This window comes from Clarias gariepinus, chromosome 16, assembly GCF_024256425.1.
Source record: "Clarias gariepinus isolate MV-2021 ecotype Netherlands chromosome 16, CGAR_prim_01v2, whole genome shotgun sequence".
NCBI lineage: Eukaryota > Metazoa > Chordata > Actinopteri > Siluriformes > Clariidae > Clarias > Clarias gariepinus.
In genome coordinates, this window is record NC_071115.1 from 7,717,539 (window position 1) to 7,839,434 (window position 121,896).

Sequence of the window (121,896 nt, forward strand, 5' to 3'; positions counted from 1 at the left end):
TAATCCATGGCCACCAGCACATAACGATTCCCGCGATCAGAGACGGGAAATGGCCCCAGAATGTCCACGCCCATACGTTCCATGGGCGCCCCCACCCGAAAGTCTTGCAAGGGTGCTCGTGAGCGCTGGGAAGGGCCCTTCTTTGCCGTGCAGACATCGCATCTGTGAACAAAAAGTTCGCTGTCAGTATGACAACCCGGCCAGTAGAACCGAGCACGCAACCGCCGCAGTGTCTTAGTTACCCCAAAGTGTCCCGAACCTGCGTGCCCATGAACCATCCCCAGCACACATGCCCGCAAAGTCCGCGGCACCAGCAGCTGAAAAGATTCGCCAGCGCCACACGGCCGTTCCCACCGGCGGTAGAGTAAGCCCCCCCGCAACGCTAGTCGGTGAAACTGCGAGTGGAGAGCTTTTTCTTCTGGTCCCAGGTGGGCAATGGCGGCATAATCCGGTCTCTGGCCCGCGTTAACCCAATCTACTACCCGCTGCAGCGCCGGGTCCTTCTCCTGTTCGACCACTAGCTGCTCGCAGTCCATCTGTGGCACAGGCGAAACGACCACCGGCGATGGTTTAGGTGCCGCAGTGACTCGGCTGCACGCCGGCTCGGACGGCCGATTACCGACGGGGGCTTCGGAAGACTGTGCAGGGAGAATGTTCTGGTTCACGGGGGTCGGGGTGTGTTCGCTGTCGTGACCACCCACACGCTCTTCAACCCGCTCGCAGTGTCGACAACGCTCTTTGCTGCACGGCCGGCGGGATAACGCATCGGCGTTAGCATGCAATTTTCCCGCTCGGTGCCGAACGGTGAAGTGATAGTCCTGCAACCGCTCGAGCCAACGCGCTAACTGGCCCTCGGGCTCTTTAAAACTAAGCAGCCACACTAGCGAAGCGTGATCGGTCCGCAGCAAGAAGGATTGCCCGTATAAATACGGCCTAAAATGCTTAAAGGCCGCGACGACCGCTAGCAGCTCGCGCCGCGTGACGCAGTAATTCTTCTCCGGGCCAGACAACGCGCGGCTGAAGTAAGCGACAACACGCTCTTTGCCCCCGGCAACCTGAGACAGGACGGCCCCCAGCCCTACATCGCTCGCGTCCGTGTCGAGAATAAACGTACGAGCTATATCAGGATACTCGAGAACGGGCGACGTAACCAGAGCTTCCCGTAACCGAGTAAACGCACGCGCGTGCTCCCTGTCCCAGCGAAACGGCTGGTTCTTTCTCGTGAGCGGGTGCAGCGGGCTGGCGATCGTAGCGAAATCCCTCACGAACCGGCGATAGTACGACGCTAACCCGAGAAAAGTGCGCAGCTGCGACACATTCGACGGCTCAGGCCAATTCTGTACCGCGGCAATTTTGGCTGGATCGGTGGCAATCCCTCGAGCGCTAATGACGTGTCCCAGAAAAACAGTTTCTTGCCGCAACAACTGGCACTTTTTGGGATTGAGCCGCAAATTCGCCCGCCGGATAGCTAGAAACACCTCCCGTAGGTTAGCTAGCGCGACCGCAAAATCCTTGCCGTGCACCAATAAATCGTCTAAGTAGACGACACAACGGTTGCGAGGGATCTCTGCCAATACTCTCTCCATCAACCGTTCGAACGTAGCGGGAGCGTTGCAGAGGCCGAACGGCATGCGCCGAAATTGCCATAGCCCTTGTCCGATAGAAAACGCGGTTTTGGGTCGTGCTTCCGGGGCGAGCTCTACTTGCCAGTACCCGCTACGCAGATCCAACGAGCTAAACCACGCCGAGCCCGCAACGTGTTCCAACGCATCATCTATTCGCGGCAACGGATAAGAATCTTTACGCGTCACCTCGTTCAACCGCCGATAGTCCACACAAAACCGCCACGATTCGTCCTTCTTACGCACAAGTACAACGGGTGAAGACCACGGTCCGGATGCTGGCTCTATGACGCCCGAGTCGGCCATCTCACGCAGCTGCTGCTCGGCTATAGCTCGTTTAGCTAACGGGAGGCGTCTCGGATGTAACCGAACAGGAGCGGCGTTACCTGTATCGATGTTGTGCTGCACCAAATTGGTATGCGTGCACTCGCGCTCATCCACTGCGAAAATATCTGCGAACTCGTGCAAAAGGGACTTCACAGCGTCGGTCTGCGTCTGATTTAGCCCCACACTGCTACGCTGCATCAGCTCGGCCATTATTCTCGCTCGGACAGCTACCGGATGTTTACACGGCGCGTCCACCGGAAGTTCCGCCCCCCTGGTGCGTGCTACTAACCCGTCCGGCTGCGCTTTGGGCACTAGCAACCTAGCTAAACCGAAACTACCCCGCAGAGTCCCGTCCGCGAGATTCAGTACCGCACCCCACCTTTCCAAAATGTCTAATCCCAAGATACAATCATCCTCGATATCCGCCACAAAGAATGGGTGAAAAAGAATGATTGTACCTACTTGTATTCGCACTGTGCGACAGGCCCGTATCCTCAGATAACTCCCCGACACGGTGCGAATGTTCACGGCCGGGTCCGGCAGCACACGACCGCGCTCTCCACGCTCCAACAATCCCCCGCGCAGCAGCGAAACTGTAGAGCCGGTGTCCACGAGCGCCCGCAGCGAAACGTTGTCCAGGCCGCAGTCCACATAGACCCCCGCGCGATTTCCGACACGTCCCGACCGGAAGTTAAATCCGGCAGTTGGGGAAACAAAGATGGCTGTGGGAGGCGGTTTCCCCTCGGCGCCCCCCGAAGCTAGTTTAACGGCTGCTGGGGTACGCTGTCCTCCGGCCGGAGAACGTTGCAGCGGTGGTCTGGCGGTCCCTGGCCTCGGCGTCGTCGCGGAAACTCGGAGGCTGGGTCGAGGCCCAGCCGTGACGGGTAGCCCTGTCCCCGGCTAGGTTCACCTACCCAGCGGCCGCGAGCCACCGAAGATCGCTCGGCTCTCTCGCCGCGGTGTTCACCCAAGATGGGCTCGGCGCGCTCGGCCTCGCGCAGCGCCTCGGACAGAGACGCCGGTGCCGCTAACCGGAGGTGCTCGCGAAGCCGGTACGGCCGGACTCCCCGAAGGAACGCGCGACGAGCTAGCTCCTCCTGCTGGCCGTGTCCGAAATCCGGATAGCCCTGGCGCGCGAGAGATCGCAGGTCCATGGCGAACGCCCCTAGTGGCTCAGAGGCGCTCCGCACGCGGGTTGCCAACTCCTCGCCCGCGGCCTCGTTACGGTCCCCTGCGCCGAAGCGGAAACAGAGCGACTGCTGCAGCTTCACCCAATCCCCCCGCTCATCAGCCCGGAGATCTTGCAACGCCCGCAGCGCGTCACCCTCCAACGAGAGGGCCACCCGGACAGCTGTTTCCGCCGGGGACCAGCCCGCGAATTTGGCGGCTAGCTCTACCTGGGCGATGAACGCGTGGGGGTCGCCGGCGCCGTTGTAGGCCGGCAGGCGTAGCTGCAGGTCGCTTCGCTGGCGGACGGAACACGGAGCTGTAGCTTGCTCCGGCGTCGTGTCACTGGAGGAATCCTCTCCGAGGTCCAATGCCGGAACCGGGAACGCGCCGCTCCGCTCCGGTTGCCGCTCCTTGCCCGCGCTGGCTCCGTCAGGGAGGGTCTTCTTCCTTCTCAGCTGCTCCGCCACTCGGCGGCCTAGTTGGATCCTCCGGATTTCCTCCGGGGTGCGCTCTAACTCGCGACTCTCCATCCCACTTCTGACACCAATTGTAGCGTTTTCACGCCCGAAAGGAGGGTGGAGAGGCGAGTAATTAAATTGCTGCCCAATGCAAATGGCTGGGAGTATTTTATTGTACTCACACAGGGTAACCAGCAGCATAACAACACACACACCACATCACACATATCCTGGCCGAAGCCACTAAACCAAACACCTTTTCCCAACAGGGTGAACACATAACAGCCCCTCCCGCAAAGCATGATGGTCCCCAAGCGAAACCCCGCCCCCCGTCACAATATATTGTTTATATATGTTATCATACTGCACGTTTTTTTTATAGTGCTGAATTTAATTGCTTGCTATATACTGAAATGTAAATAATATGCAAACAATATGCATTCTAGTAAAGGATAAAATAAGGAAATTGGTTGAATGAATTTTTTTTTATCCCAATGTAATTAAATAAGAGTGTGAGCATTCAAATTAAATACTTAATAAATTACAAAGTGCAATGAATAATTTTCCATCTGCATCAAAAAGTAGGCGTAAGTGCAATCCCGTTATGTTTTATTACTTATTAATAAAATCCTAACATATTATTTTAATTATATATTCAATTAAGCAGGTAATATATACTGTAGTGTATAAAATTATAAGTGTAAGCATTCTTCTCAGTAGTATAATACAATTTACAATTTTAGTTTATAAACTTTTTTATTACATGCTCAGATGAACTTAAACAATAAGTTTAAAATTTAAAAGCTTAAACATTAAAATAACTATCCATATTAGTCTATCATTATTTGAATAACTTTCTTAAGCTAAGTGCACTATACATTTACAACAATAAATCCCATGGTCACTTTTTGATGCGTGCAGCAGTTAAACTGTTGTTGTTCTGACAGGTCTGGCCTCCCATATGAAACCCAGTTCTAACTCCTTTATCACCTGTCAGATAATCAGGTCAGGGTTGCCAGAGTGGGTTTTTTTAAACAGTTTTTTAAACCAAAACATTTTAGTTTTAGTAACAATCATAAATTATACTGTTAACTCAGTTATTAAACCATTGGTTGTGTAAATTTAAATAAATAGGTTCCAAAAGTGTTTGTGTTAACATGCATAATTTACATAAGGATATATTATTATTATTATTATAAGCAATGTCCACAGTTATGAATTTTACTGGAAGATTATCCATTCCCTGTTTTAAAGCATTGGTTTTGAATAAATGCAATGGTGATTTTCTACTGATTTGCTAATAAAATGCATTGCATTCCACAAATTGTCACTGGGGAGGAGGGAACCAGAGAAGCTGATTTCAGAGCCAGGCCTGGAGAGAGGACCAGGGGGGTTTAGTGGTCCATTGACATGCAGGATAATACAGTCTGAAATGTATCTGTTTGATTAAATTATAATACTTCATGAATCTATGCATGGATTGCAATGCAATTTAATAGTCTCTCTATTTCCAAGGCATCTAATCTTATCCAGAAAGAGAAGGTATTGTTTTCATTACAGTTAAACAGAACATGACCTTGATTCCGCCTCTTTAATTAGTTGATTCTGGTTTTCCAGAGACCATTAGGTCTGCCGTCTGCTTTTTTAGACTGAAAACTTGCACTATTTTCATTTTTGTTGTTTAACAACAGTTAGAATCCATTAGGTAACATTACCGCCAACTGTACTGTCTTCACAACTTCCCAAACTCTTAAAAAAGATTTTCCAGACCAGCCTTCCTTAAAATATCTAATGCTCCATTCCCTGATTTGGTGTTGTCTTGTTCTGTGTCTTAACCTCTTTGTCTGCTTTATCCACTTCCACACATTCTTTCTTCTCCACTTGTTTCTGCACTATTTTTTAAAATGGCCTGGTTGAGATAAGTGCATCCATGGGCAACGGAGTTTGTCTAAGTATGGATATTAATTATTTTAATTCATACATCGGTGCATGAGTTCGGTGCACAAAAAAAGAGAGAAATTGCAGAAAGACTGGTTACTCAAAACAGTGTTACACAGAGGCTTAAAACAAAATGACACACTTCACCTGAAAAAGTTAGATGTTAGTGGTTAATTATAAAAGTAGCAATTTATTTGTATTTAAAATATATAATACATAATAATTAAATAGAACAATTAAACATATAGTATATTAATATGTTGTGTAAGACTATTGTGCAACAATGGCAGTCCAGTGGTTAGGATGTTGGACTACTGAACAGAAGTGTATGAGTTCAAATCTCAACCAAGTTGCATGTTCAGGGCCCTCACCCATAACCCTTGACTGGTCAGTTGTATAATTGTAAGTTGCTCTGGATAAGGGCCTCTACCGGTGCTGCACAATCACTCACTCACCATCTATATCGCTTTAGGATCCCAGGGGACTTAAGCCAGAAGGCGGGCTACATCCTGGATGGTGTACCAATCGATCGCAGGGCACACACACTCACACGCTCATTCACACGCTACGGAACTACGGAAATTCGGGAAAGCCAATCAACCTAATCTGCATGTTTTTGGACTGCTGAAGGAAACCGGTGTACTTGGAGGAAACCCACCATGCATGCAGAGAACATGCAAACTCCATGCACATAGACCCAGTGGTGGGAATTAAACCCGGACCCTGGAGGTACAGTACAAAATGTCAGTAATAACCACTAACTAAGCATTATTTGCTGTTGGCCTAGAACGGTACATTATATATCCACATGACTTTCAATTTGTCAAAATAATCGCAATGTGATTTCTTTATCAAATCGTGACAGCCCCTGGCCTCTACCAACAAAAAAAAATCATAAATTTAAATATTTTGCGTGTTGTTGAGTCCAATCTGGCAACCCGTCTCATTCGTCGCGCGCCCTCATGCCGGAGCTCTCCGCGCTGTCTCCGGCCGCGCGCGCGCTCCAACCGACTGCTTTGTTCTCGCGTCAAAATGTAAAACAGGTAAGACTTCTAATTATTCACATATTAAAGTGTTATTGTACTTTATTCCTTTTTAAAGTTGTTATTTAATGTAAAATGACTACAGTCTAGACCGGGAAAATAAAAACATAACACGTTTTGAATGTAAATTTGGAATGAGGGTAAAAAAAAGTTCAGTTTGTGTTCCTTTTCAGACTTTAAAAGTGAATTAACTAAAATAAAGCTTAAATAGGATTTGAATGGAGCTTTAATTTATTTGCATATTAAATGTTACATAGCTAATATACAGTACATTGTAACATTAACTGCAGAAGTAAACAGCAAGTTTCTGGCCTAAAGATAACAGCTTTTATCCGAGATTAAGGCTGTGTCCTAAACTACATCCTAACATAGTGAATAGTGTGTCACAAAAAAGTGCAAGTCATAATGCATACATTATACAGTCTCAGCATTGCATTGATTTAAGATTTCCTAAACAGAGACCAAAACTTTCTAATTTTGCATTTACACTGAAGTTTACTGCAATCTGGCATACATAAGATAATGTATGTTATTAATACGCTATACTTTGAAATCATACAGCACAATTTAAGGTTAAAAAATATTATTAGAAAACTTTATGCTTTCTGACTTTTTAAAGTCTTCAGGACAAAGGATTTTTCTTGCTAACCTGACAAGTATTTATTACTGTATTTATTTTCCTATATATTTAACAAGACATTGGTATGATACCCAGGATTGGCATTATTTTTTTAAATAATGATAATTGTTTTAAATATTAGAACTTGATCTTCTCTTATAACAAATTGGAACGTTATTCAATCAAAAATGTATTTTTTTTTGTTTTTGAGAATTTATACATGACTTGATATTTTTTTTATTGTGTCTATAATTTTATTTATACTTTATATTTCAAACGCTTAGTAGATTTAAAAGAAATATACAGTATATCTGATGGTTATCAATATTAGCCGATATTGAAAGGTTTTGGTATTTTTTTTTTTTTTTAAAAAGTGGTGTTTTGTAATCATACGTGATAAAGGGAGTAATCTTCTTTTACAGACACTTAACAACATTAAACCTAACTTCTGTTTAAACTGATAAATAAAATAAAAAAAATTACAATGTGGCATTTTTAATAAATTAGAATTGCTGGAATTTTTTTTTTTTTTTTTTTTTTAGAAAACTAATAAACTTTGTGATGGTAACAGTAACTTTGCTTAGTGTTGAGGTGCATCACACCACACCCATCTGTGATTATTTTCCCATGATAGTGCTGAGACATTATAGGACAAACGAATTCCTGAACAAAAAGAATGGTTTAGAAAATTGTACTTAATATTTTTAACTTTATTTATACAGAATATCTTTGACTTAATCTAATAATAGTGGCTGAATAGATAGATAGATAGATAGATAGATAGATAGATAGATAGATAGATAAAAGTTTTTCAGTGTAATAATTTCCCCTAAATTTACAGACTACATCTTAACACAATGGTGGTTCTGTGCAACGTCTTATGTTCCAAATCATTTGTGGTAATGAAAAAAAGATTAAGAAGAATTAATTATTATCTGTATTCAGAATGATGCATAGTTCTGTAGTTTTCAAAATGTGTCATATGAGAAAGTGAATAATATTAATTAATAATATTTGAAGGAGTAATTTAGTTATTAATAAAGGAAAAAATAATAATTAGGCTTAAAAACTGATGATTAAACCCTTAGCACAGCAAAATTGAGGAGATATTTTTGCACATAATGTAAAATTTGCAGGTTTGTATTTATAATATAATAACTAATGTGCATGGTGTGAGGCTGGAATATATTTCACTTTTTCTGATCTTATAAAACTAAGAGTAAAATGCTTGAAATCTCTACACACATAGTGTTATATACGGTAAATATTAAATACATTCAGAAGTATAATGGGCAAAAAAAAAAAGAATGATCACCTGAACCACAGAAGAGTACTGACAGTGTTCAAGTCTGTACACACACCCAAGTTAATATGGGAGAAGTTAATGATCAACTTATACCTGGGTAAAGGTTCGATAGGTGTGGTCCTAGTAAACACATACTGTACAGGACTGTAAGGGGATGTGACAATAACTCCCGTTGGTGAATGATTGTGTGTAGAGTTCTCAAAGACTGATGCGCCTCTTTTGCGCCTCAAACTGATGCTAACCTATTAGTTGATTTTCAAGGATCAAGCATTTAATTTCTGCAGGAATAACTATGGTGGCTTCTGAACCACCTGAGGCCAGGATCGTCATTTACGGATGTACAGCCTGCTTTAAAACATTTGCAGCATTAAAATGTATCACTGCAGTTAAGAGTCTCATCAGCATACTGTGCTTGAAGTCTTTTGTAAATGTCAGTCAGTTTTATGCCTTCTTCACAAGTCCCGGTTTGACTTGAATACCTCTCAGATGCGTTTTTGTCTTTTAAGTTTTTCCTATCTTTGAAGGTATTTTTGCACATTGAAGAATGCACTCAAGAAATCCCACAGTTGTGACTGTTGCACAAAGGGCTTTTTTCATTAAAGGTTTAAGTGCAGACTTTGTTTATTTTTAAACTTTTTGCACTTAAAGGACAACTCTGACATTTAACTACTTGTTCAGGGGCTTCTTCGAGGAATTGAGTTCCAATGTAGCAAAACTATATTAGTCAACCTTTATAAAACAGACAGGAGAAAATAAGTATATTGAATTCTAAATCTGAACAAATAAATGGTTAAAGTTGTTTTTCCTTTGCAAGTTCTTTTAAATTTTGGACAACAGTTTATACATTACCGAAAACTTTAGCATACTTTTTACACCAAATTTTTCAAACCTTTGTTTCCTCAGATGAACCCCATATATCTGAGTAACGCCTTGGATCACGCCCCTTGCTTCTGACACATCACGATGGAGACGGTGGTTATTGTGGCCATCGGAGTGTTGGCTATCATTTTCCTGGCATCGTTTGTGGCGCTGGTAGTCGTGTGTCGCCAACGTTATTGCCATCGACCCAACCTCCTGCATCACTTCGAGTCCAAGTAAAAATCCACTATAAATCATTTTTACTTCCAAAGCTTTAATATTCACGAGAAATTACTTACCTGAGTATCTCTTCACACAGCTATCAAAGTTTCACTATTTCATTCAACATTCAAGATTTTACTATGCTATATTTTGCACTTGTCCGGCTTAAGTACCCAGTCGTTGAAGCTGTTGTGTCACTTTCATTTCTCAAGCTTAATTATAAACTTCCCATCTCAGACCCACAGTGGATCTGATTGGAGCGATGGAGACTCAGAGCGAGCCGTCCGAGTTGGAGCTGGACGACGTGGTCATCACCAACCCGCATATCGAAGCCATCCTGGAGAACGAGGAGTGGATCGAAGATGCCTCGTATGGCCTCTTCACCATGTCCTTCTCTGTAGTCATAATGATAATTATACACAAGATCAGCATAATATCACACTTATCAGCCTTCTACTCATCATACCTTTGATTGTCTCTGTCTGTCTTTCTCTATCCCCAGCGGTCTAGTGTCTCATTGTATCTCCATCCTGAAGGTAATTTATGTGCTCCTCCGTGTCTGAAGTCTGCAGTAATCACATGTAGTTATCATACTTTGGAGCTGCTCTTTGCTGATTGGTTCATTCAAATATTGATTGCCTTTATACAGATATGCCACACACTGACAGAGAAACTTGTTGCCATGACGATGGGCTCTGGAGCAAAGGTAAAAGCCCCTGCCAGCCTTAGTGACATCATCAGCGTGGCCAAACGCATCAGCCCCAGGTACATAAGGAAATGGATAACGAAACAAAACACCTCCAGTTATGTTCAGATGTATTGGGTAATTGAATAATATTTAGTTAATTTTTCTTTACAACATGGATAAGGAATAGTTTAATATGTTATATTGTAATATGTTATACTTGTTCCCGAGTTGTAGTCAATCATCCCAAAAAAGTTGGTGCTAACAAGTTAGTATGTCTCATCCAGTAATACATGGCCATATCTTTATATGTTTAACTTCAAATGCTGTAAACCTCATGTTTAAATAAACACTTTGGTAACATCAATTCTGCCCTCAGACTTTTTTGAGGAGGATCTTGAGGGTGCAGTGTACATTCTAGTTGGCAAAAAAAAAAAAAAACTGTCAATTAATTGTGTTAACTATGTAAACTGGATGTGGTTTACCGTAGATATTTACAGCAAGTGGCCATGTATTTATGGAATCAGATTTTGGTGTAAAGAACTTTCAGTACTCTTAGGAAACACTCTGTTGCTTTGTAACACAGGTTTATGACATTGGGAAGTCTTAAGGTCAAAAGAGTTTGTCTTCTGGTTTCTCAGTAACAGGAAATGTTTGTCTTTTTTATTAAGATTAAATGAAATAATGTTAACATTAATGATATTAACTTAGAAAGATTTTAAAATAATCAATAAAAAATATATACCAGATTTACTGTAAACTGCCTGGCCTTTCAAAAGGAGTCAAATTAATGGGCCCTATCAAGCAAAAGAAAAGGCGTTACTTGAACTGGAAGTCCTTATTAAAGTTCATTTTTAAAAGGTAAGGGAATTTCGAAAAACCTGGAGGATAGTGCTGAACCATCAACTTGTGTGATCGGAAAGAAATCACAAATGGAGATCACCTAAACAATTGGTGGAGTTAATATAAATAAATATAACTTCACCAAGTCAACAGTAAAAACATTGCTGTGTTTAATAGTGAAATTAAAATGCAATAAGCACTGAGAAGATTGGGGTAGAGCTGTGTAACCATAAGAAAACCATTTGTTAGTGAGACAAATCTTCGATGCGCCAGGGAGCATGTAGATTGGACTTTGGAGCAATGGCAAAAGTTCATGTTCGGCCTGTTAAGTCCAGATTGACCCTATTGCAGAGCGAAGGGTGCAACAGGGTAAGAAGGAAAGCGCATGGAGCAATGCACCCATCATGCATAGTGCCCACTGTACAAGCTTCTGGCTTAATTAATGGCATTGCCATTTTCAAGGACTCAGTTTCACAAGGATTGTCAAAGAGTGATTCTGAAAGAAGAATCAGACAGGTCATTTATATTAGTCATGTGGACAGTCGATCTGACTGTTTTCTCCCATCAGAATACTTCAGATGTTTGCCCCACATGAGGGTAACATTAGGTAATATGGTAAGTTTTATGAGTAATATGGTAAGAGAAAAATGTTGCTTCCGTTAGTAAACTATGTGAGAACAACTCTCTCCCATCTATATTTACTTTCACCCTCTGGGTCTCTGGCTGAGAAGGGACACTGATTGGCTCCCAAGTTAAGCCAATCATAGATGAGACTAAATTCTTATAACCATTCATTACACATAAGGTTTAAAGTTATATTCTGATTAAACACTTTAAGCATGTAAACACATCTAATCAGATCAGCGTCCATATAAACAGTTAAGCTGGAATCTCTAATCAGATAATAGAAGTTAAACAATATTTACATTGATCAACTGTAAAATTTTTATTCTGCTCAATGATTTGTTGGTTACCATAGTCATGTTACAGGTGTTTATGCTTGTTTACTTACTTGTAGAGTGAACTTTAGAGGACTATATACTGAAAGTGGGAGCACTTTTTTACACTGTGGAGAATACGATATCTTAATATTCCTGATTTCACAGGGTAGATGATGTGGTCCGGTCGATGTATCCTCCACTGGACCCGATCCTCCTGGATGCCAGGTAACTGTATTTCTTTTATTTTAGCTTTTAAGTCATCTTAAAGGTTTGAATTGCCTTAAGGCTTAATAAAAAGTAATAAGCCATTCAACATGAACACGGCGCAGTGGTAAAGCGCTCGCCCCATCATCCGGAGATCGCTGGTTCAATTCCTGGGTAATGCTGTAACCTCTCGCAACTGGAGGTCTAGAGAGAGCTGATTGGCCAAGCCCTCTCAGAGGGGAGGGATGAGAGGTACTTAGTGCTCCCACATTAATCACGGCTCTGCGCTGTCCTCCGAGTGTGTTTTTTCGCCCCCAACGGTGCGTAAGCGAGCAGTTCAAAAAGATGCGGTCGGCTGGTGTCACGTTATTCAGAGGAAGCATGTGATAGTCTTCTGCCCTCCCAACTGAGTGGTAGTAATAGCCTTAATGTGGAGCCCCCTAGTGGCAGGGAGAAATTGGACACAACTAAATTAGGGAGAAACCGGGGGGAATGGGGGTTTGGGTATTTAGGCAAGTATTTACTTAACATCAGATAACTGTATTTATTAGGGATGCACCAAATGAGAGTTAAATAAATATTTTTACACTTTCTATGAGGGATGCTAGATGTGATTTTTTTTTAAATAGAAACATTTACTGTATGTTTTATTTATATAGGTTTTTACTCCCTTAATGCATCCCCTTTCCTGGTTTTACATATTACCTCCCTTGGGGATCGGTAGGATTGAAAATGGTTTTGAGAAGTTTAACTTAATTAACTTAATCAGAACTTGCTTAATTTATCCTTAGGTATTCACAGCAACAGGCGATGAGTAATAATTGAACCGGAGCATTAGGATGAACATTTCCAGTGTAATCTGGGTAAAACAAGGAGCGTTTGCATATTCACCATGCTTCCTACTCTCACAATATTTTCTTTATATCCTTCCAGGGCTACCGCATTGTTGCTGTCTGTCAGTCACTTAGTGCTGGTGACACGGAACGCCTGCCACATGTCTGGCAGCCTGGACTGGATCGACCAATCACTGCACGCAGCTGAGGATCACATGGTAGTGCTCAGAGAGGCAGCCTTGGCATCAGAACCTGAGAGACGACTACCAGAAAGAGAGCAGTCCATCTGAGTCAAAAATACACACACACAAAGACCCTAACACTTACAGCAAGAAGGGGACTGTGAAATACAATCAACACACACATACACACACAATAGCCTTTCTTGCACAAACATCTTAATCTACTTTTTTTTTATCTCCTTTTTAAATCTGTTACGTTGCTTTCAGCGATAGTTACAATCACTTTTTCACTGAGTGTTAAAACAATCAGGTGCACTTAACCTTTACTTCTCCACCTTTTTTTTATAGCATGTTAGTTTAAACCTCCTTAAATGTTCCTGTACTGTATTTTGATCTGTTATTCTTGTTGTGTTTATTATTATAGCTGGGCGGCACAATACGTGCACAAAACACATCACAATTCATGTCCCTTAGTTTAAATGTATGTATATAGTGAACAGGAAACCTATAGATTTAATATGCATGTTATGTAGCTGTGTTGTGTAACATGGGGTTGAGGTTAGAAATAAAGCACTAAAGTATATCATTATGTAGTTAGACAGTGGAGCAGAGGGAGAAAAAAAATTATGGTATAATGCAGAAACACTACCAGTGCACACACTTCATTTCTGTGGCCTGTAATCCACCATCACATGATATTTAATCTTATTTAATTCCCAAATCTCAGCACATTGCTTACACCGAGTTTAAACATTAACAAAAAGTCTTAGCCTCTGCCAGCCTGACATTGAGCACATGCTTATCAGAGAGTTGATGTTAAAGTGGCCATGCGTGGGTCTTAAGCTTTTTGTATCCCATTGTATAGAAAGCATGACACAATGTCTTTTGTAACTGTTCTTCTTTTAATTTTATAATGCATAATTTCTTGAAAAGCAGTAAACATTTTTTTGATAAAGCATCCTGCAATTGTCAAATTCAGGTACAATCAAAAGGTTCCTAGAAAGCACAGGTCTGTCTTTTGTAAATCAACTGCAGGTAGTGCGCTACAGTAGCGGCAGCCACAGCGCAAACATGCTGATCGTTTGGAAATCATGATCCATACAGTACAGTACCATCTGTTTGTTACAGATGGTTGCAGTGTGTGGGTGTGTCTCTGTGCTTCTTCCTCATTTGAAATCTGTCAGTCGATCTTAGCTTAATCAACAAAATGGACCAAAAAAAAAAAGTGAAAAATCCTACACTGCTGAAAACAAACTCTAAACCCTTGCTGCATGATTTATCTCTGAGTGTCTGAGACACGAGTGCATTTCTCTATATTTGTTGATGATGTTGGACATTGAGAGTTTCAGTCAAGCCTTTTGACATGCTTACCTGTTTTCAAATAAAAATTAACATTGACAGGGGTCTGTTGTAGAGTGGTACCTCGCCATACGAATTTAATCAGTTTTGGAGGATAAAATTTGAATTAAGAAATCCCATAGGAAATAATGGAAATGCAGATAATCCGTTCCAGCCACCCAAAAATATTACCAATATGACTAATTTTTAACACTATACTATATACTATAAACATATTTTGACATATAAAAACATTCTAAGATTAATTTAAAAAAGACATAGATGAAGTAAAATACGAAATAAATAAATAATAAACCCTCACTAAACCTTAATTAATGATTCCTTCCGGAAACGGAAAGTGGCTCCCTTTTCTTCTTGCTACCACCCTTGCTAACATTATTGGGACCCATGGTGCTACGTCTTCACTACCTTTTGCACAAAATGCAAAAAAAACCCACAAAAAAAAAAACAAATAAACCAAAAAAAAACAAGTAAACTTGCTTTCCACTAATAAAAACAAATTTTTTAACGGCTCCTGGACATACACGCAACTTAGCCAGCGTTCACTTCAGCTCTGTTCGTTCGCTCATATGCCGAAAATGCTTCGTATGCTGACGCATTTCATTTCTTAAGGCAAAAATACATGAGGTGGGGCTTTCATTTGTCGAGGTACCACTGTACTGTATGTGTGATGACAAGAAATAAGAATTCTCACTTTTCCTTGGCCTAAAAAAAATAAAATAATAATAATCATAAAACATGAAACTCAGTAGTAACAGAAGTCTAAGGGCATCATGTTTAAGCAAATCCATCGTTTATCTCTGTTTCATTCGGCCTTTAATACTGTTGTCATTTAAAATTCATTTGTATATTTGTGTATTTTTAACATTTTCCTATGGAGTTTAGCCCCTGACGGAAAAAAACCTATTATGAAAATATGACCGAGTATTCCTTTAACCCTAGGATGCACAAGTGATATGACCCTACACTCTTCCATAAATGGGTCATTTTTGACCCACCTATAAAAGTCAATGTGTTTTATGCTATTTTTGTCATTTTGGTTGTGAATAATGAATTGCAACATAGTCTGTATTACATTTTAGACCACACAAAAATGATTTCATGTTTGAAATTGTATTATTTTTCACTTTATTACAGATTTTGAACATTTTGATAATTAAAAAACGAATATTATACAGAACAGCAATAGATCAATGTCAACATTCATTATGTGTATGTGTGTAAATGTCTGGTCATTGACAGTTCCTCACTCTTTTCTATTCTCTTGCAGGTAAGTCTCAGTGTTTGCTAAAGCGTTTGATGTGATAGTCCCTGTTTTGCCTTCTTGTCTCCTCATTGCATGCAGTTGTGACAGACTACCTGTTTCTGGCTGTGATCATTGCACACAGGCACATTGCACTTCCCACACCTATTGCTGACTTTGCGATCTTTGTTACTTGGGCAGATCTGACACCTCTTTCTCTTCAGTTGGCCTTGTCTGCTTCTGTCCTTTGGCTGGGTTGTGGGTTTTGTCACTCCATACCTTCCCATTGCTTCAATGATCGGGGTTTGCAGTTGTGGGCAGCCTTCCAGTGGACTCCTCATGTGTGGTGTGACAAGCTCCTTTGAGAGCTCTTTGAGGAAGAGTCGTCGTGCATTGGTGATACCTTTGTTGAACTCAGGGTGCTGAGTCGTGAAAAAGGTATAGGCATTTAGGGTGGCGATGTCAAGGATGTTGTACCACAGCACCATGGGCCACCTTTGTGTTTGTCGCTTGCAGGTGTAGGTGCCAACCATCTGGTCCATGGTGTCAACACCTCCTTTGGTCTTGTTATAAAATGTGATCACTTCTGTTTTTTCTTTCTGGTGTTTTCGTCCACCATTTTATTGTGGTGTATTGTGCTCAGGAGGACAACAGCCATTCCTTTCTTTCTGACGTAGCTGGCCATATTAATGCTGCCATTGAATCCAAACTCTGTGCTGTGAACCTCCCTGGATTTGGAGCCCTTCATCAGAGGAGGGATATCTGGCTTGTTCTGCCGTAGAGTCCCCACAATAGTGAGAGCCATTTCCAGGAGATGCTGCGCAAGAGGCACACTGGTGAAAAAATTATCTGTGGTGATGTTGCGACCTGTGTTTCTAAATCTACTGCACAACTGCCGGACAATGTTCTCCCCCAGATTTTTCTGAACTTCTTCCCCTAGTTGTCTTCCTATGTAAACCATCCCATCTACCGCATATGGGATGTGTGCATCACAAACCCAGAAGATCTTTAGGCCGTACTTGGTGGGCTTGCTTGGCATGTACTGCAAAAACTTACTCCTGCCCCTGAATGGCACAAGCTGTTCATCCACAGTGACACAATCACTGGGAATGAATCGCTGACTGCAGTTGACTATAGGAACAGGTCATGTAATAATTGTTATTGTCAGATTGTTAGATGAGGCTGATGGTTGTATGCAATACATTTCACTACATGTTGTGCATGTATAACTATGGTTGTGACAATAAACTTTGACTTGACTTGACCTGAGGTTCCCATAAAATTGTATGGGAAATGCATGTGGGTCATTTTTGACCCACTTATGGAAACTTGGGGTAGTAATACAAATATTATAATTTCTTAAAAAGTAAAAGAGGTTACTTAAACATTTTAATGGAATGATATCAAAAACATGTTATTTGAGGAATACCTGGAATATGAAAAGATAACAACTTTTCATTACAAAGATATTGCAAGAAAATGACCTCTCCGGGTCATTTTTGACCCACTTGTGCATCCTAGGGTTAACACCAGCAGAGAGACAGTATAGCATTAGCACCACACTTATTACACACAAACGGCACTATTAAACCGCACTAAACTACACTATATAGGTCACATATACACACAGAGACACAATTAGATTTTATTGTATCACACAGCACGCGTCTGTATTTTGACATTTCAGAGTTAGCTTTTTAAATGTATACTTCCTAGTAGGACAAAATACATACAGTATATTAGTCCCGACATTAAGAAAATTCCTTTATTTTATTTTTTTTAAAGATTTTTTTGTACAAGTCTTGAGCCATGCCTAATTCCTTTTTTTTTTGCTTCCAAAGAGACAGGTTTTTTTGTACTAGAAATAGTTTCTCAGGCTTCCTGAAGGACATTTTTGGCTCTGATTATCAGTTCACTACCGGTTCCTGACCCGTTTCAGAGGAATGTTATTTTTTTGTTTTTTAAACTGCACAGTGACCTATGAATCAGGCCACACCAGAATACTGGTGATGCTGAATGGTAAGAGGTTGGAAGAGATGAGGGAGGAAATGAGATTGCTGTCACAGATTTCTTTAATTTAATCGACATCATTTAATTGAATTTAATATGAAGAAAGAGTGATGGCTCAGGACTTTTACACTGTACTGTATACTCACTGTCTTTTAGTTTCTCTGCAGCCTTTCCATTTTTTTTTTTTCAATTTACTGTTTTCTTCCACATCTAATTTAGAATGTACAGTAAAATTAAAGTTTCAGAGACAGAAAAAAACATTTCATTCCAGTTTATTTGTGTTCTTACAGCTGATAAAAGAACCAGATTTATAATTTCAGGTCAGTAAAACAACTTTTTCCCTATGCCTGAAAAAAAGGGTTAGTGATAGACATGAGATACTGTAATATGGTAAAATGAAGTAAGGGAATAACGACGAAAGAAAATTGAAAAGCTTTGGCTGGTAAGAGAGCAAATTAAAAACTGATGATTGAGTAAGGCAGGCAGTCATCTCTAAATATCTGAATGTTTGGCTAAAATCAATGGATGAATTTCTGTAAGGCACTAAAGTGACCACACTCAAGATACAAACATACACACACACACACACACACACACACTTACACAGTAATTAGTTTTTAAACTGTACATGGAAAGGGGGGAGACATTACAAGAAAATAGGACTATTTCATAAACATGGACTACAAAAAGTCTTCCTTTTAACAACATAGAAATCTAAACTGCTCCAGTAGTTCTGCTTCAGGGTCAGTAGTCTTTTAAACACCGCTTCAGTACAGGCCTTTGCTCTTTTTCAGGTTTAACTGCTGCAGCTCTGGCAAAGAGTTGTAGTCTTTCCTTTTCATTCCTAAAACCACCTGCAAACAAAGACATTCTGCTTCATCTCGTAAACCCTAATTCTGCATTCACATCACATGGAAGTAACCATGATTATTATATAAATTATTAATAATTTTTTTACATTCAAAAGTAATGCTCATGTCCATGTCTAAGTTGCTTATATGTTTTAGGAATTTTTGGACCTTTCTCAATGAAGAGAGAACTGGAGGCATGAGCGTGTTGAACTCGTAGAATAGAAATTCTAACTGATTAATTAATTGCTAAACACAGATAATGCTAGATAATGTAAAAAAACCCCACAAATTTAATTTGAACATGAAATGAAAATCAATCAATACATGACCATTCTTAAATCTGCATATTTTATCACTTGTTCTTCTTTAAACATTACTATAGGAGTTACGAGTCAAAATTTGGTACCTTCAGTTCAGCAGCACAAACAAGGAGTTTTTAAGCTTTAACAGTCGCTTTTTTATTGTATTTTATTTATTAAATTTTTTTGTGTGTTCAAACCACATTTCCTCTATATCTTACTCATTGGATGGACCTGAAGCCTATCCCAGGAGACTTAGGGCACAAGGTGGAATACACCCTGGACAGGGTGCCAATCCATCTCAGGACACACACACATACTCACACTCCCACACTACTGGCAATTTGAGAACGCCAATTAGCTGCAACCTCGCCTAATCTGCATGTCTGGACTGTGGGATAAAATCGGAGTACACAGGGAACCCACTAAGCACGGGGAGAACATGCAAACTCCAGGCACACAGAGACGGGAATCGAGTCTGGCTGGGAATCGAACCTGGACCCTGGAGGTGCAAGGCGACAGAGCTAACAACCACACCACTACTGTGCATTTATGAGCTCATAGATCCCCACGATGGTCCCACCGTAATTGACAGGAGACATGGTCATGGTCAATTACTGTATCCTTTCTTGAAATCCTGGCCACACATGGATATGGCATTGTCAGGATTCAAACTCATAATCTAATAAAATCATAGATAAAACAAACACTACAGATACGCCTACACACTTACCATCAGTCATTACGAATCACATATTTTTATGTACTTTGGATACCTTGTGGAACCTTGGATTAGGAGAATAATTCATTTCAGTAGCTGGCTCGTATTAAAAAACACTTGTAAATCAAATGTAATTTTCTTATAAGAAATAATGGGAACTCAAATTATTCGTTCCACAGCCCCAAAAAATAAATACATCAAAATAATTAATACAAAATATAAAGTAAAAATAAAAACAAATTAACCTCCACTTTACCTTTAAATAAAAAATAAATCCAGACAGATAAGTGTTTCTGTTTATGCGCGCAGGCGCTGTGTTTGTGTGTAAAGCTAAAGTAAGAGACTCTCCCCTTCTCATCTTACACAGTAAACCTTTCTCCTCTCTTATTTGAATTTTACACACACACACACACACACAGACATTAATGGAAAGACTGTTTTGTCAAAAAATTATCAAGGAACATCGCTAATGACACTCGTGTGAGTGCATACAGTACCAACAGAATCACTGCTGTAAAGTAAAACGAACAAACAAATGAATCTGCACTTTACCTTTGAAAAGAATCACGACAGAGCAGTGTTTCTGTGTAGAGCAGAGAGAGTGTGTGTGTGTGTGTGTGTGTGTGTGTGTGTGAGAAGCAGAGAGGGGGTGCTTCACACACACACACTAAAGGCGAGACAGAGAGTGTGTGTGTGAACCGCCACGATGTCTAATTACGCGCGTGCACACAACGACAGGTTGAGTAAGAAAATCGTTTTTTAAACTTCTAATTAGGGCTGCAACTAACGATTATTTTGATAATCGATAAGTTGGGCGATTATGTTTTCGATTAATCGGATAAAACCTAACCGCTTCTTTAATTTGATATTTTGCTTATAACTATTTAAAAAACATAAATCAGGGTATTATTTATGTATAAAAAGAAACTTTTAAAAATGCAAAAGCCACATATAAAGTTTACTAATCTTTAATTTTGACATTTTAAACCTTAAATAAAATGTAGTATATAATATATAGTAGATATATATATATATAGTTTAAAAAATACACTAATATATTCAGTTAATAAGATATAAACAGCTAAAATAATGTAATTTTGTATAATAAAATGATGTATGCATAAGTAAAACCACAGTTAATTACAAGTTAACTTTGTAGTGGACTTTAAAAAAACTGTAGAAATGCAAAAAGCTAATAGTCACAAATATACTGGTATTTGCATTTGCTAAAAAGCACAACAATCACTAAATGTAATATTCTACTGTTATTCACACCGTGTAATTTAAACTAATCTAAAATAGCGCCATTTAACTAATCACTATTGCTCATGAGGTGATTGCGCAATGTGATGCTAGCGAGTAGCACGTGAACAGATATAGCGTGACTGTGCCGAAGTTAGCAAACTTTTACACGATAGAGAGATACTGTTTTTACTGAACCTGCTGACGTTTCGCCATCCGTAACACCAACACGTTTTCTGTTTAAATGTTCGTGCATGACATGCCATAAAAGCTCGGGCTTGAATAGCGTGCAGGTTACCGTCTTCTTAGAGGCGTTTAATGTGAACTGCTATCAAACCTTGGAAGACTCGGGGCGCGCGCTTTTTCCTGCAGACGCTCCTGTAACATCTATTGCGCGAGCGGCTGTGTATCTGTGTGTATTTGTGCATCTTGTGGTCGCGCGCCTCAGTGACGTGAGCAGCCCAACTAATCGATAACGGCATTCGTTGACAACGAATTTCATTATTGATAATTATCGATTTTATCGATTAGTTGTTGCAGCCCTACTTCTAATGAGTACTTCCTTGGCCTCACAAACGCTCACAAACGTGCGTTATAAGAAACAGTACACGCGCGCTGGACACACACGCTTATAAACACAAAACAAGAAGTGCATGCGTGATACATGATACTTGGTAGTTTTTCAAGCCAAAATTTATACAAAAAATCTTTGCTCGTCTTGCAGAACACTCGCAAACCGCGTTACTCGCAATCCGAGGTTGGACTGTTTATGCAAATTGCATTTTTGAAGATTTAATTCAGATTCATTTAAATGAGTAACCTCTAACAAATACATGTGCAGGATTAATGACTGACCTGGAAGTCCTGATCAGATAGATAGGTCTCGAGTTGTCGAGGGTTCACGCCGTCTGGTAAAGGTCTCTTTAAAAGATCCTGCACAGAGAACTGAGTCCTGTTGAGGAGAGCCAATGCATCTTGCACTAAGGTTAACTTCTTCTGCACTGAGGACACCTACAGGAGCACATACACACACGCAAAATGTAAAACACATGTAAAAAACGTTTACTGATTACAGTGTGGATGGAGTCTCCGGTGTCAGCACGTGGTAAAACTTTATGTTTTTAATATAGATTTTTATTAAATGCCATTATTTAATTAAACTGTACTCACTAAGGAAAATGCTGTGGTATTAACAACAACATGCTGTTTTAGGTAAAGAATCAACATCAGGGTTCTAACCTAACCTCCGTTTCGTTCTTCGCCGTATCACTTCGCCCTCTCATTGATTATTTTCCTATAACGGCACGCCTGAAAAGTGCTAAGACATCGAGCTGCACAGTTAATTATATTTACGTGCGCTCAGCTTCCTTAATTAAACGAACACAATCGACGGTGACATTAGCGAGCTTATCTAATGTTAGCTAATTATTGGGCGTTAGAGATCATTTTTAAGTTCCTCTGGTGCATTAAATCACAAGCTCCCTATGCATGTATGCTTCAGCGCGCTCGAGAGTTTAATTGGGTTTGCGTTTAGCGTTTGAAAGATAGACTCAATCTGATGAAAAAAACTTAAGTGTGGCTTTTCAAGGACATGTTTATGCGAAATAGGCTGTAAAGAGCAGAGCAATGTTTACAGAGAAATTCATAAATAAGATGGAAATTGGTATGCAACAATGAATTTAGTAAAATAAGATTTAATAAAAGTAAATAAAAACCAACAGTTAATGCATAGATTAGTACAGAAAAAAAGATAGATTTAGGTGATGGGCGTAAGTTAATTCCCATGCTGTGTTCCATGTCCCATTTTAGACGATCATAATGATGATGATGTTGTCCCACTAACCTGTGTTACGCGTCCCTCCCAGGATGGGAAAACATTAGTGAAGGTAAGAGGCTCAGCTCCTTCTTTGAGATAATAAGCCATGGGAGGTCGTCTGGGGTTTCTCTCTGCATCACACACACACACACACACACACACACACACACACACACACACACACACACACACCATTAAACAAAAATCTGGCACTGTCGTTATCATAAACATCATCAAACTCATTTCTATTCTTCTTTCCACTAACCCCTGCAGTACTGAAGTGCCGTCTCCATGGCACATTTCCTCTCCGTGTCCCAGTGGGGGTGCTGCGAGTGCTGGGCCGAGCTGCTCTGCCACAGATAAACTTCCAGTGAGTTATCCAGCAGGAACAGAGCTGCAGAGGCGAGCGCAAATCACTGTCAACTTCACAGATTCCACCTCTATCTATCTGTCTCTTGCATACATGTTATATATGATTTCAATCTGTCTCTCTCGATTTCAATCTGTTTCTCTCTATCTGTGAGTCTCTCTATTTGACAATTTCTGTCTCTTTCGTAATATCCATGTCTCTCACTCTCTCTCTCGCAGTCTCTTTATCTTTTTCTTTGTCTATTTATGAGTCTCTGTCTGACTTTCTTTAAAGCTCTGTATCTATCTATCTTGTCTTTCACTTGATGTCCATTTCCCTTTCATCTGTATGTCTATCTCATATTCTTCAGTCTCTGTCTTTCTAGTAATGTAAGTGTCTGTTTTTCTTGGAGTCTCTCTTTTTCTCTCTCTCGGCCTGCCTGAGTCTCTGTTCCATTGTTTCTGTCTTTCTTTTACTTCCTATCACTCTCTCTATTTTTCTGCTTTTATATGTCTCTCTGTCCATGCTTTTTAGAAATATGCATTTTGCACATCACACTGACCTGGCTGTGGCACGGAGTATAAGAAGTCCTGAATAAAAGGCATCGCCGTGACGACCCCAGTCGCGCGGGATGCGCATAACAACTCCTCCCCTTTGAACATTCCTGATTGGGCACTCAGGTAAAAGAGGCGGGGGGTAAAATTGTACTTGCCCGGATCTTTAAAAAACACAAGAGCACTTAAATTCATTAATCGTAATTAAAAAAAATTAAACGAACCACTGTTCTTCTATCCATGGCTTATTTTAAGATACTTTAGAGCATCACCTTGCAACATGCAGTCATAAGCTTTCCTGTCCTGTGGCCCAATAGCATTCCAGAACTCCGCAGGCTCCGCCCCTTCCTCTACTTCCTGAACGTTCGGAGTGCTGTTGCTCAATCCCATCTCAGGAGGACGTCTAGTACACATCCATCACATTAAAAACTAGTCACATTAAAATGATTACAATGTCCAATAAAGCTATTTTTTTATAACTTAGCTGGTTTGCATTTTAGCTACTTGATTCATTAAAGTGTAAAGAAAAAAAAACCTAGCCCTAACCCTAACCCACCTCTGCTCTAATCACACTACGCACTGCACCACGTTCCCTCCAGTACTGCTCGACTCGTCCCACCATCTCTTAGAGATCGAGGACGACATTCATCCAGACTTCCTCTAGATGTCCGTACGGCAGTCTTTGACAGTCTTTAAATGACGACTCAAGACACATCTGTATTTTCAATACTTGGAGTAATCCCCCCCTCCAAAAAACCCTATTTCCAGTTGTGTTTGACCGATGGCACTTGGATAGTAACCTAGTAACCTAGTAATCTAGTGTAAGTATCCATCCAGTGATGTAAACTTCAAAGCAATTTTTGTAAGTCGCTCTGGATAAGAGCATCTGCCAAATGCCTAAATGTAAATGTAAACATAGTCTTTTTTTTTTTTTTGAGCTCCTCACACATTTATTTATTTTTTATTAGTCCAAGGCATGATGTGTCTTACGTGTGTATGAGCTGCTGGACGGCATGTTTGGCGACTTGACGTGCACTGGCGTGGGCCTTGCAGCCGTGCCACAGGTAGAGTGCCGCCTGCTGGATGTTTATCAGAAGCACAGAACCACGCGAGCGCAGGCTGGAGGTACAGCACTCCACCTCCAACAGATTGGCCTCTGAAGGCACTGCACCCCTCACGCAAAAGAGACGCCAGTCACCTGACAAACACACAAGAGAACAGAATAGCAGCTCTGACAATAATATTGGCTGTAATACAAATAACAGTTCTCTGCTTGTTCTAATACGTTATTTTAATAATCGATTAATCTGTTGATTATTATTTTGATTAATCGGATGAACGACAAAAAAAAAAGAAAAGCATTAATTTCCAACCCTTTATTCAAAAACAGAACTGAAATCTTTAGAAAGTGCACAAACATGTTGCTCCTTGGGCTGTTCTAATAATAATAAAATTAAAACAAAAATGGACTAACACAAAAAACATAGACATGTATGCTTTACATCTGCCAAATATATACAGTGGGACCTTGGATTATGAGCATAATTTGTTCTGGAAGCAGGCTCGTATTTCAAAACCAAATTTAATTTTTAAAAACACGCTAACCAGTAAGTAAACCTATATTATATGATAATTCGGAAAAAAACATGACAGCAACCTTCTTGCATGCCTTTCTAATTTATCAGCTATGGCTGTAGGTCAGAGAATGACATCAGCATGTGCAACACACATATTTCTGAGGAGACAGATGGCATTGATGGCGAGGCTTTCATATTTGATTCGAGCCGTGCCCGAGTACGCTGTACCATGCTCAAGATCATCTTTTAAAGTGGACTTGAGTATGGTATGTTGATCAGTGCCCAGGCACGATATAGAGCTTTCTTTGGGTCAATCTTTGGGTAAAGTGTGCTCCAGTCCTGGCCTGAGTCAGTATTATTAAGTCACCCTAAGCCCCAGTACAATATATTGTAAAAGTGTTCATACTGTAGTTAAATTTATGTTACCACACATACTGCTACATCTATTTTATAACTTTTTTTGGAACTTAATGTTTCTGTGCTACTTTGGACTGTTCCAAATGTGTAGAGTTACTGCTTTTAATCTGCACGCTGCCACTTTTACTTTACTAACTTGTTGCACACTTGTTCACAACCTGTGACCGCACATATTCCAGTGTTCACAACTAGGACCTGCACTTCACTTACTCACCGCTTTGCACACAAATGAGACAGTACTTACAATACATACATATATAAACTCAGCAAAAAAGAAACGTCCTCTGACTTTCAACTGTTTTCACTTTCAGTAAACGAATGAAGGGAGGCTCAAAATCAAAAGTACCAGTCAGTATCTGGTGTGGCCACCAGCTGCTTGAAGTACTGCAGTGCATCTCCTCCTCATGGACTGCCTATTGCGGACAGTCTGAGCACTGATGGAGGGATTGTGTGTTCCTGGTGTGACTCGGGCGGTTGTTGTGGCCATCCTGTACCTGTCACGCAGGTGTGATATTCGGATGTACCGATCCTGTGCAGGTGTTGTTACACGTGGTCTTCCACTGCGAGGATGATCAGCTGTCCTTCCTGTCTCCCTGTAGCGCCGTCTTAGGCGTCTCACAGTGCGGATTTATCGCCCTAGCCACATCAGCAGTCCTCATGCCTCCCTGCAGCATGCCTAATGCACGTTCACGCAGATGAGCAGGGACCCTGGGCATCTTTCTTTGGGTGTTTTTCACAGTCGGTAGACAAGTCTCTTTAGTGTCCTGCGTTTTTAGAACTGTGACCTTTAAATGCCTACTTTCTATAAGCTGTTAAGGTCTTAACGACCATTCCACAGGTGCATGATAATTAATTGATTATGGTTAATTGAACATGCATGGAAAACATTGTTTAAACACTTTACAATGAAGATCTGTAAAGTTATTTGAATTTTTACAACATTATTGTTGAAATACACAGTCCTAAAAAAGGGACGTTTCTTTTTTTGCTGAGTATATATATATATATATATATATATATATTTATATACACACCGTATTACTTATATGTGACCCAGTCTGTGAAAACCCAGGTAAAGTCGTTTTTTTTGTGAGATTCACTGTTTTCTATATAAACTCATTTTACAATCCCAAAAAATGACCTTAGCTGGGTTTTTTCCACAGGTTGGGTCACTATATTTAGCTCATTTGTAAATCATATTTGTACAGTAAGTCTTTGGACGTATACTTCCATACTGGACAGATGAACCTCATTACAACATACGACTGTCACTGACATTTTGTGCACAGGATAAACAAACCTGAATCTTGATCTTGTTTTATTTCCTATTTATATAGTTGATAGGAATACTATAGAACATTGATCTGTACAATGATACAGCAGATGGGTTTTAAATGTGCTGTTTTAAGAACAGATACTGACCTGTGTGTTTGCTGTGTCCTTTGTGAATGACCAGCCCTCCTTGGAAAAGCTGCAGAAAACATGGTGGCTCCTCCCCTTTCTTTACATTCACCCGAGGCTCCTTCGCAAAGGATGAGGGCAGGGACGGGTCCGGGTCGTTAATCTGCGAGTGCCGTTCCTGCCAGATGAAAAGGGCAGAGCTTTCCTGGTCTGAACTTTGATCCTCAGAGATGCCTTTTGACATTTCCACACAGACACATAAATAGAAATTTATTCCCGGACACACAATAAACACAATGTTTTTTTTTGTTTTTTTGAGCAAAAAGTATAATATGGGGGTGACATACTTTTACAAAATATTTTCTGTAACATTTATTTAAACATGTTGGGTATTGTTATAATTTCCCGCTATAATAATCGCACAAACTCACCGGTAGCACTGAGGCGGTACGTCCAGCGTATAGCGTACGTGCTGTCCTCATGTAACTGCCCTATGCTCTCTGAAGCCACTCGGCAATCTTCTCCCATGCCAGTGTGCCAACTTTCTACAGAAACGGTGCTGAGGTTTGCCTGCAGGCCATCGCCAAGGGTGACCAAGTCCCGCCCTCTCTGCACATTCACACCATGTAGAATGATGGGCTCTGCTCCTGATACACACTTTCCAGCAAACAGGGCTTTGGCATCACATGACCACGTGTCAGGTGGACAGTCCACGAGACAGGAAGACTGAAGAGATTGAGTTAGAGAAGGTGATAGTCAAATCTAATCCACAATAAAAATTCTGATGTACCTTTGTGTCATAAAAAAAAGTTAATGGCAAGTTGCTGTTTTATAAGAGGAATGAAGTATTTCAGAACGAGACGTTATTACTGTTGTTTTCCTATAAGAGTAATTCCACGTACTTTATTCCTCATTTAATGCTTTCTCTAAGTAATTACTTGATTAAGATCTCATTACGCAGTGGACATTGCTGCTCTGCTCACCTGCTTGAGTTCCTGTCCATTAGGAGTCGCATCCTCCACCTTTTTACACCAATCCGCAAACTTCACCCTGAAGAGAACGGTCTCGTTTTGCTCAAACACACGGCCAAACAGAGCCCAATCCGGCCGCCCCATGCCCTTTCTAAAGCCAGACACGGGCACAGAAATGGGTCTCATTATATAATCTACTTATTATATGATATTTCTAGCTGTCTGCTCGCTTATTAAACACACCGCTGAATCTGGGTGTTGTTCCCAAAAGGATCAAGGGGGTTCATTCTGCAGTTGGTGTAGTCATAATCTCCACTCCACACCTGCTGAGCCAAATGCAGTGCCAGCTTCCTGTCACTGGGGGACACGTCTTTCCCGTGCCACAAGTAGAGCTCACTGCCAAAGTCAAACAGCAGGCTCTGGAAAGCAAAATGAAGCAGGAAATCATTAGGGAATATGAATCATCAAAACATCCCTGGAGCGAGAGAAAGAACAAGAGAGAGAAAGAGTGAGGAATAAAATGAGACATATTTATTGATAATAACGAATGTAAATCGGTTGAGAGATGGAAATTATGGTACTGAATGTGTGTACAGTGTGTGACTTGTCCAACAGGCATGATGAAATACTGTGACACCTGCAAATCTCAATCCCGCGTGAAACCTTGTAGGATTTGGCAGTGGAACTTGGGGCGAAAATTAGTCACATGCGACAATTCTTTCCTCATACTTGTGTGTATGACAGAAATCCAGAAATCCGACAGAAATCCAGTCAATTTCAGCCACTGTTTTACTGCCCAGGTGCACAAATGAGCTAGAGTTTTCTAGTGTGTATTTTCTTATTTCTCCATGTCACTACAGTCTAAGTGGTTTGCAGATCAGTCTGCTATCAGATACTGGCAGTCGTCATCCAGCAACGCATCGGAGTGACTGCTTGGATATCGTGTTTGATATACATGTCTGAGCAAGCACCTGGGAGGAGTCCAGCAGAGACAGGCGTGGCATCGAGGCCCAGCCCTGCTCGTGTGGGAGGAGTCTGTCTCCCTGAAACCTGTACACACAGTTCGATTCTGTGATCGCCGTCTCATACTGCTGATCGTCATCGGAACAGCCTGCAAACACAACACACACACATAATCAAACACGATGCGTCATAACTGGAACAATTGCTGGAAGGCTCAAATGATTTATGAGCGTCTCTAACCATTGTAAGAGGTTTTTCCTCCCAAAAGATTCCAAAAGTCTGCAGCCTGCGGGTCATCCGTGTTTAATCCCTCGTCCAGGTGAATGACATCTGTTGCCTGGCAACCCAGATCCCGCTGGGACACGACCAGTGAGGCTATGGCGGAGGCCTTAGACAAAAACGCAAATTGATGATATAATTACTAATGCATGACCAGCCAATATGAACAAAAATTTTGCCTATTAGTGATACGTTAAGGGTAACCAGACATTTAAAAAAAATTGGGGGGTTTTAATGAAGCAAATTATGAGGCATAATTTAAAAAGAAGAAACAGGAAAGACAGGAGAAGGGAAAAATATACAATAATGAGCAAACAAGTAAAAACAGAAGTTGCAATAAAAGAAGAAGGTGAAAACATACAGAAATTAACAGCGAGGAAAGAACAAAAAAAGGTATTAAAAACATTTTTACAAATAAGATAAATTCATCGTTTGCAGTCAAATAACCACCTGGACATCAGTCACAACATATGACAGCAAAAATACCATTAACCAATATTAGATACCTATGTCTTTTGACAAATGTTTCAGAGGCAATTTAGAAGCTTAGAGATGAAGTGTTGTTTAGGATGACATAACGTTAAAGCAGATGTTTTCTACCATGACTTGTTTTGAATGTGGGCTTTGGCACTGGCATCTGGTAAGAAATGTCCCGTCCAGACATGGGCAGGATCATGGCAGACAGACTTTGTGATGTCATAATTTAACCTTCTGTATTTGAGAGTCATTACAGTGTGTACCTTCTCCCTCTCGCAGGTGTTAGACAGCTGCCCTGTCCAGAGGAAGCACAGAGATGGAGTGACCAGCAGGAAGCAGTCCCCGCTGTTCAGTGAGCGAGCTACCGGCTCCATCAAGCGTACCTGTACTCGTCTGCATCCTGACACAAAGCAAAATCATTATTACCAATGGTTTCTAAACAATTTCTTGTCAGGTCAATATTACTTCGATATTTAAATAAGAAAAATAAAGGTAAAAGTTTCTAGACATTAAATACAAACATTTGGTATGGAAAATAAATGTAAAGATGAAGACATTATAAGTAACAAGTAAAATAAGTCTTTCTCTAAATACTCCAAGATGGATAAGACGTTACCTTTCACAAGGATTAGCATCAGGTTTTTGTAGGGTACAGTGTTTGGAACAGTCTTGGCGGACGACGTGTTAGTGGAGCTGTGGTTCCTTTCAACTGACGGAGAACAGGCAAGACAAAGTCAACTTTTACACTAATTAGGAAACAGACAGCGTTAAGAGGTAAAGGAAGTCTAAACGGTTGTATTTGCTTGCAAGGTGGTCCGCGGTTACACGCGTGCAATTAACCTTTATTGATTTCCATGGCTGTGGGGTCTCCATGGGCCTGCATGAGGTCATGCGTGACGTCGTTTCTGGCTGCGAGAACACGTAATGGATTCCTTGAGCTCTGAGTACGACGGGACGGCCGGACCGAGCGACGATGCTCTGCTACTGCAGAGCTCAATCTATACGCACACACAAACACACAACACCTAAAAGTCAAATAGAAATACAATATAATTCGGATCATTTCTGTGCTACAAACCGCAGCAAAAAAAATATAGTATGAAATTATAGTCTCAAAACATATATATGGTATTATATCATATCACATTATAACGCAGCCCTTCAGGGAAATAAGCGACACGCCTAGGGGCTGTTGTTTAATGTCCTCACACACACAGACTCTGGTCTTACATATGAGTGTTCAACAGGCAGACGGTACTTAGATCCTGCTCTGCATCTCCTGAACTGCTCTGACACTCAGGGAATGAGGGGGCATCAGAGGTCACGACCTCTTTGCCTCTCTCCATGGCAACGGGCTGCTGGGGTTCCTGCGTTTCGTCAAAACTCTTTGATTGTGTCTCAGCCGCTTTCTGCTCAGGAGCCTCAGATTTCACAGAGCTCTCCTACGAAACACAGATAAACTCTTTATTCATCCGTCACACATTTCTGTTTGTGTATATAGTATATACACACTGTCAAAGTGTGTGATATACCTTATCTCTCCGCTGTTCCTGTGGTTGCGTTTGAGTGGGTGAGGGAACCTCCTGAGCTTCGTATGACAGACTTCTCTACAGAAAGTGAAAAAAAAATTTTTTTATACAAAATGAAATCAAGTCATTTTGGATATCTGATATTCCCTTCCTTAAATGTGCACTGGATCTACAAGGGTGATTTTTGGCGTTTGGTAAAAGACAGCCCTACCACAGCGCTGGTATTCTCAAATTCTCGAATCTGATTGGTCAGAAGGAGTTGATTAATATTTTGTAACAGTAGTTCTGGCTATGACATATCCCAAGATTATATTAATTTAAAGTTTCTAATAGGTTTTATTTCTGTAATGACAACATGCACAGGGACTTTTATGGATTTTTAAAAATGTTTGTAATTGTTTTCCGAACGGAGATATTTATTTAGCATTAACGCAAGGAGTGTCCAGTGTCAGAACACTGTGTTACTTAAAGATAAAACAGCAATAGTATGCCTTCTAACATAGAGAAAAAAAATTGAGTGTGTTGAATCTGGTGATGTATTTAGATTATATAATTAAAGTGATAAGTTTGTTAAGTTGTTTCATAGGCATTCCAAAAAATGTAATACAACTATAAACAAATATAATGTATGATGTCCTGTTCTTTATTAAAGTATATCTAAGTGGTGGTAAATTGTTGGGGTATAAAAGAAATAAACACATCGGGATATATGCCTGTAGAAAATTATTAAATGGCAAAAAAAAAAGAAAAAGATTTGTTTACAAGTTTTTATTATATTAATGAAATCCTTATACTCTGGGACCCCTCTCCTGCCGGATAATATTTATCTTGGGTAACAACAAACTAAACCAAACTACGAGGGGCGTTCAAGTCAAACTGGGACTTGTGATGAAATTTCTTCTAAATGAAGGTGTAAAACTGAAAAATAGAAGACTTCAAATGCAGTACAGTGATGAGACATTAAACCTCAGTTAAACATTTGAATGGCTCAGAGCTCATTTCTATCGTTATCGTGAACATTCAGTGAGTGAAAGACCTGATCCTTGATAATTGACGGATTAATTGTCGCCAATTTGCGGAATAGACAAATCTGTCTGTGGCCATTTCTATATTCATGTTTCGGCCATTAAAGGAGTTCCTGGGAGGCCAGCGTTTTAGACGTGAAGCAGACAATCCGATCGTGGCTCCAGCATACTGAGAAAACTCGTGAACCTGATTATAAAGCCCACTGAAGCACCAGTGAAGCCTGGGATGTTTGCATTAGTTTAACAGGAGATCATATAAAGAAAAACGGGTAGTTTTTACTCTTATAGCCGTAAAAGTCCCAAAAGTCCTGAACACACTTCGTGCATGACAATATAACTGGTCTTAGCTCTGGATTATCATTTTGTCCATTGGTATGCATAACTGTGTGTCACATATACACAGAAATTGTTTATCTGACACACTCCATAACTCGATAGAATTTAAAGTAATTCTGTAATTTGCAGTTTATATGCTTTAGCCTTGGAGCTCCAGTACCAAACTGAGTTCAGGAAACTTCTTATCTCATTGATTACATTCAGGCTGCGTAGGATCACATGCCAAAATCATCTCTCGATTACGTACAGGTTGAGCAGGGTCACATGCTAAAAGCATCTCTCAGTCTTTGAAAGACATGCTCCCATCACCCCGCACACACAGTCTAACACACATGCAAAACCACAACTGAAGAAATTCAGCCTGCTTAGACAGAGCACAAAGCATCAGGCCAATCAAAAGCACGGGAACATGCAGAGAACTTCACTGTGCAGCTTAGACACACCTGTATCCCTACTCATCTGCACACAAACACACACTCACTCACCTCATTAAAAAACATCTTGTACTGAGAGGGAGTGCTAGGAGGAGAGTAAACAGAGGAATAGACAGGCTTCTAAAGACAGGAGATCAGATGAAAAGGACGTACAGAAGAGAGACAAAAGTGGTGTGAAACATGGGAACAAAGTAGAAAAAAGACAGAAGGTAGAGAAAAGAAAAGAGATACACATACACAGTAAATACTAGAGGGTAAACTTAATCAGACTTGAAATGCAAATGTGTAACGGAAATAACATCTTTGTCTGATTTGCTAGCTTATGTTATGTTTTCCAGTGTGAAACTCTGACTACGTATAAAAGCAACCCAAGTTTACTTATGAAACGCTAAATACAAGATTTTGTAATTGAAACGAACCCCATCAGGATATGTAACATTAGGCTGTTACATTGTGTGGCTGGGTAGCTAAAACTAGACGACATATTTTTGACACAAGTAGCTACGTTTGGTAGCTAGCTTGCTAACATTTGGCTAATTATCCTCTATCCTTCCAAACTGTTGGCTATGTGAAAGAGGGAGACCATCTGTCATTTTTAATGAAGCATGTCAAACAGGGTCAAATATTTCAGAATTCTTGAAGCTTTGCATTCACTAAACATCTTCTTAAGTACTTTAATAAGTTTTGTATTGGCACTCATTCTGAATAATAATAATAATAATAATAATAATAATAATAATAAAATACTTTTATGAAAAAAAATCTTTATTAATACTTATTGATTCATCTATAACGTTTATACCGTATCTTACTTATCCTGACCTTATAATTTCTTGTATAATTTATTATATTGTAAAAAATGTAAATAAAAAAATTTAAATCAATAAAATCAGAATTCTTGAAGCTTTGCACACACTAGGCAACTTCTAAAGTACTGGTCACTGCTTCTTAATGAATTCAAAAATGTATATGCTCCCATTAATACTTATTTATTTAGATACAATTATCAATTCAGATGTTTATACACAACTTAACTTATCCTGAATAACATTTCTCTTTACATTAAAAAGCAAAAATGGCCAAAAGTATTGAGACAAAAGTGAAATTTAATGTTTTCATCTGGTTTATATATACACTCCTATACACAGGTATATATCGGTATGATAAGAATCATTTCCTCCCACGCTCCCCAATTTCCCGTAGTGTATGAATGAGTGCATGAATGTGAGCACCTGTGAAAGATTGGCACTCCGTCCAGGGTGTACCCCACCTCATGCAATCCTATGGATCCTCCTGAGATAGGCTCCAGTCCCATGTCTTAATACTTTTGGCCATCATTGCATACAAGAAAATACTATCTAGTGGATATCTTTCTCTATTTTTCTCTCTAACTGGAGCCAAATGGTCATTAATAACTATGTTAAAAACCTAAAAACAAGCAGATGTTGAAAATTCAGACAAATCATTACCCTTACCCAACACTGAGCTGGAGGCTCGTGTGCAATGCTGCTCTCATCCTACAGGAGGCAGCACAGGACAGGGATGAGACAGAACAAGATAAAGCAACAATGACAAATGGAAGACAGTAAAAACTACGTACACACAAATAAGCAGAAGAAACACACATGCACACTGTACAAGTCGGTCATCCGGAATTGTGTAAAGTGAAGACATTTATTTAATATTATTTCGTTGCTTAGAACTAAGAGTGGCTCGGATTATCATTTTTTTTAGCATCCAGATTACAGCAACTGGCAACTATTGGTTCTATTGCGGAGTACATGATGTGCGATGCATGACAGACATACTGTGTATATAAATATATATACACATATACAAATACAAACCTTGCTGGGTGGCACGCTGCACATCGTTCCATTGCTTTGCTCGTCTTCTTCTGTGCCTCCCTGAACTTCAGACAACCTAAAAAGAGCATGTAATCGTCATTCACTGTCGCAAACATGGTGTTAGTCCTTTGTTAAATACGAAACAATCGCAATATAATGGGAGGGAACCACACCTGTCTTTGGTGCTCAGTGTTAAAAGGCAGTCCTCAGTCAGGGAGCTGGGCCTCTGACATCTCTGAGAGGAACCACTGCCATCCTTCCTTGCTCTTTGCCTCCAAGGGGCAGTAGAACGTGGGGCTGGAGAATATTCTCCTGCTGTAACTAGTGTCATCTTTTCGTTGCGCAGTCCGTTCTGTACTGGCACCTGTCCATTAGGGATGCTGTTGGACTTGGCCCTAGTCTTAAAGCCACCGTCTTCAGTGGTGGCCTTCTTCAGGATGCCCTTGACCTGCACAGCAGTCTTGGATTCGGGATCTTCAGTTGGCTTGGACTGTGAACCGGACAGACGTATTTCGCTGGGCTTGAGGTTGACAGAGAGATCCTGTTGCTGCTCAACGATGCCAGAAGGCAGATCTAGAGAAGGAAGCAAGACAGGGCCTTTGTGCACCTACAGAAAGAGAGAAACAGACAAGAGAACCAAAAGGACTGTTAGACGTTTTAATAAAAAGATGTTTTAAAATAAAAAGACTCGTGAATGAGATGCCTTCTTAAGTAACCTGATTATACAGTATAAGAGATACATAGTGTTCAAGCGTTTGAGATGTCAAATAGAAAAACCTCTGTTGGTCTTTATTCATTCAGTTAGTTAGTTATCTTCAGTAACTGTTTTACACAACAATTAACCTACTTGCATGTTTTTGTAAGGTGCACAAACCAGGCTAACAAGCCCTTACAGAGATGAACATGCCAAACTCTGCAGACAGTAACCCGAGCTTAGAATCCAACCAGAGACCCTGGAGATGCGAGGCAGCAATTCTATCTGCTGCAACATCATGCCACCCTCTACTGGTTGACTTGTTAATAAGAGAGGTCAGAGGTAAATAGCCAGACAGATTCAAGACAACAGGAAGCCTACAGTAACTCAAATAACCACTCTTGACCAACTGTGTAAACGGAAAAGCATATGAGTGCTATTGTAGCCCATTCACCCCATATCCTCAAGGAGAATAGGGTTCAACAGCTGAAGACTGTTGTTGTTGGACAGAAAAAACACTGGACAAAAGTTTGTCTGGTCTGATAAATCCTAATTTCTTCAACACGGTGTAGACAAGAACTTGACATGAACACCCACAGACCCAACCTGCCTTGTGTTTAATGCTATTGGGAATGTTTACTGAGCAACCACTGGCCCACTTAATACCAGTAGAGTATGTAAGTGTTGTTACTTGACATTTATGGTTACAGTTTACCCTCATCTTCATGATGGAAATAGCCATGAAATAGGCATGTTTTTTGTTTTGCGATTTATTTTCTACATTCAAAAACAATACTAGAGATTTAAAAACTATGAAATAACATATGAAATTATGTAATGAAGTAACAACAAGAATCGTCATTTTAAGACATGAAGGTGGTTTTAAAATGGTTCATCAAAGTGTTTTGAAGTGGTCTTAAACTGATTCATCAGCGGCATCCCCAGTCACTTTCAATCATACACAATAACAACCAATATATAAGCACATCAGACTTTTCATACAAACAAATTTACTTTTCAACAGTACATATAAGCAGGAAACAAAACGTATGCTACTGTAACATCTACTGGTATACCTCAGGGATATATATCGGTCACATTTTTACTTGAATTGTTTCTGTAGGCCCCAAATTTCAACATCATTTTTATTTTTATCTAGCATCAGGCTTGCACAAAGTGTTACATTAATTAATTAGAATAATAGCTATGGCAACACTGTAATAAGATCTTCATACACAATTTTTTTCTAACTGAACTATACGTCGAATGGAGCTTTAATAAAGGTGTGTGATAAAGCCCTGACACACACACTGACCAGGTTGACTTCATCTGCAGTGATGGGTTGTGTGCTGTAACGCGCTCCCTTCTGCCTGCGTCTCTCCGAAGCCCCAACAGAACCGCTGGTCCCACCAGGCCCTCTAGGACCTCCTGGACCTTTAGGCATGGATGGCTCAGAGAGTTTATTGAAGAGTGCCAGTTTCTCACTCAGGGAAAGCTTGGAGCTGGCGTCGTCCTGCTCGGCCTCTGCCACAGTCTGTTCTGTCCGGGCATCCCCTGGCACAGCAACGTGAGCGCTATTTCACAGTAAAGAAGTAGGGAAGGTTTGGGTAATGCTTAGAATGTGTTTACGTTCAAAGAAAGATTATTAGGTTGGTCTAGAAGTTAAAGCCATCTGGTCACCTGTCAGTCACTTTTGTTTCCTCAGTGTTGATCGGTTGAGTGGGAGCTCTGCGAACTCGAGGTTCCCTGAAGCTGCCGCTAAAACGAGGCCTCAGGAAAGAGGAAGCCTCAGGAGCTGCGGTCTTTTCCAACTCCTGTGGGAACAAGACAGAATGGAGATAGAGAGAGAGAGAGAATGATGCTAGTATACACTATAAAAGAGCCAAGTTAGAGATTTGTCTATTGGCAGATTTTCAATGGCAGTTAAACATTTGTCTAATGGCTTTAAATGGCCACAATAACTGCCAAATATTTTTTTCTTAATTAAATTACACTATTCTGCACCAGCCCAACGTTTGGACACAAATTCTAATTCAATGTTTTTTGTTTTGTGATTTATTTTCTACATTCTAGAACAATACTCGATATTTCAAAACTGTTAAATAACACATATGAAATTATGTGAGTGAGTGACAACAAAGGTCAGTTGAAATTTTAAGACATGAAGGCCAGCTGTTCTGGAATAGTTCTTGCAAGAACAGTATTGCCAAGAGCATTTGCAAAACCCATCAAGCACCATGAGGAACCTGGCTTTCATGAAGACCATCTTGGGAAAGCAAGACCAAAACTTTAAAACCTCTGCTGCAGAGTTACCAGCCTGAAGCACCCCCTACACAACACACACACACACACACACACACACACACACACACACACACACACACACTCTGCTCTTTACAGAAACACTGCTTTGTCGCGTTTTTTCAAAGGTAAAGTGCAGGTTCATTTTTTTGTTTTACTTTACAGCAGTGATTTTGTTAGTACTGTATGCGCTCACACAAGTGTCATTAGCGATGTTCCTTGCTAATCTTTCCGACAAAACAGTCTTTCCGTTAATGTGTTTATGTGAAATTCAAATAAGAGAGGAGAAAGGTTTAGTGTGTAAGAAAGTCTCATTAGAAGGTTAAAAATCCATTTTTTTAGCCTTTCTTATGGGTGTGCATGCGCGTAATTTGACACCGTGTCGGTTCACACATGCTCTCTCGAGACAGGAGGGGCTTCACACACACAATCTCTCGGGATTTCTTTATACTTTTTAAAAGCTAAAGTGCAGGTTAATTTGTTTTATTTTTACTTTAATTTAAAAATTTACATTTTGTCTTAATTATTTTTATGTATTTATTTTTTTGGGCTGTGGAACGAATAATTTGAGTGTCTATTATTTCTTATGGGAAAATGTAATTTGGTTTATGAGTGTTTTGAAATACGATCCCAATTCCAGAACGAATTATGCTCGTATTCCAAGGTTCCACTGTACAATGTAATAAAAATAATAACCTTGAAATTGTGTCCAAACCTTTGACTGGTAGTGTAGATATGTTTGCATATGAGGTTATATGAGAATGTTGCAGTTCCTCTCCAAATCTATAGAACTTACCCTAAATTGTTAAGTACTTTAGCAGACAGCACAGCATTTTGTGTGGTAAAAGCAAATAATTTGCTAAACTTGTTGGAAATTGTAAAAATCACAAGAAAAAAATCAAATCCTTATAAAAACATGATCACAGAATCACAATACAAATTATATTAGGTGGTCTCTGGTAATTCCCTTGTAATGTATATATCTCAATTTGTTTTTCATTCCAGGCCAGCAGGAGTATTTACTTTGGGACCAGCAGAGGTTTGCTTAGATCTTTACTTAGCACTAATTGCAAAGTCACTCGGGTCTGTAACCTAATGTGTGCATAAAAATTCTTTAACAGGTTCTCGCTCATTCTTAACTTGATACAGTAAAACTCAAGAGAGATGATTCAAGAAGCCAAGTATGTTTCTCTAAAAACATCTGCCCTTCCATCAGAACCTGAAGACTTCAAATTCGGCCTAATTTATATATTTTACATGTATATATATATTCAAAAAACAGAATAAACACAAAAAAATAAAACCACACCAAACTTGACGGGATAGTGAATTTTGGTCCTTTTTTACTGGACTTCTGTGGGTTCGTTCCCAAAAGCCAGAAGTGGATCAACAGGTGGATAAATAAAATAGCAGGGGGTGAACAGTGCTGTAATGGATGAATCCCAGAGAGCCACTCAGTAAGCTGATACTCCAAGTTTTCCATTACCAGCCACAAGCCAAAGAACGGCACAGAGCCGGGGGTTAATCTAATTATAGCTGTGTATTATTTGTACTATACTTTTCATTAACGCTTTATTAAGGCTGACTTTCAAGTTCGCGGGGGAAAAAATCTGTAAGATTCTTTATTCACATAAGTGGATTAAACTACTGGTATTTATTTAGTGTTCGGATTCAAATCGATTCGATTTTGTCATTGTGCAGAGTACATGTACAGGGCCAACGAAATGCAGGTAGCATCTAACCAGAATTGCATAAGCTGCATATTTACAATAAATACAATGTGTTTTACAAACTGAAGATGCATTTGCTAATAAAGGTATGGTATATATAGTGATGAAGTAATGTACAGTCGTGGCCAAAAGTTTTGAGAATTACATAAATATTGGAAATTGGAAAAGTTGCTGCTTAAGTTTTTATAATAGGAGTTTGCATATACTCCAGAATGTTATGAAGAGTGATCAGATGAATTGCATAGTCCTTCTTTGCCATGAAAATTAACATTTCATTGCTGTCATTAAAGGACCTGCTGAGATCATTTCAGTAATCGTCTTGTTAACTCAGATGAGAATTTTGAACTTCAAGGAAAGTGGTTCAATTCTTGTTAAGAAGGCTTCAGGGCGTCCAAGAAAGTCCAGCAGGCACCAGGATCGTCTCCTAAAGAGGATTTAGCTGCGGGATCGGAGTGCCACCCGTGCAGAGCTTGCTCAGGAATGGCAGAAGGCAGGTGTGAGCGCATCTGCACGCACAGTGAGGCGAGGACTTTTGGAAGATGGCCTGGCGTCAAGAAGGGCAGCAAAGAAGCCACTTCTCTCCCAAAAAAAACATCAGGGACAGATTGATCTTCTGCAGAAAGTATGGTGAATGGACTGCTGAGGACTGGGGCAAAGTCATATTCTCTGATGAAGACTCTTTCCGAAAAGAAAAGGTGAGCGCTACCATCAGTCCTGTGTCATGCCAACAGTAAAGCATCCTGAGACCATTCATGTGTGGGGTTGCTTCTCATCCAAGGGAGTGGGCTCACTCACAATTTTGCCCAAAAACACAGCCATAAATAAAGAATAGTACAAAAAACACCCTCCAAAAAGCAACTTCTTTCAACAATCCAACAACAGTTTGGTGAAGAACAATGCATTTTCGAGCACGAAGGAGCACCGTGCCATAAGGCGAAAGTGATAACTAAGTGGCTCGGGGACCAAAATGTTGAAATTTTGGGTCCATGGCCTGGAAACTCCCCAGATCTTAATCCCATTGAAAACTTGTGGTCAATCCTCAAGAGGCGGGTGGACAAACAAAAACCCACTAATTCTGACAAACTCCAAGAAGTGATTATGAAAGAATGGGTTGCGGGGACTTCCGGTTAGCAGCCACATGGAGTAGACGTGCGAGTTAGGTGCTCCGAAAATTTTAAATTTCTTCACTCCCTTATCCGTTTCTAAATGCTAAACTAAATCTTTAGGAAAGAATGGGTTGCTATCAGTCAGGATTTGGCCCAGAAGTTGATTGAGAGCATGCCCAGTCGAACTGTAGAGGTCCTGAAAAAGGGCCAACACTGCAAATACTGACTCTTTGCATAAATGTCATGTAATTGTCGATAAAAGCCTTTGAAACGTATGAAGTGCTTGTAATTAAATTTTAGTACATCACAGAAACAACTGAAACAAAGATCTAAAAGCAGTTTAGCAGCAAACTTTGTAAAAACTAATATTTCTGTCATTCTCAAAACTTTTGACCATGATTGTACAGTATAACAATGCAACATCGTGCAGTGAATGTGCTATAGTAAACAGAAGTGTAACTGTGCAAACATTGCAGTGGATTAGCATGTCTGGAAGATTACAGTACATGCCTAAAAGTAACATCTATACCAGGGGTCGCCAACCTTAAACATTTAAAAAGCTATTTGGATATATAGGCTAATAATCTAAAAATAAATACATCTCGGTACATCTTTAATCAATTATTATTATTATTATTATTATTATTAACAACAATAACATGGAGGAAGTGACGTCATGGCTGGTGACATCACAGAGTGTTCCGAATGGTGGAGTTTTGTCGAGTGAAGGATCGTGCCAATGGAGCAGGGAGTAGGGAGCACCCTGTGCAGTCACTTCAGAAAGGAACGCAGCTTGGGGCTTGAAAAAGCTCATCGCACATCAGCGGTTGTGAGGCATGTTTGGAGCAAGAAATAATTAAACATTTTTTATTTTAACATTACAAGTTGACCATACTCTTCAAATTTAGATTCCCATTTGAAAAAACTAAAATAAAATACATTTAAATTAAATACTCATTATATATATATATTAGTTCTTTAGTAACTGTACTGCAACAACGACCACGTGAAGAAAAAGGTTAAAAAGGCTTTAGCAGTGAAAGAGATGAATCTGTTTAACGACAATGCAACGTCATTTCTGCGAAATCCTCAAAAGGAGGCAAAAGCTCTCCTCTCCGTCATTAGAGAGATTCCTTGTAAAAGATTTCAGTGTGTGCGTGTGTTCACATGAGTGTGTTCGTGAAAGTCATTCTACACAGTAGCCCTCCTCCTCCTCTTTTCTCTTGTTTCACACCAGCTACAAGTCTTTTCAAAGGCAAAGTGCAGATTAATTAGTTTTATTTTGTATTAATCATTTTTATTTGAATATTTTGGGGTTTTGGAAGGAATTATCTGAGTTTCCATATTCGCTTTGATATATATGAGTGCTTTGGATTACAAGCACACTTCCAGAAACAATTACAGTATGCTCGCAATTCAAGGGTTAACTGTATTATTATATTAAAATATTATAGTGGGGAGACGCCAACTGCCCTGTGGAAATAATATATATTTACAGTACGATTTTTTTTTAACTAATGAGTCACTAAAAAAACTTTTTAAATTTCCCAAAAATTATTTTATTCCAGCACAGACTTAAGTGTTACAGAAAGGAAAAAAAGGAAAGCTTCGGGTTATGCATGAAAAAAGGAAGAAAATTTGAAGTTTGTTCCCAAGGTTTCAGAAGAACTGGTTCTACAAAATGCGTAGTCCTTTCCACAATTACACATCAAGCATGAAACTTAGTCTTTAGTCATACGATGTGCTGGAGTTAAATTTTAAGCAGATGCAGCACTGCTGCTGCTGTTAACTGAACCCAAAGGTTATTAAGAACCTTATGATACAAAATGCAGAAAAGCTCCACTCAAAAAACTTACTTTAAACAGGGACATCTTGGCAGCAACGCTCATCATGGCTCTCTCGTCCGTCTTTACGTCCGCTAAAAGAGAAGAAAAATATACAGAAAAGTATCAATCATTTTGTGCAGAAATGCACTTCCTGCCTTAGGGTGCATCATGACTGTGCCTTCTGCTACATCATTGAGACATCTGTTATTCTTAAACACATACACACTATTTCCCATATGTAAGCTTGATGGACACGTAAACCTGTATTGTCATACTCTGACTAACACTTGAATCATTTGGCACTGGCTGTTTTGAACAACTTCCTCTAAAAAAACAGTACCCAAAACACACACCCACATACTTTATGACTGTGGTAGCTATAATCATCACCCCACCACCCTGACCTTCCCCCTTACACACACTGCACACACACACACACACACACACACACACACACTGATCTGTATATCATCTATTGTATGTACAGTAAAAATGCATTACTGTCTTCACTTTACAACAGATAAAATAATTCATTTATACCCTTCTGGTCAATTTAATTAGACTTTTAATTAATGGAACTAGGTTACAATCCCTTTAACACAATGTTATGACCTAGGGTTGCTTCAGTTAGTCTGGTCTAGACTCAGCAACGTTATGTGGCAATAAAATGAAGTCATCTGACGACCTGAATGTCCTGAATGACAAGGGAGCAGAAGGAATCATTTTCACACATGACCTGGACACCACATTGTGTGCTGTAATTAAAGATAAAGGTGACTGGATGTAAGAGTATTATTTTTTTTGTTGGCCAGGCAATGTATTGAAGGTAATAAAATGTACAACAAAATGTAAAAAAAAATGTATAATGTTAAACTATTTGTGTGGCCTTGAGTTGGGCTTTGGGGAGAAAGATGAATGGGTGAGAGTGGACGTAGAGTATTATGGTAACCTGGTATGTTTGGATGCTGTCTTCCCCTCTCTCATTGATCACTCAGGTTTGTTGACGGTGACGAGATTGTTTGATTTACATCTCAGGGAGCCCTCATGTCTGAAATCCTTCTGGCTCTCCCTTTTAGTTATGCCGTTATAGTTAGTCCTCCCGGAGTCTCTACTTGCGCTCTACACTAAATATACATTCACTTTATACATTATGTGACTGTGACCAAACCTAACTGTTATCTCTCTTCTTATTATTCTCTCCCCTCTCCTGTTCTCCCTCTCTCTCCTTTCCTCTCTCTGTTGAGCTACACATGTCGTTCCTGAGCTGCCAGTGATCCAGAGTCCCTCTGCCCGCTGGACCTGTCTGACCCATTCTGATGCCCCGCTTCTGGTTGGAGATCTCGTCACATGGATGTGTCTCTCTGTGTTCGCTTTATGCGTCTGGTGTCTGAGGTTTCACTCTACCATGAGGACGGTTCTGGCCTCGACTGATGTTGACAGCTGTTTCTTTGAGGACTAGACTTGGCTGCAGTTGCTCGATAATTCAGGACTGGAATTTTCTACGAGTCTATCCGAGCCTCCAATAACTACCAGGACTCCATATTAACATCAATTAACATCAACTGTAATAGCTGAACTGCCTGCCACCTAACATACAAATGCAGATCAATTCCTGCTCTCTGTTTCACCCAGATGAGGATGGGTTCCCTGTTGAGTCCGGTTCCTCTCAAGATTTCTTCCTATTGCCATCTCAGGGAGTTTTTCCTTGCCACTGTTGCCCTCGTCTTGTTCATCAGGGACTATTTGACCATTTTGATTCATACACATTCACATTTCATACAAACTTAATTCTTTTGATTGTGTAAAGCTGCTTTGCGACAATGACAATTGTTAAAAGCGCTATACAAATAAAATTGAATTAAAGAGATTGAGTTTTATTTCATCCAATTGTGACTTTTGTTATCTTAGTGTTAAACTTAAAACCCACCATAAAAATGAGCATATACATAAAGTATATAAATACTGTACTTAAAGAAAAATAGACAAATCAGTCCAATTTTAATTAGACTAGAATACACATACAGTATACAAAAAAAAACCAGGTAAGTAATAAAATGCTTTTCATTAGGTTACTGTTTTATGAAGTGTTTCTTTCTTCTTCTTACTGTATGAGCTTATACAGTACAGTAGCTACAATGAATGTTGTGAAACTATTCAAAACTTGTCCAAACTATTTAGTTCTTGTTTTGACTCATAACTACAAATGGCTGTTCCCTCACCAGCCTGCATTGTTCTTTTTCTTGAAGTTAAACCTAAAGTTACAAATTTACTTCTGATTGTTGCGAAGCGCTGACTATGGAGAACATTTTCAAAAATTCCTTTAAAAGGTCCTTTAAATAAATAAATAAATCCAAAATAAACACCGGACCTGGGATTAGATCCAAGGACTCAGCTGTATAAATATCTAAGTAAAAAACATAAGTATTATTCTTATATATACTAATGATATAAAACAACAAAAACAAGCCATTAAATAAACTTCAAAAAATGCTTTAAAAAGTAAAAAAAAAAAAAAAAGTGTCATGACATGAATCATCAAACTACCTTTTTACCACCTCTACATTACCTCCATGCCATGTAATTTTAATTTCTATTACATTATATACATTTTCAATTAGTGTATGTTCTAACAGCAGTTTTCATCCACAGTTTTTTCTCGTATCAGTTACACAGTACTTAACATGCACGAAACTGGATATGAAGTAAATACAACTCCAACAAGTGAAGCAAGCGAGTCCCACATACAGTACACAGACACCCATTACACGGAGTTTTTGATTAACTTAAATATAAAATCAAATTTAAAATTCCATGTCCACCATCTACAGCCACAAACGTAGAACTTTTCCCCAGCACAGTACTAACCTGACTTTTCTTGCTCTGCATTGTCCATGTTTCTGTAGAGTGAAAGAAAAAAACAAGTATTAACACACTTACTACTATACACACACACACACACACACACACACACACACACACACACTCAGTACAGTACAAAAGCAGACACACAGAAGCTCCTCAACCACAAAAATAAGGGAGATGCAGGCACACACGTCATCTGGACCAAAGACAAGATGATTTCACGTTGATTTTATGACCTTGCTGCTTCCCTTTAGGAAGTCTGACACACACATTCACTCTCTCTTAGACACACACACGTCTGTACAGGTTAAAGCAATGACATAAGTGTAACATTTAAAGTGATGACCTCTCAATAGGTGGGAGGGAGAGAGCTTTGTGAAACAGCAGCTTCCCGACATTTTTAAAAGAGGAAGTGTGTGACATGTTTTTTTTTTTATTTAGCAAAATCTTTTTAAACTTGTGCATATATTTATAAAGTACAAGGTTTAACATCAGTTAATTTGACCTAGTTAGGAAATCTGCTCTGCAAGTGAGAAGGAGGAAATGTGCAAAATACATAAACTTCTGTCGAGTGTCGTATTTTCCATTGACTATTCTCGAAGCAACAACTCAATATGATTCCTTATCTTAATATGATTGGTGAATACTTCACCAAAATTAAGCGTTATTTAAACATAACGACTTCTTCCAGGAATCAAGATCAGCACTGTCGCAATGACTTCAACTCGTGAAACAATACGCCAAATGTATACAGTATATACAGTACCAGTCAAAGGTGTGGACACAAGTTTGGATTTATTTTCTACATCCAATACTGGATTTTTTTCAAAATAATGGTAATTAAGATAATTAAGTAACAACAGCAGCATTTAGTTGTAATTTATATGACACAAAGGTCAGCTGTTCTAAAATAAACCTTGCAAGGACAGTTTTGTCAAGTGCATTTGCTAAACCATCAAGCACCATGAGAAAATTGTCTCTCATGAAGACCTTCCCAGGAAGGCAAGACCAAAACGTACCTCTGCTGCAGAGGATAAGGTAATTTAGAGTCACCAGCCTCAAAAATCACCAATTAACAAACAGCACCTCAGATTAGAGCCGTTATGAAGGATTTACAGAGCGCAAGTAGCAGATACATCTCAATATTAACTGTTCAAAGGAGATTACTGCGTATTTTAGACGCCTTCAGTATTATTTAACAATGTAAAAAGAAATAAGAATCAGGAACAATCATGGAGTTAGAAGGTAGTAATTGCCAGGCAATAATATCCAGCTCATCTGAAAAACCTTAGGAAAGTAACTGGGTTTTGAAGAATAATTTTTTGTTACAGCACTTCCAGAAGTCTGTCAGTAACTCTTTTTTGCACAGGATATAATGGAAAATGTCAATCTGAATAAAGTATATAGACTCCCCGATGATTACAGAGAACAGTTTCTCCAATAGGGCTCCTTATAGTTAGTCAAGTGTAGCCAGGGGTCTGAATTACATTTTGTTGGTGCAAATCACAGCTGTCTCTTTTAATAGCTTTCACATTAAATAAAGAATATTTGTCGGTTTTTGCATGATTGACTGGGACTGAACAATCCAAACCTCACTGTCTCAAAAACAAATAGGCCAGGCTCTCATGAGTGAAACAGAAAAGTGTATTTAAACTGCAAGTTTGAATCCTGATAACGCCAGAGCCACACAATCCACGTAGATGCTGGGGCGGGCGTGATTAATGCTTTTTTCCAAGTGTGTTACAGTATGTTGCCTCCTAGTGTGTGTGAGTGAGTGTATGTGTGTGGCACCCTGTCCAGGGTGTACCCCGCCTCGTGTCCTAAGTCTCCTGTGACAGCCTCCAGGCCCCCGTGTCTATGAATACAGGATAAAGCGGTATAGACGACGATGAATCAGTCAGTCCTGGCTTTAAAAAGTTTTAGAGATGTCGAATCTATGCTATAGATACAGTATACTTCTTGTACCAAATGTAGATCTGTCCTTCTTTACCTAAATGTATACATTCATAATGGTTAAGACTATGTGAAGCTAACTGATATGGACTGTTGGTTTGTGGACGGAACATTAAGTGTACATATACAGTATTAATGAAAAGCCATGACAAACAACTTTTGTCGATTGGATAATGGGGCAGGAACTATAAGTTTGTCCTTCGTATCCTTTTGGCTGACACATGGCCACATCAGAATATGTTCCATCAAAGTTAAAAGAAGAACTTAGTGGCAACACATGCAGTTTTTTAAACATGAGGGGACATACCCGCAGCTGTCCTGCATCTCGGAGGCAGTGATTGGCTGCGTTCGGAAACGCTCGCTGGTTTTACGGCTCCCGGCAGCCCCCGCTGGCAGGTAGCGCCGCGTCCGCCGACGACTGCCATCGGATCCTGCTTTCGGTGATGGGTCAGGGAGAGCATCGAAGCCTCCACCTTCAGGTCTGGAGAAAGAAAGTATGTCAGAGCTAGCATTAGTTCCTCCTACCACACGTTTGAAGTGTAAAGCCTTATTAGCTGAGTGCAAGTGGCATTAATAGATTTTATGGGTTAAAGCTTGTTAAAGCTCATTCAGCCACAGGCGCATGTGACTTTTATTGTCAATCCTAAAGTGCATCATCTCCAGCACCAGTCCTGCACAATTAGACACTGTTATTCCCCACACTTACGATTATAAGTGCAAAGCATACACACTCATACACTCTCTCACACACACACACGTCCATACACTTTATCAGAGGCAGCTGAGCTTGAGCATTGCTGCAACAGGGCCCGTTTCAGTTCACCCACTGATACACGAGTGTGAAGCTGCAGCATGTCAGGGTCAGGAGGTTTTTCCGTAGCCAGCATGTTGGATGAGTCCAACACGCACTGCCTGGAGAGGGGCAACCAAGAGAAGGGGAAAGACTGAGGTGTTGGAATGGAGGCACTACGGTTATACACTGAGCTCATTATGCAAAAGTGTCATTGCTACAATTGGGTGCCTTTTCTGTCCCAACTACAGATCATCATGGTATTTATTGTGTAAAATTGTTAAACAAAATCACTTTTTTTAAAAATTAATACTTTTCACATTTAAAATATTATGCAGTCCACCCAAATCCATAATTTTATACACTGGGATCTAAGAGGCAATGATGCACAACTTTCTGCATTTGAAACTCACAGTCACAGGGAATGTAACCAGCATACACTTTAGAACCAACTACAATCCTTTTACTTATATCAGAGGAACAACCACAGAAAAAAAAAAATTTTATCCAAAAGTGTTTTTTAAGTACCTGTTCACCCTACATGCAAAATTCAGGGTGATAAGGGTGACCAGTCACAAAGCAGAAAAACAGGAATTTGGGCATGTCTATTTGTCAGATCTCCGGTCGGAGAATAAGGGAATAAGTCTTTAAAACTGTTATGCGTATGTCCATAAGAGAGATGTCTTAATACATTTTAAAGTATGTATTCTTGACCAATTTATAATGAAACCAAAAATATGAAAAAAATAATAATAATAATAAAAAATAAAGGAATCCCTTTAATTGAGGTCCAAATGGCACCCAATACCAGCAATGACCCAAAAGAGGGATCCAGAAAGAATGATTCAAGAGCATGTACTAAGTACACTGGAGCCTAACAAGAGAAATGAAGAAGGAAGAAGGAATGAGGAAGAGGAGTGATGCAGTTCAGTGGAAGGATGATTAAAAACAGAAAGGAAGTAAATGACAAATGACAGAGATGGATGTGGAGGCAAATTAAACTTAGGGTTTTTTTGGGGAAAGACAAAAAGACAGCAGTGACAGAGTGAGATGATGGACATGAAAATTAATAGCAAGACGTCAAAATATAATTAAAGAAAGCATTTTATCAAAAAAATAAATATAAACTAATATTTAAAAATTTTAATCAGTGCTACAAAACCAAAAAGACCAAAAAGAATGACTTATAGCAACCAGTTTTGGATTGTGCATCACTAAGCACTTACAGACTTACTGTAGTAACACAAACTTTTACATACAAGTAATAGTCAGGATTACAAAATGTTCACGCTAACAATGTCACGCTAACTCCACCATATAAATAAAGAACATATCCGGTTATGGTTGCAGATTTCAATTTTAATGCCTATAATTACCATTTTAACTTTTATTTGTTTTCAAAAAAGATAATAATAATAATTCCAGAATGAGAAACTCAACATGGTTGAGTAAACTCCCACAAACATGGCTGTGTAAAATCTCACAATGATAAATAAAAATTAGATAACATTCACAATGATAGCTTTTTTCTTTAAATGTGCACTCTCTTAACTTTTTATTATTAGCCTTGCTCAAATACCCAAACCAAAAGCATTATATCATCATTCAGTGCCCTAAAAATAAAGTTAAAACAAACTACTTTATTGTTGGAAACAGTTATAGGCTTCCATTTTTTTAACAATTAGGCTAAATTTAACCAATTGTTACTTAAGCTTATTGTACTGCTAATCTGTCAGTAGATGGTTGACGAAACTATGACAAATGTCTTGTACTTGGAAGTTCCCTTTTGCTGAAATGCTTCCCAATAATGAACCAAAAAGACAGAATATGTTGAGCAAAAAACATAATATAGTGGCTGAGAAAATGTTAAATTGTTAAAGGTAAACTTGTAAAAAAAATTTAAATAAATAAATAAATAAAATAATTAAATTGAATAACAAAGAAACAAATACATAACTGAGTATTCGTCCTTTTATTGTCTTTGGGTACTTTTCGAAGCACCCTGAGAGACAGATTCAGTTACAGAAACAGTTCATTAAAGATTATAAGAGATCCTACAGTATGTCAGTGTGATTAAGTGTTGACTGAAAAAACAAATCCAGTTGCACATTAGAAAAATTCCTGAAAAACAGGTCTCTAAAACTGAACCCCATACACTATGGTTGAAGGAAGAACTCATTAGAATTAATTTTCCTTAATACTCATCATCTGAGTCTTGATGAAATTAAATCACTAATAAGAACACCTATTGACCTGTACCCATTTATCCAATTATTCAATCATGTTACAGCAGCACGATGTATAAAACATTGCAGCTACAGGTCAAGAGCTTCCATTAATGCTCACATCACACATCAGAATGAGGACAATTTGATGGTTGTTGGTACTACATGGGCTGGTTTGAGTACTTGAGCAACAACATCCTCTAGAGTTTACCCAGTATAATGCAAAATCATGCTATGTAGGTTAAAACACAGTGTTTATGAGAGAGATCAGAGGAGAAAAGAATGACCAGACTCTACTGAGCTGACTAAAAGTGGTGTTTACAACCAGGAGTGAGACACACTGTGGTCTTTTATCTTCTGGCCCATCCACCATGAGGGTTGATGTTTTGTGCAGGCTGAGATGCTTTTCTGCTCACCATGGTTGTAGAGAGCGGTTATAGACATAAACTTATTATATTTATAACTTATTATACTTATGTTATTTTCCTTTATTCTAATATTTGAAGAATATCTAAATTTTTTAAAAAAAAATCTGTTTATCTGTTTTTTTGGGAGGAGGGACTAATAATCATGACAATATGTGTAAATGCTAGTCTAGTGTGAAACTTTTAGTCCTTAAATGAAAATAATAATTGAATAATTCATACTCAATTTATTATATTTGAATCATTAAAAGAATCTCCACATTCTGGAGAGTGCAATGATCACCTGTTCAGGTTGGCCTTCTCGGGTTTAGCATCTCCGTGGTATCCATTTGACAGTTTAGGCTCTTCCTCAAACAAGGCTTCGCCACGTGCCCTTACGTCCTTGTTAACTCCACGTGATTGGCTCCTGTCAGAACAGGTGGAATCGTTGTGTGCGCCATGGCCTTCTCTCTCTCTCTTTGACCACTTAGATGGAAGCTCCTCCTCCTTGTTTCCGTAGCGCTCCGCCAGCTCTCGCCTCCTTTCAGCTTTGTATCGTGCGATCCTCTCGGCCCGGGACTCTGTCGCTGAACTTTCCATCTTCCTGTCTTGGGAGCCTAAGCGCGTTCTGCTGCAAGCTCTGTTAATAGGGCTTCTACTGACCCTGAGGTCTAGTTAAGCTCCTAACTTCAAAGAGAGGGAGAAAAAATTGGAGGAGTCAGGACCGCAGGAAACCTTGACCAATCAGCAGCTGGGAGAGGAGCTGGCTCTGTTAATCAGACAGCCGTCTACCATTGTGGTCGCTCCTTTGAGGACGCAACACTGTTGAGAAATCAGAGAGTCTGTAGTTAATCTCATCATCCGACATTCAGCATTTATTAGTCTCCTGAGATGATCAGAAATCATTCGGATCATTGATCGACACCTAATCAACAGGGGTTGTGTTCGCTTTCTCTCTCACACACACTTACACACAGCAAAAAAAAAAACTGGTGACTGTATTCCTCACAGGGATCATTAGCACACAGTTCAGCGCTTAAGATAACCGTGTCCACCTGTTAAACACGTCAGCTATAAAGATTAGCTCCCACTTCAGTCTATTCTCAAACCAGCATGCCATCTTAAGGGAACTGTGCATCTCTAGAGCTGTAAGATGACCTGGTTTGATTTGCTGCTCTAGCATCTGGGATTCTCCCCTTGCACTGTAACTCAAAACCTCTGACACGCGGGAGCAACTCGGCCACCGCTCGCAGCACAGACCGACCTCTATAAACTCAGCACTTTAACAACGTTTCACTAAAGAACACAGTCTGGTTTGTTTTTATACTTGTGTCGTGTGCTTTTAATGGTCTGTTTCTTTATGACACATCACGTGGTACAGGACCAACACGTGCAACTGTGGTGTTGACGAAATATTACCTTAATGTCACTATTATAAGCTACTGCAACTAATGCAGGATGTTTTAATGTTCTTTCCACTATAAAAAAAATATTACGAATTTTAGCTACAAAACCACAATGTGTTACTATGTGTTTATTAGATGTATACAAATTTAGAATTAGGGCTGCATTATTTTATTTAAAAATAAATAAATAAATAAATAATGACACTGTGATTATTTTTTACACATTTCGATTGCAGTTTCAACTGCAATATGTAAATATTAATTGTACTTTTTTGTAGTCAAACGTATGTTTCTCACATCAAAGTTTTTAAAAATAAACAAATGTATATATTATTTACAAACTTTATTTACAAACTTTACATAAATTCTCTATTTATTTGTTTGTTTATGCACATAATACCTGTAATAAATTGCAGTTATTTGCACTTACATAACTGCACTGGTCCATATTAATAACATTAATATCCGATTAACTGTGCAGCACTAATTACTTCGGACAATAACTTGATTATTTATTTATTTATGACCAACCCATTATTACCAACTCAAGGTCAAAACTTTAACTAACTACCTAAAAATAGCTAAAAAATGTTTGGAGCATTCTAGTTGTAAATCAAATTTAAAAAATAAAGAATACATCAAACCTTAACACGTGACAAATATTATCCCTAACTAACTTTAGTCAGTGTTAATGCATGACTAATATTAAATGCATTAATTAGTTGATGCATTTGTTTTAAAAGTTAGTTCTGTGTTGTTGTTTTTTTAACTGCAACAGTTAGTAGTAGGATGCAAACTTTACAATCTTTGTTTAGAGGATAAAACCGTGCTTGTTTCAGCTTAGAACCGTCTGTTTTGTGTTTCATAGAACTTTACATGTGCAAATTATTATATCATAATTATTTATTTTGTGTCTCAAATAATTTATCCTTATCTACATAATATTTATTGTATTATTGTTTTGCATTACACAAAAATCTTAATTTTCTTTAAAAAAAGGTCAAGGTTTTCCTATGTAATTTAAAATGCAGTTATAAACTAAAAACGGAATTTGGTATAGCCTGTAAAAATAAAAGCTTTTGAAAAAAAAAAAATATAAATAAATACAAAATGTGTGAAATATTAATAACATACTGTGAAACACTAGTTCTCTACACCGCTTATCCTGTACAGGGTCACAAGAGGCCTGGAGCCTATGCCAGGGCATTTGGGGCACAAAGAGATGGGGTGGCAGTCTTTCACAGGGCACAAGCCTGCACACACTTTCACACTCTCACATACACTGTTTTAAACTTTAAATTTTAAACCACCAACTATCCTAATCTGTAAGTCTTTGCACAGTGGGAAGTAACCAGAGTACCCAGAGGAAACCAACCAAGCACAGGGAGTACATGTAAACTGAAGGCAGGACTGGAACCCTTAACATGGAGGTGCAAGGCCACACTTCTAACCACTTCAAAAAGAAGTTTCATACATGTTTTACCACTGTTAATCATTTTGGTCATATTAATAGTGATGGCCAACCTGTGAAACCCAATAACCCATATTTATTAGTTTGTTTATTGACCAAATTAGAGTTGGATGCTATCACAAACGTACATCACAATACCTGCCATTTTTAAGAATAGCATTATTACAGTATGTAAAATAAATAACTTTGATAAATAGTTTGACAATACATTTATTTACTGCTAAAAAGATTTCGTTGTTTTCTACAAAAATAAATGAACACTTTAAAAAAAGAAGAAAAACGGTTATTAAAAATAATATAAAATGGAGGAAAAAGTATATAGCAATGCCACAGGAAAAGCAAAGCGTAGATTAGCACAGTACCGATATCATGGTATGTTCATATCAGCAGAAACTCTAAATCATGATCCTTGAATTTTATGTTGGTATTTCACTAAAAGAATACTGGTGTCAGTCAACAGTAAGCTGTAACAAACACCCATAACAGGACTTTTCCAATGCCACAGCTGTGCAAAACAGCATGATACAAGTGTGCGGATTGGTGAGACCTAATGGCATCTGGGCAGCGCAAAGGCAGAGCGATGTCACAAAGGCTATTTTAAAGCCCTTTAGTCATATTAAGACTAATTTAATGACTGATCCAGCCTATAACAGCATACAGAGATGTGTTCAGCTCACAGGCTCTACACACACAGCCACACGCAGCCACACAGTTTCCCATGGCTACTTGGTCTCCAGTCCACAGCCAAGACACAAACAAAGCTGAGCTCCAGGAACCGTGAATAAATAATGACATCATGACCTTATCAGACACACTGTACCATGGGCAGAGCTCGGTGAAGACGGATGTCTCCGAGATGAAGTCAAAACACAATGAGTACTGGATGCATATCTGTTAATATTAACCTAATAGATCTTATAGCCAGTATACCACAATGGATTTGGTGTGTTTGCATGTGTGAGTGATGTGTGTTTAACAGTGGGTGTGGAGGCACCAGGCTTCGGCTGCTCCCAAGCACCTAAACTGTTAACGTCAGCATTCCAGCTTTTCCAAGCTCTGAGCTGAAGCACAATTCGCATTAAAAACAGGCTATAAAACAGAGCTGGCTGCACTTGGTACGGTTTAAGGTCATGAACAGTTTTTTTTTTTTTTCCCCCCCAAAGCCTGAGAACTTTTGGCACCCTGAAAGCAAATCCTGGTCCACAATTAATTTGATTAACTCGTTTGACAAGAAATAAAAAAATCCAGTGGAGTTATGTTTATTATCATAGTTATTATTATCCCACAATTCTGCCGATGCCCTAAAATATGATTGGTCGGAAGGTGTTGAGTGATTTATTTTTAACAATCTCTCAGACAACAGTGTCAGATGTATCTTAAATTACAGTTTTATATGAACTTGCCCTTTCTGATACATTTTAGGTTTTTAATAGTAACAATGAATTCAAAGTGTACTCACATGGCAAATACACTGCATAATTTAAGCCTAATAATAAACTGTTTAAAACTTTATTTAGCAGAAAGAAGAAGGACAATCATTAAGATGATTGGGCTTTCTGCAAAAAGCGACTTATTTAATATTTATGGAAACTGTTTGAGTCGATTAGTTATTCAATTATTCAGCTATTAGTAATCATTGCCGAAATGAGTCGTGCACCATTGCAGTGGTGTGATGTGACACAACAGACAGCAGCCTTAATCTTACCACCTGTAACATGATTAATTTCCTATAACTGCTCGTCCCGTCATGTATCCAGCCAGTATTAAAATTAAGAGAGAAGGAAACAGTGAGCGTGAGACAACGAAGCAGTGTGATGAGTCTGATGGATAATATTACCCTGAAGGCCTCAACACTCACACATACGCGGGAATGCTTTTAGGGATAAATGTTCTAATCCCTAAAAGGTCCTTTAAGGACCTTAAAGTCTTGGAAAAGGTTCTGCCTTCAACACTTTGATTTTGAAACAGTTCTACAAAAAAGTTTATTAAATGTTCTCTCTTCTAATGTTACCAAGAGTATGTTATTGGTTTATATCTCGGATCAGTTACATTTAAATCATTCATCCAGGAACAATCATACACAAATACAGACACACGGACACCCCTAATTTCAGTTGAGCACAATGCGCTATAGTTCGCCAGCGGTAAATAGATGGTTACTGTATGTTGCTAACCACACATGATGTTTTTAGGAGCTTTACATAAAAGCCAACAGCTTCATGTTCACTTCCGATTATCTAATACTAGACACCACAATATATTATACCGTCTGCTCCAGAGTTATTGGCACCCTTTGGTAAAAAGTTTAAAGTGGATTCCAAACTGATTATCGGGATTATGAGCATTATGAGACAACACACAGACTAGTTCTGAGCAATTGCTAGTTATATGTGCCAATAATTGCACCAACACAAACCTTCTAGTAAACTTGATGCCCATCATAGGAATTATCTACTTGAGTCATTTATCAGAAATGAACAGGATTTTTGTGCAAAGTGCACATATCAGGGTAAGAATCTGATAGGCCAAAAGTTATTATTATTCTAATAATGCTCTGAACTTAATCAACAAGATGACTGGCTTTTTTTTACTTAAAATGTATGACCTTATTTCGCACTGGGATCTTTGGTAGGCTACGGTGACCTTTAAAACATTTGAAAATATTGTCCTCCATGTTTAGAAGGACGTCTCACATATGGAAAAATTATACTGCATTCCACTAGAAAATCATCTTTCTCAGGAAAAACTTCAACCTCCCTAGCAAAGTCATTATCTACTTTTGGCTTCTCCTGTTACGGGTCACCACACTAGATCAATCTGAATATTTAAGCATCTAATTATTTTAATTTTACAGGTTTAAATTGGAGCTGGATGCCCTTCCTGACACAGCTCCCAACTTTATCCAGGCTTTGGCACTGAGGCTGCCCCGACTTGGTGGTTGCTCACCGTTAGAGGACCGCACCCTGGTTTTCCACAAGTAAGGCGGAGATCCAGGGACGGAGATGGGGCCAACCAGATAAAGTATGTTTATTCATTAGAAGAACCAGACACATACATACTGTAGAACTATAGATAGCTGAGATTAATAAAAGTCCATGGCATGTGAATTGAGTGACAAGTCAGAATAGCTTTTTTTCAAACATTAAATTGTTATTAAGCAATTTAGCCTCTTTCCAGCTCTGCGATTAAACTCGAACTTGAAACACAACTCCTTTATATACAACAGCTTTTAACAGACCTCTATGCAAATAAATATCTATGTAAATTTCCCTGGCGCACACTGTGGACAAAAAGCCCTTCCAGCTTTTTGTAGACTTTCAACTGTTTTCCTAAAAATCCATTATACTGTAGATATCAACATGCCCGCTGTATGTTAGACTAATGTTATTGTAAATCTATATAGTGTCTCTCACACTATATAGTAAGAGAGACACTATATAGATTTAACGGAAAAAACATGTATACACACTTCAGGTAAAGAACAACTTGTATAAATATTTTAATGCAATTTCTTTTGCTATACATTATATATTGATGTATATTATAATAAGATATGAGAAAATTATTAAACTTATATTAATATAATACACATCATACTATTTTTCTTTTCCTGAAGTGTGTATTTCTTGTCTGACTCTGTATATAGATACACACATATATACATAGACACACAACATCTTAAAATTATATATCAGATCTATATGTAAAGTGTGCACCCCCACAACATGGCTTCGCGCTGACGGATGAATTATGAACAGAAATTCCACGGGTGCGCGCTTTAGCAACAGGTGCGCGGCTGCGCGCACAACAATAAAACCGGCTTCTACTGCAGCTATTGTTATCCGTGCAAGATAAACGCATTTACGAGCATTCCCAGTCTGGTAAAAGCCAGCATAACATCGACAAAACACTGACATTCCTGTGCCAAAACTAATAACTAACAAAACAAAGTTACAACAACACAAAACAAACAAAATTTCAGTTTTCTGTTTCGATTATTTTAAAAAAAATATTGTAAAGTTTACTAATGAAAAAGATAGCTGTCACACACACGTATATGTTCTTGTTTATTCGTGTTTAATGAGCGAAGCGATACTTACATGCTCTCCAGACGTTTCAGCTCAGCTGTGCCAGGCCAGCCATGCGAGCTTTGCGCATGCGCACGACACCTCGGCTAGAGGCGGAGAAAAGCCCTGTTAGGCGAAGGATCAAATATACACAAGTGTGAGAGACGAAGAGGATAAAAATACCTCTGTGACTGCGGGCTTTTACCCGAAGAGGTCAAGGGTGGGGGGAAATAAGGGCACCAAACATTTTCTAAGCTTGTTTGATGATTACATCTTTTATTTGCTTACCAGATTATCACAAACCCAATGAGAAACAAATCAGTTAGCTCAAAGCTAACTAACTGACAGGCATTTAACTTGTAACACCACCAGGAGACAAACCCACTGGAAATAGTCACGAATAAAGTTATTAATAGTTACATTTACTTTTTAAAGACCATTTCAATTCAGCCTTTATTTGGAACATGTACATTACTGCACATTGAAATTCTTCATTCTTCACATATTCTAGCTTCTTGTTTGTAGTCTTGGGTCAGAACGTAGTGTCAGATATGATCAGACAGGGTTAGGGGCTTCGCTCAAGAAGCCCAACATCCTGGTGGAGCTAGGGCTTGAACTGCTGCCCTTCTGATCAGTAACTCAGTGCCTTAACACATTGCATCACCACCACCCCCTCCAAATGGTATATTTAATAATATATGGGCACAATGGCTTAGGGTCTAAGTTCGTGTGGATGGAGTTTGTATGTTCTCCCCATGCTTGGTGGGTTTCCTCCGTATCCTCTGATTTCCTCCCACAATCCAGAGACATGCAGATAAAGCTAATTGGCATTCCGAAATTACATGTAGTGTGTGCCCTATGATAGATTGGCACCCTGTCCAGGGTGTACCCCACTTCATACTCTAAGTCTTCTGTATACAGGATAAAACTACAGTATGTAGAAAGTGAGTGAGTGAGTGAGTGAGTGATGGTATGTGATGTAGTAGCTGCCAGTTAACTACTGTACTACTATGGGTAATTTCCACAGTTAAGGTTAAGGCTGACTTTTTTAATCAACAAACACTTTGATTCAAGGATATCCTTAACAGTTAATATTATAGCCTTTCTATAACTGAATTATCATTTAATTTATCATTTGTGCCGATCTAAAATCTAAGTCTAATGGAGTTGGCATTGTTGTTGATGCCCTTTTCGAATTTGTATGTCAATGTTTGACAATGCCACGGTCATATTTTTACATACATTGCCTGGCTGAAACAAACAAACAAACAAACAAAAAGGTCACACATACTGTGCTGTGTTGGACTGTCTTTATCTTTAATTATGGTTTGCATTCGCTGTGACATTATTTCAACAACCTTAAACAATGGCTCAAGGTTTATTTTTCATCCAAAGTTGCATAAATTTTGTGTCTTCTTCAGCACATTTCAAAGAATCTCAGTGGGGTTAGCTTCTGAACTCTGTTCGAGCCAGTTTATGTCTGAAAATTATTGCTCATGCTCTCTGAACCACTCTTTCATAATTTGAACCCGATGAATCTTGGCATTGTTGTGACATTGACATGCTCCAGTCCTGTGAGTCCTTGTCACATTGTGCATGGGGAAATGCTCTTTCTGTCATCATTAATGTGATTTCTACTGGTTTTTTCTACTGATTTTTGCTCCAGGTTCATCACAGTATGTCCTTAGTTGTTTTCTTTGCTTGATACGGGTCAATAATTTGACACTTATGAAACACAGTAACACCTTTTAAAAAATCTGTCTCCTGACATGATTGTTTAAGAAAGAAAGGATTTAAGAAGCTCCTCATTAGTCATCAGTTAGGGTTAAAAGAATTGTTGCCAGCTGAAACCTATTAACCACTACAGTAATGATCCAAATTTCTGCTTATCTAACTATAAACGGTAACTTTTTTTACTTTGTTAGGCAACATACAAACCCCTGGGGCACAAACAGTTCCCGCTTGAATATTTGAGGGACTGCATTGGATTATTTCATACCCTAAGCCAAAGTTTACCAACCCTGGTCCTGGAGATCCTCCAGCCCTGCATATTTACTGTTTTCTCTGCTCCCAATATCCCTGATTCAACTAATAATTTAAATACCATAAAACCTTGTTATAAGATTTATGCATACACACTAGCCCTGAGACAAAGCTGATGTTTTTACCCAAATAGAATTATTGTAAATATCTGTGGACACCTTGAGCCCTGAGAGTCTTGCCATGACGTCAGGTTTGTTTTTTTTCATAGGAAGCCACTTATTATTAAACTCATAACTTTAAATAACACAAAGTGAAAAAAAAGCAATAAATATACATACTCTAAAAATACTTTTAACTTTTTTAATTGCTTTGAAAAAAATAAATGTAACAACAAAGATGCTTTTAACACCTAGAAAGACACTAGAAATCCTAGACCAGCCATAAAACCATAATCAAGGGCTGTTTTTTTAAAGTGCCTGTAACAGTTCAGGGTCATATCCAAGTAAGATTAGAAACAAAATATCTCCAGAAAATCCATGCAAGCATAAAACAGCAATGCAATTGTGCTGTTGAAAAAACAAACAAAAACATTCTCCCTTATGCAAAGTAGCTTTCTTTGACAGTTACTGTGGTAAAAGGTATGAGACCTGAACTTGTTTCCAGTTCCAGTTCAGAAACATGACATGGGAATTTGATAACACAAAACAAACACAAACCTTTATACTTGCATAACACTGTATTTGTATAGAGTGCAGGATTTCTGCTATAACCTTAATATAATTTTCAGTCCATACAGTATACAATAAATAATCTTAATGAATGCAACAACATAAAAAAGAAGACATTTTAATTGCATGGCTATTTTTATTAATAAAGTGTCAATAATTTCATTTGCATATTTAATTAGAAATCCTGTAAGATCAGACATCTGAATGATGTACAAACAAAGACCACTACTGAGCACAAACTTCATAGGATGACTCAAGTCTATGACTATTACATAACAGGCTATTAATACACACCACTTCTCCTTTTAAATGTTGCAACTTAATAACTAACAAGAAATCATCTAAAAAAAAAAAAAACACATCACAAAGAGAAACTAAAATATTTTCATTCCTTGGTTTTATTAAATAAGTAAAGTGCTGGAACAACAACAAAAAAACATAACCAAGGTCTTTTAAAATTTCATCAAAAGCTATGTTCCTGCTTTGCTGCTTAAATATCCCTGGTTGTAGCAGTAACACAATATATAGCTAAACCTTCACCTACTGTAAATACACACTTCATTTTTTAAAGTAGTGATTTAAACAAAAAAAATGCACTTTAAAAGAAGACCAATGAGTGATAACAGAAACTAACTTGGTACACAGCTATAAACTGATAGAAATGTATGATATATTGATCTGTAATAAATCAAAAATGATTGACAAATTGCAGCAGAGGAATTTGAGACACCATACACCACAACTGGGAACAATTACACCACTTGACGTACATATCACAACACCTTAACTTTGATTTCTTTCTCTATAACCGCTCACCCCTAACCAAGTGTGTTATCCATTGTTTGACCTTCTGGGTAGGTGGTTAGTGGTGGCTCAAGTCAAATCCAATTGCCTCCGTCAGGGCCCTCTCTCTCTTTTACTGTTTCTTCATATGTCTCTCAGCTTCTCTCGATTGTGTTTAAAGGTTAAGAACCAGCTAAGAAGGGATGGGCTAAAGCTCTATAAGCAGAAATGCGCCGAGTTAAATTGAAGGCCAGGAATTGCTGCATGGAGGACAGAATGAAGAAATCTTTAATATTTGAGTCAACTCACAATTGACTGTCAACACTTTTTTAATTTTCAATATTTGTTCCTTCATCCTTTTATCTTCTGTGATCAGGTCTGATGGCAGATCTCGTATACATCTCAGAGTGCATCTCAGATTATACTTTATCTTAAACAAAGATTTGTTCGGTGCCAATTTTTTTAAGTTCTTTTTTAAGACTGGAGGAAACCCACACAAATGTAAGACGAACATGACAATAATTTGAGTTTAAGATTAAACCAGAGACCTACAAGACAGCTACGCAATCCACTGATTCACCATGGCGCCCCAATCTTTTTCCTCAAGTAGTTTGTTATATTTGTTGTTGATCAAATATGAGGGGCATTCAAGTCAAACCAGGACTTTGATTGTACAGAATAACAAAACACAGTTATAAGAGTAAAAACTCCCTTTATTTCTCTATATAATTCCCAGCTTCAATGATGCACTGATTTCAGCGTTGGATCCCGTCAAGGTAAGAAAGTTTTCTTAGTATGCTGAAGCCATGATTGGACCGCCTGCTTTACGTCTGAAACACTGGCCTTCCAGGAACTCCACTGATTCCCCAAACATGTGGAAATGGCTTGGAGCACGGTTAGGACTGTACGGGGGACAAGGCAATAAGTCCCAACCAAGTTCCTGTAATGTGTAAGTGGTGTTGGTGAATGATTGTGTTTACAGTTCCCACAGACAGATGTGTCTCTTCCGCAAATTGGTGACGAGTTATCTGTCGATTTTTAAAAATCACGAGTTCCACTCGCCGAATGTTCATGGAAACGACAGCATGGGGTTCAGAGCCAGGGTTCAAATGGTAATCAGTTTTACAGCTTCATACATGAGAAAATAGCATCATAAGTCCCAGATTGACTTGAACACACTCTCATAGGACAGATGGTATGCAAATTAGATACGGCTACAGAAAACACTCACGCTGAGCAAGTTGTTCTCCTCTGTAGTCAAGCTCGGCAGAAGCTGTGTGGTGGCGTCTCGTCTAGCCCAGGCTTGATTATACCGGATGGGGCTTTCTTTAGGCCAGTCCTCTTTATCAGGTAATTCAATCAGCCTTTAAATATACATGGTGAGGCACAAAGACAAGATTTAAAATTACAAAAACTTTTTTTTGCATGTGTGTGATTGATTTTATTATCAATTGAAGGATTAGATAAAAGTCAAACCTGTACTGACTCAAAGATCTTCTGAAGCTGCTGGACCTCTGTGTATCCCTGGAACAAAGGTCTGTGCGACAAAAGGAAGAAGGCATCAGTCCAAGAACAAAACAACAAGGGGGCACTGTGTCACTGCGTGGACTCACTTTAACAGAAAGAGCTCTGCAAAGATGCACCCGGCGCTCCAGATATCCACTGAGGACATGTAGCCTGAATGGAGCAACACCTCAGGAGCCCTGTACCACAGAGTCACAACCTGCACACAAATCAACACAAGTAGTATTGTATTGTACACTGTGGAAGCACGTTGGCTTAGGGTGAAGCAACTCCAGGGTCAGGGTTCGATTCCCACCTCGGGGTCTGTGTGCATGGGGTTAGCATGTTCTCCATGTGCTCCCTGCGCTCGTTTTGTTGGAAAACAGGTGGACGAACCAAAAATGTCAACTGTACACTGTAAAATGCTTAGGGAATGCTGTATATACTGTACGTACGCAAGGTGTCAGGGCGATAAAGTTAGTGTAGATCCTCGCCAAGCCGAAATCTGCAATTTTCAACTCGCCGCGACTGCTCAGTAACACGTTACAGGGCTTCAGGTCACGGTGCACGACGGTGTTAGTGTGGAGGAAGTCAAGCCCTTTGAGCAGCTGCCGCATCACGTCCTACAAGGACATGTACAAAAGGACGGAGGGGGAAAAAACAGGCCTGAAGATACAGTACAGCATAAGGGTTAATGTAAGGGTTCTCAATCAACTTGCACCGCCTCAGGAGAAAATGAAGAGGAATTAATATATTTTTAAGTATGGGGAACGTGGAACATGCAAACGATCTCAACACTTGCTTTAATATATTTGATGCCCCTCTGGCCCACACTGCTCTCGCCTGAATGCAGGAGGTTCTCTTACCTTTATTTTGTCTTTGCCCAGACCATGCACAGGCACTGTGCTGAGAAAAGAGGACAGATCCTGATCGATGTACTCAAACACCAGCGTCAGGTCCAAGCCTGGTTTCCTCAGATTAGCTGACACATCTAACAACCTTCAGAAAGACAATACCTAACAAGATTTTGTCCTTTTTTCATCTATAGTACACAGTCTACATTTATACAATTGCTGTTTGGAATATTACACAGAGTCACATTTTTGAGAGGAAGTATACTGTCTGAAGGTCCTAAAAATTCTGTCGTTCTTGTTTTTTTTTTTTTCAGGTACATGACATTTTTTTGTACATTCTGTTTGATGATCTCATGACATAAGTATGTATGTACAGTATGCCCTGCGATGGATTGGCACCTCGTATAGAAGATGAGTGTTCTTAAAGACTGCTGATATGAAAAAAAAAATTATTATATAACAAAATTGGATTAAGAGCAAAATATAGCAAAAATAATCATAAAATATTGAAAAAACATAAAGATGTTTCAGGTAACATCCTCATGTTGTTGTTTTTTCAATATTTTATAATTATTTTAAAGTTTTACAAGGTATATATGATATTCACACAAATCATTATGACAAAGTGTATAATTCCTCCCTATCTGGCAACCATGATAATCAATTTAAGTGTACATTAAAGCAGTCACTGTGCGCCCTCTCGTGGTCCTTAATTGTAATTGAACAAGGTTCATTTTTGAGTATCTAAAAATCTTTGCTTACTTCACTACATTCGGGTGGTTGAAATGTTCGATTTTTTTCAACAGCGCCACCTCGCGGATCATGTATTGAGGAATGCCTGCTTCCGGTTCTCCGCTGATTTTTAATCTCTTCACCGCTACGAGGCGCTGTTTCTCACCGAGTTCCCTCGCTTTGTACACTTTTCCGTAGGCACCCTCGGCAATTTCCACTAAAATTTCATAATTAATTTTCTCCCGAGTGGGATCCCCCATATTTCTGGAAATTATATATACAGATAGAAGTTAGAAGAAAGAATAAATAAATAAATAAATAAATAAATACAAATAATGTAGTAGAAGATGCTGGAAAAAAAGAGATGGATAACAATCGTTATAGGATATGGTCACGTGACATGATGGGGCGTGGCTAGGGATATATCCTGGAAGTGAATAAGTTAGTCATATTTTATCCTTTAAAAAAATATATAAAATACCTGCAGAGGTTCAATATTTAGCAAGGGACTTAAATGTTAATACAGAAATGTAATACTGAAGCGTGCTGAATTAATAAAATGTATAGCAACTTTAACTAGAAAAAAATGCATAGTATTAAACATTATTGGTTTACACAAATGTCAATATTCAAACATCGTCTGTTTGATAACTATATAATAATTATTTTTTAATCCACGAGCTAAAAATACATACCTTTGGCTTAGTTTTAATCGAAATGTTGAAAATGTGTGCTAATAAGAAATAGACATCCACAGTAAGCCAGAAAGTTTCCCATCACTGCTTTAGACAGGGGTTGCCAGCTTTATATAAATCCCCTTCCAGAAGATGGAATTTAATGGGAGTAACTTAAACAGAGAAACTTAAACTTATTTGTTTGTTTTGGTCAATGTTTTATTTCAAATGATGGTACTGTTCAGCAAATCAGTTAGATATATTGTGTGAGATTTGGGTGAAGAAGGAATTTTAAAAAAGTGAATTTGTAGTTAAAGGATCTGTTCACGGACCTGAATTATATAAAGTATATGAAGTATATTAGGTGAATTAATAAGGACTAAAAGCCAAGCCTTGGGGAACTCAGTCTCTACCGCTTTATCCTGTCTCAGGGGGCCTGGAGCCTATCCCAGGAGATTTATGGCACAAAGCGGGGTACACCCTGGACAGGTTTCCCAATCAATCGCAAGGCACACATACACACACTATGGCAATTTGAGAACGGCAATTAGCCTAATCTGCAGGTCTTTGGAGGAAACCAGAGTACCCGAAGGAAACCCACCAAGCATGCGGAGAACATGCACACAGAGACGGGAATTTAACCTGGCCAGGAATTGAACCCAGACCCTGGATGCACAAGGCGACCGGGCTAACCACTACACCACCAGGCCGCCTCTTGGGAAACTCCTGTAGTAAGTTCAAGTTAAAATAAAACAAATTAGCTAAAAATTAGGTAAAATCTACTGTACATTCAGCAAGAGTAGAGATTCAGTTTTGGTTAAACCTAGTTGTTTGATAAAGCGCAGGTGAATACAAATACATTGACTTCCAGCCTTGTTTATCCCATAAGAAATAATGAAAACTCAAATTATTTGTTCCACAGCCCAAAAAAATAAATACATAAAAATAATTAACACAAAATATTAAGTAAAAAAAAAAAAAATTAACCCGCACTTTAACTTTTAAAAAAAGTATTCCATTTATGCGCGCAGGCGCTGTGTGTGTGTATGTGTGTGCGCGTGTGTGAATCCCCGTGTACCCCCCCGTGTGTGTGAGACCCGGCATGGTGTCAAATTACGCGTGCACGCACGCACATAAGCTCACACAGGCTGAAACAGAGAGGCTGAGGGAGAAAATGGATTTTTAACCTCTAATAAGACTTTCTTTTGCTTTACAAGTACGCACACATGTGTTATAAGAAACAGTACATGCGCGCTGTACACATCTGCTTACAAACACAAATAATATATGTTTTACGCACACACATGTGGTCACATTGTTATAGTAAACAGTACACGCATGCATGGATGTTGATTATACCAGTAAGAGACGGGCACTAAGATCCAGCAGGGGAACCGATTCAACCACAATTCCTCAGCGCAAGAGGGAAAAAATCCGTTGGCTCAGTTGTGATCACGGGACACTCGGCGTCAAAACAAGAAGCACATGCGTGATACATGATACTCGGTACTTGTAAACCAAGACTTGTTTGTTTTTCCAAGTCAAAATTATATTTCATATAATATTAAAAATCTTTGCTCGTCTTGCGGAACACTCGCAAACCGCGTTACTCGCAATCCAAGGTTTCACTGTATCTTGTCTGGTTGTGATCCAGGATGTTGTCCGAATTTCAGGGTTTGACACCATCAGCTCTATTTAGATTGTCTTTTATTTAACTTTATTCTATTTAATTTCATTTTATACTATACACTCACCTAAAGGATTATTAGGAACACCATACTAATACGGTGTTTGACCCCCTTTCGCTTTCAGAACTGCCTTAATTCTACGTGGCATTGATTCAACAAGGTGCTGAAAGCATTCTTTAGAAATTTTGGGCCATATTGATAGGATAGCATCTTGCAGTTGATGGAGATTTGTGGGATGCACATCCAGGGCATAAAGCTCCCGTTCAACCACATCCCAAAGATGCTCTATTGGGTTGAGATCTCGTGACTGTGGGGTCCATTTTAATACAGTGAACTCATTGCCATGTTCAAGAAACCAATTTGAAATGATTTGAGCTTTGTGACATGGTGCAAGGTTGTGCGTGTTGTGGCTTCACAAATGCTTTGCTGCATACCTCGGTTGTAATGAGTTATTTCAGTCAAAGTTGCTCTTCTATCAGCTTGAATCAGTCGGCCCATTCTCCTCTGACCTCTAGCCCACAGGACTGCCGCATACTGGATGTTTTTCCCTTTTCACACCATTCTTTGTAAACCCTAGAAATGGTTGTGCATGAAAATTCCAGTAACTGAGCAGATTGTGAAATACTCAGACCAGCCCGTCTGGTACCAACAACCATGCCACACTCAAAATTGCTTAAATCATCTTTTTTTCCCATTCTGACATTCAGTTTGGAGTTCAGGAGATTGTCTTGACCAGGACCACACCCCTAAATGCATTGATGCAATTGCCATGTGATTGGTTGATTAGATAATTGCATTAATGAGAAATTGAACAGGTGTTCCTAATAATCCTTTAGGTGAGTGTATGTGCCCCCGACTTTGGTCACAGGGAATTTAATTGCACACTCATAAGCGCATTTTAAAAATGTACAGCACCATCTGTTGAATTTTGGAATTAACTAAACTTTTTAGCGTTAATGTGTTACTGTGAAGTGTGCAGAATAAAGGTGTGAGATCGTGTTTATTAAGTAGAAGAATGTATTTAAAAATGTACAGCGCCATCTGTTAAATAATGATTTTTTTCATTATATAAGGGCGTTTTCCATTTAAAATTCTTCTCTTTCCATTGGCTGATTGCGATAAAACGAAGCCTATATGTTACCTCAAGCTCGGCCAAATATACCTATGAGGAATTTGTTTAGTAGTTTTTACGTCATGCGTGCACAAACAGACAGGCAAAAATTCCCAAAACCATCTTGATGTGTTTTTTTACATCCCGCCACCCCCACATATTTTTCTCAAATATCTTCAATGCACAGACATGCCAACGTTACAGTTTTATTATATGTATAGATATTGATGTAAAAAATATTTAATATTTAAAAATAGGGATTACTAAAGCAGATATTAATTTACAGATGATTATGTAAAGACAATGTCATTTATTTGTGTTTAAATTGTTTGTGTGTAAAATTGTCTTCATCTTGGTACTGGAATCAGATGGGGATGAGAGCCACACACATTTTATTTATTTTAAATTTATCTTTTGATCATTAAATTCACTGACCTATAGATGTGGACAATACTTTATTGAAAAAAAAATAGAAAAAAACAATATAATTTTGAAAAGTGCCATGTCAATCTTAATACAAACATCCACAGCATGTTAAAGATCTACAGTACTGAAACAAGCTTTCCTTTATCTTTTCACAATCTAAATTCCATATAAATGAATGAGTATAGTTACATATTATTGAAAACAGGATTTTTTCAAAGAGGATTTTGTTCCATGCATTTTCTTGTTTAAGTAGTTTGTAATGTGTCTTCGTGCTGGTACTGGAATCAGCTCGGGATGAGCACAAGTCCTAATCTTTACTGGACTTTCTTTGTGTTGTCATTTTCAAGTTTCTTTCTAAGTGCTTCAACATCTATGTAAAGGTTGCGGTTGAGAAGGGCAGAGCCGCAGACCATAGCTCCTGCGATGGCACCGGCAAAACCACACAAAAACACATCTTGACCTAAGACAAAATGCACACAGACAGAAAATAAGCAGGATAACAGAGGACCAATTAACTTAGGCAACTCACACACAAATACAGTACATACACACCTGTAAGGAAGAGGTTTTTGACTGGTGTTTGTGGTCTGATGTTGACACAAACATCTGGAGTAAAGCGCCAAGTGCCATGGTCAGTTCCATAGATCTCTCCTTTAGCAGCTGCTAAATAGTGCTGATTAGTGATGGGAGTGCCGGCGTCCATGAACTCTATCTGAGGGTAACAGAGAGAGAAAGAGAGAATGAAGACCCCTGTTCGTCTCACAACAATGTGCTGAGATCAGAAACAGATATTATCTTAAAGTCCATACCTTGTCCTTGATCTTGGGGAATTTCTGAGTTACTATTTTCAAAACAGAGTTAATGATGGTCGCCTTAAGTTCTTTATAATCTGTCCCTCTGTTCTTGACTTTGTCATCTTTCCACTCCTCAAACCATGAGTATGGGGCAAAGCTGACCACAGTCAGAGTGGACTTACCTGCACAAGATACAGACTTCATCACTATTCTGGAGGTAATAAAAACTTACCCCAATGGAAATTACATGAGGAGGAAAAGTTATCCATATTGTGCTAGTTTGGAGACGAAAATATAAATATAGAAAGAAAAAAAGAAAGTTATGAAAAATCCCTAGTTAATTTGGATGTAATCCTTAGGTTATAAAGAGCAAAAAAAAAAAACGTATCTTGTCCTCTACAACTTCTACTCCTACATAAACGAATTAACATTACAGTTGTTTAATTACTGAAATTATAACTCCGGGTGAAGTATGCAAGTGGTGTTGGTGAATTATTTTGTGTTCAGTTCTTACAAAAAAAAATGTTGCTTTTGCAATCTGCTGACAAGTTAATTATTTATTATAGGGTTGCGGGAGGCCTGGTGCCTATCCCAGGGGAGTCAGGATACAAGGCGGCTTGCGCCCTGGACAGGGTGCCAATCCATCACAGGACACATTTGAACACACACACACACACACACACAGTACAGGCAATCTGGGAACGCTAATTAGCCTAATCTGCACGTCTTTGTACTGTGGGAGAAAACCGGAGTACCCAGAGGAAACCCACTAAGCATGGGGAGAACATGCAAACTTCATGCACGCAGACCAGGGGAGGGAATCGTAACCCTACTTTTAAGGTGCAACCCACAATGCCAACCACTACTTTACCATGCCGCTGGTGACAAGTTATCCAGTGATTTTCAAGGATCTGGCGTTTTACTCCCTGAATGTGTACGGGAACGAGGCACTTCGACCGGGATGATGACCATTCATGGACGTATGGCCTTTTGTGAAAAGTTTGCACTATTCAAATGTTATACGTGTCCTATCATGTACTGTGTTCGAAGTCTTCTGTAAACGTCAATCAATTTACGCCTTTTTTACAAGGAATTTCCAGTTTGACATAAACACCCCTCATACATTGACCTGTCTCTTTCGTAACTGTTAACACCGATGTTTAAATGTTAGTGGTGTCCCTTATATCTATTTTTTTTTTTTTGGGATCACCAGTGCACACCCACAGATGAGTCTGTACCCTGCAAAGAACTTAGTAATAACTAACATATCAAACATTTACAAAGTATGAACATTAGTCAAATCAACATAACATAAGCCACATAAGTTATTTATAGTACTGATAGTACTTTTGACTCCTCTTAGCACCCTATCTAATGGTTCTTTTTTTTTTTTTTTTTTTTTTACCTGGGCTTCTATGCTCCCAGGTGGGATCTTTGGCAGATGGTGAGGCAACATAAATCAGAGGTATGCTTTTCACTGACTCTTCCCTCTCTCCTGTAAAGTAATTGTTAAACCTGGAGGAGAAAAAAAAAGCACAAATTGCTATACATATCTTTCAACAAGTGCTCAGACAAAGATGCTCTACATAATCATATATGGTGGACTAACACAGGAATTTGCAGTGTGCAGTAAACAAAGTCACTTACAGCTCGTCAAGATTATTTTCAGGGTACAACCAGTAGTTGCAGGCTTTCAGTCCCAGCTCTTCTTTGGTCCCATTCAGACCTAAAAAGATGCTGAGGCCAGCTTCTCCACGCTTCAGCATACTTAGCTGCTTGTGAATCGCTGTCACAAACAGCAGTGCGTACACAATCACACTCACACACCGGTTACAATGCAAAAATAAAACCTACAGCTGTTACAACTGATTTATTAACCAGTAAACAGGAAATCATTTATATTTTCTATAAGACACAATGGTGTCACCATCCATACACAATTTTGTTCATGCAACCACAAAAATCAGATCTAACAACAGGGTGAATTCAGAAGCATTGCCGAATATATTTACAGTATATTCCAACTGAATATTTCTCCGTTTGAATATTTACTTCCTTTTTTTTCTGAGACAGAAAAGAGACGACAAATTACCCGCCTGTTAACTCCTGCCTCCAGCCCTTCCCCCACACCCTGCATGTGAAAGTGGTTGCAATTATTATTTGCCCCTCTGCATCCGTTCCGTCTCTATCTCACCTGGCCAAGCCTGCACCTCTTTAGGCAGTAGCTGCTGGTAAGTGTTGAAGATTCCTGCATCTGATATTACGATGGGAGCGTGTACATGGACCTCTTCTTGTCCCTTCATTACGCTCACCCCTGCAATTAAAACACACAACATAAATGAATTAAATCACATGCAGAAATACAATTACGTTTATGGCTGATTAAGGCTACAATTACTTCTATGACCATCTAGATTAAAGATCACGAAATTCAATGACATTTTAGGGACAAGGCAACTTGTCCCTTAAGATATCTGGATATATACAGATATCTGGATATATAGCCGTGGCCGAAAGTGAAATTCAATGTTTTAATGATCTTCTTAATTTTTTTAAATAATGACAGTCAAGATAGTAAGAATAATTAGTTATGTTATGGAATCTAATTGCTATACAATAATCAGTATTTAGTATGAAGGACTTTATTCTTCAGAACCGGCTGAATCCAGCTGGGAATAGAATTAAAAAGACCTCTACAGTACTCTGTTATGACTTGCTTGATCCATGCATGCTTGATTGCTTCATGAAAGTCATGCACAGAAGACAGTTTCTTAACCGGTACTGTCTTCTTCACCATTGTCCAGCAGTTTGCTTTTGGGATTAGGTCTGGAGATGATCCAGACAATGGCTCCAGACGCTGAAGACCATTTCCACATACTGTAGTCAGTTTCTCGCTAGCTCTTTAGTTAATTAGCACAAAACTTCCGCCAGATGTCCTAGAACTAATTAGTCAAATCACCCGTTTTCTGCACAGGGAGAATTACGATACATGGCATACTGTACATACTGTATGTTGCCTTAATACTATTGGCCACCACAATTAAGTAGATATAGATTTCTAATGCGCAGGCAAGCAAATAATTTCCTGGGATGACATGAGCAAAAAAAAAAAAAGAAAAAAAGAACCATGGTCACAATGGAACCTGCTTTTTCCTTTGTGATGCCAGATTATAAATAATTACATATTATGAAAGTAGAAAAGCACTTTCTTTCAAAAGGTTTCAAAGAATGCAAATCTTTTGGGTAACCATGTAAAACCCATTTAATCAAAATGTCAAATTTAGTTTTCTCATCAGAAATGGACCAAAAAAAAAAAGTTAGACAGGAAAAAAAATTCAAACTGTCAAGATTTTAAGGCTTGTGAAAGTTTTGGACCTTTTTTGATATTACCTATAGCCTCACTGGCGGCATTGAGCAGGATGCGATTGACTGGTGCTCTAACAAGCACGGCTCCTCCTGCCTTCTCAATAATCGGGATCATGTTATAGGCGATCTGACTGGCACCTCCTTTAGGGTACCAGGCACCAGACAGGTAGTGGCACATCAACAAACTATGCATGGAGAAACTGGCTTCTTTGGGGGGATTTCCTACAAAAACAAAAAAACACAATTTTTTTTCCAATGTACAGTACAGCAATTTCTTTGCCATACATAGGTGTTACGCTTTAATTTTTACAATCCATCTAAAAACAGATAGGGTCACTAGCTGTGTGATCTTACCGTAGGTCCCGAAGATGTAGCAGAGCACAGCCCTGAGATCTTTGTTCTCTGTGAGGCTGTTCACCACGTCGGCCAGGCTGCGTGTTCCATAGTAGAAGAAGTAGGACAGGCGATTAACGATCCCTGTCCAAACCAGGAACTTGGCCACCGGAAGTGGGAGCAGCTTCAGCAGCAGCATCATCCCCACGTTATGGCCACATTTCTGGACAGAACATTACATCAGAGCCTGTTTATTAGCATGCAGTGCAAAGCTATATATTGTAAAAGCCGCTGTTAATGATAATTAATCAGCACCTCCATGACAATCATGGTAGAAATGAACATAGATGTTATCTATATAAAAAAAGTACATTGGTCAGAACTTGCTCTTTCATACATTGGAGGACCCAAAACTTTGTCTGTATGTTTATACGTCTGGCTGTACATATGTATGTCTGTCCATACAGATTTTGTCACAACATCTCGCAAAGCTGGCTGGACAGAATTTAATTTAAAAAAAGACTGCAGTCCTTAGGTATTTTCCAGCATTTAACGTTTTTTTTTTCTTTAACTTTAAATCTATATGCGTCACTCAACAGAGTCAATTAATGCTAATAGTTTACTGTGTATAGACAGAGTATGCGCAAGACAAAGAAATGACGGTAAGCACCTACATATAGAGGACTAAACATGACAATTATAAATAAATAAGTGTAAATAAATAAGTAAAGAAATGCATACATAAATACAACATACCCTGGAGAATTGCTAAATGTTTTACTTTTGTTTAAGTATATTTCAAGATTTATTTATGAATTTCCACATTTCTTCATTTATTTATTTTTGTGTTGTCACATTTCTTATCTATTTTTAGATTTTCCAAATATATTTATTTATGCATTTCCACATTTCTACATGTATTTATTTGTCGCTGTATGCTGATAAGGTATGCGGTCCCAGCCTTAGTCGAGACCATGATTGGGCCGCAGGGCACCTTAGACAGAAGCAATCATCTAATCACACTCCAAGAAGCTGAGCAATGTTTTCAGCAGTGCGGCCCAGAAGTAGATGAGCCTCAATTATTCGGAGGTAAATTGCAACGTGGATGCCCAAAGTTTCCTTCCTCTTTCTGCGTCAGGATATGAAGTTGACGGACAATTTCTTGAAGACAGTCAAACACGGGTTGGTTAAGGTCAACATCCATCTCAGCATCAAGCTAAACTAAATCATCCATTAATCTTCCGACACGATATAAAACGTAGTCATTTACTGCAAGGTTCTCAATTTCACTGGCTAATAATCTTCACTTATTAGCGGCAGCTTGTAAAACCACGCCATAGTTGCCAGACAGCAGTCATTACAAGCCAAGGCATTACTAGTTGAGTCGAAACAATATCACTTAATTTAACCAATTACTGTCACGATCGGGGTGTAATGGTGGATGTTGATCGCCATGGGCGGAGAGAGCAGGCATAAAGGCAGAGGGGTTGTGTAACCAAAAGAGTCCTTTAATAATGGTGGACACAGAAATAATAAAGACACAAAACAAACAAAGGAACAAAGAAACTCAAATACACAATAACATGGGGTTAAACATGGGCTCTCTGGCAGGATACAGACTAAGGGACAACAGGCTCTAATACCTGTTACACTAGGTTTAATGCCTAGCTAACGCCCTGTGGCGAAAGACAGGCGGAAGGACTCCTAGCAAACGCCCTGTGGCAAAACACAGGCGGAAGGACTCCTAGCAAACGCCCTGTGTCGAAACACAGGCGGAAGGACTTCCAGCAAACGCCCTGTGTCGAAACACAGGCGGAAGGACGAAACACGTAACAGGACACACAAACTACGCGTGAAGCTGAAACAGGACACAACATGACGAGACGAAAGAGGCGAGACAAGGCGAGACAAGAGAGAGACGGGAAACAAGAGAGAGACGGGACTAGGGCTAAAGACATGGCAATCAGCTAGACATGGCTAAGAGCACTTAACCATGGCAGTCAGCTACAAATACATCTAGTTAAGCATGTCTTTAGCCCAACATGCACTAAGCTACACTTACCTAATAGCTCAACACAACACTGGGGAATCGGGACACAGAAACACAAAGACGAGGGATACCCAGTGGCTAGGCTAGGGGACACTCAAAGGCTAGGCTCACTGGGAAACTAGGGAGGCGGGAAACACAGAAAGGCTAGAGAAACAAAGGGGCCATGGCTAGAAGCATGACAGTGAGCTCAACACAGATTTTAGCTAAACACACTCCTAGCCAAACACACACCCATCTACTTACCTGCTCTAGCTAAACACACAAGAAAACAGGGGGACAAGAACCACAATACTCACTTCAACACACATGACATGACTGAATCAGCTCCACAAACAGACACACAAAACATATACAGAAAACATTGCCAATATGAGAGCCCAACTCAAACATAACTTAAATCAAAATACAAACTAAACGAAAAACAACACAAAATGCCCACATAAATGACACTAGTGTTAATAATAATGCTCGACCCAGTTTCCCAGACTAGACATTTATTTATAGATGGACTAATGGCTACCTCGGCTCAGGTGTGCATCGCATCACCTGACCGAGGTGCCTTCTGGGAAACTGAGTCAGCCAACAAAAACTACACAGGACAAACAGCGACCTCTAGTGGTGGTCCCTTACAATTACGGTTTCGACTAAGGCTGGGACCGCCTACCTCATCAGCATACAGCGACAAATATATATACAAAAATAAATAAATGAAGAAATGTGGAAATTCAGAAATAAATAAATCTTGAAATATGTTAATTAACAAAAGTGAGAATACATTTAGCAATTTTCCAGGGTATATTATGTATTTATTTATTTCTATATTTACTTATTAATTCGCACATTTATTTATTTATAATTATGTCATGTTTAGTCCTCCATACCTACAAGCCATCAAACTCCTCAATAAACACACATACGACAGCATGACTCATCAGGGCTTACTCCCAAAAAATGGTAGGTAGACTATGAAAAACTGAACTTTGCGTCTTGAATTAAATCAAAATGTTGAGTAAAAGGGAAGTTTATGAGCAGTTATGTGCCAGATGCTGATTACCTTTTTTTTTCTTTTTTTACAAACTCCTTTAGATGGTATAAAGGCATGAAGCATAAAGACGGGTACTTATGCTAGTAGTCTATAATTTAAGAAAGAAACCACCAAACCCATAACCAATTAGAATCAACCAGAACCACACCACAGTGCTAATAAGTGAATAAAAATTGCAACACAATCATTAGATTTCGATTCCTACTCTGTGGATATGTGGTAATGTAAGGGAGAGGTCAGTGAAGCAGCGTGAGCTCAGGCAGTAAAAGCAAGACTGGATTTCTGTGTTACATATTTCTCAGTATTTCATGCAATACATAAACTCTTTCATCCTCACTACAAAGCACTGACTAACACTACATATTCTTTTCATAATAGCTGACATTATAGAAATTAAACATTCGATATTAGTCAGCTTTCATTCTTAAAATTACATACATAAAAATAATAGATAAATACAGTGAAACCTCAGATTGTGACCACGTGTGTGTGTGTGGAAAACATTTTATTTTGTGTCTGTATGCATGTGTGTATAGCGCGCATGTAAAGCAAATGCAAGTCTAATTAAAGAGGTTAAAGATCCATTTTCTCTCTCTACTCAAGGCTTAGCCTGGTCTTTGCCTGCTGTGTGTATCTGTGTGCGCGCGTTTCATTGGACACCGTGCCCCCCCCCCCACACACACACACACACATACAAACACACAGACCCATCCTACAGTACTTTCGCTTTCACAGACACACACACACATACACACACTACTCTGTCGCGATTCTTTTCAAAGGTAAACTGCAGATTAATTTTTTATTATTTTTACTTTACAGCAGTGATTCCGTTAGTGTGTCGTTCAATCGAGTGTCATTAGAGAGAATTCTTGTTTCTTTTTTTGGTAAACCAGTTTTTCCATTGTGTGCGTGTAAAAAGAGTGGAGGAGGGGTAATTGCAAAAGACGAGAAGGGGAAGAGAGGAGCTTACTTTAAATTCACACACACACACACACACACACACACACACACACACACACACAGCGCCTGCATGCACTAAAAAAACCCTTATCTGTCTGGATTTATTTTTTTTTTTTTTAAGAGAAAGTGCAGGTTAATTTGTTTTATTTTTACCTAATATTTTGTGTTAATTCTTTTTAAGTATTTGTTTTTTGGGTGCTGTGGAACAAATAATTTGAGTTTCCATTATTTCTTATGGGAAAATTCAATTTGGTTTACAAAAGTTTTGGAATATGAGCCCACTTCGAATGAATTATGCTCGTAATTTAAGGTTCCACTGTACATTGTTTTAGTATTGTTGTAATTTGTTATGAAACAAAACCCACTTTATGTCATAACGTGTTTCTTTGCCCCAGTTTTTAAGCTTACTTGACACAAATAGTCAGATTACACTGTTGTTATTTACGATAACGTAATACCATGTGTGAAGCCAAAACAACTTCATGTTATAATGTCTTTCCTTGCATTAGTTTATAGCCAGTACACTAAAAACAAACCGTATCTTTATTTTGCTGGTTTTACTTTGCCCAACATCATTTCCCAAATAAAAAAACCCAACAGCCTGCCAGATTTAACATTGAGTTATCTCCTGAACTTTCACCCCATTATGCAATGTCCTTTGGCAATTCTTTGCTCATATTGTTAACAAAGCAAATCTGCTTGCTATTTGCTAGAGATGGGGGGGAATCGAATCTATTCTAAATAAAAATATTTTTAAGTTTGTACTAGAACTGGTCGAACGAAATCGATTGAAATGCTGGCCTCCCAAGAACTCCTTTAATGGTCCAAACATGTGGAAATGTCTTGGAGCAAAGTCAGGACTGTGTGGGAGATAACTCCCAGCTGAATTCCTGTAATGTGCAACTGGTGCAGTGTGCAGTATGAGGTTGTGCATTGTCATGTTAAATCAGACCTGACTAATACTACATATTCTATTTATAATAGCTGACATTATAGTCAGACATCCCAGCAGCTGCAGAAAAGAACCACATAGTTTAGGACAAGGAAAAAATCTTGATATCCCTTGTAAGGCAAATATTCGACCAGTTATTTGATGGAAATGCAAGTAACTAGACATTAGACAAATTTTATTCTTAAAATTGCATAATAATAATAAATAAATACTTTTTTTTAATTTTTGTTATGAAACAAAACCCACTTCATGTCATAATGTCTTTCCTTGCCTTTTTTTAAGCTTACTTGACACAAATAGTCAGTATACTAAAAAGAAACCTTATCTTTATTATGCTGGTCTCATGTTGCCCAACATGTCACTCCCTAAAATAAAAAAAGCCAACATCCTGCCAGATACAGTGATAAGTCTCATGACCTTTCACACCATTTCAGTTGCAGACATTACATCAGATCACGCCATGTCCTTTAGTAATACTGTGCTCATAGTTATTACAGCTAATCTGCACGCTATTTGTATGGGGGTGTCTAAGTTACACCAATAGTGCAGAATAACAGAGCACAGTTATAAGAGTAAAAACACCCTTTATTGATCTATATAATCCCCTGTTATACTAATGCACTTATCCCAGCATTTTACTAATGTTTGCGTAGATACCATCAAGGTAGAAAATTTTCTCTGTAAATTGTTATGCAAAATTAGAAGGTCTTTGGTGGTCAAACCAGACCTTTTCTTTTCCACTCATTGAACATTTATTGGATCGACTGCATTGGGCTCCGAGCCAGCTTGGCTGGGATCGTTATTGACAGATGTACAGCCTTCTTTAAAACGTTGCCCTATTCAAAAAGAGTCACTGTATTGTGCTTAAAGTCTTCTATAAATGTCAGTTGGTTTTATTTTGCTGGTTTCATGTTGCCCGGCACCATTCCCTAAATAAAAAAAAGGCAACAGCCTGCCAGATTTAACATTATGAGTTATGGAGATGTGTGGGAGATGTGGCATTAACTTCCAGCCGAGTTCCTGTAATGTGCAACTGGTTCCTGGTGTGAAGTATAAAGTCGTGCATTGTCATGTTAAATCAGAACCAGGCTGTTTTTTATCCTGAGAACATTCTGAACATTCACTGGAACAACTGCAGTGGGTTCCAAATAGGGCTGTGCAAAAATATCGATACATCTAACTATCGCGATAATTTCTTTTACGATAGTGTATCGATAGTCAAACCTCAAGTATCGATCCAAGTTGTGCCAAAAAAACTCCTCCTCCGCTCCGATAGATGTCGCTAACTCGCTATCAACAAAACACTAAGCAGTACGGTATCAGAACAAGTAAGTAAGCAAGACATGAGTGAGCATGGCGGAAAATATTAAAACGCCTCCAGCTTTTAGGGCTGACGTGTGGCTGCACTTCGGTTTCAATACGATACCAGGGAGTACACATACTAATACAAACTATTGCAATATATCACAATATGTATTGTATCGCAATATATCGTGATTCATCGTATCGTGACCCATGTATCGTGATACGTATCGTATCGTGAGGCCCTTGCCAATACACAGCCCTAGTTCCAAACCACCCTAGCCAAGATCATCATTGAGAACCGTACATCCTTCTTTTAAATTTTTCGTCATTCAAAACTTTAACTGCAGCTTATAGTCTCATCAGTGTACTTTGCTTAAAGTCTTTGGGTAGCTCAGTGTTTAAGGCATTGGACTATAGTTTTAAAGGTCCCAGGTCAACCAAGGTCAAACCCGACGTTGGCCCCTTGAGCAAGGCCTTAACACTAAACTGCTTCACACCTTCAGTTACGAGTTCAAATCCTGGTTTGACTTCAACAGCCCTAGAATCATTTGACCGTTAGAAAGTGACAGTCCAACTCACCTTAATCAATCTCGTGAACTCATCGATGGCCTTCTCCTCCCCAGGGAAGCACTTTTTCAACTCCTGGGAAAAACGTTTTTTGCCACTGTAAATAGGGTAGGTACGCCTGTTCTCCGGTGGACCCAGGACCACATGTTCATAGGGGTTTTCCAATGGTTCCCACTGTAGCTGACCATTGGTCAGCTGATCCACTAAGCAGAGAAATCGCCCATTTTCCTCTAAAGCACCAATGTAGTGGATCCCTAAAACAGAAACAGAAATGGCTACGGTCAAACACTATGGATAACTTGAAGAAATAATACTTTCTTACAGAATCTTAAAGTTTTGTACAGAGTACAGGATTTTACCAGTGTATTAGAAAACGTAATACTGATAGAAGTATTAGGGTAGGCGTTAAACATGTCACTATGTTACATGAATTTAAAATCTTCCAATCAAACACAAGACACTTAAACTTACATAAACACTGATCTTTTCCAGTAGTATTAATGAGTGATTAGAGGGAAACTGAGACACTTTATATTTAAGCATCTGTTTTGGGAACACATAACCATAACCAATTAAACTATTTTTATGTAATCTACAAATTTATTTTTTAATTGTCCTATAATTGTCCAGAGGTTTCTTATATGAATTAGCTAACAAGATATTTCATGGCATGTCTAAAGAGACGAGTCCATCCACACAAAGGTATTCTCACCAACATCAAACTCAAAGCCTTTCTCAGAAAAGGTGTGACAGCATCCTCCAGCACGATCATGTTGCTCCAGAACCAGGACCTTCTTTCCAACCTTGGCGAGCAGAACAGCGACACCCAGTCCACCAATACCACTGCCGATCACAATAGCATCAAGGTCCTGAGGGACTCTGCTAGCCAAAAAGCCTGTGGATAGGAAAAGAAACGTTTAGAGATAACAATGGTGGCAAGGTACCCATGATTGGTCTATGAAGCATTAGCAAAATTATTATTTTTTATATATATTTATTAATTATTAGCATGACTGATAGGTTGAACCAAATGGCTTTGAGCCATTTACCTCATTAAATCCATTTACCTCACAAACCTCATTAATTGAATAACAAGTAGCCTATAAATAATGGTAAAACGAAATATCAATTTTAATAATCATAGTTCTCTCTAAGGAACAACACCATGGCTACAATACATAGTTATTATATTACTGTACACATTTAACACATATACCTTAGATCTGATTAGAAAATTATGCTGTACTGAGCGGGTCCTCACATTTTTACAAATATAGGTGTATTTGGCTAGCAAGCATTATAGTTAACATATTTGTCCAAATTTTACTATTTTATTAGTTGATCAAATTGTTTTTTTTCTTTTTTTTCGCATTCTTCTATAAAGCTTGTATGGCACTGTAATATAATGTCATTCACCAGAACCATGATGCAACACATACAGTAATATACAAAACTCTACAAAAGTTTAAATACAAAACAGTAAGACTGATGCTGGACAATAAATACATGGAACAAATAAATACGCAATATCAAACATAGAACATGGGATGTAAACTCTTACTCGGATAGTAGCAAAACTATTTAGTGTTTAATATATATGTAATGTCAATCCCTACACTCCTTCTGTTTCACTCCTCCCCAGAACACACTGTTTCAGTGTCTATGTAAATGAGCTACTGCTGAGTGGTAAAATGCTGAATGTGTAAAATTACTAAAAAGTAATATCTGTATAATAGGTCCTTTTTAAACATCTTTGTAAGTTGTATGTGTAGTGTCTAAGTGTAGTATGCCAAGGAATGGAGTCACACAGGGTTAAATGTTCGACACCATTCTGTGAGCTGATTCACCCCGTCTCTGTACACTAACTTATCATTATTGTTGATGGGTCTCACAACTGTGGTGTCATCAGCAAACTGTACTTTGCAGCAAAGTCATGAGTCAGCAAGGTAAACAGCAGTGGGCTAAGAACACATCCCTGAGGAGAGCTGTTGTCTTTGTGGTGGTGCTAGACGTGATGTTGCCAATCCTAAATCCAATCCTAAAATTTAGGAAACAGGGATGAGGATGGTCATCGTGAAGCACAAAGGGACAACTGCTTGACCTAAGGAACTATTAAAGATTTTTGAGAACATCTACAACTTGATTAGTATGTTCCCTGAGCACCAAAGACCTGGAGCTTCTCATGGGTTAACTCTAAAAAGAGCCATCTAGTTTGAACAGACAAAACATTTTGGTAAGTGAGACTTAGGGTGGATTTCATTACTGGAATGTTGTTCTGTGCTCTGACCCGTTCTTCAGTGCATCTATAAGCAAGGCATTACAATCACACACACAAACGGTGAAGCTCTGATGGCCCTATGAATGCCACATACTGTATGCTTCGTGTCCTTACTGTTTAGGAAGTGTCCATGTATTCACTCCACATAGTTGCCTCTGTCTCCCTGATTACCCAGGACAGATTGGCCCTTGCTGTGCAAATGGCTGCTTAGTAAGAGACTGTTTGCATAGAACATTGTGAAATAAGCAATCGAGAATTTTTTTTTCTAACCTTTTCTTTTCAAGAGCCTAAACAATTGAGGGATATTAATGAAAAAAACTTCTTTTTTTATAACAATGGATAAACCAAGCACAGAAAATGGCCAGCACAGAAAACCTTCAGCTTTTAAGAAAATTAAATATAGAGAAAATTCTCCCCAAACGTGCAAAAAGAAAAAAAAAAAAAAACAGCCGTTTATTGCAAGAGCGTCAGTAGTTTCAACATCTACATTACCCATCATAGTACAGCAACAGGCAAAACTTAAGGGCTCCTGCCAAGCAGTGCCAGGCAGAAGCTGAGCAGAGACAAAGCAAGCATGATAAAAGTGTAGTTAAAAATGTAAGGATGGAGTAGCTCCATGATTAACAGAAACTCGCCGAAAAAAATCAAGGAGGTAGTGTGTAAGCCATTCCAGGATCACAATAATGATGCTGAATTCAATTAATGTTAATGATAATACAAAAACAATCGAATGCTAGCATAAAGTGAGACTTGTGGTGTTCATTCAGTGCCTTTGTCCATGAAATATCATCAGAACATTATTTAAAAATAACATGATAAAGATGCATGAAAATGTTGTATGCAACATTTATAGTACTGTACAAAAGTGTGGTACATACTTCCAAAATGTAAGGTTTTTATTATGTCTTTAATGTAGTCTTGAGGAATACTTCTCCAGGCTTCCTAAAATACTTTTTTGGCAAGTTTTTAGCTCTTTAAAAAAAAAACCTTGTAAGCCACACAGTGACCTATGAATCATTCAAGCATAGAAAAAAATATCAAAGATAAGATAAGATACATTGTTATTAATCCCAAAGGGTAATTGTAGTTCTGAAGCAGCACAGAATACCACAGTAACATACAGTAGACAGTAAACAGCAGTAAAGCTAAAACATACACAAGCACTTAGGGGGGGGGGAAAGCTTAAAGCATGAACCATTAGTATAATAGAACAGACGAGAGGGAACACATGTCATGTAGTGTATAATTCCTCAGCTGGTGCAGTCATTAAATGTCTAAAGCCAGATGTTTGGTGTATACTGTACAGTATACTGTATTCCTGGTCTTTTCAGATTGTAAAAGTCATGTAGTGTGGCCTTAACTGCCCCAAATCACACACACACACACACACACACACACACACACACACACACAAACAATGAAGAACTTGTCGAGCTCAGATGTCAGGTGACCTCTACAGTCATGTCCTATTAATGAAGCACACTATTTATTTGTTCAATGTTGTTATTTATGGGTTATTTATTATGCAGTAGCTTTACTTGTACACTTGACATTGAACTGGGTTATAAATAACCCATGAAAAAACAGTTGATCACTGCTGAACAGATAAAACCTGATGATTTTTTTACGTTGTAGTTCATGCTAAAGAAAGCAACTTATTTTGTATTATCTGTATGCAATGATACTTAAAAGTGTACTTATTATTTATTAGAATCTTCCCGACTTTTTCTGCATATATAACTTAGCTTATTGTTATTAAAGTTCATGGAGCGCCGGAATATTAGGTTGTCAGACAACTTCCTAACTGTGCAAATAAAGACTGTGTTCTTTACAAAAGCTTAAATACACTGATCATAACATTATGACCACCTGCCTAATATTGAGTAGGACCCCCCCCCCTTCCCTTCACCACAAAAAGCATAGCTGCCTTTCAAGCAGTTGACCCAGGTTTGATTCCCAGCCAACACATAACCCATCAGGACAGTGGTGTCTCAATCAGTTAAGGCTATAGGTTCCTGACCTGAGCGCTTGAGCAAGACCCTTAACACTATGTGCTCCAGGCGCGCTTGTATCCGGGCTGACCCTGCGCTCTGACCCCGGCTTAATAACTGGGATATGCGAAAAAATAATTTCACTGTGCTGTAAAGTACAGGTTACAAACATCTTAAAACAGTGATGCACTATGTGTTCTGACACCTTTCTACATTTAGCCATTTAGCAGACGCTCTTATTCAGATAAACTTAGAAAAGTTCTTAAGTTTCCATTATTGGATAGATCATTACACTTTACACTAGCTTACTAACTAAGTACAATGAAAGCCAAGAGATTAACCCAAGTACTAAAGAAACAGATATGTCTTAAGTCATCATTTTAGGTTCGTTAAGTCACTTTCCAAGTGAAGCAGCATTGAACATTTCAGCAAATTGACTGTAGCTGTTCTATACATGGGCCAGCCTTCGCTCCCCATGTGCATCAGGAAGCCATCAGGGAAATTCCTCCCTTGGATCACTTTGGTATGTCATAACCCATGCAGGCCAGGAACAACCCACATAAGTTTATTCAGATTTAGGTTCAGACAGATTAAATGCATGAGTTGGTAAACTGCATAAAAAAAAAAAAATCTGAAGTGGGTCTCAGAGCAAAAAAATAAAAATAAAATAAATAAAAAACAATATATAGATAACAATATGCAGTTTTGAAATGCACCATTACTGTACATGCAGTATGCTGAACATACTGTAAACATTTAACTTGTCTATATGTCTGCTTTAGATTGCGTGCACAAATGCAATCCTTTAGAGACTGTCAATCACGGCGCAGCACTCACTGTCTCACACACTCACCTTGCTTTAACACTTTATTCCTCGTCTTTTTATCCAGCTCTATAGGCTTGAGCGGCTCGCGCATGTCGACGCCAAAAGGACTCGGACCGGAAGTACCAAACACATATTTGAGGAATAACGCGATGAGCAGAGCTGCAACGATGAATCCTACAGAGAGCCACATTTTTTAACCGATCTGCTTACTCCATGAATAGCTGTCTCGCAGTGTCGACAGTTGAGCTTGCTGAGATTTTTTAACTGCAGGAACGCCTCAAGTCCTGTAAACACTTCCGTGTTTTCATCTTCCGACAGAGGGCGCGCGAGATAACAGTTCAAGAATGGCCAAAGAAGCGGTGTTCCCTGCCTCGTGCCCTAAGTCACCGGCCTAGGCTCCAGGCCACCCTCGAACCTGTATAAGGTTAAAGCAGCATGAGTGAGTGAGTGTAATCACAAAAAAAAACACCACCGGCAGTGTCTGGTTTAATGATTTATGTTTACAGTCTAATCTCAATGCAAACTGCTGTGTCATGCTTACACAATTAATTAAATAAATAAATAAACTAAAAATCTATGCCATATAATCTATTCATCCATCCAGGAACCTCTGTAGTTCAGCTAGGGACCATGGAGGCCAGGTGGTAATTACCACCGTATTTATTTCCATGGTAGGACCTCCAGTCAACATCCACACACTGGGCAATTTGGGATCGCCAATTATTGGGATCGCGTAATCTGCATGTCTTTGACTGTGGGAGGAAACCCATGCACATGCAAACTCCATACACAGGCAGGCAGGAACCGAACCCGGACCCTGGTGGTGCAAGGCAACAGCCACTAAACCTCCGTGCTACCAGGCCATATTATAGAAATCCAAATAACCACCAGTGACACCACATTTATTTGTATTTTAATGCTTATTGGTTTACGTTTTTAATTTATGTAATACAGGTGACACATTGGCAGCATGGTGGGGTAGTGCACCCCCAGGGTTGAGGGTTCGATTCCCGCATCTGATATGTGAGTGTGTGTAGAGTTTGTATGTTCTCTCTGTGCTTGGTGTGTTTCCTCCCACTAGCCAAAGATTTCCAAAGTTAAGATAATTAGCATTTTCAAAGTGTCTGTACTGTGTGAATGCATGAGTGTGTGCATGCTTGTGCCCTGAGATGGACAGGGTGCACCTCGCCTATAGTGTCTCAAGTCACCTGGCATAGGCTCCAGGCCTCCCGCAACCCTGTACATGATAAGCGTTATAAATGAGTGAGTGAGTGAGTGAATGAGCCAGATAGATTTTGATGTGGTGGCTAAAACCAGATGAAGAATGTATACAGCAAACAGACAAATAAACTTTTAATTAAGTTCTATGCTACGCTTTAAAATGTTTTATTTTTAATATCATTTTAAAATATATATATATATATATATATATATATATATATATATATATAAAAAAAATATATTACAATTCTATTTTATATCATAATTATTTCCTATTAGGTTTTGTAAAGATGTCTCAAAACAGTTAGAGCCTGGACAGACTTCAACTATATGTTTTTAAGCAAAGATCAAGTAGACTCATGTCATATGTAAAGCTGTTAAGGTTTCTGGTAATATATTTTACATTAAACTGCATTACATTACACCACATATACTGTAAATACTTCAACCTGACACACCATCCCTCAAATAATCTCTTGTCTTTGGTCAAAAATGTAATCGTAAATAAACTGAGTCATTGGGTGTTTGGTGATGGATGTTGAAACCACATTAATAAGTAAAATAAGTGAAAATAAAATAAATAAGAAATGTAAGTTTGAAGAAGAAAACGTACAGTAGAGAATCTAATTATATCTCACAAAAGATTTTACAAGACAGAGCTGAGCAATCCCAAGGCACACATCCTCATTTGAGCAATTTGGGGAGAGTTTTGCTTAAGTTGTTCCTCTTAAATGTCTAGGTCTGCTGACCAGGTCTCCTTCATTGTCTGACAATGCTCACTACTTTACTTTACTGTACCATATAGAAAGATAAATAGATTTGTGCACAGTACAAGAACTCAGCAACACAATGCAATTTAGTATCTACTTGTATATAATGTATATATTGAAATTACATACATACTGTATGGGCACATGATATTGGCATTATGCAACTTATAAGGCTAAGTATTGATTATGTGCAGTAGCTTTTGTATACATACAATTATACAGTACATAAATAATACATAAAATGTACAGAATAATAGAGTTGTGAAATGAGTTACAGGTAATAAGGTGTCAGGATTTAAAGTTTATAAGGTTTACCAATGTATTGTATAGTTGAGCATGGTGATGTTTGTGCGAAAGAAGTTGGAACTGAACCTGATGGTTCTGGTGCAAATGTTTCTGTACCTTCTCCTGGACTGGTGGGATGAGACCCTGATGTTGTTGTGTACTCTGCAAAGCTATCTATTGTGGTAATGGTGTTCAATGGTGTTCAATATTGGTTGGGTGCCAATGATGTGCTGGTTGGTTTTCACCACCCTTTGCAGGAGATATGGTTTGATGATAAAGTACTATTTATTCCTGATTTTAAAAAAAAGTTTTTTATTTGTCAAGCATTGTAAACAATTTAGGTGTGACCATGATTGCATGCATGGTCATTTCCTCTTAAGTGAGACCAGACCTTTTTTACATATTTGACAAATATAATGTCTGTTTTAATAAGTTTGAAATTTTCCTCTCAGATTCTAAAATAACCTTTTAATAATTAAAATCTTGTAAAAGTATAAATCACAACAGATCAGTAATTAAGTATGTATCACCAATAACACAAGATCTCTAACCTCTGCATAAAATCTCTGCATTTTAAAAGCAAATAAGCAGCAGAACCACATTTCCTGTTTCGGGAAAAGTCTCGATGCCAAAAAAAGCTATATCAAGCATAAACACCAGCACAATTATGGCAGGTATGTGTAGCAGCAAAGCACAATTAATATTTGGTTCAAAAAGAAGCTAAATGCTGCTTGATCTGTTCAATAAATTTCACAGATCCTCTTTTGTAATGTTATACAAGACACATCTGCCCATTTCTCATTAAAATAAACCACACAGTCTTCTCCTAGTGGGTCAACTTCTTTATAATCATCTGGAGTGTATTTCCACCATCTTAAAAAGAGAAAAAAATGACACTCAAAATAAAACTCTAAATATTTTTCTTTTTTATATTAGCACCTGCCTTTTTTATGATTTATGATAATAATGATAATAGAATACCCATGAAATACCAATTTATGTAATAAACACTAATAAAATAAAATAATATCTTACGAGACATTTTTATCTAAAGGTGTCCCATCTATCCAAAGCCACACATCCTCATTTTCAGCATCTGTCAGTCCAATCCAGTACAGAGAAGAACTTTCAAGATTGACCATCAAACCAGCAAGGAGCTCCTGAAATGCAACCATATCAAGCAGATCCAGTTTGTGTAATTTAAACAAAAGTTTAATTAAAAACAAAAATAGACACAAGGAGTAAGCACATTATATTTCACACAACTTTTAATTATAAGTTTTTCATTAATTTTTATTGTTTAATAAATAAATAAAGTGATTCTTGCATTTTGAATGCACAGCATGTTTAAAATCTACCCACATTTAAGTCAGGTGACTGTAATGGCAACTTAAAGAGCTTAAGCATGAATTTTGCTAAGTAGAAGTTGATGAATTTTATGGATTGTTTTGGAATTATTTCCCATCAGAGAAGCCAATCTCATTTCAACTTCTGTTTCTTGAAAGAGGGTTGTCACTTTTGATTCCAGAATTTGCTGATATTTACTCCTCCATCATCATCGAACATTTCCTAGTGTAATAAGGTTGCAGGTAAGGTCTGCTTCTGAAGGATCTTTCGTGCAGGTCATGTTTATTTAAACAGCATTGCAGAGTAGGACAATGAAATAGTTTCATTCAGTGCTTTAATGTCATATTTGGTTTTGCTTTGCCTTTTTTCTTGGCCATTATAAAACAGTATTCCGGACTTGTAAGCCCTACATTGATTTTCACTGCCATTTTAATGACATTTTGAAAAGAGGAAATCCAGTGAAACAAATTGCCTTAAGAAGTCAATTGGTTTCTAATTAACTACCTAATTAGTAAATAGAGTCCATCTGTGTGTAACATATTCTTTGTGTAAATACAGCTGTAAATACAATTCATGTTCTCTGAGATTAAATTACAAACAGGTGTGAGGCAAGATAAACAAGCAAGCATATAAAACCAAAAATATGTGCTTTATATGTGTCTATTTTTCAGTATACATACATGTTCCTCTTTACTGTTGATGATTACTAGGTCTCCCCCAAGTTCCTGACAGCTCTCTCTGCTGGAAGTCCAGTTCATTTTGTCACTGGGAAAAATGTAGACTCTCTCCTTGTAAGTCTTGTGTTGATCTTCCGTTTTTCGAACAGGGAAGTTGTGTATGCATAACAGAAATTTATATAGCATGAAAACTGTGTATGCAGTACATGCATATGTTTATGGTTGTATATGTGTATGTATGTATATACGTTTATTCTTATACAAGGACTTACTTGTGGTGTAAAGCTTAGGCTCTCATGTTACATAATCCAACTATTTATTAATAATAATAATAATAATAATAATAATAATAATAATTATTATTATTATTATTATTGTTGTTGTTGTTGTTGTTGTTGTTGTTATTATTATTATTATTATTATTATTATTATTATTATTATTGTTATTTATATATTTTATTATTATTGTTGTTGTTGTTATTGTTATTGTTATTTATTTTATTATTATTATTATTATTATTATTATTATTATTATTATTATTATCTGTGTTATTATTATTATTATTATTATTATTATTATTATGTATTTTCTTTATGATTATATACCAATAATTTTTCTTTAAAAAAAAAAAAAATCATTTCTAATCAAGAGTTTTTTTCCGCCATTTCACTACACATTGTATCTTTTATAACTTTGTATAGGACAAATCAATCATTTAATCCTAATCTATTATAATGAATATATAATAAATTATTATTTATTATGATTATGAATTGTTAATCATTACACCCTCAAGGACTGATTGAAACTGCACAATATGCCAGACAATAAAATGTTATGTATAAGTAACAATAATTACTATATTAACAACAAATAAGTAATGATTATGAGTATACACACCTTTAGCTGAGCAGTTCCTGTTGTCCTCAGAGAAGGTGACAGGGGCCCATTTAGTTTTGCAATCTTTTTTATTCAAATAAATAAATAAATTGTCAACAATATTTAAATCATATTGGGGAAAACTGTATTAAACAAGATAATATATAAGTAAAATTAATATGGACACTGGCTGGCCAAAAAAAAAAATCGCCATTTCAGAAGAATCTAATTATTGGGCTGCATCAAGCAATAAAAGCAACTAAGGGGATTTGAAATTACTGGAACTGGGTCATGAACCCTTAAACGCATAAGCAAAACCTGTAAGGATAGTGCTGAACCGTTAACTTCGTGAAAGAAATGTGGTGGGGAAAAATAATGAACGGAGATCATTTTAACACTTGGCGATGTTGCATGGTAAAAAAAAAAAATCAACAGTAAAAACCAAAGCTGTGTTTAATAGTGAAAGTAAGATAATTACCCTATGTGATGCGAACTCACAGGACTGGGACTAAATACCTGTGTGGCCATAAGAAAACCACTTGATGACCTGAATGTACTGAATAGTACAGTAGGTCTCTTCATATCACATGCAGTGCCCCTGATCCCCTGGCACAGGCATATTCCAGAACTCAATTTGTGAAACGAGTCTGAGAGCATGAGAAATCATTTTCACACATGACCTGACCAACATATTGTATGCTGTGCCCAATGTTAAAGGTGAGAGTGTCATTTTTTTTTATTTTTGGCCAGTTAGTGTATTTTTTTGGTTATTGATTTTGAACAATGATAAATAAACTTACAGAAATAAGTAAGAAGTGCATTTGCCATCAAGGAGAACACAAGGAGAACAAAAATAGAGATCACCAACCGAAACCCATGTCTCTTACCACTTCCTGACCTGTTATCTGAAAAACAGATTCAGTGGAAAACAGTAGCAACATAACATTTACAGCTTGAAATTACAACTTTGTTAAACCACATGGTAGCTCTTAGGTTGGTTCATAAATGAGCTACTGGGTTGTAACTTGTTTTCTGTTCCAGTGTGGAAAAATTTTTACACTTGTTGTGGTCTTAAACATTATGAGTTGTGGTCTGTTCCTGTCATAATAATAAAGACAACATGTTCTTGACAGTTTCATTCTAAAAGAATGGTGTCTTTAAGGTTAATTAATTAAGGTGGTGGTTAGTAACTGAAATCTATTTGTATATTAAAAAAAAAATACATTTCATGTGGTTCCCTAGTATTTATTTTTTATTTGTTTACATTTCTGTATGTTTGTTTCATTAAAACATATCAGATTAGGTAATAATAAAATTTTATTTGTGAACCTTATTACTAATTTGAAGTTACAGTAACAGTGTATTTCTGGCTCACTCTTAGTTTTCCCAGGATAAATTTTAAATTTTCACTGGCTAAAATAAAGCTGTCACTGACGTTTATTACAATGACGTGCGCTGCGCAAAGCTCTGTTATGCAAGTACAACTAAAAAAAACATTCCTGTTTTTTCTATAATCATCTTTATTTTATAAAATAAGTTTATGTGAATACAAAAACTCAACTTTTATGCATCATGCATAAATAATAATCGTTATGTATACTCATCTTTATATAAACTAAATAGATAAGAGTTAATAATAACTGTTTTGCAAGGCAACCAATGTAATATAAAATGAAGGATTATACAGCTTTCTATTGCTCTCCATGGTATATATTTACAAAAATATTTTTTACACAAAATATAAAAATAATAATAATAAGAAGAAGACATTTTTCATAACTGATAAGATAGGTGCTGATATATGTATTTAAAAGTATGACTGCATATCTGACTCTTGTAAGTCAGGGTCAGAACTTTTCCAGTGCCACAGCAATACCAATATTTAGTTTAAAACTGTGTTCTGGACACTCACCTCTGTTAGGGAAAACATTATTGTAGATTTGCTCTCCCCGGCTCATGGCTTACAGCAGCAGGTAACAGCTCAGCGTTGGTGCTTCATAATAAACGTACATGGAATAAGAGGGGAGGGTCTGATAGAAGTTGTCACAGGGGTATCTCGCACAAACCTCAGCTTGGTGTGACACGGCAAAGTGTGTTTATAGAGCCAGCTTCAAGGACAATGTTTTGTAACAATGAGTTACAATGCATTGTTAAGCTATTCACTAATAAACAAAGGTGTATCAATATCTTTTAATTCATTTTTGACCGAAGTACAGTATCTGTCATTTCAGATCCAGATAATATTGCAGACAAATGTATTTATTTATTTATTTATTTATTTTTTAACAGACCGAAATACCAGAAATAATAATAATAATAAAAGAAATTAGTTTATGGGACTTTTTCCCTTCCTTTCTTTTTTCTTTTTACTTCACTGACCCATGCCAAAGTTCAAAATATAATAATAGTTCTTAATATTATTCAGCAGTATATGATGAACTAAATATAAATTTGATTATACTGTAGAAATTTCTCCATCTATAAAAGCTCCTTAGGCAAAAATAATCAATCTTTTTCCTACACAAAGAATTGTACCTAGTGAGCTTAAAATTGCAAAAATAGTTTCAGTTTTTAAGGCTGATGATCCTCTAATTATACTGTAGATATTTTGTTTTGTATTTTGTGGTTGTGAAAAAAAAAAAATCTTCTTTTAGAAGAGCTGCAGAACACAGATTGAAGTTAATGCAACATTAAATCTTTATTGTCTTATAGTAACAGCTTACGTGACTACTTATATAGCAGGTACAATATATAATTCTCTTGGTGGGTGTTTTAAATTTGTAACCACTTTTATTTACTGGTCCTGGTTAGTTATCTACAACAATAGACTATTATGAATAATAAAAAGATTTATCTTTCTCAGGTAGTGGTGGGATAAAAATGTGTATGTGGGCCTGTCAGCACATACAGACCACATACTGTAGGTAACCTTTGTTCTGTTTTTTTTTTGTTTTTTTTGCCTGCTTTGGTTTTTCTTCTCAGATAACTTTGTAAACTAAGTTTTCCGTTTGGTTATGTTTTAGCTTTGGCACGCAAGTGGAAAAAGTCTGCACAAGCACAAGCCTGCACATATACATCTGTCCTCTGTCCTCTTGTCCTTGCTTTCTTACTAAAATACATACAGTGGTTGATCTAACTGTGGAAGATTTTTCACTGCTGCCCTTATCCAGACTCACAACCTTAACGAGGACAATATTTTTTGTGTTGATGTGGTTTTGAAGTGGTTTTGACATAATAGAACATGGAAATCTGCATTATCATTAGGAGGTATATGATATCTCCAAATGTCTGAATGATAGATCTCATGATATTACTTATTCCTGCTGATGAAGAAACTATTCCTAATCAGTATCATGTAGTAATATATTTTGGTATTGGACAGCCCTTTATTTACATGCCCATGTAAAATATGTTTTAAAAGGGCAGGGATGAGCAGCTTTGGGTCTGATTCTCATGTATCTTATAAATTGTTTTATAATTAGTTATAGAAACACATACAAAATTAAAATTAGCACATTTACTAGTTACACAATTTAAACAAGAAATCAAGAATCTCCATGCTATATTGGAAGCCATGTTACATCAAAAAGACTAACTATACACATTTTATTACATACTGTAGTTAAAATTGCATCATGTTTAGTTAGAAATTTTAATTAAAAAAAAGTTTTGTGAGATTTGTTTCAGAAGTAGCAGGGAGTTCAGTGAGTGCAACTAATCTCGCAGATTCTCCTTTCTGATGTTGAACAGGACAGATCCACCCACTGGCCATCATAATAACCCACACACTCCTCTCTCTCTGAAACGCTGTCCCCTAAAGTGTGCTTCCACCACCTTAAAAAAGTAAATAAATAAATAAATAAATAAATTTGAACCTCATTCTAAAATTGCAGCATGTTCAAATAGATGTAATATACAGTACACTTTACAAAGTTTTCTGTACAAAAATGTTTCTGCATGACAAAAACCTTGTGCACAAAGTGAAGGTCATGAATACTGTACATGATTTGTCAGGGACGATGTAGAAGAACCAAAAGCTGAACACTTTCAAGATGATTTGGAATCACCAGGCCTCCTTACTCCACATGACTGCTCAACTTCACCAATGCTCTTAATCACAGCACATTCCAAAATGACTGGAACTCTTTCCCTGAAGACTGGAGGCTCTTATAAACATAAAGGAGGACCAACTGCATATTATTGCTAGTGGTTTTGGGATAGACTGTTCAACAAGGACAAACTCTAAACCCTAAAACAACCTGCTTAGAATTGTGTAGGGTCCCCTTGTGCTCTGAATGTGTGCTGTGGCATCTGGCACCAATATATTATAGTATATATAAAATCCTCCACGAAGGATTGTTCCGATTGATATCTGGGGAATTTCAAGGGCATGTCAACACACATTTTTTTCCTTAAACCATATCTGAACAATTTTGTGTGTGGCATGTGACCAGCCTTCTGGAAGGTCCTAATACCATTAACATTTTAACATTAGGGGGCCCAACAGGGGCAACTTGGTGGTGGTGGGGTTTGAACAACCTTCTTCCCATGAAGGTGTGTACTTTATCTACAAATCTGCTTACTGTAGATAGATTATATATGCCAAAGTAATTCATTCATATGAATGCCAGGACCCAAAGTACCCCAGCAGAACACTGCACATGGCATCACACTAACCCTGCTTGCTTGCCTTCTTTTCACAGTGCATCCTGGTACTATCTCTTCCCCAGGTAAGTGTCAACCACACATCAGCATCTACATGATTTAAAAAAAAAAAAAAACATGATTCATCAGACAATCTTCTCCCATTTCTTTACTGTCCAGTTCGAATGCTCATGTCCTCACTGTACTATAGGCACTTTTTGTGGTGGACAGGCACTAACATGGGCATTCTGACCAGTCTTCGCTATGCAGTCTCATATGCAGCACAATTTGATGCACTTTGCATCCTGACACACTTCTATCAGACCAAACATTACCTTTTTAACAGCTGTGTTACAGCAGCTCTTCTGTGGGATCGGACCAGACAGAATAAGCTTTGCTCCCCACATGCATTAATAAGTTTTGGGTGCTCATAACCCTGTCACCAGCTCAGCTCTTCTTCTTCCTCCTTAAGTACTAACCACTGCATCCTGGGAACACGACACAAGACCATTTTGGAGATGCTCTGACCCAGTTATCAGCGATTAAAATTTGGCCCTCAGAAGCAACTCAGATCCTTATGGTTGTACACTGTTCCTGTTTCTAACACATCAATTTCAACAATATTTTTATTGATTTTAAACAAGGATATAACAGGGTAAACATGTAAAGTTTTAATACAAATTTTAAAACCCCCTCATAAACCTCTATAGCACCCACCCTAACTTCAAGCCAGCTTTACATGTATAAGAAAGGCTAGACGACAGGCATATCATAAAGGAAAAAAAAAAGGAGAGAAACGGAAAAAAAAATCATGGAGCTGAAAATTTTTTGGTTCTGCGTGCAAAAAAAAGGACAAGAAAACAAACAAACAAACAACAATTTAAAAAGTAGGGAATCAAACTATAAACGTATATGAAAAAAGCGAAGGAAGGGCCCCAACACCTGTTGAAATTTCAAGTCTGAATAACAGATTGAGTAGTGAATCTTCTCCAGGGACAAACAGGACATAATATCTCTGAGCAACTGGGCGTAAGAGGCTGACGTGGCATCCTTCCACTTGAATAAAAGAGAACGCCTGGCCAGGGGTGTCGCAAAAGATAATAAACGCTGTTTAGCTGGAGTCAGACACCTATCATCCTCTCCAGTGATACCAAAAACAGCAATCAGAGGGTCTGGTTCAAGGTTGCATTTCAATATAGCACTCTGTTGGGTCCTTATCCCTCTTCGCTACAGTATAAGAGCGATGTGAGCCTCATTAAATGAAGCAAGGTTTTAAAAACATCCCTACAAGGTTTTAAAAACATCCCTTCAGAAACAAGTTTTTTTTAAAACAAGGTTTTAAAAACATCCCTCCAGAAGTTTTCCAAATTCGGTCATGCCCAGTACATAAGAAAAAGAGACGCCTCTCCGCTTTTACCTTTATCCTTGTTTATCATAACAAGGATTGACATCTAGGTAGAAAGAGGAAAGCTTAAGTTTAGAGAAAAGCCCTGTGTACAACCTTAAACTGTAATAAAGAGCGGTGGGCTCATAAGGAGGTTGAATTGACTAGTTCACGAATTGAATTCCAAGTATCCTCTGACAGTGTCAAATGTAGATATTTTTCCCAAGCACTTTTAATTTTACTCAAAGAGGTGTGACTTAAACCCATCAATCCACCATTAATAGTGGATATTAGGCCTTTACGCAGTGATGACAAACAGAGGAGATTATCTAGAATATTTGCATCAGGAGCCTCGGGGAAATTTGGTATTGAAGAGCGAATGAAGTGTCTCACTTGCAGAAAGCTACAAAAATGAGAATTGGGTAGGCTAAACCTTTCAGTAAGCTGTTCAAATGATGCAAACCTATGATCGACAAACAGATCTTTGCAAAGCTTGATGCCCTTGCTGTAACATTTCTGAAACACTGAATAATGTAAGGAAGGTTGGAAGAGATGGTTAGAGACGATAGGACTGGAAAGAGAAAAGCGCAGAAGACCATTGTGCTTTCTGAACTGAGCCCATACAGGGGATGGGGAGTGCAGATCCAAGAAGCACAGAGACAAAGAGGTTATCTCCATTTCCACCCAGGCAGGACGTTAACATTGATTATGAAAATATGCCCAAAAGATGACATTAAATATTTGCTGCCCAGTAGTAAAAATGAAAATTAGGTAGAGCCATGCCACCTTCTCTTTTAGATCTTTGAAGAAGGGACTTACTCAATCGAGGATGTTTACCTTTCCAAAGGTAAGATGATATAAGTGAGTCTAAAGCGCCAAAGTAAGATTTGGGAATAAAAACAGGTACAGACTGGAAAAGATATAAAAATTTAGGAAGAATACTCATTTTATGGACATTAATGTGGCCCACCAGGGACATGGACAGTGGTGACCATTGCCCCAAGTCTTTTTTTGTTTGGTTCAACAATCTAATAAAATTTTCTTTAAAAAGGTGATCATGTTTCCTTGTAATTGTAATACCAATAAAGGAAAACTGATTTCCCACTATGTTGAAAGGAAGATTGTGCATACCATACAAATATCCTGAAAAATAGCTAAATTCACTGAGCAATGACAGCACATGTGGCAGGGAGGAGATTGGATTTGATATAAAAAGTAGATCATCTGCATAAAGGGAAACTTTATGTTCTTCTCCCTGCCTTCAAATCCCAGAAATATCCCTGCAGCTACGGAATGTGATTGCTAGTGGCTCAGTTGCAAGGTTAAAGCGTAATGGGCTAACCCCTGACGAGTTCCCCGCTGAAGGCTAAATGGTTGGGACTGCTGAGCATTTGTCAGAACTGAGGCAGTAGGGCTTGAATATAATAATTTAACCCAAGTGATAAAACTTGGACCAAAATTGAATTTTTCTAAAGCCTTACACTCTAAAAAATGATTCTGTGGCCTTGTAAATTTCACAGTTATAAAAAAAGTTATGTTACCTTAATAAAATCTCTAAAAGTCACATACATGATTGTTTGAGTTAGACAAATCAAAATAAATGCCTAAAAAAACAATTATTCATTTTGTCTTAAATTTACACTATAATTTAAGTTTACTTTACTAGTAAAAATCAGTATTTGACTAACTGAATTATATTTTTAACATGCACTTAATATTTTTTGATACATTTCAATTAAAATATCTGCTAATGGAGTAATTGTACTGATTAGTTTCAAGAACTACAATTATAAATTATTCCAACTCAATATTCTTTATTTTTAACAACAAAAACTTAAATAATTGAGTAAATTGCCCTGTGCAAGTGCTCATGGGAAGTCTGGTGTAACATCAGAGACAAGAAGGCTGTAAAGATCTGAGAATGGACATGAAGCACCTGGAACATTCCTTACAAATCCTGGTGAGTAAACAGCTAACACAAGTTACTGTAATAATGACTCTGTCTGCCTGCACACACAACTTTATAGGGTGTGAGTTACTGTTCTGAATCCTGTCACAGCCGAGCTCCAGAGCTAACGATAGCTAGCAACAGGCCAGTCCTGGGGTTCATAGTGATTTAGCTTGTTTGTTCCCACCACCAAACTGCTTAGCTAAAGCGCGTTTAATACAGACACTTAAAATCTGGTGTAAAAGGAGAGATTTAACACCGAGCAGCAGCGCGTGCATGTCCGGGTTTTTTCCGGGTTTCTCGGTGTAACCGGCCGCGGTTGTGCCGCAATATTTGAATTTCTCCCGCCAAATGCGGTGATTTTGCGCAGCCAACTGCCACTGTGGTGAGGATATAAAACTAACATGTTCAAATAATTAACGCATGTGTACCGGTCCACCTCACACACTGAACCGCAAGTCTGCTCGGTCACTCCGACACTTTAAGGAAAAAACTCAGAACAAATCCGGTTTAAACAGCAGAAATGAGGTGCAGTGTCCGGGTTCTGGTACTGTTTTATCCGTTACTGTATATAAGTATTTTTAACATGATTAAACACTGAGCACGCAGCAGCAGATGTTATAAAATAAATGTGCTAAGTACTGTACTAGTAACTAAAGCTATGAAATATAAATATTTAGTGAAAATACAACATCTCAGAATTAGAATTGGGAGAAAGTAAAGTGAAACATTATGTATGTTCTGATATGTAAGTAAAAGAACCTAAAACTGATTGATTTTGTGTTTGTGTGAAACATGTTATATATTTTCTATATCTCTTTCACAGCACCAACACCACTAATGAAGAGAAGTTGAATAGAGATAAAACAGGAGGTAAATGTCAACTTTTTAAAATGTTACAGAAGTATTAAATGTGTAACCATTGAATCAAAGATAGAAATAGACTATTAGTCCAAAAAGTATGTATTTGAACGGAAGTACTATTTTACCAGTCTGGTAGACTTTATAGTAACAGTCACACTTGTACTTACTTGTATACTATTGTTCCTTTTTTAGGTGCCAGCATTATTGGATGGCGGTGTAAGCTCTGCACATTTGTCGTATCATCAAAAGGAATTTCGATCATTACCGAGTAAAGCATGGTACTGTTGGTCATGGATATTTAGTGTCCTGTCTTCATTTAGACTGTCATTGCTTCTTTAAGACCTAAGAAGGTCTTCACACACATTTGTATGGATTCCACAGTTTGCAGGAAACTGAAGTGTGAAGGTGTGCAATCTTTCAGATGTAAAATGTGACTCATTAGATTCTAATACAAAAGTCTACTTTCCATGTGTTAACTGTATAATACTTGTGGCAGGAGTATTGTTTCTGAAACTGTTTACTAATAACATAAATTCAGCTCTTTGTTTATGATCTTGTTACATGTCATTTGCAAAGTAAACCAGGTTGAGTTTAGACTTCATGTCTTGTCCAGTTTGGCAAATAAATGTTAAATGAAAATGTGTGTATTGTTTCTTTCATTCAGTTAAAATATTTAGTAAATGTAGCACATTTGTTTATTAAATAATAGTATAATTTTCAGTATCTTCTTCCTTCCATTTCAATTATATCTACTCAATTATTTTACTCATTTTCACATTTCATTAACTTCTAATTTTCATTACATTTACTCAATTTTGTACATCATTGTACTAAATATAGTTATTCAAGTCTACTTAATTTTTTTACTGACTTTTACTCAATTCATGAAGTATACTTTACATGATTTTTATATTTTTTTTTATATTTACTCAATATTTTTAAGTGTAAAAATGTTTCACCAAAAAAATTGAGTACAGCACAGTTTTATTTTTTAGAGTGTAAATAAATACTCCCATTTCACACAGTCAAAAGCCTTTTCAGCATCCAAATATAGGAGACACTCAGGGATCCCCTCTGATGGTGTGTACCTGCATAAGGCGTCAAATGTTAAAGTAAGAATAACGATTTTTGACAAAACTGGTCCGGTCCTCGGATATAATAGAGGGTATAACATTCTCTAATCTATGAGCCAAGACTTTAGCAAGGATTTTAACATCCACATTGAGAAGAGAGATTGGTCTATATGTAGAGCACTCTGTTGGGTCCTTATCCCTCTTTGCTACAGTATAAGAGCGATGTGAGGCTCATTAAATGAAGCAGGCAAGAAGATTACTTATCAGATTTAGATAGAACCAAAGCTAGTTGTGGTGCACGGTATGAGGAGAATGATTTAAAAACTCTGCAGGGAACTAGTTAGGACCCGGGGACTTACCAGATTGCAATGATGAGATAGCTGAAATGATTTCCTCTTGTGATATGGGCCCTTCTAATCTTAATCTAGAATCAGGGGACAGTGTTGAGATATCTAGTTAAGTCAAGAAATTCTCAACTGAACTGTGGTCCTTTGGGAACTCAGAAGTATATAATCGAGACTAAAAATTCCTGAATGCATCATTAATATTAGAATGGTCGGTAGTGATGGTACCATCCTCCATCCGAAATTTTGTAATGTGTTGCTGTGCTCTAAATCCTTTTAACTGATTAGCCAAAAGTTTCCCAGATTTGTTACCATAAATGAACAATAAGCTCCTACTATTTAATAATTGATGCTCAATTACATGTGTTGAGATGAGTTTAAACTTAGTTTGCAATTCTACCCGCTTTTTATACAGATCGGGGTTTTTAAATAGAGCATACTGCTGATCAATTTCTTTAATTTGGTTGGTCAAATCTTTTCATTCTTTATTAACACATCAATTTCAAGGACACTTTTGACTGTATAGTGAATATAAAGTAGTGCAGAAAGACCCCATAAAACATTTATTTAAAAAGAAAGAAAGAAAGAAAGAAAGAAAGGAAAAAAATCTTACGAGAGACTTTTCATGAGAGGTGTTTCATCTACCCATAGCCACCATCCCTCCTTTCTCAGACCGATCCAGTGCAGAGAATTGCTAAATGTGTTCATTGCACCAACAAGGAACTTCTAAAGAACAGACAATTAAGCACACATACTGTATTATAAATATAAATATTATACCATAAACATATTATATTTTTTTTTCTTGTTTTGCATCATACATGTTCCTCATTACTGTTGATGATCACCAGGTCTCCCCCTAATTCCTGACATTTCTCTCTACTGGAACTCCAGGTCATTTCATCTGTGGGGAAAATGTAGAGTCTGTCTTTGTACTGTATTTGACGCTCTACAGGAGAAAAAGAAAACAGAAAGATATGGAACTACATTATACAGTATATCACTACCGAAAGTGTGAAATGGTAAAATCAAGAATTACTGACAGTGTTTGAAAGATTGCACACCTCCAGCTGAGCACCTTCTGATTTGGTCAAGTGAGGTGACTGGTACATGCTTGCTTTTACTATCTAAAAAATTAAAGAAACATGAAACAAACATTCCCTGGAAAGACATGAAGTATATCACCAGAGGTGGACATGTATAGGACAGCGCAAAAGTTGCTCCAGAAACTGCCCATTTTCCCAGTTTGGCTGAGGTGCCAATCAGGAAGAAGGGAGGGGGGATATACATGCATAAATTAATAAATGTTGTGTTTTTGTGACTGTATAAATACAAGTAAGCCATAATTGCTAAAGTTACACAAGTTACACCAAATTAAATTAACTTTTATAACATTTTAAAAGGCATCCATGTCTATCAATAATAATAATAATAATAATAATAATAATAATAACAACAACACAAAGTAATGGGATGTTACCACATGTCAGGTTTAGAGCAATTGCCCCTCAAAAAGTCTGTGCACGTGCCAAAAACACAAGTGGCACATATACATGCCGTCAACACAGCATAGATCAATTATGTTAACGGGGTGGCTTCAGACTTTAAACTATGTATTTGATTCGCTGGATATATCAGCTAAGTTATCATTTCAGACCAAGTTATCACTACTTTTATATAGGGTAAATTTTTACTACTATGACGTATGGGTATAGAAACAACCTTAAACAACAATTTAAGGTTTTAAACAAAAATAAAAACACATGATCATTTGTCCCCCCCCCCAGATGATCCCCCCAGGGGGGGACAGATAATCATGTTTTTATTGTTGTTTAAAACCTTAAATTGTTGTTTAAGGTTGTTTCTATACCCATACGTCATAGTAGTAAAAATTTACCCTATATAAAAGTAATAATAACTTGGTCTATATATATATATATATATATATATATATATATATATATATATATATATATATATATACAGTATTTACACCCGCTAACTCTCTGTGCACAAAGTGTAGAGTCTGTCTCTACACACCTACAGTATGAGACGCGCACAAACACACATACTCTCCATGCACATACACCTATAAGGCGCGAGCACACACAGTAGATGATACTCAAGGTGCGTCCTGATCGGCCTGAAGTACCCTGCGAATGTACTACACAGGGTGTTCAGCCATGTTAAGTGAAGTGTGATTACAAACCACAGGAGTGAAACTGTTCAGTTCAAAGGGAACTGTAACGGTGTGGGGAACGTGTGAACAACGGATTTTCACTTTAGCGGAAAAGGGAATGAAAATTTTCAGTCATCGCGTATCGCTGGAGTGTGAATAACAATACACACCAAAATTAAGTTAATTAATTAATTAAAAATAAATAAATAAATAAATAAATTACTGAGATATCTTCAGCATACCTCCAGCTGAGAAATTCCTGGCCTGTTCATGTGGTAGATCTGGAGCCAATTTGAGGTGAAAATCTAAAGGAAATAGTGAAGCAAAAATTTGACAGCACCTTCGTATAGATTAAACCTCTACTAGATAAATATAGTATAGTATGTAGTATCTACGCCAAAAGTATGCGGGCACCTGACCACAACACCCATATGTACGTTTTAAACATGGTATTCCAAATCCATTGGCGTTAATATGGGGTTGATTCCCCATTTTGCTATTATAATAATCTTTTCATTTTGCTAAGGGTTTCCACTACATTTTGGAAAGCGTCTGAGGATTTGCATCCATTAACGTCATAAGGTCAGGGGAACCATTCCGTTTGATGTCAGTGAGGTTGAGTTCAGAGGTTTGTGCGTGACACTCAAGTTCTTCCATACCACCCTTGAAAATACAAGTCATTATGAAGCTCGCATTGCACATAGTAACATTGTTTGAACCTGACCTCTATGTTCCTGTCAAGGAAAATCAAAGGAGAATTATTATGCAAAATTTACTATTTAGTAATTTCCCTACTTTTTTGACCTGTTTCCATTTGTGTATTGGCCGGGCCTTAAACAAGCCAATTAAATTTGCCCAATAATGTGACCTCATATAAGATGGAGCCCCTCCCCTGGCTTGTTTGCATGGCTCTTATGTCCTCTGGTGGGTGGGCTCAGAAATAGCTCATTTACATAGACACTGAAACATTTGAATGCATTTGGAGGCAGCACGAAATAAAGGGAGTATGACGTATGAAAAATCCCCTATGTGAGGTGTATTTAAACTGGAGAATTAACAAAGAAATTTAAGAAATTCTTGTCAAAAATATAGTCAAATACGGGCCCTTTAATAGATAAGACATCATAGATCATTTTGTGCAGTTTGGGGAAATAGTGGTGCTCAGGTGTCAACATACTTTTTGCAATAACGTGGATAAAAGCTTGTTTTAATCTTAAAATTAATTATATTATTTACAGCACTTACAAAAATAAGCCAGAAGAGCATTGGCCATTAGAGAGAGAAAGAGGAGAACGGAAAGAGTGATCACCAAATGAGAACCACATCGTTTTCCACTTCCTGAACTCTCATCTGCAAAGAACATTTTTTTTCTTTGTAAGTATCTGGTGCAGCAAAATGCTTAAGACATTTCAGAAAGGTAAAGGTTTGAAGATTAAAATTGCAATGATTTATACACACTAAAAAGTTACAACTAAAATATATCTCTCAGGCATTTGCTAGATGTATATTGCTAAAAAAAAAAATCCTACATATACCCCTTGTATGTGTATATATGGTTGAATTTAAACTGGGACTAAGTGTTCCCTTAATTCTTTAAGAAAGATGGTATCAGTGAATTAGTTTTAACTGTCCAGAAAAATGTTGCAAGATTTATACCTTACTTTTTAAAAATATATTTACGCATGAATATTTAATTCAATAATAGTTACACTGTATATGAAGTACCACTGTATCTTTGTTGTAATTGTTCTAAAAAAGTGAAAAACTTAAAACATTTTTTAAATTAGTGTTTTTTTTAAATAAATAATATAAATATTTTCTTCCAATATCTTTTTGGAAAATAAATTGAAAAGCAAGTTTTTGGAAACCAAATTGTTACCAGCGGTAACACTCACCTGTTGAAGTAACATTGCAGTAGATGTTTTCGTCCTGCTTCATAGCTTGAAACGCCAAACAGGTGTATTACACATTTGTTTAAGAATAAGGTCACTTGCCTGCATCACTTCCCTTTCTCTCTACTTGCATTGTCTTGGTAAAGTTATTTTAGATGTGCAAGGTTTGTGGCCAGGCATTTTTAAACCTCAGCCCCCTCCACAGGCCACAAATGTCATATGTACTTCCCAGTAGTTTAGTATGTAATGTCAGGTTTTATTTTGTGCCTAATATGCTGTTATTAAAGTAAATAAATGTTAAATAAATGTTTTGTATGTCAGAAAGCATCTTATAAGTTCCTTTACTGTATTTCTGTCAGAAATACACATGCCAGTAGATTTTACTTATTGTTGCTCTTATAATTTATATAAATGTCAAAATGAACAATAAGAATCATTTAAGCTCAAACTTCATCAGACAAGAAATTTTCCTTACACATACTGTTTGACAGAAATTTATAAATAACTTTATCCTTATCAGGGCCAAAGTTGATCTGAAGGAACCACTATAAATGAGACAGAAATACACCCTCTGATGAGAAGTTATTTCATCATCTACCCATATGAGGTAGGATGAACTTGGAGAACCTGGAGGAAACCAACTTTAATACAGAGAGAACATATAAGAAACTCTGCACACATGTTAAAACTAGTTATGAATAGATTAGTGAGAATTTTCATGGAAGAATAATATTTTCAAACATTTTAACGCAGATTTTACAACAAAAAATTCATGAAGAAATACTTCACTCATACAGTACTCTAATAAAATGTAGCTAATTAATTCTAAGAGCTTTTATAATGTACACTGCCTGGCCAAAGGGGGAGGGGGGGGGGGGGGATATTGGCCTGGGTCAAGCAATGAAAAAAGAGAAATTTAAAATGACTGGAATTGAAGAAGAATTCACAGTAGACATCAACGTTATGTTTAATGAAAGAAATAGCATTTTCACACACACTGTGTGATGCGAACACACAGAAAGGGGACTAAACAGCTGTTTCCATAGGAAAACCACTTGTGAGACAAAAAAAACCCTTCAGTTTGCTAGAGAGCATAATGATTACACTTTAAAGCAATGGAAAACGATCATGTGTTCTGATGAGCTCAGATTGCCCCTATTCCAGAGTGATTGTGGCATCAGGGTAAGAAGGAAAGGGCATGAAGCGATCCACTCATCATGCATAGTGGTCACTGTTCCAGCATCTGGAGGCAGTGTCATGATCTGGGATTGGTTCAGTCGTTCAGGTCTAGGCTCAGCAACGTTATGTGACGTAACTCATGCCCTGAATGACCACATCTATGTTTTTTTTCCCCCTCTCTTTCCTGCTGGCATGGGCATATAATGTACAGGGTAGGTGAAAAGTAACTAGGCATTAAAATTGGTAATAAAGTCCATATTTGCAATACAAATTTATTAAAACAAATTGTACATGTACTTTATTACATAAATTTCTGGTCTGGGCATGCACGCACAGTGAGAGCAAAATGTGGTGGTGCACCATGGAGTAGCCAGTGATATTACAAGTTCTATAGCCATTAAATATTGCCTAGTTAATTTCCACCCATCCTGTATTCCACGACTTCCGAAAAATTAGGTCTGGGAGCATGAGGAATAATTTTTAAATAAAAATTGGTTAAATTAAAACTTCTTTTTTTTTTTGGCCAGGCAGTTTATCTATTATTTCCTGAAATGAAAAAGATCCCACAATAAACCAAAACAGCACTGACAGCAGCTTCTACTTTTATTCAGCACAAAAAAAATCAATGTTGACAACGTTTTCCTGCTCCATCATGAAAAGCAAAAGACGGTTTATTTGTTTTTGTCCTAATACAGTTGGGTTAAGTCGGCTGTAGATCAGTTTCCTCCAAACGGCAAAGAAATCCAAAAATTAAACTCGTACACTACTGCCCTAGGAGTTCCTTTATAACGGTGTCAATTCAACACTATGGCTTTAAGTCAACACTTCCTGTATATATATATATATATATATATATATATATATATATATATATATATATATATATATATATATATAAAAAACACTGAATCACATGTTACTCTGAAATACCCTTCAGATTCTTGATCTCGCTCTATAGTCGTCTTCCTGCAGCAGTAAAACTTTGTGGATTGCAATTACAATTTACTTAAAAAGCATACAACCCCTTACAAAAAAAATTAAATTATATAAAAAAAACTAAACAAAACAAAAAAAAAAAAAAACACATTGTAATTAGCTCTGCATTTAAATATTTATTTCAACCCTGCTCACAACCCCTGATGCGTCTTCACCTTTCCAACACACTCATTGTTCATGCCAGGCAACAGTCAACCTCTGAGGATTAATCATTAGTCATGTCCATGCCATGGTCTGGACTCCTATCTGTTGTTTATTTTACTGATAATTTGCTGTTACATGTTATTTGTGTATTTACACAGAGCTTCTCTGTTGGCATTACAGTGAAATCACAGGCAGTCAGTTAGTGAGAAAGCAGCGATTTATCAATTAGAAAAAAGAAAAAAAAAGCAAAGGATTAAAAAAAAAAAAAAAAAATCTCCCTTATACCAAGTACAACATCAATTAATCAATGACACTGCCATGGCGATTAACGAAGAAAATTACTGACAACAGCCCTTGTAATGTCCACTCTGAAGTTTTATTACCTCATCTCTTGTTTCAGGCATTTTATAGTGTTTTTGTTTGTTTTGTTAGAAATACCACGCAAAGAAGATTACTGTTCTCTATTGTTTTTTTGGGGGAAAAAAAGAAACATTTGGATGGGGAGAGTAAACGTCTAGACTGAGTCTCTTCACTGTCAGAGAGAGGAGCATTGCTGGAGAGGGCGTGAAAAAGCAGCTGCTGTTTGCACTCATCACAATCCATGATCGCACCGGTTTGTCATCGTGGACGATCGGAATTAATTACAGTGGCTTCAGATCCAAGTGCTGAGGGAGAAACTAAAGAAGAAAAAAACAAAAAAAGAACCAGAGAGTAAAAGCAAAGGGGAAACACAGAAAAAAGAGAGAAAGAAAAGCCTGGCAGCGGTAGTAGTGCAGGTCCAAAAAAAAAAAAAAAAAAAAAAAAAACGTGGTGGCTTTATCTTCCTTAACCTGGAAGTCCCTCTGGAGCATTAGTCAGGTGGTCAGTGCGTGACGTCAGTTCTTGGCTTCACTATGACGCAAGGAAGGGCTTTGACGAGGCAATAGGATCACTGCAGGACTAAACCAACCTGCAAAAACACAACAACAAAAAAAATTATTTTAGACTACTCTCTCTCTCTTCCTCACTAATTACTTGTATCCTGTACAGCATTGTGGGAGGCATGATTAAGCCCATGCCAAAGGACTTGGGGTACACCATCAAAATACACACACACAGTCACTCACACACTACGAGTACTTTTGGAAATGCAAACGATCATAATCTGCATGTCTTTGGACTGTGGGAGGTAACTAGAGAACCTGGAGGAAACCTAAAATGCCACTTGAAGGTGGAATTCGAACCCTCAACCCTACAGGTGTGAGGCCACAGTGCTAACCACTAAGCCACCATGCCGTCTATCTTGGAATAATAAGACTTTAACTGTACTTAGTCAAAACATGAATTTAAACAGAAAAATAAATAAATAAATGAATAAATCCAGAAATCTGTCCAAAGACAAATCTTTAACATGAACGTACTCGTGTCAAAAAAATGTTTGGCTAACTAATCATATTTTAATAATTTAATAAAATTTTCCCATCATTTTAAGATGGAATAGGCATATTCCAAGGTGACAATTTTCCACATAGATTGGCCACCACAGGGTCCAGACCTTAACCTCTTTAAGAATCTTTGGGATGTGTTGGAGAAGTCTTAACACAGTCTGTGTTAATTTGGGGAGCCATGTCATCTGCTGGTGTTGGTCCACTGTGCTTTTTTAAGTTCAGGGTCAACGCAGCCGTCTACCAGGAGATTTTAGAGCACTTCATGCTTCCTCCTGCAGACAAGCTTTATGGGGATGCTGACTTCATTTTCCAGCATGACTTGGCACCTGCCCACAATGCCGAAAGCACCAAAACCTGTTTCAATGCAATGACTGTGCTTGATTGGCCAGCAAACTCGCAGTTCTGACCTGAACTCCATAGAGAATCTATGGGGCATTGCCAAGAGAAAGATGAGAGAGATGAGACCAAGCAATGCAGAAGAGCCGAAGGCCGCTATTAAAGCAACCTGGTCTTCCATAACACCTCAGCAGTGCCACAGGCTGATAGCTTCCATGCCATGCCGCACTTGGGCAGTAATTGCTGCAAAAGAGGCCCAAACCAAGCACTAAGTACATATGCATATTTATACTTTTTAGAGGTCCGATATGTTATGTACAGTACAATCCTTGTTTTATAGATTGCATGTAATATTCTAATTTTCTATGATTGTGGATTTTGGATTTTCATGAGCTGTACGCCATAATCATCTCAATTATGACAAATCACGGCTTGAACTATCTAGCTTTGCATGAAATGAGTCTGTCTCATATATTAGTTCCACCTGTATATATATTGTATTTTTATATGTATATATAAAGCATAACTCTTAGCAAATAAAGCAGAACTTTTTGGGAACTTCATAAATATAAAAGTTTTATATAAAACATTAAAAAAGAAGAAGACATACTTTCTCTGGGCCCATGCTGGGGCATTTCCAATTGTACAGATAATACTGTAGATTCCCATCTCCGATACCAAACTTCAACTTCTCCAGAAACGTCTTGTTCTCCATCAGGTCCAGTGCATTAAAAACGTCAAATCCTTTCTGCATGGGAGAGACAGATCGAGAGGCAGGATGAAGAGAATGAGAAGAGGGAATGAAACTGCAAAACACACACCGACAAATAAACAGCATCACACACTTGGAGTTGTATCTACTGACCGATTTGGCGAGGATGAGTGCGTCTCCCATCAGGTCGATCAGTGGCGTGGTGGTGTGCACGTTGTAGAAGGAATAGGCCGCCTTCAGACTGCGGTGCACTGGGTGGTTCATGATGGTGGATGGCAAGGTGTAAAAACTCAAGAAGTCTGTCACCTTCCCCTCAGGATTCTGGAGCAATCAGCACCAAGCGGTAATCAGTTACGGTAATTATGCTGAATTAATATATCAATCAGGATAAAAGAAAGGGATGATTGAAAACACTAAAAGACATGGAAAACGTGTGGTAATGCTTTTAGCCGTTCTTTGTTTCTTTTAGTTTTTGTTGGTATTTTAAGAGTTTATACACTATGTTGCTACATTAATTTGGAGTAACAGTTAAAAAAAAATAATAATAATAATAATCGTATCTTACCCTAGACAACTTTAAACACATTTAGAACCATTGCATCAACATATATTTAGGCAAATCCTCTAACGTGAACGGTATTTTATAGTAAAATATATATTAAAATTGAATATATAAAATTCTGTCAACACAAGACACCTCGGTTGTGTGGTGTCCATGAAACGTGTATCCTTTTAGTATCATAAAGTCAGGGACAACCTGTAACTGAGCACTATAAACATAGCTGACTATGATTAATCCAATTACCAGATTATTTAAGTGGTCAAGCTAACAAATCTTTAACAAATTTTAGAATTTTGTGAAACCCTGTAAAGTAACCTAATGTTCTGTTTTTAACCCTTTATTTAAGAATAGTTAATCAAAATTAATCTAAATTTCTCATCACTAAAGAAAGAACTCAAAAGTCTTTCAAAGTCTTTTGAGGTTTATTTATCAATCCTTCAGTTTTTTTAGAGATCTAAGCAATTAACGTGTAATGAAGCCTGTGCAGACGGCCTACCTCCACCAGGTAGGTGTCGATGATGTTCTCCTGGGGCAGGAGCCAGTGCTGCACCTCGTCCATGCTCATGACAGGAGCCAGGTTGAACTGACGGAGATAATCCTGCAGCAGGCGGTGCACAGCAGGGACGTCCTTCACTGTCATCACCTTCAAGCCTCCGGTCTTCGGAGCCTAGACATAAGGAGAGAGAGAGAAAAAAAAAAAAGGATAAATCACATTAAGATTTATTTAAAAAGCTCTATCTGAACACTTTCAACATTCTACTGAGAAATATTATGCAAAAAATAAAAAAAATAAACATTGTGGGCTAATACAATTTTAATCGGTTTATTTACTTTGCTTTACAATAATGTTTTAACCTTTTAGCATGCACATTAAGAGGTTTATAAGGTCCAGTCCAGTTGTTTAAATTTACTGACTGATTATTAAACTGCACAGAGATGCAGCAACTATGAGGTTAATATTTATAATGTAAAAAAAAAAAACAGCAGATGTGGGATTGGTGTGAACCTCTGGAAGCCGGTAGAGCTTCATAGTGCGTTGCATAGTCATGTTTCGACTCAGGTGTGAAAACTTCACTTCAATCAGCTTCCGTGGGTTTAGAGATCGGTGCCAGTATCTACACAAACACACACGCTCAAAATATCACACCAGTGTACAAAGGTATTACAATCTAACAAGCAAGGTGCTACCAAGAAACAGCAGAGATGACCATCAATATGCAGAAATTAACCACACACACACACACACACACACACAAAATACAGCTTTAACTGTGGTTTCTGCAAAGCACAAACAGAATTTACATAGAAAGAAATACTGTAGCTATAAAGCATATGATTTAACTTGAAAACGTTTCTTTGAATAAAAAATTCCCCTTTCGTTTCCTGTTGGCTCACAGGGTCGGGGTTTATAAATTTATTTATTCATCTTTATCAAGACAGTGAACACAAAAATGACCTGCTAGTAATTTGTTTAAAGGCCAGTCAGAGTTGTAGATTCATTTTCATTCTCTGAAAACGCATATTAGTTGTTTATTCCCCCCCAGATTTCTCCTAATATATTAAAAAGTGTGTGTGTGTGTGTGTGTGTGTGTTTACCTGCAGGTCCCCACAGGTTTGGGCAGTACCACTCCAGCAGTGTAGACAGCCTGGAAGATGCCCTGGAGGTTGACCCGCCTGGTAATCTCTCGGATCAGCACCGGAGCCACGCGTTTGGAGCGCAGCTTTTTGTGCACACATAGGAAATTAATCTCCACCATCTTCTTTTCACTGGGGGATTAGAGATAATGCAAAAAAAAAAAAAAAAAAGACAGGCACAAGAAAAATCCAATGATTAAGAAGAAGAAAAAAAAAAAAAAAAAAGGGCTTTCACTGCAGTAACAAACCACATTTCTTCCAAGCCGTTGTTTCAACACAATTATTATAAGTGTCAACTTGAAAAACAAGAACTTGTGTTGAACAATAACAGCAGAAAAGGATATCTGTTTTTGGGTTAAAAGGTTATGTTTTCTTAGAAATTTAAATATATAGATTAAAAAAAAAAAATAATTCTCATGGATAGGGCACAATTACAAATTTCCGTTTTCCGATACGAACGGACGTCGGTTCACAGATCACAAAGTAGCTCACGTGTATTGTACAAAAAATAGACAATGCAGTAAACCAAATACCAATACAATTATATACAATATTTTCAGTGTGTAAGTGATCGTATAAAATGTCTAAAGTTTGCTGTATTGCATGTGTGCGCGTGTGGGGGGTGTAGGAGGGTGTAGGAGAAATTAATCCGCCTCACTGGTTTTAATAAATCAGTCCGGGAGCATGATAGAAGTGTCTGGCCTGTAAAGCCGTTCTGATAGTAAATAATCCTAATTTCGGAAAATCCTGAACAAAACAGAGTTCACAGTCTAATACAGTGGAAAACAGCTCTGAGACGAAATAGCGTCTGGGATTCTCCTTGCTCTTTAAGGGTGCGTAAACCTCATTTCCTTATGGAAATGAGCCTTACTTGTCAAATTTAACAGTGTTTACAATTTTTGGCCACATGATGGCAGTGTGAGGAAAGGGGACAGATTTACCCAGGTGGCTTAGTATGCTTTACATTGTACAGTATATGCGTGTCAGTCAAGTCTCACTTAAGAACAAACCTTACTTACAAACATGCCCCCTAGTTCGTAAGTCAGGGACTACCTGTATAACCATACAATACTCTAATAAGTCCGTTTCGATTTTAAGGTTTTCCTACATAAAATATACTAAGCAATTTAATCTGTGATTAACAAGCGTTCTCAGAACCCAGTCAAGCCGAATAAGGGTATCCTAAATATTTCCATATTGTAAGGAAGAGAAATGAACAGAAGACATTATGACTGTGCAGGTCAGTGTGTGAGCTTACATGTCGTAGATGCGAATGGTGGCTGGGATGGCACTGATAAAGCCTACGAGTTTCTGATTGGAGTTCACTCTGACGCCACAGTGCCACTGCGGTAACCAGCCTGGAGGACGTAGCGCCCTGAGACAGAGAGAGAGAGACACTTAAAAGAAAGGATAAACAGAAAGATACAGTGGCCAGATATTAAGCCTGAGCAAAGAACATACGGAATGTTTTGAGTATGGCCTCTGGATTGACTAATAAAGACGAATTTAAAAAATACTACAATATAAATCTAGTAAAAAAAACAATTCACAGTGTTATTTGAACGGTGTAAATGTTGGACATACCACAGCAGGAACTCGGGCGAATAGTCAAAGCGGAACATGTTATCATCGTCCTCCACGTAGTTCTCGTTCAGGAGAGTGTACAGCTCCTTAAGCTGAACACAAGAAGAGAAGGACCAACTAGACAAGCTTTCACTTACTCATATTTTTAGACAGATTATTATAAGGCAAAGCAGGACACTTTGGAAAATCAGGAAATCTTAATAAAGATTCTACTTTCTCAGCTATGACTGTGTAGGTCAGTGTATAAGCCTGATGATGGTGATGGGCGCACACGGAGACTTCAGGGAAGACATAAACGTAAAAGAAACCATGTTCTAACCTTAACCCTTAACCATATTTAATTTGGTACACTGATCCGTATCCGGGTAGAAAATGGAGTGTTAACGTTAGGCCAATGACCCGAACTTTGGGCTCAAGAATACTGGACTGTGGGGCGGCACGGTGGTGTAGTGGTCATCACTGTCGCCTTGCACCTCCAGGGTTCGGGTTTGATTCCCGTCTCTTCGTGCAGAGAATTTGCATGTTCTCCCTGTGCTTAGTGGGTTTTCTCCGAGTACTCCAGTTACTTCCAACAGTCCAAAGACCTACAGATTAGGCTAATTGGCGATCCCAAATTGCCCACAGTGTGTGAATGAGTGTGTTTGCCCTTTGATGAATTGGCACCCTGTCCAGGGTGTACCCCGCCTCGTGTCCTAAGTCTACTAGGATAGGCTCCAGGCCCAGCGCGACCCTGAATACAGCATAAAGTGGTATAGATCATGAGTGAGTGAGTAAGTACTGGAAATCTAAATGATCTTAAACCACCCTGTATATCGCAAGTAAAAAATAATGGAAAAAAAGAACAACACTAAAAAGTACCACAAACCACATCGGAACACACATAAACAGATCTTACAAAGCATTATCAAATCGCACCTCAAAACCGCATTCATAACGGCAGGAAACTGGGTACTATTCAGTTGCCACGGATTATCATATAAACAAATCACAAAACCTGTCTTCCAAATGAGGATCCCAAAAGAAACCACATTTTTTTAAAAAAAAGCAAACAAACAAACAAAAAAAAGAGTTCAGTTTAAACAAATACCCAAAGCCTAGGAACTCAGAGTATTAATAACCCTGCAGGTGTTCGTGTGAATCTCACCACAGCAGGGTTGCCGAGGTCCAGGGCATCCCAGGTGAAGCCCTGAGGAAGGCTGTAAGGCTCCTCTCGGATGTTGTCCTTATCAGGCTCGATGCAGCCGTGTGTTGTCACCATCTCTCCTGCACAAGGATGCAATAAGTAAGGAACAAAACATGATGCAGAGTGCTGTTAAAAAAATGAAGAAAAAAAAATCAACAGGGTGGAGTCATGTATCCTGACCAAAAAAAAAAAAGAAAAAAAAAAGAGAAAAAGTTATTACCTCTAGTGTTACCACTATAAAGTACATTATCTGGTAAGAGTCTGTCAGAGCTAATTTACACACACTCAGGAGCACAAAAGAGAAAGAGAGACGTCAAACTGTGAGTTAAAGCTACAGTGAGCTATTATAAGCTCAAAACTTTTGATACTAAAGTATGTAGGGCGTTCGAGTCAAACCAGGACTTGTGTTGAAATTCTTTTTTTTTTTAATAATAATAATAATAATAATAATAATTTTAGATTAAGAGACTGCAGCAGTAAAACTGAATTGCGCAAATGTTTTGAAGAAGGCTGTACATCCGTGAATATGATCCAGACGTTTGGTGCATGATAATTGCACGAGCCCATGTTTTCGATTAGTATGTGATTACTTGCACCTGATGAATACCAAATTGTCTGGTGCAAATGCTTGTGCGAGAAATTTCTATGAAAATACATTTGTATCCTGCTTGATAAATGATGACCATTTATATGATCTTCTACTCGATCACTATTCGTAACCATTTTCAACTGATATTAACTGAAGCACACTTTAGTCAAAGTGTGCTTAGGTTGATTTTTTTTTTTCTTTTTAAGAGTCGACTGGAATATACTGGAATGTACCTAGTTTAGGGACAGGCTGAGTGTCCCAGAACTGGTAGCTACGGCGCGAGGCCTCTTCCATGGTTTTGGCTGGTCCTGGTCCCACCGAGAAGAGCTCGATGGCTTTCTGAATCTCCTGAAGCTTATCAGCAGGGAGAGAGTTCACCTGGAGAGGCGGAAGAGTGAAAAAAAAAAACAGAATGAGTTATATAACAACTGAACGTGCCCAATAAAAACATGAAACAAATTGCGGATATAGACAGAAGAAATGGCTCTCACTTTGGCCAGCGGGTCCTGGGAGGAGTCCTTTCCTCCAGATTTGTCCTTCTTTTTCTTATGTTTCTTTTTCTTCTTTTTGGCCCCCGTGTCCCCTTTTTCTCTGTAAATCAGAACAAGCAACGTACGGGATTTAACACTGACTCTTCAATGCAGAATCTAGTATTTTATTAAAGAAAAAAAAACACACACACTTAAATCAACACATTACAATTGCACGCTACAGTAATTTCTTTATTTAGACTGGGGCGAATAATTTCACAAACACCGCTTGCACGTTACAGGAACTCGGCTGGGAAACATCCCCGGTACAGTCCTGACCTGGCTCGAAGCCATTTTTCTGCCATTTAAGGAGTTCCTGGGGGGCCTGTTTTAGCCTGATTCTGTCAATTATACATAATTAGGCAACAATCGAATAACAAAACAAACCCAAATGATTAAGTTTGCCCCGAGTCAGCAAACAGACATAATAGCTGTAAAAGCACCTGATATTTGATCTAATTAATTAAATATTTACAGCAGACTCTGCTTTCTAAACACACACACAGCACACAACCCTTATGCTGACTTAGCTAAACTGTGCTTTACTGCATCTTAGACCACTTTTTTTTTTTTTTTTTTTTTTACACGCATGCCTGACTATTCTTTTGTGGGTTTTTGTCACGGTACAATAGTATGAGTATAGACTCAGCTTTTAAATAAGAGTTAGAGAAAACACAGGTATAAGCAGCTTTATTTGAAACCTACAGGGGGTACGTGCTAAACTATTCACACACTGGCAGGCAGCATGCCATCTTGTGCAGTAGAAGTGAATTACATGCAACATTTGTTTAGAATTGTAATAAAACCCAAAAAAAAAAATACACAAATTAATTTTTAAAAATTATATTCCCAAAATCATGATACAGAGGAACTTTGGATTGCGAGTAAGGCGGTTTACGAGTGTTCCGCAAGACAAGCAAAGATTTTTTTTTATAAATTTTGACTTAAAAAATGAACATGTCTTGGTTTACGAGTATCATGTATCACACATGCGCTTCTTTTTTTGATGCCGAGCGTCACGTGATCACAACGGAGCCAAGGGTTTTCTCTCTCTTGCTCTGCGGAATTGTGGGTTTATTTTTTTATTTTTACTTTACAGCAGTAGTTCCATTAGTATGCGCTCACGAGTTGTTAGCGATAATTCTTGCAAATTTTTCCGATAAAACAGTCTTTCCCTTAATGTGTGTGTGAGAGAGAAACTCAAATAAGAAAGGAGGAAGTGTTACCGTGTAAGACGAGAAGAGGGGAGGAGTTGATTCCTCCTCTCCTCTTACTTTAGCTTTACACACACAGCGTCTGCGCGCATAAACAGAAACACGTATCTGTCAAGATTTAGTTTAACTTTTTTTTAAAGGTAAAGTGCAGGTTAATTTGTTCTATTTTTAATTTATATTTTGTATTGATTATTTTTTGGGCTGTGGAATGTATAATTTGAGTTTTCATTATTTCTTATGGGAGATTTTGCTTTGGTTTTAAAAATTTTAAAGCCTGCTTCCGGAATGAATTATGCTCGTAATCCAAGGTCCCATTGTACTTACAAAATCACAATACAAAGCGTATCAGCACCTAGGTGTCATGATAATATTGAATCGATTGGTCCATGTTTTTTCCTGTCCTTATTATTTATTACGAATTTGTACTTAATTAAATACTTGAGGTAGCAATTTAAAAAGCAAACAGTGCAAACAATGGTGTTTTTAAATCAATGATATGTAAAGGATATTTTTAAACATTATCTGGACTATCTGCTACTGGTGATAGCGCTCTTGGCACCCAAGTTAGCTGCCTAGCATGTTGCTAACAAACCCTTAAACATTGCCCTTCCACTTTCACTGGAAGCGTCCTTACACTTCATCTGTCAAATGTAGAAATAATGTACAGTACTGTCTTGTACAAAAAACTTGAGCCACTCATCATTTCTTTATTAAATGAAATAAAACAGATAAAATCAATGTGAACAAATGGTTTACTGTGACAGTCTACAAAGTGCCTCAAGACACAATATAAAAATAAGTGGTTCAAGTTAAAAAAATATATATAATAATAAATCTGTTCCATCCTCTCAGCATTCAGATACTAATCACCGGCCTGATCATCTGCACCTGTTTCTTACTGGCTCATGCCTTAAGTTAGATTCTTTTTTTTTTTATGATTCATATGTCACTGTGTGGCTTAAACGAAAATGCTCCACTGAAATTAGACTGAAAATGAGAGCAAAAAAATAAAAAACAACTTGGCAAAAATACGAGCCAAAATGGTCCTTCGGGAAGCCTGGATAACTATTCCTCAAGATTACATAAAAAAAAAAAAGTTTGGTTCTTAAAAAGCAAAACATGAAAAAATGAGAGCTGGCTTAAGACTCTTGCATAGTACTGTAATTCTGACCGGGGAATTAAAGCAATATTCCATATCGCTAAAATTATATTTAAATATTTTGGACAAGAATGCAGACCTGATACAGACCTAAGCAATGTGCGGCCAGACACATTAATCTGAATTAACTCTAATTAATATAGAGAATCCCACAGCATTAGCTAAAGCTGGACTGTATTCATTTGAATCACAACAAGCACTGAACCCACTTTCTGTCCTGAACAGTATAGTATGAATAAACATATTATTAAACCCCTTAATAAATATAAAAATATTTTGTTATGTAAAACATTCTCACTTAAAGTCCAGGAGACAGTTATTGGTGGAGTTACCGCCACTAGCGCAAGGTTGAATATTTTCAAAATTATTCTTTCTCTCATTCCACTTGAAATTAAACAAAATGTTTTCATTTGAATTACATGTTGCACATTTGACTTTTTTTAATGTAGTTTGCCATGGTCCTTAATCCTTAAGACTCTTCACTAAAGGAAACTTTTGCAAAGCACTGATTTTACAAGAAGGTTAAATCCACGTCTCTTTTATATAACGCTTGATTAGAATCAATTCTAATACATTTTCCTTTCTTAAATAATATCACTTTTTAAACCATTCATTAGATGGACCTTCATGCGCACAACTCCATGAGTCAGTTGTAACTATAAAAACAACGTATTAAAACGAGAACACTGATATAAATCATGACATTACCACCAGAGCTGCTGTTATATAATTTATCAATATCAAAAAAAAAAAGAAAGTGCAGTTGTCTTAGATATTTGTTTTCAGTCTATACTTTAATCAAAAACTTTTCTTATATTCACTTTTAAATATGACAAAAGGTAAAATCATTAGCCATACTAACAGTGTAAACTCACAATCATGACACATTTAAACCTTCCAAATGACGAGAACAGAGACAGCAAGCGGGTGCAGGCTAACGTCGGCACACCGTAGTCACTCGGTACTTACTAAGAAGCAGCAGTTTATCCTGTTTCGCTATAGAGTAAGACAGTGAGGTGAGAGCACAATAACGTGGGACAGAACAGATAACATGTCCCATGTACAGTATATGCAGGATAAAAAGCATGGGCTTATGACGAGATGACAGACACACTATGCACTGTGACCCTGAGCAAAGGCAGCAAAAAAAAAAGAAAGAAAGAAAGTGCACTGTGTGTTCGACATGATTCTAGCCCTGTGCATTGCTGAACAGAAAAAACAAACCCAAGCCCCCCCATTGCCTGGCTGAATGAACACTGCTATACCGTCATGACAGCACGAGTGTGTAGGGCTTTGTTCAGACAGAATCCCAAATGGCTGTCTTCTCACTGGATTATACTGTATGTAGTGAACTGTGCTCTGTGTTTACTGTGACATGCATGATAGCGGTTATATCAACTACATGCACGTTAGTAACTGGAAAAATGCATGATATAAAGTAAACATGGTTTGTTATGGTATCATAGTTAGTCACAGTGTATGTGCCGTTATTGAGAACCTTACCACATTGGTGTTTACAAAATACACACACAATGCACTTCAACAGCTACCAAACTAAACTACACTACTATATTAGGTCTCATCCCTTTTTATGTCTGGCTGTGAATTCACCAAGGTGTGTTTAAATCAAACTGGAACTTGTGATAAAATTTCTCTTGAATGAAGGTGTAAAACTGATTGCCAAAACCGATTCTAATACAGTAGTTGCAGTAAAACATTTAAATGGTGTAACGTTTTAAAGGCAGCCGTGCCTCATTCTATATATGAATGACGATCTTTTGTACGTTACAGAACCTCAGCTGGGAGTTACTGTTGCTTCCCCTGTACAGCCCTGACCTTGTTTCCACACGTTTGGGACATTAAAGGAGTTCCTAGGAAGCCAGGGTTTCAGACGTGAAGCAGTGTGTCCAATCATGGCTCAGGCATATTGAAAAAACTTTCAAGCACTAGTGAAACGCTGGGCATTAGTGTAGCTGGGGATTATACTGTATAGACAAATAAAAAAAGTTTTTACTCTCATAACTGTCATCTGTTATTCTGCACAGTCAAAGTCCTGGTTTGACTTGAACAGCCCCGGTAAATGCAGCGGCAAATGATAACCAAACAAAACAATGATCTAATTTTAGCGAAGCGATATAATCTTTCCATACAGACACGTATTATTTAGCCGTAAAAGAAAAGAAAAATGAATACTGCCAAAGTATGAGATATATGGTTAAAAGGTTGTGGAGATCATTATACCCATATGTGCTTTTTGAACATGTCGTTCAAAGATTTGAGAATTTTGGAGTATGGAGTAAGTTAATTTGTATTGTTTAAATGCTGCCTTAACCTTTGAAGTAAGAAAACTGATGTTATAAGGAACAGGCTACATTTAGAGACATTTAGAGACTTAACTCGTTAAACCTTTTTAAAGATTTAAAATCGTAACAAAATTGGGGAAAATTGTAACAATCGAATTGGAATATTTATAAAATTTTGATATTTATAGAACTAATGCAGTTTTAATCGAATCGGCACCAAGGTATTATGATAATATTGTGTCGGGATGTGACTGGTGATTCCCACTCCTAATGTTTAATACCTTAAATGTGATGTGATTGGAAAAGGTCATCACCTAACCCTAACCTCAGTACAATTATTTAGCGTAAATTGTTCCACAACAGTCACATCTTATATTTATTAAACACTTAAATACATGAACTATAAAAAAAGAAAAGAAAAAAGAAAAAGAAAATATACTGTTTGTGGATAAAATCCTGTCAGAGTCTACAGGACAAAGAGTTTCTTGAACTCTCATCTGATAGAGAGCTCGTTAAGCAACGTCCATAAATCATATATAATTCCCAGCTATTTAGAAGTCTGTAAATTTATCAAGTCTGAGGTATTAAAAGTGAAAATACAATAATGCATGACGCAGTGTTGCTAATGTCCCACGTATTAGCGGTTTACAGATTAGCCAGCATGCATCGTTGATAACCTCACTGCTTCACAAATAATTCACAACGGATTCGTCCCCCCCACCCCCACACACTAATGAATTAATATTATATTTATTAACATGCATAAATCATAACTAAATAACTGAAATAATATACAGTAGTAATATATAATAAAAAGCTGGTGGTGTGTAAGGCTGCAGCAGCTAGCTTTAACGAGTGCTCTCTAATTTGAAACTAGCCACACACAGCATGTCTGAAAATATAACAATAAAAAAATATGTAACATTTATCTTGTAAACACGTATATTTTATTCATCCTATGTTTACTCTATAAGCAAATTTTGTGTATGTATTTATTTATTTATAAAAGGAAATAGGCTTGTTAGACTAGTTAGCTTGACAGGGAAGTGAAAGGAAGCGTGGCCATGTCTCAAACGCTATTCTAATGTCTAAGTAGTCTGCACCGAATCTACGCTGTAGCGACGTAAAGACAATGCAAGCCTATAAGGGAGACTTCAAGTGCACGAGGGAGCACGAGTTTAAAGCTGTGCATTTGGAACATAGCAGTAAAATCAGGCACGAGAGAGCTAGTTTTACTTGCTAGCTAGTATCCTATAAAGATCTAAAGATTAACTGCACATGCAGCGATGTATATTACATATTACTGGTTACCTCAGGAGCACAAAATATTGAAAATTAACACCAGTTAGGTTTCCGTGACAGTAAACCACGTTAGCTTGAACATCGCCTAGCCGTAAGCCCCGCCCTGTCTATTTGAATAAATTCCGCTTATCCAATAACCATTTAGAAGCAGCTGTCCATAAACGAAACGGGCCAATCCGGATGAACTGGTGGGCGAATTCCTATAATTCTCGGCTCCTTTGACCTAGCCATGCAGGGGCCCTTGGCTTAAAGGGTGCGGATTATGGGTGCTTTTACTATTTCTAACCACACCACAGACAAGTTTGTATCCTCACCCATCATCGAAATGATGCTCTTCATTTTCGCAATCGCTGCAATGTCCATGGTCCTCCTCTAGCTCCAGTTCTTTCTCCTGCTTCGGTGCTGTCTCATTCTCATCCGCCATGATTAACGAGGAAGTGAATAACTCGCCTGTAAAAACTCCAACCCACTCCGATTCCTATTGGTGGACATTTCGCAATGCATTTGGGGAGGTGTAGTTATGGGGATTTTTAAATAAGCCATTTTAGTCTAGTTTCAACGTTTTATTTTTAAAAGAGCGAATGACAGAATTTACTTTTTAATGGTATTTATTCCTGGTCATCATTTATCTTGCACGCAGTTGCAATATCTTACGTTACCATGGTTACATGATGGCGTTCATATCGAGTTTTCTTACAACACTAATTAAAACCACACTCATTTAGATTTAGATAGAAGTTATTATTATTATTTACTTTATATTACACATCGATTCCATTTAAAATTGCATGACTT

General features: G+C 38.1%; 6 protein-coding genes and 1 long non-coding RNA gene across 10 annotated transcripts; 2 read left to right on the top strand and 5 right to left on the bottom strand.

The window, feature by feature from the left end:
- The first annotated feature begins 6,442 nt into the window (after nucleotides 1–6,442).
- tmem98 (transmembrane protein 98) lies at nucleotides 6,443–15,322 on the top strand. Its single transcript, XM_053514929.1, has 7 exons — nucleotides 6,443–6,558; nucleotides 9,387–9,577; nucleotides 9,801–9,932; nucleotides 10,066–10,099; nucleotides 10,213–10,328; nucleotides 12,198–12,257; nucleotides 13,170–15,322. The coding sequence occupies exons 2-7, from the start codon at nucleotides 9,447–9,449 to the stop codon at nucleotides 13,357–13,359; spliced, it is 663 nt and encodes a 220-aa protein (XP_053370904.1). The 5' UTR covers nucleotides 6,443–6,558; nucleotides 9,387–9,446; the 3' UTR covers nucleotides 13,360–15,322.
- Nucleotides 15,323–18,119: 2,797 nt separating this feature from the next.
- On the bottom strand, nucleotides 18,120–57,893 carry svilc (supervillin c). Of its 4 annotated transcripts, XM_053514009.1 has the most exons (30): nucleotides 57,820–57,893; nucleotides 51,147–51,664; nucleotides 48,189–48,335; nucleotides 47,731–47,904; nucleotides 45,474–45,505; nucleotides 42,639–42,700; nucleotides 37,326–37,459; nucleotides 36,961–37,219; nucleotides 35,125–35,558; nucleotides 34,952–35,027; nucleotides 34,580–34,621; nucleotides 33,156–33,224; nucleotides 31,313–31,387; nucleotides 31,011–31,222; nucleotides 30,621–30,778; nucleotides 30,397–30,489; nucleotides 30,044–30,180; nucleotides 29,265–29,412; nucleotides 29,033–29,172; nucleotides 28,305–28,480; nucleotides 28,074–28,212; nucleotides 27,522–27,816; nucleotides 27,112–27,324; nucleotides 24,686–24,893; nucleotides 23,968–24,098; nucleotides 23,704–23,859; nucleotides 23,058–23,186; nucleotides 22,820–22,923; nucleotides 21,832–21,987; nucleotides 18,120–18,717 (listed from the first exon to the last, which is right to left on the bottom strand). In XM_053514009.1, the coding sequence occupies exons 2-30, from the start codon at nucleotides 51,440–51,442 to the stop codon at nucleotides 18,631–18,633; spliced, it is 4,482 nt and encodes a 1,493-aa protein (XP_053369984.1). In that variant the 5' UTR covers nucleotides 51,443–51,664; nucleotides 57,820–57,893; the 3' UTR covers nucleotides 18,120–18,630. The 4 variants fall into 4 exon arrangements, with proteins under 4 accessions (XP_053369984.1, XP_053369987.1, XP_053369985.1 ...); XM_053514012.1 differs by lacking the exon at nucleotides 48,189–48,335; XM_053514010.1 differs by lacking the exon at nucleotides 33,156–33,224.
- Nucleotides 57,894–61,176: 3,283 nt separating this feature from the next.
- On the bottom strand, nucleotides 61,177–65,112 carry cdk21 (cyclin-dependent kinase 21). The gene is made up of 8 exons (XM_053515030.1): nucleotides 65,065–65,112; nucleotides 64,400–64,633; nucleotides 63,650–63,782; nucleotides 63,239–63,406; nucleotides 62,894–63,003; nucleotides 62,767–62,817; nucleotides 62,512–62,644; nucleotides 61,177–61,540 (listed from the first exon to the last, which is right to left on the bottom strand). Exons 2-8 carry the CDS (start codon nucleotides 64,627–64,629, stop codon nucleotides 61,463–61,465), a joined length of 903 nt encoding a protein of 300 aa, XP_053371005.1. The 5' UTR covers nucleotides 64,630–64,633; nucleotides 65,065–65,112; the 3' UTR covers nucleotides 61,177–61,462.
- Nucleotides 65,113–68,280: 3,168 nt separating this feature from the next.
- On the bottom strand, nucleotides 68,281–85,019 carry retsat.2 (retinol saturase, tandem duplicate 2). Its single transcript, XM_053514027.1, has 11 exons — nucleotides 84,766–85,019; nucleotides 80,356–80,538; nucleotides 79,656–79,897; nucleotides 72,783–72,984; nucleotides 72,453–72,650; nucleotides 71,257–71,376; nucleotides 70,710–70,848; nucleotides 70,468–70,577; nucleotides 69,078–69,244; nucleotides 68,821–68,980; nucleotides 68,281–68,728 (listed from the first exon to the last, which is right to left on the bottom strand). The coding sequence occupies exons 1-11, from the start codon at nucleotides 84,926–84,928 to the stop codon at nucleotides 68,583–68,585; spliced, it is 1,830 nt and encodes a 609-aa protein (XP_053370002.1). The 5' UTR covers nucleotides 84,929–85,019; the 3' UTR covers nucleotides 68,281–68,582.
- An 8,421-nt stretch (nucleotides 85,020–93,440) lies between these two features.
- Nucleotides 93,441–104,329, bottom strand: LOC128545057 (hepatic lectin). The gene is made up of 7 exons (XM_053515397.1): nucleotides 104,250–104,329; nucleotides 103,600–103,704; nucleotides 102,597–102,659; nucleotides 101,240–101,302; nucleotides 100,997–101,124; nucleotides 100,789–100,901; nucleotides 93,441–93,752 (listed from the first exon to the last, which is right to left on the bottom strand). Exons 1-7 carry the CDS (start codon nucleotides 104,290–104,292, stop codon nucleotides 93,620–93,622), a joined length of 648 nt encoding a protein of 215 aa, XP_053371372.1. The 5' UTR covers nucleotides 104,293–104,329; the 3' UTR covers nucleotides 93,441–93,619.
- Nucleotides 97,838–99,071, top strand: LOC128545058 (uncharacterized). Its single transcript, XR_008365828.1, has 3 exons — nucleotides 97,838–97,906; nucleotides 98,721–98,767; nucleotides 98,951–99,071. It is a non-coding gene; the product is annotated as an uncharacterized LOC128545058 (long non-coding RNA).
- Nucleotides 104,330–106,010: 1,681 nt separating the features above from the next.
- On the bottom strand, nucleotides 106,011–121,553 carry nmt1a (N-myristoyltransferase 1a). The gene is made up of 12 exons (XM_053514614.1): nucleotides 121,416–121,553; nucleotides 115,085–115,184; nucleotides 114,827–114,971; nucleotides 113,966–114,084; nucleotides 112,822–112,913; nucleotides 112,496–112,612; nucleotides 111,199–111,369; nucleotides 110,609–110,717; nucleotides 110,099–110,269; nucleotides 109,194–109,361; nucleotides 108,939–109,076; nucleotides 106,011–107,514 (listed from the first exon to the last, which is right to left on the bottom strand). Exons 1-12 carry the CDS (start codon nucleotides 121,523–121,525, stop codon nucleotides 107,494–107,496), a joined length of 1,461 nt encoding a protein of 486 aa, XP_053370589.1. The 5' UTR covers nucleotides 121,526–121,553; the 3' UTR covers nucleotides 106,011–107,493.
- Between the last annotated feature and the right edge of the window lie 343 nt (nucleotides 121,554–121,896).

Excerpts from the sequence above, each read along its gene's own strand:
- tmem98 (XM_053514929.1), top strand. The coding sequence starts at position 9,447 with ATGGAGACGGTGGTTATTGTGGCCATCGGAGTGTTGGCTATCATTTTC. Across the intron at positions 9,578-9,800 it reads CTGCATCACTTCGAGTCCAA|ACCCACAGTGGATCTGATTG; the intron begins GTAAAAATCCAC and ends TTCCCATCTCAG. Across the intron at positions 10,100-10,212 it reads ATTGTATCTCCATCCTGAAG|ATATGCCACACACTGACAGA; the intron begins GTAATTTATGTG and ends GCCTTTATACAG.
- svilc (XM_053514009.1), bottom strand. The coding sequence starts at position 51,442 with ATGGAAAGTTCAGCGACAGAGTCCCGGGCCGAGAGGATCGCACGATAC. Across the intron at positions 35,559-36,960 it reads CTGCAGATGAAGTCAACCTG|GTGCACAAAGGCCCTGTCTT; the intron begins GTCAGTGTGTGT and ends CTCTTTCTGTAG. Across the intron at positions 30,490-30,620 it reads AGCCATGGAAATCAATAAAG|TTGAAAGGAACCACAGCTCC; the intron begins GTTAATTGCACG and ends GTTCTCCGTCAG.
- cdk21 (XM_053515030.1), bottom strand. The coding sequence starts at position 64,629 with ATGGGGGATCCCACTCGGGAGAAAATTAATTATGAAATTTTAGTGGAA. Across the intron at positions 63,407-63,649 it reads TGGGCAAAGACAAAATAAAG|GACGTGATGCGGCAGCTGCT; the intron begins GTAAGAGAACCT and ends ATGTCCTTGTAG. Across the intron at positions 61,541-62,511 it reads AGGAGAACAACTTGCTCAGC|CAATTCCTGGCCTTCAATTT; the intron begins GTGAGTGTTTTC and ends TCCTCCATGCAG.
- retsat.2 (XM_053514027.1), bottom strand. The coding sequence starts at position 84,928 with ATGTGGCTCTCTGTAGGATTCATCGTTGCAGCTCTGCTCATCGCGTTA. Across the intron at positions 80,539-84,765 it reads GAATAAAGTGTTAAAGCAAG|GCTTTTTGGCTAGCAGAGTC; the intron begins GTGAGTGTGTGA and ends TCCTATCCACAG. Across the intron at positions 70,578-70,709 it reads GAAAATAATCTTGACGAGCT|GTTTAACAATTACTTTACAG; the intron begins GTAAGTGACTTT and ends TTTCTCCTCCAG.
- LOC128545057 (XM_053515397.1), bottom strand. The coding sequence starts at position 104,292 with ATGAAGCAGGACGAAAACATCTACTGCAATGTTACTTCAACAG. Across the intron at positions 101,125-101,239 it reads CAGAAGGTGCTCAGCTGGAG|AGCGTCAAATACAGTACAAA; the intron begins GTGTGCAATCTT and ends TTTCTCCTGTAG. Across the intron at positions 100,902-100,996 it reads TCAACAGTAATGAGGAACAT|AAGTTCCTTGTTGGTGCAAT; the intron begins GTATGATGCAAA and ends TCTGTTCTTTAG.
- nmt1a (XM_053514614.1), bottom strand. The coding sequence starts at position 121,525 with ATGGCGGATGAGAATGAGACAGCACCGAAGCAGGAGAAAGAACTGGAG. Across the intron at positions 112,914-113,965 it reads ACCTCGGCAACCCTGCTGTG|CTTAAGGAGCTGTACACTCT; the intron begins GTGAGATTCACA and ends TCTTGTGTTCAG. Across the intron at positions 110,718-111,198 it reads AAACCTGTGGGGACCTGCAG|ATACTGGCACCGATCTCTAA; the intron begins GTAAACACACAC and ends GTGTTTGTGTAG.